Source organism: Thamnophis elegans, chromosome 2, assembly GCF_009769535.1.
Source record: "Thamnophis elegans isolate rThaEle1 chromosome 2, rThaEle1.pri, whole genome shotgun sequence".
Taxonomy (NCBI): Eukaryota; Metazoa; Chordata; class Lepidosauria; order Squamata; family Colubridae; genus Thamnophis; species Thamnophis elegans.
In genome coordinates this window covers 13,904,729-14,048,907 of record NC_045542.1, presented here as the reverse complement: position 1 = coordinate 14,048,907, position 144,179 = coordinate 13,904,729, and the positions used below count along the sequence as shown (strand labels likewise).

The following is a 144,179-nucleotide window of genomic DNA, read 5'->3' as shown; positions in this document are numbered from 1 at the left end:
TGCTCAGGGTCACCTTGAACCACAAGTTGGGCAGCAAATAAATTGATGATGATGATGATGATAATGATGATGATGATGACAACAACAACAATAATAATAATAATAATAATAATAATAATAATAATAATAATAATAAATTCCTGCAATACCATTCTGATTCTATAAAAAACCACCCTACTTGAAACAGCTTATATCCTCCAACGTTGCCTTAACAGTTCCTAGGTCCTTGATTAGGAGTCGAGTTGTTGAGCTACCAACAAGCCCCAAAGGCTGTGAATCTCACCAAAGATTAACCACATAATAATAATCATCATCATCATCATCAAATGCCATTAAGGCCAAAATTGAAAAATCCTCTGATGATGCCAAATGCAGACTTTGCAAAGAAGCTGATGAAACTGTTGACCACAGACTCAGCTGCTGTAAAAAAATTGCACAGACTGATTATAAATTGCAGCACAATTCAGTAGCACAAATGATCCATTGGAATTTGTGCAAAAATTACAATATTAAAACAGCAACAAACTGGTGGGAACATCAGCCTGAAAAAGTCACCGAAAATCAGATGGTCAAGATCTTGTGGGATTTCCGTATACAAACGGACAAAATACTGGCGCATAATACACCAGACATCACACTGGTTGAGAAAAATAAGGTCACAATCATAGACATCGCAATACCAGGTGATAGCAGGGTCGCTGAGAAGGAACATGAAAAAATCGCAAAATACCAGGACTTAAAAATCAAAATTCAACGACTATGGCACAAACCAGCAGTGGTGATTCCAGTGGTAATTGGCACACTGGGTGTTATTCCAAAAGCACTGGAATTACATTTAAAACAAAATTGACAAAATCACCATCAGTCAAATGCAAAAAGCCGCACTGCTTGGAACTGCACGCATATTACGAAAATATGTCCTAGGCCCCTGGGTGGGGCCCGACTAGTAACCAATGCCAAATCCGGTGAAACAACTGGCCGCTGTGATACAATTGTATAATAATAATGGTTGTGAATCTCACCAAAGATTAACCACATATAATAACACCAGCAGAACTGCAAAAAAATGTGCTACTCAGAACATCATATATTTTAAGAAGATACTTGTTTGATACCTAGGACACTGACAGCAACCCATATCAACCATCAGTACCAGTCAATGGTATTTGTGACACGTTTTTAAATGTTCATTTGACTGAGTTTCATTTTTAATGAATAAAAGAGATAATAATATCTGCAGATCCCAGATCCTTGGGAAGGGCTTAAGAGGTGGATTAAAATGCCGAATGCAGTCTGAACATCTGGCTGACTATGCCACAACCATAGTAATAGTAATGAGGAGCCTTGGTGGCGCAATAGTTAGACTGCAATATTCCAGGCTGCCTACAGTTTAGAGTTGGATCCTGACAGGCAGGTTGACTCAGCCTCCCATCCTTCTGAGGTCAGTTTAATGTGGACTCAAATTGTTGGGAGCAATATGCTGGCATTGTAAACCACTCGGAGAGTACTGTAAAGCACCATGGAGCAGTACATAAATCTAAGTGGTATTGTTATTGCCATAACAATAATATATATGATTGATATAATAATAATAACTATTGCAAAAAGGTTGTAAAAATCAGGTGCAGCTCACTTAACAAGTACTTTGCTTAGCAACAGAAATTCTGGCCCCCATAATCATAAGTTTTGAACTACCTGTAAGCATAGTAGTATATATGAGTTCTCGGAGTATTTTGCCAGGAAGCGCTGAAGTGTTACATTACAGGGTTATTCCAGCATACAGAACTTTTTGCTAATTATTCACTCAGATGCATAAATGTTCCAAGGGTTCAGGCAAAGTTTGCTTTTGGAGGTCAAGAGGAGAAAGGTTATGGTTTCCAAATATCTCTGTTGCTTTTTGCTGCACACCCAGCCCTGCCTGGTTGAATGTCTCAAACAATCTCAGTTCAACAGAACAATAAAACCAAGAAGAGAAGAGAAAAGCCTCACTCTTCTGAAAAACTGGAAGAATAGGGATCTCTTTTTCTCCATCTCAAGGTGTAGATGTTTTGGGGAATTGGGTGGGTGGAGGAGCAATCTGGAATGAACTGTTTCCCCAGAATGGGAACCTGACATTTACCCACAAAGAGGAAATGAGAATGATGCTGCAAACTCAGTGAATTATAGCTGATCATCACTGGAAGCTTTCAAGAAGAGACTGGACTGCCATCTGTCAAAAATGGTATAGGGTCTACTTTGGCGGGGGGGTGGACTAGATGACCTACAAGGTCCCTTCCAACTTTGTTAATCTGTAATCTGTAAAAACTGGGTCTGGAAGGCAAGGGTGGATTCCAGCAGGCACGACTGCCGGTTCACTTATGTGTGTGTTTTATGCACGCTGCGTGTGCATACGCAATGCAATTAAAATTGTTCTGCGCATGCACAGTCATCGTCCGGGCAACCAGTTTGGAGGTGTGGCAGTCCTGGGTCGCTGCCAGTTCCAGCGACCCAGGCTGCCAAACCACTATCGGTTTGGCCGGCCTGGTCCAAACTGGTAGGAACTCACCACTGGTGGAATGCAACCTTACAAAGGACACACAAAGTTCAACAACTTTGATAATGATGGTTTTATTTAAAAAAAAAACAGGCTGGTTATTGTAAAACTGCAACGATGTCTTATTTTAATTCAAGTTCTTTCCACCTTCCTATTATAGAATGTCATTACTTAGAGGCAAACCAATTAGATAAGTCTTTTGGCATGTTACTGATATTTCTGCCTCAAACTTCATTAGCAAAATAAGAAAATCCCTCCAAGTTTTATTTCTAGCATATTATAAAACCATTCAGCCCCTTAGAAAAGTTGATTTATGTGAGTTTTTGTTTTTAAACGTTCAATGTCTAGTAAAGTATGACCCTGCATGCTTGGAGTTTATAACGTAATTTCAGAGAAATGTGAAGGGAAATTCAGGTAAAAGAAGGCCTGAAAACTAATAGAACATCAGTACAACACTCTTAAATGCTAAATTAATGTTCCTCTGGATTGGTAGAGTTATCTTGCCTTTGCAATCTGTAGTTTCTAGCGAATCTATAAAGACTGCACCACATAGGATATATTGCTGTAGTCAACCACTGAGTTGTCAAGGTAAACTTAGATAGAAGAGCATCCAAAACTAGATCTGTAGTTGAAGCTGGGGAAAAAAATCCCCTTTGCTATGGATTCCACACACTGTTTAAGCAGGCGACGTAAGTCCATAACAATTCCCAAACTTGAAGATCAACTCCATACTGGGGAAGAAAACACCATTCAGTGATACTACAAGGACTGTTGTTACTGGTTTGCCAACTTGATTTTGGAATGATTTAATCTATCCTGACCCTGACAGTCACCAGATCTGTTTGGGATGTCTATAGCGTCAGTCTGGAATGGCAATATCAACTTGAGTATCAGCATATTCGTGACATTTAATTTCAAACTGATGGTTTGAAAGTAGAGATTAAATAGCACAGCAGAGCCTGCAGCACACCATACTGCCCATTTTAGAAGGAGCAGAATTATCATAAAATAGACACTCAACCCTTGTAGACAAGTCAACAAAACCCTCTGACTGATGGTATCAAACATCACTGAAAGAACTAATAGGATCAAGGGGGCACATTCTCCATGAAGGTCCCTGTGAAGGTCATGGACTAGAGCAAGAAATGACCTTTCTGTTCCATGGCCTGATATTAGATTGGTACGAATCTTGATAAATCTGTTTCCTTTAGATTCCTCTCTAATTGAGCACTACAACCTGATTTAAAACCTTCCTTTCAAATGAAAGGTGGAGATGGTTGGGTCCAGGGTAGACCTCTCCAATATCACCTTCCTCAAGGCAAGCAGCAGCAGCAGCTTCCCTTTCTACAAAAATGTGTTGATTGCACCACAGGTCAAGCACATGGGAAGGAGTGTTCAAATCACAGAAGATTCTATCCAGTTTCCTAGGTTCCACAAATTCAAAAGAATCCAAGAAGATTTCAGAAGACCTTGTCTTGTTGACCACAGTGGACTCCCTCTGGGGTAGTGTCCCTTGCAACTGCTGAAGTCTAAGAATCAACGTAACTTTGCTACCTCCTTGTTTATGGCATCACAACTGAGAAAGGTATTAAAAGCAGAGAGGAAATTCCCATAGGGCTAAAGCCCTGTCAGTTCCCAACAGTGACTCAACAAATACCCCAGACTTCTACTTGGTTAGGTCCTTAAGTCAGTCCTAAGGCATTTCCTGAATCTGGCTGCAGGTCTGAATGCTTGCCACCAGCATATTATAAACGGGCACCATATGATTTCATACAGTGGCATTTTCCACAGCAGCTGGAAGCCAAGACACCTAGCAATGTGGCCCACATGGCTCTCTGTTCTGACCCCCCTTCTTCGCTCATTCACAGACAACAGTCAGACAGACTTAAAAGGAAATAACTTTATCAGTCCTGGCTCACGCTGGCTGCGAGCCCAAAAATAGACATAAATAATGTCTCTGGCAAAAAGGTTACACAGCAGAATGCAAAAACAAAGAGCTATTACACAAAACCAGGTTTACAGAAAGAAAGCAAATCACTTCTCCAAGTGTCTCTTTGAATCAGGGTTACAGAAAGCAAATCACTTATCCAAGTGCCTCTCAAACAAACAAACAAACCACAACCGATGAACGACGAACCACGAACGAACGAGTGAACGTTGACTTCTGCAACCAGGGCATGGCACCATCAGTCCTTTTATGACCAGAGAAAATGAGACTAACGTGCCCCAGCTGCATTGTTATTCCTGCATCCCGACACAACTCACAGTAAACTTCTGCTGAGTCATAACAGCTCTCCCAATTTAAAATAGGAGACCTGCATTGTATTACTGATCTTCCACTCTATAATGGCTTAGCCAGCATGATCGTTTATATTGCGACATTCCCAGCAAAAGAAGATTTCTACCCCAAAATGTAGCAACAACACAAAAATGTGTTGTCTTTTTTTGAAAGTTGCCTTTTGGATCACTGTTGTGACCCAATTAAAAGGTAAACACTGTTTTGTTTTGTTTTTCTCTCTGCCTCTGCTTTGGCCTAAAACAAGAAATTTGCCTTTTAAAACTAAAAAAGTATTTGTGTCTGCCACATAGTTTGCAATAATAAAATAGGAACAATAAATGTTGCCCTGTTGAATCAAGAAAGTAATTCTTAATTAATTAGTCAACATCATTCTACACCATTAACAGAGAATCACCTAGCCCAGAGGTGGGTTCCTACCAGTTCGCACCTATTCGGTAGAACCAGTTCATCAAATCTACCGGACTGGTTAGAAGAGGTTCCACTGGTGGACCCGGAAAGCAGGCCACACCTACAGAAGAGGTTCCAAAAATTTTTGAAACCCACCACTGGTCCTTGGATATGATTATTCTACACTATCATGCTCATATTTATAAAACTCAGTGCCTCTGTGAAAGGTAAGGATGACTACTGCGTTTGTGGTGCAATCAGAACATTGCATGTGTTGAAGTTGTTTTAACGCAAACCAAAGATGCCTTTTAAAAAACAAGTTTACATCATATTCTTATGCATGCCAGTGCTGTGTGTGAGGTAATTTAAGGTGGTTCTGACAAGTGTCGTCGGCATCTACATATCCGGCCACATGGGCGGCAAGCCACTCCCATCCGGTCACATGGGCAGCAAGCCACTCGCACAAAGGAGGCCACACCCACAGAGTAGGTTCGAACAATTTTTGAAACCCACCACTGACCTAGCCAAACATGATTGGGATTTTGATTGGTTTTTAACCACATAATCTACGAGGACTGCCTATAAGAGGTTAATTCAAGGGGGAAAATGGAAAGCAGAAAACATAAGCAAAATGCTGATGGAGCACCATGAGACTGAGCACATTAATAGCTCAAAAAAAAAATTTCCAAGAAATATGTTTCCACCCTTCCTTTGTATGCACTTGCTGACTCCCAAATTGAAAAGGGAAGCATATTCAACCCTGCCTTACTATAACCCAGCTTTCATTTCCTTTTTACTCTATCTTATAAAAAGAGGAAATTAAAAAAATATGTATTTTGTCTTTCGGATAAATTTTAACTGGATTTGATATCTAGTTCAGTTGGTTATAGCAGTAATCAGGATGGAGAACAAACAACCAAGGGAACAACGATGCTTTTTCAAGAGGCAACTGGACTTTATGGATTTTCTTTGAAGTCGTTTCGATTCTTCTCCATAAAACTTCTTGGATGTGAAGCAAAACATCTTCAAAGAAAAGCCAGAAAGTCCAGTTACCTCTTGAAAAGAAGCAGCTACGAGACAACCGTGAGGTGGATGACTGAGAACCGCCATAAACCGAGGAACAAGTTCCTTTTAACCTGGTTTAGTTACTGTAGGAAGACAGGCAAGTTAGTCTATAGCAGCCAAAAAATCAGGAGTCATCTGGTAGTCCCTTTTCAGATATCTTTTATTAATGAGCACAAACTTTCACGAACTACATATCATTTAGCCATTTACTGGCTAAACTGATGTTTAAACTGGGATGAAGTATGGGGAAAGAAAGGAAAGGAAGACAGATTGGTTATGTACACACAACGTATATGCAAGACAGATATCCAGTACCAATTAACAATAATATATTTAGCAATAGCAATAGCAATAGCAGTTAGACTTATATACCGCTTCATAGGGCTTTCAGCCCTCTCTAAGCAGTTTACAGAGTCAGCATATTGCCCCCACAGTCTGGGTCCTCATTTCACCCACCTCGAAAGGATGGAAGGCTGAGTCAACCTTAAGCCGGTGAGATTTGAACCGCTGAACTGCAGATAGCAGTCAGCTGAAGTGGCCTGCAGTACTGCACTCTAACCACTGCGCCACCTCGGCTCTTTAAAATCTTTGGTCTTTCTTGAGGTTGCCTGAAACCTTTTATGCATGTGAATTCAGCAATCTGTTATGTAGTGGTGAAGTTAAAACTCCCATTTTTCCAAAGCAGTCGATCTGATGGTTTACCATAGAACTGTGATGGTGAACCTATGGCATATGTGCCACAAGTGGCACACAGAGCCCTCTTTGTGGGCATGCAAGCTGTCACCCCAGCTCAGCTCCGCTGTGCATGTGAGCGTGCCTCGGGCCAGCCAGCTGGTTTTTGGCTCTCTACTGCACATGCAGAGGAGGGCAGGGGGCACATGGGATATGTGCACACATGCACGGGGGCGGGGCACACATGCAGGAGTTGCATGTACATGTGGGGGGGTGGGACACATGAGGGGTTGCACATGCATGTACAGGGGGTGGGGTGCATGGGGGGAATCACACATGCATGTATGAGGGGTGGGGGTATGGGGGGAGCACACAGGGGGAACATGTGCATGGGGGGGCACGGGAGTATCATACGTGCATTGTATTATGGGTGTGGGTTCGTCACGCTGTGCCGAAAAGGTTAGCTATCACTGCTATAGAATGTCTTGGAAAGTTGAAATATTGTGATAGTACTTCATCCTTATTTTGAGTCTGGGTGTCAAACTTGTCTCCATGGTTTGTGTGGATTGGCCTGCGTTTTAAAATGCAAGAGGGCATCACTGGCAGATAGTGGCATATATCACATTAGGGGAAGCACATGTCAAGGGGACCTGTAGTAGGAGTAAATGAAGCACCAAAAGAGACTCCTGGATTTGTTGTTGCATCTGGTTCCCATATTAGCATAATTGTTCTGATGTTTCTTCTTGTTGTGAGCCTCTGTTTCAGGTTGGCGGTTGTCTGCATATAGGCTTGACTCTGCCACCCAGTGTCTGAAACTATACAGTATCATTGTCCAGCATAGATTATGATTTGTTAATAATCTAGTTATTGTACTGTCCTGTTATTCTATTTGGGGGTGTTGTATTTTCATAAATCCCCTCTAAAGTGCATCCATTTATCGATTGAACTTAGGTAAAGTTCAGTCACCTTTTTAATTTTACAGTTGAATTTCGCTGTTTTAATTTTACAATCAAGTGGATCAGGAGAACAAATGCAGTTGACATACAAAGTATGACCGTGGATTATAAATTTGGTTGTGTTTTGGATAGAAGCTGGAAATCATGTAGGTATCCACGGCAATCTGTAGAATCCCAGTTTATGTGTCTATTGCTTTACTACCATATTTCCCCCAAAATAAGACAGGGTCTTATTTTCTTTTGACCCCTGAAATAAGCACTTGGCCTTATTTTGGGGGAGGTCTTATTATTTTTGAGGTGCAGGAGGCGATGAGCGTGGTCACCTAATGGCTGCTGCTGTGTTGCAATATTTTTGGGGAGGGCTTATTTTTTGGGGAGGGCTTATTTTAGCACATGCTCTCAAAAGCCCGATTGGGTTTATTATCCGGGGAGGTCTTATTTTCAGGAAAACAGGGTACGAGCTCAAGGTAGTAGATTATTCTATAGATAGTGTGAACAGACTGCTGCAAATGGACGAGATGTGGTCCTGGCTCCTCTTTTTTACCACCATCCTTTTTAGATTTTAAAAAAGAAAGGATATATACTAGTACTTTCAGTACAATAGTAGAGCTAAACAGCCCATGGATTTTCCATATTCAATGTGGCCAATATCAAGGGAGGTTGAGAATTATAATGCAGTCAGATGTTCCTCATCCCTATTCTTGAGGTGTCTTCTGAAGTCTGAGTAACAGAATAACAGAGTTGGAAGGGACCTGCTCAAGCAGGAGACCCTATATCTTTTCAGATAGAGGGATGTCCAATCTTGCCTTTAAAACCTCCAGTGCTTTTGATGATTATTAAGTAGAAATGTTAACATCTCTTAGATCGCTGGCTGGGGAATTCTGGGAGTTGAAGTCCGGACATCTTCAATTTGCCAAGGTTGAGAAACACTGTCTTAGATTGTCTTAGATGTTTAATGTTTATTTTCTTAGCACATAATTAACTAATTTGGGATTGAGGGAAAAGACCTATAAATCTTATTAATAAATCATTGTTTAAAGATGGCTATAAAGGTATAATCTTGTGTGGGCCTGGAGAGGGGAGGTGAGATAAACAGTAAATAATTTTTAGTCAACTACAATAATAACAAAGAAATGTTAATGGATAACATTTAATGATACATACAGGTGTGTTATGGGGGGGGATGCTTAGATATCTTACTTAACTGAATTTGTTTCAGAATATATCATAAAGGTGTAATGTTATTGGAGATTTATTGAAACAGCAAATGAATGCCAGTAGGTGGTTGTGTCTTTAAATATAAATGATTCTAGATAAAAACATGTTTAAATAATGGTAATTAAATGAGAATTGTGGTACAGGGATAGTAAAATACATAATTTTTCTTTCTTGACTTAAAATGTACAATTCGATTTGAATGAAGTATATGTAAGGATTGTGGAAGAAACGCACGGAATGTATTTGTAACCAATTGATACGCTTTCTACAAGATGTAACGAAAGATGATTCTTTTTTTGTGTGTTTTTGTTTAATTAAAACTATAAAAAAAATTCAAAAAAATAACCTCCAGTGTTGGAGCACCCACAGTCCAGAAGATACGGCAAGCATGGACAGAGACAGCTGCAAAGAGGGGAAGGTGAATCAAGTAACTAAAGCAACACTAATTCAAGCCAACCTCTGTTTCATTTCTATAGGCATCACATGGAAACAGCACATATGAAAGAGGTGGAGCCTGCATTATAACAGGATAATGCCTTCCTCAGTTTGACTCAAGTGCTTAATCCTGTTGATGCCTCCAGGAATGGATTCCTCCATTGGGGATCAACCACATTTGCATTCTCAGCAAAATGGTCTATATTTTGGGGGATGACAGAAAACTGTACTTTGTTGGATCCATGGATATTTCTAAAAATAATTTTTATTAAAAGAAAATTTTACAAAGATTTTTAAAAACACAAAAATAAAGATGAAACAGAAAAAGTAAAAGCATAGAAGTGCAAAATAAAAAGTGAATAATAAAACACAAGGAAAAGAAAGATATCTGAAGAAATTAGTTCCTATCTTTTTTTCAGCAACTACAAATCTAGAAATTTTTATCTCTATCCTCCCATATTACATATCATAGTCCTCTTCTTCCTATAAATTATTCTTTTTAACTAATAAACCAGCAGTTCATTTTTATTCACATTCAGCGAATAAATCTGTAAAGGATAGATCCATGGAGATTTCTAAATGGATAAAATACCCATTACTCTGAGATTCTCCGTGATTCTTTTTCAAGGATTCATCTGTTTTGGATTTCTAAAAAAATTAATTGGCTCAGTGAAGGAAGTAGATATTTTACCTTTTTTCAGATTATAATCAATAATAATGAATTTTTAAAAGGGATAGGGCAATTTAGACAGTATTTAAATGAAAACAAAATCAGGAGATTGGGGATAGAACTAAAATTGAGTTAAAATACCATAGTTTTTTGAGGTAAGCTTAAAACAAAATACTGAAGGCTGTAATAGATGAATCTTCCTACCATGTTTGCATTCTCAGCATAATAATCTATATTTTTAAGGTTTCAGACAAACTGACAGGTACAACTATTTGTGGGAATTATATTGAAAATGGAATCAGTGATTATTTCTTGATATTTACCATATTTTTCAGAGTATAAGACACACTGGAGTATAAGAAGCACCTTAGTGTTTTGGGGAGGAAAATAGGGAAAAAAATTCTGCCTACCAGGTATTCATTTTTATTCCCATAACACCAGAAAAACAAGCAAAGAAAAAAAATAAAATGACACTTTTTGCCACTTTTTTTCTTTCCCCAGGCAGCCACTGGAGAAACTCTTAATAAGCTTAACTAGATGTCTGGGCATTCAGCCAAAAGCACTTCACACTTAGTAAAAATGTAACAAAGCTGAATCAACAAACCAGCCCAGTTCTTGCCTGAAGGAAACCATTGAGAAAACTCAGATAGCCAATAGGAAAAATCCCTGCCTTGCCCTTAAAGGGATTATCCCCAAAAGAATAGAAATCACTAGTCACAGGAACTCTCTGCCTTGCCCTTTGGAGGATTATCTCCCAAAAATAGAAACTAGACAAAAGAAGTACCTCTTAAGGGAGTCTTCAAATCTTTGGTCATCAGTCATCATCGGCTTCTCCCAAGCCATCATCGGCTTCTCCCAGCTGGAAAGAACCGGGGGAATTTTTATAACAGTATTCTGCAGTAAAAATATTCAAAGCTTTTTTTCAACCCTAATAAAGTGCTAATGAATGAAGCAGTCTATCAAGTTATGTATAATGTTGGCTCTAAATTGCTTTCAATAGTGAAAATAATATGAATATAATTGTGTAAATCACTATAAACTCATTTTTAAGCAATAAAGTGACCTAGATTATATGAAATCTTATTATCAGTCTGCTTCTCCACTAATAAGCATCCAGTTCAAAAGTTTTTAAAGCCAATATTTAGAGTCCAATATCCTTCCAAGGAGACATTATCATGGTTTTTGCAATACTCCAAGTGTGATGCATCCAATTTGAGGACATAGTTCAACCAGACAATAACACATTTTAACTTGAATTTCCTCCCCAGGACTAGATCACCTACACAGTACTAATATAGAATAGAATAGAATTTTATTATTTGTATGCCGCCTTTCTCCGGGAGGACTCAGGGCGGCGAACAATTCAAGGGGGGAAAAGGGGAACATAAAAAACAAAATACAAATAATAAAAGTAAACAACAGTCGCACAACCATACATGTCGAGAGGGGAGGGAACTCATCACCCCCAGGCCTGCCGGCAAAGCCAGGTTTTGATGGCTTTTCGGAAGGCCTGGAGAGAGGTGAGGGTCCGAATCCCTGCGGGGAGTTCATTCCAGAGGGCCAGAGCTGCCACAGAGAAGGCCCTCCCCCGGGTAATAGCCAGGTGGCATTGGCTGGTAGATGGCACCCGGAGGAGGCCAACCCTGTGAGATCTAATGGGTCTGTGGGAGGTAATTGGCAGCAGGTGGTCTCTCAAGTACCCAGATCCAATACCATGAAGGGCTTTATAAGTTACAACTAGCACCTTGAAGTGTATCCGGAGACTGATCGGTAACCAGTGCAGCTCGCGGAGGATAGGTGTAACGTGGGTGTACCGAGGTGCACCCACAATCGCTCGCACGGCTGCGTTCTGGACGAGTTGAAGTCTCCGAATACTCTTCAAGGGCTGCCCCATGTAGAGCGCATTGCAGTAATATAATCTAACCCCAAAGGAGATACCAGTGGATCAAACAAAAGTACATGTCAGGCCTGCAGTTGTATACATTTTAGGATCTTTGGCCTGCCACACATTCTATTATTTTCCTATGCTGTTTCATTAGTGTAGTAATTGGGAGGGGGAATAATAAGGAGTAGACTTGTAGAATGTGTTGTTGTCATTCCTTTCTAGAAGTCCAAGGTCATTCTTTGTCTCTGCACCTGACCGGAACCAGCTGGGTGGAGATGCCAGTGTGGCAGAGGAAGATTGGACCATGTGATGAACTTGTGGGTATGTGGGCAAGATATTGAACTTTCAATGGGGTGGGAACCCAGGAAGTTTCTGAGTCGGGATTTCCACAGTTGTGCCAACATGTCTGTCTTATTAAATTGGAACTTTGATAGCTATGCCTTGGACTTTGATTTAATTCTGCAAGATATTTGGAATGCTGACAGTACATTTATTTATTATTAAACTTGTATGTCACCCATCATCCCAGAAGCGATGCTAGGCAGCTTACATTCAATGAAAATGCACTGTAAACAGTAAAACAATAAATAAGGGTCTCTTAAATTTAAATTTTCAATTAAAATGAAACTAAGCAGGGTGAAGAGGGAAGGAGTATCTCCCTCTATCTACTATAACCCCAATAGGGCCTCTGGCTAATTGGCACAGCCATTTTCTTCAAAGACCTTCAGAAGGCCAAAACAGTGGGAGTAGATCTCACCTCCGGGCAAGGGGGCATGATGTTCCAGAGACATGAATGGTTCTTCAAATTAAGACAATAATCAACCTTTTAAAAATCTCCGTTGATGAAATGAACAAACTTGCAAGCATGGTATTTCAATGTAGAATATTCCTATTCTTGATTCCAAATTCCTTGTACATTATTCAAATTTAGTTTGGCAAACTTTTTATGTGGTTGATATTATTGGGTTGTTAGTTTAGTATCTGTAAAAGCCCAAGAATATCTTGATTTGTGTTTATTACCAATGGAAACACCAGGGGTGGTAGATGTATGCATATCTGGTGGTGCTATTAAATTACTTGATTTAATTTAACTGTGTAAGCAAGGCTGAGAAATGTTATATTAAGGGCCTGCATAGAACTGTTTAAATATTTTGCTTTTTCTATATTATCTTATTGTTATAATGAAACTTAATAAAAATTACTATTAAATAATCTTCATTTTCCAAAAATACAATGCATAACTAGAACAAAAATTGAAATGATAAGCATTCCAACAGGGACGTGCAGTCAGGGGAGGCAGGGGAGGCAGGGGAGGCAGGGCCTCACCAGTGTCATGATGAAAACAAAAGAAAAATTAAAAGGAAAAAGACATGTTTCGCTCTATGATGGGGCGAGGTGGCATGCATTTCCTCACCCCGCCATAGAGCGAAACATATCCTGCTTTATGGCCAGGAGGTGTGCTGGCACTTTAAAGTGCATGCCGCCACCCCGGGCCCGGCCATACAGCCCGCTTCCGGCCATAAAGCAGGTCGGCAGCATGCACTTTAAAGTGCCGCGTGCTGGGCTGGGCGAGTCCCGGAAGACGGGCGGGAGATGGCGCAGGCATCTGGAGCCCCTTCTGTCACTGTCCCTGAGGAGCCACCGCCGCTGCCTCACTCCTCCTCGTCTTCACCGCATGTCACTGCATTCCAAATATCCCTTCTTTGGAAAATAAAAATGCCCTATTTAATATCCAGCTCTCCAATTCCTTTGTTGCTAGCATGTTACACATACTGAGCACCATATTGTTTAAACGGGCTTTTCTTGGAGGTAATCCAGAAGAGCCTTCTCTGCCGTAGCCCCTGCTCTTTGGAATATTATACACACCCACCCCAAGGTGAAATCCACACCCATCTTGCTGACCTTCCGTGCTACTGATCTGCAGTAAATAATAAACCATGAAGCTTAGCAGTGTCCCAGAGTTGGTATTCATCAGATTCTGACCAGTTCTGGAGAACCGGTAGCGGAAATTTCGAGTAGTTCAGAGAACTGATAAATACCACCTCGGACTGGCCCCGCCCCCATCTATTCTCTGCCTCCCGAATCCCAGCTGATCAGGAGGAAATGGGGATTTTGCAGTATCCTTCCCCTACCATGCCCACCAAGCCACACCCACCAAGCCATACCACACCCACCAAGCCACACCCACAGAATCCCACCATTGCAATGTCCCCACTGGCAGGAACCAGGAGACATGAAGACTTGACTTTGCCAGTTGACTTGGGATCCCAACAAGGGTGCACCATTCTGTTGGTGACTATCAAATTAAGAGAAGGCCACACCTCTCCCTGTGTATTTTGTGCTCCTCTCCTCCCCATCAATTAATAACTGTCATGATTATTGTTGTTGTTTATTGTTTTATCATTTGAATGTGTACCCATTTTTAATGTTTGTAAGCCACCCAGAGTTACTCTAGATGAGATGGGCAGCACATAAATCTACTAAATAATCCAGTGTCTTTGATGTTTGAAATGTTATACTGTAACTCCAAACGTGGCGGCTGATGGCCACCCTGTGTAGGGAATGGGGAGGGCTGTAATATCAGCTTTGTTATAGCCTGAAAGTATATTATGAAAGGCATTTGTTTTAATCGATAATCTGACCCATTCTAAAGTCGCTTTGAAAAAGACTGCAGCACAGTCCTTCTCACCCATGAACGTTGCCTTTGGTCAACTGGTTGAGCGTTTTGGATGTTACCCATACAAATCTGAAAGCATAACTTGGGGGGCAAGCCTTGCTTTAGACTGCAGCAAATAATGGACCATGACCCTCGGTTGCATCTCCACTGGCAGGAACCAGGAGACTTTCTCGAGAGCTTTCTGCAACTTGATACACACACACACACACACACACAATGTCAGGGTTCCAAGTAACACCCCCAATTATTAACTGAAGATGTAATGCCCTGCAGCTTTGAGGGGTGGCGGAGGAGGGATTGAAAGATTTCAGTTGTCTAGATTATGTTCGTTTAGATATATCATTCATAAAACCAAATATTGGAATTTCAGTTATTGTAAAACACTGCCAGCTAAGTAGCCATGTAAAGTATCTCTGTTTCACAGTTGTTTCAAAGTAACAATTCTAATTCAATCAATGAAAATTTAATGGCAAGTTGTAATATTCTTCTTTCTTTCTTTCTTCCTTCCTTCCTTCCTTCCTTCCTTCCTTCCTTCCTTCCTTCCTTCCTTCCTTCCTTTCTTTCTTTCTTTCTTTCTTTACCAGAGTCTCTTATTCTCTTGTGGCCATGATGTGGCTTCTAGACTGTTGAACTAGATACTTGTGAAAATTTCTGTGAATGAGATTCCTGAGATAGATTTTTTTATGTGTGCATCTTTCCGTGGCCCGTCAAAACCGCGGAGGACAAAATCGCGCTCGACGAAAGCGCGCATGTGACGTCATCACAGCGCGACCCAAAAAAAAAATTGAAATAAAATTAAAATTAAAGCAAGCCGATTCACATAAAGGTAAGGGTTAGGTTTAGGGTTAGGGTTAGGGTTAGGGTTAGGTTAAGGGTTAGGGTTAGGTTTAGAGCGTTAGGGTTACGTTTAGCGTTAGGTTAAGGGTTAGCGTTAGGTTTAGCGTTACGTTAACGGTTAGGTTTAGGGTTAGATTTAGGGTTAGGTTAAGGGTTAGGTTTAGGGTTAGGTTTAGGGTTAGGTTTGGGGGGGTTAGGGTAAGGTTTTAGCTTTATTTTTACATTTTTCGATCACAGCTCGATGTTTTCGTCGCGCTGTGATGACATCAAATGCGCGCTTTCGTCGAGCGCGATTTTGTCCTCCGCGATTTTGTGGTGGAACCCATCTTTCTGCCCCCATCTAATGGTTGCCCAGACTTTTGCATTCCAAACTTGATAGCCACCCCATGTATGATCAAAATGCTAGCATTTCTGTTCTGTCAAAATGATCACATTTTCGGAATCTGGAAACATGGCTGTTCCCCACAAGAAGCTTCCTAATGTTTTTGGGCCGGGCTATAAATAAGCAGCTTATGAAAAGTCATTGTCAATTAGTGCACAAAACTACAAACTAAATGGATCAATAATCTGACCCGTTCTAAAGTCAGTTTGAAAAAGACTGCAGCACAGAGACGGGCACTGTACTTTTGCTGGTTCTTGCAATATTAATATTAATATGGTTTTTACTCCAGCAGAGGGCACTAAAAGCTCACACAATGTCCAGACGTTCAAGCCAACAAAAAACAAAAAAATGTTTCTTCAGCATCCCTCTGAACAGACTGCTCACCTTTCAGTGTTAATCACTTTTCCTCCTTCCTGGGAAGGTACTCTGCATGGAATCTATACTACTGGATCTCTCTTTCTCTCCCTCTTCTTCAGCCTTGCCTCCTGCGGACTGCTTGGACAAGTCCCTGCAGTGTTCTTGGCAAGATTTCAGATGCAGTTTTCTCTTGCCTCCTTCCTAAGATTGAGGGAGAATGACTGGACCAAGATCACCCGTGTGCCTAAGGTAGGACTAAAACTCACAGTTTCACAACATTAACACTGCCTTTGTGAGATTCTGCAGTTAATAGCTAGAAAGCGTATCAGCCACTTGGGCTGATACCAGGAGCGGGTTTCAATTTTTTCTACTACCGGTTCTGTGGTTGTGGCTAGGTGGGCGTGTCCAACTTGATGTCACTCACGCACACTCAGTCACATGACCCCACCACCACCAATCTACGGCCACTGAAATGGTGGCAAAAAAAATTGGGACTCTGACAGAGGGAAGCGGGGGAGAAGAGAGGGGGAAAACTCCCCAAAATAGACCGCCAGATGATTTAGGGTGTGGAAAAGCCATACGTTTTGTGGGAAGCTATCATCCAGCCCTCTCCCAGAAAAATGAAATATCCTAGGAAATATTGAAAAGGCAGAATATTTCTCTGGATGTAAAAAGAAAGAAACATGTTTTAAGAGACAGAATAGTTGCCTGTAGCTTCCTGCCCATCCCCACTTTGTCAATGGGCCATTGAGAAGGCCAGGCTAGTCCCTTTTACATAATAAAGACTTCTCCACTGCAGCTGCAGGGGGGAGGAATGTTGGAACCTTACTCAACTAGCCACATGGCATCTGAGAACTCATCCATACCTGGATTCAAAACACAGCCTAGAGAGTAGCCCCGGCATGGCCCCATGGGAGTCTGACAACCAATCAGAATACATTTCTTACACAGGGACAGGAAACAGAGAGGTGGAACTGAACAGGTTATAAAAAGCCTAGCAAGCCCTTCAGCCCTTCTCTTCTTCTCCACCAACATTGAAGCATGTGATCACCTTTTCTGTTCAGGATTCAAGCCATGTGGTCCTGTCCACCAATAAACCATCTTTCCAAGCAGCCTCCATGTCTCCAGTGTCTTTTTCCCCACTTGGAGCTGAACCCAGAAGGACATTTCTTTCATCAGTTTCCTAGAAGGAATTGAAGTATTCAACTTTGCAGTGCGGAAGCCACACCTGTTCTATAAACCCAGTGGGTGATTGGGGGGGGGGCAGAGAACAAGAGAAAGGAAAGGGTGGGAGATAGGAAAAAATGCAGGCGGACACAAAGCCACACTCAAGGTTTCAGTGGGTCACTGGATTATCTGGCAAACACTAAGCTGACAATGCACTGTACCCCACAGACCTCATCTCCCTTAGAGTTACTTGTCATAATAGCAAAAACAAGATGCTTAATTTTCATTGGTGGGATTATTTATAGGACTTTGTGAATTGCTCAGAGGCTGGATATATACGTAAGAAAATCCTTCATTCTGGGTTTGCTTAGACTGACAGGGATTTCAAGCATATGCTATAACTGACCCTCTTTATGGCTTTCTTCTCTCTCTGCATTGGTGGCATCAGTGGTGGGATTCAAATAATGTAACAACCGGTTCTCTGCCCTAATGACCATCTGGGTAGGTGGGGCTCGGTGGTCATGTGACTGGGTGGGCGTGGCCAGCTCAAGGTCACTCAGGTTGATGGACGCTTCGCCTTAGCAGTTTAGATTTTAGATTTTAGATTTTAGATTTTATTAACATTTATAGGCCGCCCTTTTCCCTGAGGGGACTCAGGGCGGCTTACATAAAATAGGGAGGGGGGGAGGGGTTACAATGTAATAAGGGTTAACCGGAGAGGCAGTTTCTGTAATCAGGGCAATAAAGATTAGGCTAGAAACAACACTAGAATGTTTCCTTCCTGCCTTCCTTACAGGATTAGCCCTGTAAAGTGGAAAAAAACAAAAGGAGATTTCTTCCAATAATCAGTTCTCTGAACTACTTAGAAAGTTACCAACCGGTTCTCCCGAATAGGTGCGAACTGGCTGAATCCCACCACTGGGTGGCATCCTATTTCTCTCCACATATTTTAGCAGGCGATTAAACACAATACACAAAAAGGTATACCCGACTCCAGCAAATAAACTTTTAGAGCATAAGTGACAATCTTGCTCTTCCAGATTGACTTTTCCTCTCCATGTTCCCCCACCTTTTTGAGTCAGAACTCTTGAGGTCCTTCAGGCAATACGTTGACTGGAAGCTGATCCCTCCATCTGTTTTTGCAATGTGTTTTGCAGCAGCTCTTTCCTATATGGGAAGAACATATAGTTGCATGAACTTAGTGGACGTAATGAAGGGATGTCCAAATAGGTGAGAAAAGTATAAAAAGCGCTTTGCAACCAAATGAAAAGAAAAGAAAGCCGCAGCAGAGCTATGGACCAGTCACTGCTCCGGAGTTATGAGAAGGAAGGGAAAACACTGTTGCTTAGCTACAAAGAGGGCATTCCAATACTTAGCATTCCATTTCCATCCATGCATATGACAATAATCCCACCCTTAACTCTTGTAACCCTTGCATACTTATAGGAATTTTGAGTGAGATGACTCAAGCCAGATTAGGGACACTGACTTTCTGAGAACAAACAACATGCATTTATTCTCCTTCATACTCTGCCCTACAGTCTGATATTTCCAGGGCAAATTAGGTAACGGTAAAGGTTCCCCCACACATGCATGCTAGTCATTCCCAATACTATGGGGCGGTGCTCATCTCCGTTTCTAATCCAAGGAGCCAGCACTGTCTGAAGACGTCTTTGGGGTCATGTGGCCGGCATGACAAACACTGAAGGCGCACAGAGCGCTGTTACTTTCTCACCAAAGGTAGTCTTTATTGGATTTTTTATGTGCTTTCGAACTGCTAGGTTGGTAGAAGCTAGGACAAGTAACAGGATCTCACTCCATTACATGGCTCTAGGGATTCGAACTGCTGAACTGCCAACCTTCTGATTGACAAGCTCAGCATCTTCGCCACTGAGCCATCGCATCCCAGGGCAAATTACAGAGGGTCAAATAAGGCAAGCACAACAGAGGGCGGCACCAGCTAAAGGCAGTTGATCTCAAAAAAAGCTTGTTCGTTTGTTTATTGGATTTATATGCCTCCCTTCTCCCAAAGGACTCAGGGCGGCGTACAACATTAAAAAAAACCACATATTACAAAAGTATAATCCAGGTACTGGGGAAGCTGACGTGCTACCACACTCTCGACAACCTTCGCTACAAAGCGAAGGTTGCAGACCGGACAATAGTTGGCTAAAGAAGCTGGGTTCAGGGAAGGCTTCTTAAGGAGTGGCCTCACCACCGCCTCCTTCAAGGCGGTGGGAAAGAACCCCTCTCTCAATGAAGTGTTGGTAATTGCCTGGAGCCAGCTTCATGTCACCTCCCGGGAAGCCGAAATTAACCAAGAGGGACACAGGTTCAGCACACAAGTGGCAGCACTGAGTCTCCCCATAATCCTGTCCATGCCCTCGGGGATCACAGGGTCAAACTCATCCCAGATAGTCTCCACAAGATTCATCCCTGTCAACTCGCCCGAATCTACCCAGTCAGAGTCCGGATCTGAGCGATTTTATCCTGCAGATACTGAACAAATTCTTCAGCCCTACCCTGCAAGGGGTCTTTCCCAGTTCCTTGGTTAAGTAAGGAGCAGGTCACCCTAAACAGGGTGGCTGGGCAGTTATCTGCAGATGTGATAAAAGCGGAAAAATGTTGCCGTTTTGCCGCTTTTATCACCACTAAGTAGGATTTAACATGAATTCTTACTAGTGTTCGATCAGATTCAGACCGGCTGGCCCTCCAACCACTCTCTAGGCGTCTTTTCCGGCATTTCATCTCCCGGAGCTCCTCGGTAAACCAGGGAGCTACCCAGGATCGACACCGGGTCAGAGGCCGCAAAGGCACAACACGATCCAAGGCCCCAGTGGCCACCCTATCCCAGGTTTCCACTAGGGCTTCAGTCGAGTTGTGAGCAAGGGATTCAGGAAAAGCTAAGCAAGGTTGGATCTGATTTGGAGAGGTGGCCACCAGGGAATCCTGGGATTATTTGTTTGCTGCTGGCAAGCAACCCGTGGTGGGGAAGGAAACAAAGCCAGTGAAATCCACCAATCACCTTGTTTGTAAAATAAGGCCAGCCCCAGTCTCCATCTTTATTATCATGGCGGATTAGGGCTCAGCAATCTGGGCCTCAAACTGTATGTTGGTTTTACTACCAGGTCAAGGGTCAGTAGAAGGAACTTGAAAGCAGTTGTCTATCTTTAACACGATAAAGTTTGTAGCTGAAGAAACAGCTTGATCAGACTCAAAGAAACAATTGGATGGATTGGAAGAGCTTTTCCTTACAACGGAATGGAAGAGCTACCCACCAATTCCCGAGTGGGCACAAAACAATACTGGCCTAATACTAGCTGTACCCTCTGCCAATTTCCATCCTCCTTCTGTTGTGCCTGTTTGAATCCCTCCCTAACAACTAGGGTTATCCTGATTGGTGTGGGTGCCAGTTGTGTTGGACAAGGCAATTGGTTTATTCTGCTGGCTTTTCTGCCATCCTCTTTTAGCAAGTTGCAGGGCAGCACGCGCGGGCGCGCACACACACCTGCAAGTTAGGATTCTACTGCAGGAAAAAGGATGAATCTTTTCCTATCTCCTCTTGGCTGGTTTGTCTGTCCCTGCCTGTCCCCATTTGCATATCTTTCAAATGAAAATTAGATTGAAAAAAAGGGAAAGCATCCAAGCAGAAATACGGTAGTCCAGAAAAGAAGCAGGCAAACCCTGCTATATAGGAGATCCTATAGCTTAGGAGAACTGAAGCTGACCAATGGGAATGAAGTTGTTGATTTTGACAAATACGTGGAAATATATTTGTATTTCCGAAGAACAACAAATACACTCCATCTTTACTTTTGTTTATTCTACCGGGCTAATAGCTGCTGTAGTTGCAAATGGTTCGGAATGACATACATCTCAACATTTGTGAAATAGGTTGCAACTTGAGAGTAGAATAAAAACAAAACATATCAGCAGCACTATGTTTTCAAAATCATCATTATTAAACATATAATTATGATTCTGAAAGCATAGTGCTGCTATGTTGGGGTTTTATTGTTAGTTAATGTTATTACTGTGGCTTTTCCATTTGTATGCTGTCTAGATTCACCTTAACGGAAGTGGAAGTGGTTTTATAAATTCATAAAGACTTCATATATAAATTTAATATATTAATAAACATTTCTTCTTCCTCTCCAACCAAAAAAGTGGATCTTGATCTTCTCCCTTTGGCTTTTCTTGGCCAATATTGGAATTAGGAATCTCACAGGTGATAATTCAGGAACATGGTTTCAAGGTAAGTGCTGTATTGCAAGTACTATTTGTGTAGAGTTTGCTAGCTGGCATAAGTAATGACCTTTTGGGCTGGATGGCCATGGTCTAGTTTTCTTTTGTTCTGACCTGTTTTCAAAAATGGTACTCTTAGAACAGTGGTGGGTTTCAAAAATTGTTCGAACCTACTCTGTGGGTGTGGCTTCCTTTGTGGGAGTGCCTTGCTGCCCATGTGACTGGATGGGAGTGGCTTGCCACCCATGTGACCAGATATGAAGATGCCGACGACACTTGTCAGAACCACCTTAAATTACCTCACACACAGCACTGGCATGCATAAGAATATGATGTAAACTTGTTTTTTAAAAGGCATCTTTGGTTTGCGTTAAAACAACTTCAACACACGCAATGTTCTGATTGCACCACAAACGCAGTAGTCATCCTTACCTTTCACAGAGGCACTGAGTTTTATAAATATGAGCATGATAGTGTTGAATAATCATATCCAAGGACCAGTGGTGGGTTTCAAAAAATTTTGGAACCTCTTCTGTAGGTGTGGCCTGTTTTCCAGGTCCACTGGTGGAACCTCTTCTAACCGGTTCGGTAGATTTGACGAACCGGTTCTGCCGAATAGGTGCGAACTGGTAGGAACCCACCTCTGTCTTAGAACCACTATTCTTTGGGTTTCTTCAAAATGCATCAATCAGATGAGGAACCAATCAGGAAGCAGTTTTCTTGAACTCCAGTGATACCGGCCAATCAATAAGAAGCTGGCCAGGTTCAAATATTAGAACCAAAGCAGCTTATTTCAGTTGCCTATGAGCTGCTGAAAGAAATACCACAAAGCAGTTCATTCAGCCGCTGCAGATGTGAATCAAAACTGCTGGAAAACATCAGAACAGAAGAAAACTAGACTGTTCAGCCCCAAAGCTCAACACAGCTTTTCTTGGAAAATTGTTAAATAAGAAAACTGGCAACTATCAAATTGCTGGATTCTTATGGGAGATAGAAAATGTCAGTGGGGCAGAGGTTATATGTTTGGATGGGTAATACCATTTAATTTTTGCACCTCTTTCTTCTAACCAAACCGCTTTTGGTTGGTGGGAGGAACAACTAACATGTGGCTATTGTGATTGTAACTAATACTTTGTTTCTGAGTTAGCTAACCAGATGTCCTCAACTCAACTTTATTGGAAACTTGAAGAGAAGCTTCAACTGTCACAAATCTTTTTTTGGGGGGGTGGCTGTGGAGATAATGAGTCAGAAAGAAACTGAGAATATAATGTTAATTGAGAAGCAGAAGCTCTGAGAGAAATGACTGAGAAGAACCAGGGCTGGCTAGTGGCCAGTGGGTAAGGTTTGTACTGCAAACTCTATCCTATTCCCCCCTATTATTAGTCATCTAGCATTGTCTTCAAATTAAGGGAATGGGAAAGCGTAAGATTTTAGAAGTCTGACTAAAACTAATTCTTTTCAAACAAGGTTCCTGCAGAATTCTCTTTAACAAGATTATTTCTGAAGAAAAGGATGGAATTACAAAACGTTCCAGCAACTCAACTATTTTCAGTTAGGATCAATACATCATTTTATATGTTAGGATAAAATTTGGGGCTTTCCATCAGCTTTGGTAAAGAGATAGGTCTCTTCACGGATATGGGGGAAATTTGCAGTAGACTCTTCATACAACCATCTTAGAACTTTATATGGGAACTGACACTTAACTGCAACTGTCCTTGGATGAAATAGAAGGAAAATACTTACAGGCCTGCCTTGTGACATATACTTTCCCCATAAGTTTAAAAAAAACATTTATTTGTTTGTTTGTTTGTTTGTTTATAGTCTACCTTTCTGTTACAAATTCATAAGTTCAAAAATACAAAGCACAAAAATATAAAACGTGACAGAAAAGTCTGTACAACAAAAATCAAAATCAGTTAAAAACTTAACAGAAGAAATGCATTTTGCCATTTTCTTTAAGACTAAGAGAGATACTGTTCCATGGCATAGGAATTATGGAGGGTTTTTTTTTTTCCTTTCTAAACCTCCTGGGATATTGGGAACCACAAACAATAGATAAATGAAAGTTTAGATACGATCAATAAATATTGCCAACTAGTTGATAACCCAGTGTTGCCTGGGTATTTATTGATAGGAGGAAAATGTCCGGACCAAATGTAATTTCTAATGTTGGATTTTCCTCCTTACCAGAGGGAGCCCCGTTGTGGAGTATCGTGAAGCCGCTACCGTGGCAACTCCACTGCACTGTACAATGGAAGTCATTTTATGGCAGTACAGTAGAAGCCATTCTAAGGCACAACAGGCTGTATCTTAACAGAACATACACCCTGAGGGGTGTTAGGGGTGTCTTACTCCCACAGAATTTTTCCAGAGAGTAAGTCATCAAGTTTGGTTGAAATTGCTCAAGGCGCTCCAGAGTTATGCTGGAACACACACACACACACACACACACACACACACACACAGAGGGGGGGGAGGAAGAGAGAGAGTGTCATTTTATATTTATATAGGTTACAATATTTAGTTTAAAACGATGTCTTTCTTCTCCATTATTCTCTCAAATTGAATTTATTTATTTATTTATGTTTCAAGAAATTCTACGGCCACCTACGTATTTCATATAAAGATTCCAGGCAGTTCCAAACTATCAGTAAAAACAGGAATAAAAACAAAGCGAGCTCCAGACTAAACAGCCTCCTCATTCAATCTCCATTCGAGCCCAGTGCTCGAAAGAATAGCCAAGCCTTCATGATCTTCCTGGAGGCAAAAACAGTTAGGGATCTATTCCATTTTGTAATCCGTATCAACCCTGAAGATTGAGTTCATAATGTCTGCCATGGCCCATGAAGCTAGGGCAGACCAGAAGAGGGCTGATCCAAGCCCTGGATGCCCATATTATTTCTGTAATTACCAGGCCTCTTGCACTGCTTATGTGTTTGCAATTGTGTGTTTGGTCATTCCCCCACTAGTGGCCTATAGCATTTTATTGGCTCATCCCGCTGTTATTGCACCAAAATAACCATAATGAGGACAGGCTTTAATTAAATTGCTGCAGTGCTGGCTAGGTGATGCTATAAAATGCTATAACTTGCTAGTGGGGAAATTACCTCCTAAAAATACCATAGTATCAAAGCTGCCTTCAGAGTTAAACAACTTGCTGATTGAGCTTCAGCAGCTTGAATATATGGTTGTTTGAATATATGGTTGTTTTCTTTATTTATTATTGTACTAATGTACTTTTATGACATCTTAATTAATATGACTTTCATCTTGCAATTGATAAAACATTATTTAGAGTAGTTAAAATAAAAAAGGGCTAATGGAAGATCTCTCCATTCTTGCAGCAAGGTTATTAAACTGGGAAATAAAGTTCAGACTAAACAAAAGAAAAACTACTCACGGTGAGTAGTTGGTGAAAAATTCATAGATATTGAATTTAAGAACTGTGCTAGTGATTGGTCAAGAAAAAGGTCATGGGCAGCTCAATGAAGATGTCTACTTCAGGTTTGAGGGTTATTAGGGAAGATCATTGCCAAAAATAAATCATGACAATTTCTTATTAATGCCTTTATACAGAGGTATATTGTACCCTTAGTTGGAATCTTCCATACAGAATCAGTCACAGGATTTCCAAAGTAAATTATAAAGCAGGAAAAGGACAAGTGATTGAATCAAGAAGTTAAATAGCACCTTCCTTATGAACATCACATTTGAAATTAACTCACATAGAAAAGAAGACAATAAAGGTAAAGAAAGCTATGAAAGTGAAAAAGTGGATAGAGAAATATATAATGTTCCTGCTATGAATAACATATCAGGAAAGATATTCTAGAAAATGTGGCTTTAAGATTGGAATATCAAATATCAAGTATCACACAAATGTCCACCAAGAATGGATAATAATATTATTGCATAATAAGAGATGAGAGGATAAATAAGTGGAATTTTGTTTTAGTGAGTGATTTTTGGATGGCTGGAAATCATAGAAGTGGAGAAGCAAATGCTACAGGCAGACATTTAACCAGAAACCAAGTAAAATTAAGACTTGGGAGAATATTTTGTAGACTATCTGAGCTTATGATTCAACCATCATCAGTTGCCCATGTATACCTTCTTCATCTTTATGTTATTATTGTCAGGGTTCCAAATTGCATCCAAAAGTAAATCAGAGTCCGAGGCAAAGTATTGCTCAAAGTTCCAATTTATTAAGAGTGCCATTTTGGCACATATGGGAAAACCCGAATCTGAAAGCTTCCCAGTTTTCCCCACCTAGTTGAAAGTTCAAGATCTTTCCCCCACACCCACAAGCCCATCACATGGTCCAATCTTCCACTGCCATGCTGGCAGTTCCACCCATCCAGTTCCGGTCAGATGCAGGGGTGCAAAGACAACAGATGACCTTGGCTTTCTATAGAAAGAATTTTGTTATGGCTACATCGCATCTCACTCCTACAATCCCCCGTACCATTTTCCCACAACAGAAAATGCATAGTAGAATAATAGAAAATGTGGCAGGCTAAAGATCCAAAAGAAAAGATGGCTGCAGGCCTAACAATTAATCCCTATATCCATGAATTCTAGATATTCAAAAGAGGAGGATTTTAAAAGAATCAGACCAGCACACTGGACTTCAGAAAGGCAGCTTTTAATGAATTCCAATGGAAGGACTTTATTAAAATCTCAAGGTTTCAAATTTTACAAATCCTGAAGGAGAAACGTAACCAGGAAGGATGGGAAATCCTCTGAAATGAGATACTGAAAAGAATACAGTTTACTAGGAAAAAAAATGGAGATATTTATAGAGATGAATATGATTATAGGTAGAGCTCACTAAAATGCTGAAGAGGAAAAACACGGTGGAAGTAGGTACAAATAACAACAACACATCTACAAAATAATGCAGACTCATTATCCTCACAAACTGTAGAAATTGGGTCATACAGGCTAATGTTCAGAATGACCTGAGGCCCATGAGGGAGGGAAAGGGTTCTTTGGATATGCCATAAACAAAAAGAATATACGTCTATTCAAACAGAGGATTACAATTTAGCCTGGATGATGATGAGAAGGCAGAATTTTCTGAAGTCTTGCTTTTGACTAGGAAAATGGATCCCATACATGGTCGTCATCATGCCACAGAAGGAAAAGGGGAATGACACCTTAGAAAGATAAAGAGAGAGTAGGAAGGAGCTGAACTAATTCAGATAAATTCAAGTCTCCAGGTCCAAATAGATTCTAACCTAGAGTACTGAAGGAACTGGTTCCCAAAAGAAGCAGCCTTGATCAGCTCTAATAACTCCAGAAGATCTTCCTGCTGGTGAGGTCCCAAAAGACTTGAAGACTTGAGGAAAGCAAATGTCGTCCCCATCTTCTAAAGGAGAAGGATGAGGATCTAGGAAACCACAGATATGTCCACTTGATGTCTATACTGGGCAAGTTCTACAATGAGGTTATTAAACAGAATGTTTCTGGGTAGGAATGCTACAATTAACTGGAACCAGCATGGAAGTGTTGCAAATGAATTATGATAGAATAATTTTATATCCTTTTTTTAAAGCGTTACTGGTTTAGTTAGAAAAGGAAAATAGTATAGGCATAATGTAGTTCAAACTCAGCAAAACGTTCAATAATATCTTCCTTAATAATTGCCTTAATGAAATGGTTAGAGTTGGGTGAGATCAAACTAGATGACCTCACAATTGTGATGGAATCTAGTAAGGAGGAGGATTCCAGGAGGGAGGGGGTGCATTCCAGAGGAGAAAAGCTCAACTCAGTCCAGATATTATATATGAGAGAAAGTGGGTGAAGTCAGTCCCTCCGTAATAGTTCACAGGTAGTTCTTGACTTACAACCACAATTAAACCCAAAATTTCCATTATTAAACAAGACAGATGTTAAGTGAGTCTTGCTCCATTTTACGACCTTTCTTGCCACAGTTGTTAAGTGAATCACTGCAGGTAAGTTAGTAACGTGGTTTTTAGATGAATCCGGCTTCCCCGTTGACTTTGCTTTTCAGGAGGTCCCTAAAGTTGATCACATGATCCCAGGATATCACAGCCATCATAAATACATGGTAGTTGCCAAGTGGACGAATTTTGATCATGTGACCTCGGAGATATTACAACAGTAATGTTAAAAACCATCATAAGTCACTTTATTCAGTACAGTTGTAAGCTGTTTAGTACTATGGTAGAAGCAGATAGTAGAGTACTCCATCTGGCAAAGTTTTCTTTATAGGTATAAAACAATAAACAAGTCAGTTTGTGAGAATATCATTCTTGGTTTTGGCCTTGACACAATTGACTGAGAGCACTTGTTTGGGGTCAAAGAGGGGCTGAAGTAGCGACGACACGACGTGCTATCTCAATGCTCTGAGGTCGCAGTTGACACTTTTGCCATTGGAGGGTCCAAACGGATCTAAACTGTCCCGAAGAGACAGTGAACAGGAAGAATATGTCTTGCTGATCTCAGGGATATCGCAAAATCCCCAAAAGAAGCAAGAGAAGTTCTTCAAGCCGGTGACAAAAATTCCAGCCGAAGGCTGATGAGGTCGGGGCAGCCCCAAAACGAAAGGAATGGAAAGTGAAAGTGTTTCCAGCTGGTGAGGAATTTTTATCGTTTTATCAAATAAGATCGAATTTAGCTAAGAAATTGTAAAGTTTTATAACTGGGTAGGAAAAACAAAAGGCACAACTATAAGTTGGGGGAGAACTGCCTTAGCAGTTGTACATGTAAAAAAAATCTGGTTTCAGGGGGGGGACGACAGTGGGCTGATTTATAATAAAAAGGGTTTTATCATAAAAGATTTTTTTTCTCCTTCTCAGGAATTAATTTTTTCTTTTATCCCAAATTTCTGCCACTGAAAAAAAAGCAACCAAAAAAGGAAGGAAGGAGCTCAGAGGCTTAGTGATAGCTCCCTGTTTCTGCCTTCCACAGTGTCCTTTTTAGCCACAAATGAAACAAGTGTTTAACTTGATCCCACAGTGTGAAGCAGATGCTAAAAAGACAATGCTATTTTAAGATGAGTCTATAAGAGCATAAAATCCATATCAATGAGAAGAAATTCTATTCACTCTACGCTGCTCTGGTCACACACCACTTTGAACATTATATCCAGTTTGAGTATCACAATTAAAAACTAATAGTGACAAATAAGTAGTGTGACAAATAACATGAATAGGAAGACTCCCAAGAAACTCTAGCAAGTGAATTAAGTCTCCTGTCTACTTTCTACTCTCTTCTAAATCTGCCTTCAAGGGGGACAGATTCTCAAGAATGGTTTTACGAGCATCTGCATAACATTTCTCCAATATCTGAATGACTTGAGTTTTCCTCCCTAATTTAAGGGAAGGAAGTCTGTGGTCCATCACATGTTGTTAGGTTCCAGCTCCCAGCTGCCTTGACCTACATGGCCAACAGAGAGGCCCCCCCTTTACAATCCAACAATATGGCATTTGGGAGCAAAATATTTTGTACGTTTGCAGAATACAATGAAAGGAGAGAGCATAGTCCCACTCTTTCTCCAAACTGCATCACCTGGGATTCTTTTAGAGAAGCTAAAACAAAACATAAATATCATTTGCATTTAAAGAAGGATAAAGACCAAGCAATGAGTCCTACAAGGCCCTTTTCTTGTGATCACCATCAGAAAAGTAGCTTCCCCTAATAGTAGCAATGTAACAGTGACATGTGGTGAGGTTTGTGGCTGGTGAGGCACTGACACAGGGGTTTCAATTTTTTTTTAGACTTGTGGACTTCAACTCCCAGAATTCCACAGCCAGGCATGCTCAGTTCTGATTTAAAGAGACAGCATTTGTTTTTCTCCTTTGCGAAAAAGTTTTCCTTCATTCTTTTTCTTCTCCCCCCCCACCTCCCTCCCTCCCTCTCTCCCTCCCTCCCCCTCTCTCAAACAGATACACACACAGAGAGAAGTTGGATCCCTCTCTCACTCACTCTCTCTCAAACAAACACAAACACAAAAGTTGGATTGGATATATTTTCCAATGGCTTGAAAGCAGCTCTTCTGCCATACCCCCCCCTCACCCATTCCCCTGCTGCCTTCCGATCCGAGCCTTTGATTGCAGGTGGAAACACATTGCCTTTTCAAACTTGTAATCAGTGAAGCTGGCCTTATATACTTTTATCCAGGTGTGTGTGTGTGTGTGTGTGTGTGTGTGTGTGTGTGTGTTTGAAAAGGCAACGTGGTTCTGCATGCAATCAAACTTTTTGAATTCCTCCCTCTCCCTCCGACCCACACACGTACCTTTTCCAGTTGTTTCAGAGAGGATTTCAACTCTGCTCTTGCCTGCTATCATGAAAAGAAAAAAAATGTAAAAAGAAAAAGGCATGAGCTGAGGTCAGACTGAGCTAGTTGCTGCCAGAGCCTCTAAAAAACCTCTAAAAAATGCCCTCTACAGGAGGCAGGAGAACGACATGCCTCATCTACATCAGGAATTTTTCAGCTTTTAACCCTTGCTTAGCTCTGCTCGAGTGATCATAAAGTCAGACTAGATGAGGCACCTCATTCTCTGCCGCCTTCTGTAGGGGGCACTTTTTTAGAGCCTTTTTTAAACAGTTAAGCACTAAGCAGAGTCATCCATGGTGATTCTGGCAGCAACTAGCTCAGCCTTTTTTCTTTTACATTTTATTTTATTTTCATGATGACAGTGGTGAGGCTCTGCCTCCCCTGACTGCACGTCCCTGCAATGTAATACTTCTGGTGTTGCCTGTTATGCTAAGCAACTCTAGATGGTGGTTGTGAGGTTCTGGAAAATCCTTTTAAGCTCATCCTGTGGATTATCTACCTGCCTGAGCAGAAGATCTCCAATGTCACTTTCAACTCTGTTATTCTTTTAGTCTGTTACTCTTTCTTTCTTTTCTTCATAGTTTTATTGCACAGAATCATCTTTTTTCTCCTACTTCCTTATCAACATTGGTACTGTCTGTACTGTAGGTAGTGTACATGCTTGTTTATATAAAGATTATATAATTTTTAAGAGAAAGAAAGGAGTGGGTGGAGGGAGAAAATAAGAAAAAAGAGGGGAGAAGTGAAGGCAAAAAGCAATGAAAAGTAGTAACCCCAAGATTGTCTAACAATAGCTATTCTTTACCATGCATTTTGCTGCAGAAAATAACATGCAATTCTGCCCACAGTCAGTGTTTCTGCTTCCGAAATGACATTTGACCCTCATCCCTGGGTCCCAGCAAGGAGCAACATTACAGAATGACTAAGAAATACATCACCTATCAAGCTTCGCCTCACACGGAGAGTATTTCTTCTGGGATGTAAAAATATGATCCTAGGATACTAGTGAGGACTGAAGAGGTAACATCACAGGAGAAAGAAGTGAGCATGGAAGAATTCAGTCATGCAAACTGCGATAGGTATCTTGATCTGAGGATGTACACAGGAAAAGTCTAGACATTCTATAATTTCCCTTTACCTTTCATCTGAAGAAGTGATTGAATTATCTGCCTACAATGGAAGTTGATATCCAGAGCAGCAATTTATCCAAGGCTACAGCAGTCAAGATGGATGTTTCCAGGTGAGTATTTAATTTGTTTTTCATGGTTCACCTGGGTATACCAGCGCAAACTTTGTCAAACTGGTGATGAGGGAAATGAGAGGTTTCAAATATGGGACAGGCCATTATATGATAGAGTCAAGAGTGGGTCATGAAGAAAATTAATATGGAAGAAGAGGAAAGACATGGAAGAAAGTAAACTGGAAGTAAAAGAACTGAAGAAAGAGAAAATATTAATATTGCACAAAAAGGTATTGAATATAAGATTTATCTTCAGAAAGAATTTATTGGAAATGGATGTAAGAAAATGTAACGTGGAAATTACTTGCAACAGATTTTTAAAAAAAAAATAGTAATGCAGTGCCACAGAAATGTTTGGAATTGTACTAAAGAAAAGTATGGAAAAGGGTGTGTGTGGAATGACGAAGTAAAAGATGGAATTTAATGGTGCCTAAAAGAGTAGAATCCTGAAGAAAGCAGCTTTGGGACAGTGCTCAGTGCTTGAATGCAAAGTTCTGGATCTGCAATTACATCTGCCATTGTCTTGTCCACTTGTGTAATCCAGCATGCCTTATTACACTTTCTTTGGATTTGGCACAGCTGAACAGAAATAGCTTGGGTTATTTTCTATGCAGCATGAATGACTGTCTAGGTTTGGCAACTATCCTTCCAAAATTATATTTCAACAATATGCAAATACAATTTCACGCTAGCTGGTAAGATAAACCACCAGAGGAGTTATCTGTAATCTGTAGCTTCCAGTTTCACAAAAACTCTGCTATTCTTCTGAATTTCTGACAGGGCTGCGGTAACCTCCATGTGGTATATGTTATTTTCATAAAAATCACCCACAACAATAATACTTGCAGTTCCTTTGAGTAAAAATCAAAAAATTAAAAAGGCCCCTAGAGAAAAAATGAGAGCACCTAGGGAGTTTGGTTGATCTTGGGGGGGGGGGGGGAGTTTCATAGTGACTCAAATGTTCTTCATTGCCAGGAAAAGGAAATATTAATACTGATCAGAAAGTTGTTTTCGTCTTATCCATGGTATGTGGAGAATGTCTTCTTATTACTATAAGTGAAAATATATTTTGCACCAAGTTAGAAACATTTTATTATGCTCCTGTCTAAGATTTTGCATGGACAAACTTCATTTTAATCAAATATCAGCAGTGGAATCCCTCAGTGCAAAAAATGACTTTGAAAATCACTCTTCCTGGTACTTCATTATTTGTTCACTCCAAGGTCCAGACATAATATTCTTCCTCCTCTCATACTCACACATGTTATTGATGGGGACCCCATGCCACAATCTTATGCATTATGCCTTGGTTCCTAAACAGAATGTTGGCATAAGAATCAATTAAATATACTTCCATTTGACATCCATAGTGGAATAGGCTTAATTTCTAAGCAATATTGCCATCTAGGCAATATTTAAACGAGCTTGGAAAAGCACCATGTTACAGACCTCGACTCAGATAAGTGTATGTTTTTATGACTTCTTAAAAAGATTGAGAAGCATATAGAGTCAGAAGAAGACATTTGGTCACTTAGGCAAAGGACAAAAGGATGGTTCTTTCCCATTCTGTCAGACTAACCGGATTGGTAGTTGTATTTCACATCCCTACTGGCATCATGAGAGTGTCTTCCGCTGCACTGAGGCAGGAAGCTATTTGAAGGGGACTACCTGAATGGTTGATCCAGGGCTTTCAATCCTCTTGTGTAGACTCAGAGCCCCTTCTGTTATCTCATTGTCCAGATTTTATATTCTAGTAGAGTTTGCCTTTCCCCCATCCAGGGGGGTGGGTTGCTTCCGGCATTACTGCCGGTGGAGCGCATGTCTGGCGCACCGAAGCGGCAGTAATGCCGGCAGAAACCTACCCCGAATAAGAATGATGCATTACTTTTATATAACGATGATTGTAAAATAGCATCTCTGTCCAGTTGGACCAGATAAAGAGGATGTTGGATTCCCAACATGATCACCAACATCCGATGACAGATATGGCACAAGAAGAAGAAGGATATTGGGGTGGATGTTATTAGTCTTGTTGCATCTATGTGCAACATTCCTATATAAGCCAACTGTTTCCCACCTCCCTCATCAGTGGTCATCTTTGGGTAATCATTGGGATGCCATCATTCCTCTCCATTTCTTCCACCCAGCCTGTGGGGCCTAAGGTTCAACCCTAACTATGTCACTATTGAATCTACGGTGCAATACTATGCATGTCTGCTGAGATAGGTAGGTAGGTAGATAGGTAGATAGGTAGATAGGTAGATAGGTAGATAGGTAGATAGGTAGATAGGTAGATAGGTAGATAGGTAGATAGGTAGATAGGTAGGAGAGAGAAAGATAATATAAAATATATAAAATCTCAACAACTTTATCAAATGGAGTCCCTATCTGTGCTTTTATTATTTTTATTACTAGTCTATTCTAATAAATCGGTAAACATGAGTGATCCAGTAAATGCTCAGCTCCATTTGGTCACCCCAACTCCACCCTGATACAAGGGATTACAGATAAAAAGAAAAAAAAAGATAGTTATTCTAATTTATTCATTTCATTTTATTGAAAGATTTCAGACTATAGGTTAAGAAGTAGCAGTTACCCTACAGTTAACCCGTGGATCTTGGCCTTGAGGAGGAATGACTCCAATGATTATACTTTATTTCTCACCCAGTGCAAACCTTCACTTGTAAATTCCTTTTGTCACTGGAATTTATTCCCAGATAAGTGAGGTTTGTATTACAATTTAAAGAAACATTAATATATGCTAATAGGAGTGTTTCAGATGTTTGTTTTTGTTACTGCACCATATTATTTTTAAAAAATCCGTCAGTATCTATTGATTTACATTTTTTGTGATAGCATGGCTTATCAAAAAGCAGAGTATGCACATGATTAGACTGTTAGTCTTTTCTTTGTTAATGCCCAAGATGTTTTTTGTGACCTCTTGTTTTTTTTTTTTTTTCATGTATTAAATTTTTACACCACTAATCTCACCTAAATGACTTTGGGGTGTTTACAACAAAATGATAAACAATATAAATACATCACTAACAGTGCAGTGAAAAACAAAAGAACAAGGTTAAAATTTGCAAGTTCAAAGTGAAAATCTGCATTAAAAAATTCAGTGGGCTATAAGGTTAATAAGGCAGAAAACATGCCTTCAAGCTACCAATCACTGGCATAAAATTCTTAGACCTCTATGCTAATTGGCAAATCCATTCTTACTTATTCTTTTAAAGAAAACCTCTGCGAAGCAAGTAAAAATCTGAGATCCTGTAATGGTACCATCCTGTTCTAATATATCTATCATAAGCGATGAACATGCAAAATTACAGCAAGCTGGACCTCTTAGGGCCATTGTCATTACCAGAGGGTTTTCTGGATTGATTCTATATCCACCTCTCTAGATTATATGTTTAAAAAAAAAACTCAGTGCGAGTCTATGCATACACACCATGGAATTTTAAAAGATGCTGATGTGATGCTAATCAGTTTATGAATGAGATAGTTCAGGCAATGATGGATGTATTAAATTAATTAACCCCTATAATCCTTAGAAAGGGCCGAGGTGGCGCAGTGGTTAGGGTGCAGTACTGCAGGCCACTTCAGCTGACTGTTATCTGCAGTTCAGCGGTTCAAATCTCACCGGCTCAAGGTTGACTCAGCCTTCCATCCTTCTGAGGTGGGTGAAATGAGGACCCAGACTGTGGGGGCAATATGCTGACTCTGTAAACTGCTTAGAGAGGGCTGAAAGCCCTATGAAGCGGTATATAAGTCTAACTGCTATTGCTATTGCTATTATAAATACTTAGAGGTCATTTCCTCCATACCTGTTAGGTTGCATATAGTATGGGTGTCAAACTCGATTGCGTCACGTACCATATTGTGACGTTTCATGACCTTTTTTGCCTTTGTGGAACCGGGGTGGGCGTGGCCTGAGCATGACACATCCAGCCTGTGGGCCGCCAGTTTGACAGGCCTGGTGTATCCTACGGCTTCCCCAATTGGCAAACATCTTGTTACCAACTACATGAAGGTGTCCATGAAGCCAGCAGAAGACAAGGCAATTTGTAACCTTACTTTGATATATCCAAGCATCAATTTTAAAAAAAGGTAATTTCCCTCTTTTCAGGAAAAAAAAAAATGATTCAACTGATCTGAATCAACATCAACATCTCAGCAGGAAGTTCTTAATAATTCTTAAACCTGAGAACCGTTCTGTTTTTAAGTGACGTTGATCAGTCACGTTTTGTGGAAGGTTTACAGTCGTTCGATGAACCTTTTTTCATCTGACATTTCAACGGTGGCCGTTAAAGCAGAAGAAGACATGAAAGAGAGACTGCAGATACATTGTGAATCTCAGATTGGAGTAGGCCTAAATTCTAGAAATGCAGACACTTTTGTGCAACATGTAAACCAGGGATGTCAAACTTGATTTCATTGAGGGCTGCATCAGGGTTGTGTTTGACCTCAAGGGGGGGGGGGTGTTATGTAGGTGTAGCCAGGGTGGGCATGGCCATCTCGACATCACTCATGTCAGGGGCGCCTGTGGTGGCCCAAGCGCTCTGCCAGCAAAAATAGGCTCCCAACCTCCATTTTTGGCTGCAACAGCCTCCTGCAATCCCCTGCCAGCAAAAACAGCGCTCGGGAGAGCTGCTCCATTTTTGCTGGCAGAGGCACCACGGGCCGGTCCTTTGCTGTTTCCAGGGTGGCTCTGTGGGCCAGATCTAAGCACCCTGCAGGCCGAATCAGATTCCCAGGCCTTGAGGTTGACACTTCTGATGTAAACAAATGTCAATCAACCCAAAAATAAAAGGCATGTCAACTCTATCTATTCTTGAATAATAGCAAGGGAAGATTGCCTTACATATGGGGACTATGGTATGAAAGAGTTATTTTTCATCATCCAAATATGGCATCTGATAGTATAGTAGATCAGATGCCAAAATGCCAGATTTTTCACAGCAAAAGAAAACATAGGCAGGCACACACAGTTTGGCATTCTCACAAGCTGGCAAAGGCATCACGAAGACCATCTGTGAAAGTGGATTGGATGGCCCACACTGGCCCAGAAAAACTCCAGGAGATAAGGCAGCGGAGATGTTGTCCCAGCACTTGTCAGAGCCAGATGTTTTAGGATTACAACTCTCAAATTTCCCAGATACAGCAAAACAGTGTTTTGCAACTGATTAATAAAAATGTGAGACTTTTTCAACATGGTTATCCCCAACCTTACGCCTTCCAGATGTATTGATGCTTATCAGCCCTACAATTCTCATCCACAATCATTTCAGTGGAGAAGGGCACCAAGCCAAGGTGGTGATGGCAATAAGAGTACAAAAAAGATTCACCTCACCAAAGATTATCCCAGTGAATAATAATCCCTTGATCATTGTCAGGCCTGGAAGCCATCTTTTGCATTGAGCCTTCAGGCCTGCCACATTTAATGCTGTAGGGAAATGGAAGGGGGGAATTATATGGAGTATGGGAAATAACTAAATAACATTCCTTTCTCTGCGAGTTAAGGACACCTTGCCCTGCACCTTGAGGGGTGTGACTGGGAGGCATCTCCAGTTTTGGACAGTGCTTAATTGGACCATGTGATGGACATGGGGGTGCTGGGCAGGGACTTGAACTTTCATTTGGGTGGGGAAAACCTACACACTTTCAGATTCGGGTTTTCCCAGATGTGTCAATATGACAGCTCTAATAAAATGGAACTTTGAGGTAACTCAAGCCTCGGAGTCTTCTTTTGTTGGGGGTGTTCCTTGGAACCCTGACAAGCATTACAGGATATCTCAGTCCACTGTTCTACTTTTATATGTAACTTGTCCCAATGCATCCCCCATGACATGAAACAAGGAATGGGCATCATGTTGAAGTCATTGCTGGTGTGCTTCATTTCGTGACCCAACAAAAGCACGAACGTCATAAGCGCGCCGACAACACCACGGCGCTAAAACCGCGATGTCAAAAGCGCGCCGACAACAGCGCGCCGACAACAGCGTGCCGACAGAAGCGCGATTTAATTTAAGGTAAGGTTTAGGGTTAGGTTTAGGGTTAGGTTTAGGGTTAGGTTTAGGGTTAGGGTTAGGGTTAGGTTTAGGGTTAGGTTTAGGGTTACGTTACAGCGCGCTTCTGTCGGTGCGCTTTAGGGCTAATTCGTCGCTCATTCGTCGTGCGGTTTTGTCACCGCGCTTTAGTCACCGTGGTTTAGTCAGGCGCGCTTTTGTTGTGCGCACATTTGTAGTGGAACCCTTCATTTTGCTTGTTGCAGGGGAATCTTGGGATTTGGGTAATAAAAATTCTGTAGATATCACAACTATGAAGTTTATCCCTGTCTAGTGTGTGCATGGGTACACATGCGTGCGTCTTGTTTTGGAACAACTTCTCAGTAAAGATGTGTCTACAAAACTTTGCCCTCTCAGAATATAAACAGAGATGCAGAACAGCCATTTGAAGGAGAGAATTGGGGAGGGGGTACGAAAGGGCTGGCACCCACTGCTGCTCTTCTATCAACATCCTCCAGCTGCTCCCTTTCTCCCAATCTCAGTTTGTTTTCCGTTAGGGCATCTGGTTAGGAGGTTGGGAGTTTCGACATTCAGGAAATGGGAGCCGTTTCAGGAAAGAATCAGAAGATGCCTCTTTTTTGCACCCATCAACCACTCCCAGCAAATATGCCTTGTTCAGGGTTGGGCAATATAGGTTTTATAACAACCCAGCAAATACAAAATGATACATTCTTCTGCCAGTAAAAAAAAAAAAGCAATTTTACTCTGTTATTATGTCATAAACAGGATATTTCCTGACAGCTCCATGAAATAGATGGAAATGTTTGAATGGACATCTATCCCTCCACACAGACACACATTTAAGCCAATAAAGCCTAGTCAACAGAATTGCAAAGGACACTTATCTCTCTAGCTGAGATATGAAGCAACTCACCCAGGAAGAAATTCACTGGTCCAATCATTTCTACTGAATCGGTTAATAGAACTGAAGAGTGCGGGGTTGTGGCCTAGTGGTGAAGACGCTCGCCTCCCACTTGGAAGATTGAGAGTTCTATCCTAGGTAGTGGTAGATATTTCGGTTCCACCACAAAACCGTGGTAGACTAAAGCGCGCTTGACGAAAGCGCTACGTGACATCATCACAGCGTGACGAAAACAGCGCGCTGTGAGCGGTAAACTTAAAATTAATGCGTAAATCTAAACCTAACCCCCCCAAACCTAATCCTAACCCTAACCCTAACCCTTAACCTAACCCTAACCCTAACCCTAACCCTAACCCTAACCATTACCTTTATGTGAATCGGCTTGCTTTAATTTTATTTTAATTTAATTTATTTTTAATTTTATTTGTCGCGCTGCTGATGACGTCACGTACGCGCTTTCGTTGGGCGCGCTTTAGTCTACTGCGCTTTTGGCGTGCCACGGATATGGTTCCACCACAAAACCGCGTCTACCACGGTTTTGGCGTGCCACGGATATTTCTCTCCTAGGGCATAAAGAAAAAAAAATATCTGCTGCAAATTCCACCTGGTGTCAGGAAAGGTATCCAGCCAGTAAATGCTCACCTCCATCCAGTCGCCCTGACCCTACCCCAAATAATTAAAGGAATACAGGATCATTAAAAGGGAGTTAATACAACTGAAGGTTTCCAAGATTGCTGTCTAATCAAATTGTGGTTCACAAAAAATTTCTGAACCACTTGATCCCATGTGGCAGCTGGGATTCTTGAAAAACATGATCCAAGTAAGAATGCCCACTCAGGATCAATTAAGACCAACTAATCAGACCATAACAGTAATAGCAATAGCAATAGCAGTAGACTTATATACCGCTTCATAGGCCTTTCAGGCCTCTCTAAGCGGTTTACAGAGAGTCAGCATATTGCCCCCAACAATCTGGGTCCTCATTTTACCCACCTCGGAAGGATGGAAGGCTGAGTCAACCCTGAGCCGGTGAGATTTGAACCGCTGACCTGCTGATCTAGCAGTAGCCTGCAGTGCTGCATTTAACCACTGCGCCACCTTGGAAGTCTTACAGGATAAGAAAGCAGACATGATTGAAATCCCAAAGAAGCAGAAATAGGATATTTGGGAGGAGAATTGGGGCAAAATTTATTTATTTATTTTATTTAGTATATTTATATGGCTGCCCATCTACCAAAGGCAATAAAAAGGGCAATAAACAAGATAAAAACAAAAGCAATTTCACCATCTTTAAAAGAAAAGGGGATGCAGCCTCTAAAATATCTTAATTAGAGCATAACAAACACACCCGCATTAAGAAACTAACAAGCAGACTAATATTAATATTCTGCCCCCCCCCCCCCCCCCCCCCCCCCCCCCCCCCCCCCCGGTCTTCACAGCCTTGCAGGAGATCAGCCAAATCATCTCAGGAGGAGGCTGTGTTTTTGGTTTTAGAGGGATATTAAGATCAGTGGTTAGCTTTGTGGGTGATTTACTGTAGACTTACAAGAGGTTGTGGGCTGAACAACATCAAGCAAAACTCTTAAGTTTAAAAATATCCCTGGCCCACCTGGTTTCATTCCTCATGATTGTGAGATGGTGCCTTTGTCTCTTCTTTATGCAGAAGTGCTTTTTTTAGAACAATATGTCAGAACAGTTCCTGATTTGTAAGAAGCCTAGTTAATTAATATTTGCACACACATTTTATTCCCATGAATTACAGTCAGTGTACAGTTGAAGTTAAAGGGCACTTTGTCATGAAGCTGCTCCTCCACCATATTGTCAGTATTCCAAAACCATGAGGTTGAAGAAGGAACTGAATCTGATGTTAAGTGGTGGTGAAGGACACAGAAATTGATGCCTTTTCTGATATTCTCATGTGTAGAACTCGAAATAATTCCTCAGTTTGCCTGGCTGGGTCAGTTGTTCTCCAAGCTATGGTTCTAACTTATGTGGTGTACTCCAGACAGGAGTTCATGTCCCACAGCTTATTCTGGAACATCGGATCAGACTCTAGATTGCTTTCCTGAAAAGCTCAAGAGCCTCTTAAACCATTTGTAAGAAATTATTGTTCTCTCCTCTCTCTCCCTTCCTCCCTTCTTCCTCCACTCTACTCTATTCTTCTCCTTCTCCTTCTCCTTCTCCTTCTCCTTCTCCTTCTCCTTCTCCTTCTCCTCCTTCTCCTTCTCCTTCTTCTCCTTCTCCTCCTTCTCCTCCTTCTCCTCCTCCTTTTCCCCCTCCTCCTTCTTCTCCTTCTCTCTCTTATCCAATTCTTGGGCCGTTTTGTTGTTTAGTAAACAAATTGTTGCAATTGTAATTGGGAAGAAACTCCCCTCACCCCCCACCACATCAAAACAGGGACAGTTGCATCTAATGCTATACTTCCACGAGTTTGCTTTCTGGGTCGAATTCCACTTCAGGATCTCTGAACCCTAAAGCGTGGTACGGAAGGTCTTCGGGAGGGGATTTATTCCCAAGACCCTAACACACCTGAGACAGAGGGCTCTGCAACCCAACGCGGCCAGCGCTGCCTTTTTTCGCGGGCTTCCAGAATGACAGGTAGCGTTATGGGGTGGGGTGGGGGGTATCAGCGCTTGGAGGGGCTCCTAGACACCCCTGCTGGCGCGCCATTTGTTTTGTCTGGAGGATTCACGTTGAATTGCACCCCCCCTCCAATGCAAGCTTTAGACAATAGTGGGGGGAAGCCCCCACCTCCCCCCTCATCTTCCCCCTCCTCCTTCGCCTCCTTCGCCTCCTCCTCTCCCCATTTCTCCGCCGCCGCTGAAGGCAGACGGGACCGGCAGAGGAAAAAACAGCGCCAGAGCTCGGTAGGTTGCGAGTCGGACGGCCGGGGTGGGAAGAGGGATCTAAAGGGGTTCCAGCGCCAGCCTCGGAAGGCGGAATGGTGGACTGGCGAGGCTGTGTGTGTGTGTGTGTGTTTGTGTGTGTGTGTGTGTGTGTTGCAGTCTCTCCAGTTTTCCCCTCTCAGTCTCTCCACCCGCTCCCACCTTGGCGGTTAGTTCAAGGCTGGGACTAAGCTCGCCGCAAGTGGGAAGGTTGGCGAGCGGGGGACGAGCGCTTGTTCCGAAAGCTCCCTTCTCTCTTCTCCGGGTTTCCCACCGCTGGAAGGATGGCTGGCAGGGTGTGTGTGTGTGTGTGAGGGAGGTGAGTGTGGAGATAATCTCTAGTTTGTAGGTTACAATCAGATGTGACTAATCTACACACACACACACACACGCAGAAATGACTTATGGGCTCGAGAGAGATTCCCTCCCTCCAGGGAGTTAATTACCGTTAGAAACTTTACTTAATTATAAGGGGTGAGGGCGGAGGGGAGGGTGGGGAGGAAGAGAGTCCGTGGATTTCAGCCTGCCCGTGGAGAGACCTACAGCTGGCGCCCTGTGAATAAACTGGATGGCGAAATTGCGCGCCTCCTCTCTCCCTCGGTCGGGGTTCTCCAAAGGTACCAGCCAGCGGGAGGGTAAACGGGAAGAGGGTGCAGAATAAACCGCGGATTTCCTTTTCAATAAGGCAGGGATAGGCTGGTCACTAGCTTGAGTGGCTCAGAAAGCGGGCGGGGGGGGGGGCGATCTGCACAGTTTGTGGTACCAACAGCTCTTCTTCTCCTTCTCCTTCTTCTTCTTCTCCTTCTCCTTCTCCTCCTTCTTCCTCTTCTTCTTCTTCCTCCGGGCTCCGCGGAACGCCCCGTTGCAAAGGGGAATAATAGAAGGGGCGAGCTTCCTCCTTTCCCCCAAAAAAGTGGGGGAGGTCATTTGACCTCTGTGAAGAGCAGGACGCTATATTAAAGCCTATGGGACTGCTCGTGCTCTTTAGTGCACTTTAGATATATACCCGTGGGCACACGATCTATGGTGAATGCCAGGCTTCGTCGGAAGAAACCCCACTGCTTATGGAGAAGATCGCTCCCAAATAAATCAGGCGCGCATTTAAAACAGTGTAAGCCAAGTTGCCCAGCCATGCTAATACGTGGTTAATCGGTCTTCCCCATCCCCGACGGATCTTATTTCTGCACATCGTTTGTTTGAAATGTGCGCACCTTTAAATGCTCCTAATTCTTGTTCTTTTGGATGAAGGCTAGGACGGAATTGAAATATTTTAATTGAGGACATTACACAGCAGGCGGTGTGCATTTCCAGGGACCTCTCTGGAGCGGAGTACTTCCAAAATTCCCCTCGAGCCCTCGAACTAGTTCAGCAACGACCTCCACTCTGGAAATTAAAAGACCCCCTACGGTGGAAAGCCTTCCCGTTGTACAGAGTGGACTTATGGTTTATGGTTTTAGGGAAAAAGTGGGGAGAAAAGGACCGAGAGGAAAAATGTAAAGGGACTTTTAACCCTAAGGGAAGGGAGGAGGAGACGTGGATTCGAAAGGTTGGTTGTTGGGGGGGGGGGGGGAGAAATGGAAAAATCTAACCCCATTTGAGTTAGAAGGAGAGGAAGGATCTTTTATCTAACCCCATTTGAGTTAGAAGGAGAGGAAGGATCTTTTCTTTTCCTTCCAACCCTTTCTCTTCTAACCCCTGGGTGGGTGGGAATGAAACACTCGGGGGAACTTTATCAAACTGGTGTGTCATTTTTTTTCTTTTTGATATATGAGTGTTGTTTGATACGGTCAAAAGAATCTGAAAATAACCGTTATTCCGGGCGGGCACATGTTGAAGGAGAACCGTGCAACACAGTAAGGCATCTCTTCGGCAGAAAGTCCTACTGACTGCGAGGGGCTTGCTCAACGGGGTAAATTGGGGTAGGAAATGCGCGCCCTTAACCCGCAAAGATTGCGATTCCACGCCGCCTTTTCGGCAAAGGTTGGTCCACCGCTTCTCCAGCTTGCAGACGGCTGCCGATGTTTTTTCCAACGAGGTGTATAGCTTTCTGAGATGTTTTCTAAAGTGTGAAAGGTGGATCTATAGCTTTGCACACAAGTGCAGAGCATCTATCTATCTATATCTGTATCGAGGCACACTAACGGTATATTGAGGAGGGCTTAATTTTACTGCTTTGCGGAGGGTGGGGGAAATTCTAGGTGGCACTTTTAAGTCTCACAACAATTTCGAGTAAGTTCTGGGGCACCCCCTCTTCTTTGGCGAGCTTTTATTCTTATTTCTCATATTTGCAAATGGAAGCATCTTTAATGGGAAATAATTGATGGCCGCTTAAACTAATTAATCAGCATTTCCTTCAAGGGCTTAGATAAGATCTCAGCCTATAAATCAGAATATATATTTTTTTGCATAGGTAGTCAATTCCCTGCGTGTTTCTCCCTGGCCCTAGCTTGTTACTGCACACTGCGATAAATGAGACCGCAACAACACTTTCCACCATCCTGGACAATAACTCCCTGTCCCACCACTGCGTCTTCTTTCCCACATTTTTTGTAGGACGGCTAAGGCTCGAACAGATCCCTATTCCCACCAGGCTGTGCACAGATCCTATCTTTGGACTTCTCTGGGCACTTTTAACTGGGATTTAAAACTGGCTGGGCACAGTTTTCCAAGGCAAGTCAATTAGATCCTTAATCACCCATCTGGCAAATTGAGTAAAGATTCTCTCTGGAAATAAGAGCAAACGACTGGGCTGTTTTTATTATTCCTTGCTAATAATAATAATAATAATAATAATATGCATCCAGATTTGATAGTCAGTTAATTAGGGTCGGGGGGAGGGAGGAGGTCTTGCCACCCTTACATGTAAATATCACTAAATATCCCCTTCCTCAAGGCGGGGGGGGGGATGGAAAACACATGTTTGAACATTTCAAGGGGCTATTTGGCGATGATCAAGAGGAATGAATTATTATGAATTGCGTTCATGCTTGCATCAAAATGTTCCAGGGCTTCCCCAAAAATTGTTTCCCTCACGTGTGTGTGCATTCATACGTATGTATTATATGAATGTGTGTGTGTGTGTGTAAAATAAAGCATACATTTATGAAAAATATAATAAAGCCAAGCTCCCAAACTGTCCTTCTTTTCGCATTCAAGAGATGCAACATTCAAGAGAGATGGCTCTGTTAATTTTACTGCAGCCACAAAACCAACCCTTTGGATTCCGCTAGAGCTGACCTGTTGGATTAAGTGGTTGAAGTTTCCACGGGAGAAAGCTCAGAGGTGACCCATAAGCTCTTGCCTAAAGTGATTGGGTTAGCAAGTCTTGAAAGGGTTGGCTTGCAAGGAAGGTTGAATATAAAAAGTGGTTTAGTCCCATCAAAGCTTGCAGCGACAGGAGCTGTTTTCATAATTTTTTCTAAACTGGAATGGGTTTTGGTTTAGAATGTAAATCCAGTTATTGTGATTGGTAAAGCTCGGTTTTTTTGGCTTAGTGCCACATGTATGATCCCACCCAATTGTGGCCTGGTCATCAAACCATTGTTAAGCAGACAAGATTTGGGTAATATAAGCATCAGCCAGCGAGGCTGAAGGGAAATAGGATTTGGACAGAAAATATATTTTAGTATGAACTGGGAAAGAAAGCAGCTTATATCATGTCTCTTATTATTTGTTTGATTTTTTCATGGAGATCTTTTCATTTGGATAAATGGCTTCTAATTAATTTTAAAATAGAATTCTTTATTGGCCAAGTGTGATTGGACACACAAGGATTTTGTCTTTGGTGCATATGCTCTCAGTGTACATGTTATTTGAACACATTTGTCTGATTTTCCTTCAAATAGCTCAAACTATTTTATCCACTCAGCTTAAAGCAGGCAAAAATATTCTCTATCTGAACTATCAAAGAATTTCATTCCAAAGTAGGAATTTGAACTAATCTAACTTCCCAACCCAACCCAACAATTACGTCAGCTCTTTATTTTACATCATTTGCTCTGTCTCTCCTGCAAAGCATGTCATATGAGTGAAAATAAGCTTAGGTGTACAAACAAATCCAATTGTTTACCTTAAATTAAAATGCTTTTGCATACATCTATTTATTTGGTGTTTAAAATTTACAGCATCATTCATATCAGCCTGGCATTATTTTATATAATGCCTATTTTCTTTCTTTCTTTCTTTTTCTTCTTTCCTTCTTTCTTCTTTCCTTCTTTCTTTTCAAGCATCTTCAAGCGAGTTTTGAAATATAACTATTTAATGACAAGAACATCCTTAAATTTACTATAAAAAGTCACCCAGGTCAGAAACATGGAATAACCACTTCACAACGAACTCGCATTTAGCCAATGGGTTCCTAAATTCGAAACAGGAAGGTGGAAAGACGCAAAATGTAGCTTTGCCCGCGGATTTTGTAATCGTGCTAAAATATCACAGATTCTCTTTTTTTAAAAAAAAACAAAAGCCTCACTTTTGCCATTCGTTTAAATTTATCCACGAATTTTTTTGGGGGGGGGGATGTGGACCTAATATTCCTTCTCTGGCCAAGTTTATGTTACCAAAAAGTCTTTCCACGCCATCCAGATACTTTAATTCGTTGTTGGTGTTATTGCTAAGAAGAGAATTAAGTATTTAGTCTAAAGCTTTCGAAAAGATCTTAAAAAAATAATAATAGAAGATTACAAGAACGGGTTCGCTTGTCCCCCGAAGCGCGGAACAGCTCGTAACTTTCACCCGTTACGAGCTTCGGCGCATTCGAACCCTCGCGGCACAAGTGAAATTCTCCGCCTTTGAAGAGAAAACTTCCGTTGGAACGTTGGTGCTCGCACCGTTCGCTGCTCCCCCCCCCCCCGCACCTCTTGTCCTTTGCTGGATCGCCGGAGCCGAACAACTAGGCGCAGGGCATTTCTCGACGACATTGGCGATCGAGGCGGCATTTGAAGGCACCAACCAGCCTTGGTTTTTCCCTTGTTTATTTAGTTATTTTATCCCTTGAGCTATCGCGCTGATAAAAGAATCGTGAACCGGACAAGTGATCGTAGAGAGGTGTAAGTGCGTAATGGGCTCCTCATCAGATGGAAGCAGCTAGCGTTAGTCTTCCTGGAAGCAGCCCTTCAACCTCAAGTTCATCTATCCCACGTCCTAGTCGGTTTTCTCCCTCCCCCTATCTCCAATCCATTATTCAACTTATTCGCTGCCTCGTTTAATCATCACGGTTTAAAAGAATTTTTTTAATACGTCCCTAAAGCCTGGTTGACTGGAAGTTCCAAAAATGCTTTAAAAAAAAAAAAGCAACTGGACTTCTGTTTTTTTTTTTTTCCTTGAAGACGTTTTCGCTTCTCTTCCAAAACGTCTTCAAGGGAAAAAAAACTAAGAAAAGTCCCAGCTGCCTTTCTAAAAAGCATCTTTGGGACAACTGTGATCTGGATGAATCTCCATAGACATTTGTCTGGCTGGGAGAACATCACTGACTTGTACAGATTTTCTCAAAGATAAATGCAGAAAAGTATAAATAGGATGTTCCACAGAAATTATACTATGCGGTTTCCCAGGAAAACATGCATTTCATGGAAGTTGCTCCACTGAGTTAAACAGATATTTACCCCCCAAATAATGGAAATAAGATTGCTGTTAAAGTAATACAACCATGCATTTTCTTTCCTGGTTGTTGGAACTGTAAGGATTCTGGAGCTGAGTTCACATAGCATACTAAACCAGGATTGGCTTAACCATGTTTACCGAATAAGCCATGTTAAATGAGTTCACAAACCTCTAAGCCACAAATAAGTTAACTGTGTTTTAATTTCCATATTTCACTCTCAGATTCAAACATTATATTGGGTTTGGGTCCTTAGTTTAGATTTGAGGTCAGTTTCATTTGGATTAGTTATTGCCCAGAGGAATAACTTCAAATAATGAAAAGGCTTCTATGAGTTCAAAGCCTCACAGAAGAGGCTGCTTCACTGTGTCTCTGAGTGATTTACTCTTCGGTTCTGCCCCCTTCCTTTGCTTAATTTGTGTAGAGTGTGTCTGAATGGAGTGTGATGTTGGTACACTCAATAATTCCCTTTAAATTGCTTATCTCTACAAAATGAAGCATTCCTGCATGAGCTACTCCACTGGTTTTGCCATTTCCCCACAAAGAGACACCTAAAACAAGGAGCAAGGAATAATTACTATATCATTTTATTCTACTTACATTACTACCTTTATTATACAAGGCAAAGATTGGAACTGCAAAATGCATTTTAATTTAATAGAATGCCCAGAACTTGTCCTAATCAAGACCCATGATCAGTATCAATGTTTTGTCCTAAAACATTACAAAAAGGCAATAGCCTCAGAGCAGTGTGTGCTGTGAGCATATACCAGCTTTTTCAGAACAATTCAAAAGGGAAGTGAGAATCACATTTTTGTGATGAGGGCTCCATCCAAATTTTTCTCACCTGCTAGCTACTTGGGCATTAAGACAACAATCAATGTTAGTAGCCACAATTTGGGCTGCACAAATCCAAAAAACCACTAGAAGGCAGCAAAGTGGAAGAGATTTCACTATCACTTAGTGGTGGTTCAGAGAGTTGCAGTCCAGATCTGTTAGACATGGCATAATTCTTAGACATTATGGTGATTGCTTGTCTTAGAATTAGGGACGATGGGCACTGTAGTACTACATATCTTGGGAGGCATTAATTCATAGAGAGGGAGACTTATTGTATATATTATTACACTTCCTATTACTGTAATACTATGGGTCTTGAGGGGGGATTTCAGAAAAATAGGAATATGCAAAGGAAAGATGTTGATATTCACAAAGAAACAAAAAATAATAATTCTACTATGGCAAGAACTTGCCGAACACAGCTGAATTCTTTACAACTGCAATCCTGTGTTACAGCAATTATAATTCTGATTTAACCTTAGAATCAGTTGTATAATATTACAAACAAGTAAAAGGAAGAGCATTTCTTCTGGATAATCATGATCAGAATTCATTTGATACTGGAAGCAAACTAGACATTTCCCATTTGACTCTTTAAAAAACTAATGAAGATCTCATTTTAATATCTCCCAGGTAACCATGTAACATGTCTTTCATGCTATCTTTTGCAGACATGTTTTTAAAATGAGGATATTTGTTTATTATAGATTGGAGGGACCATACATGGTTATGAAATAAGAATTATATGCATTTTATCTTGATCATGGGCTGATTAACTGAATTCACTCATCACTCTAAATCACAGACTGAGATTTTTTTCATAACTATAATTGCCTAGATTCACATAACACCCTAACTTTAGAGACCCTAAAAAAAAACAGATCACATTATGGTTTAGGACAATACGAGGTTTCTCTTTCTCTTTATACAATGATAAAAATAACACCATTGTTCAGCGACAACTTCTGTTGAGAGAGCATTGCCAACTGATCAGAAGAAGTGTGGGACTGTTCCTAGGCTTTTAAATATAGTTAGTGATTCCTCTAACATGAATAAGAACACACCAAAGCCCTCATCTACAAATAGCAGATTCATAAATCATGGAGATGAAAAGGGAAATCAAGGTTACTTAGTGAAAAGTCCAGCTTTATGCAAGAATTTGAGCAAATACATTTTATCTATTTATTTGAGTTGTTTGCTGCCCATCTCCCTTCAGTATGTCAGTTGTCCAGCTTCTGCTTCAAATCATCCAGAAAAAAAGCAGCTCATTACTTTCTTCAGAAATTTGCCCCACTGCTAAGTTGCTTTTACTGTTGAAAAACTTATTTAAGGTTTACCTGGTGGAAAAAAATTAATAATCACCGGCAGCATTGTATCGTGATAGCATCCACAGATTGCTATAGACCTTTCAAGCTGAACTTTTTGCAGTCAAGGATGATATGTTGCCTGTAGATTGTCTGTCCCTGATGTAATTGCTGGAGATACATACAAGTTATGAGGCTAGAGAACAAATGATGACAGTCCCATTCCAAAATCCAAAAACAGTCTCTAACTAACTAAATTAGTTACCCCATTTGGAATTTCCCAGCTGGCAGGTTGAAGATGGATTTATGGAAAACAAACACTTTCTCCTATCTTGAGTACAGCATAATCTAGTCTGTCTTTTCTTATCGCTCCTATTTTGATGACTAGCTTCTCTTTGACAGGCCCATCTTCTGCTGCCAGGCCTGGAGGATGAAGACTGAAGAGGCTCCCTCTTGTCTGCAGCAGGCCATGCCAGTCTTGGGCTATGGTAAGTGCCTAGTTTTGGGAAAATGTGTTGAGCTCCAAAGAGTGTTGCTTGATAGTGAGATTGTATAGCGTACACCCTGTACAGTCCTCTAGTCCCTGTTGGTTACACACTAATTTGTCCCACTATAGCATGACTTTGGGAAACACTGATTTACCTGACTGTGTTGTTATATCTTCAAATCCTCATAACTTTAACCTTAAACTCTCTACTATTGACCTCACCCCATTCCTAAGAGGTCTGTAAGGGGCGTATATAAGCGCACCATTGTGCCCACCATCCCTATCCTACAGTCCCCATTTATTTGTACCCATTTCATTCATACTCATGTTTATTCTTATACCTATTCTCTTGTAAACAATTGACAAATTAAATAAATAAATTAAATAAAAATAAATAAACTCTATATTCTACTCAACAAATTATGTCAACTGAGTTTGATGGAATTCTATACTTTCTATGTTTGCGTAGTGTATTGAATGGGTCTATTAAAGTATTCATGAGATAAAGTCTACATTCGTATAACACTTTAAGCTTGACTGATTTTAACCTTGATTATTTGTTAGTTTGACATGATGCATGAATTCAACTGTTTATGGTTCAATACCTGGTGCAACTGCCCCAAATAGTTAAATTCAGTAGCTAGGTTGTGTGAATGCAACCAATGTGGCTTAATGGAACAATATTATGTGACAGCCATATGACTCTAATGTATGCCATGTCACCTTCTTAGAGTGGAACAGCTTTGCTGTCCTCAAATGAAGTAGAGGAAATCTCATCTCCAAGGCTGAAGTTCACACCAGCTAGTGTTTGGTGTCCCAACTCCAAGTCACTTATAAAGCCCTTCATGGTATTGGACTTGGGTACTTGAGAGACCGCCTGCTGCCAATTACCTCCCAAAGACCCATTAGATCACAAGGATTAGGCCTCCTCCAGGTTTCGTCTACTAGCCAATGTCATCTGGCCACTATCCAGGGGAGGGCCTTCTCTGTGGCGGCTCCGGCCCTTTGGAATGAGCTCCCCGCAGAGATTCGGACCGTCATCTCTCTCCAGGCCTTCCGAAAAGCCGTTAAAACCTGGCTGTGTCGGCAGGCCTGGGGTCGATGAGTTCCCTTCCCCTCTCGAATTGTGTGGCTGTTGGTCGTTTTTAAATTCCCTGTATTTTTTTTGTTGCAGTTTTTGTGTTTCCCTTCCCCTCCTTGGGTTTGAGCGCCGCCCTGAGTCCCGCCTGGGAATAGGGCGGCATATAAATAAAATCAACCTCGAACCTTTTGCTTTAGGGATGGAGAGAAGGGGACCCATCTCTTGTATTTCACTCCAAGGGGCAAAATATCTACAGCTGATCTGTTTTTTCCCTGTGGGGAAAAAACATGGGTCGATGCCAAGTTAGTCAAACCTGAGAACAAACCCTGACTTCATCTTCCCCACAACAATATATCTGGGGGGAAAAAAACAGGGGCAAATCTCCATTAAAAAAAACTTTTCATGCCAGTGAGAAGCTTAACATTTTCACATTAGTCAAGAAACTTAGTTATGAGTTAAGTCAAACTCTTTTAAACGCCAAAGGCTCTTTCTTCTACACATAATACAGCTTGGTTTAAATGAAGAGCATTATTTGTTTATTAATTGCTTATTTACACAAGCTTCTATACTAACCAATATTTTGACTTGGAGTAGCTTACCAAACTTAAGTAATTATGGTTCAATTAAGGATAAAAAGTATAGAATATACCAATAAGCAAGCAAAAAATAAACATCTCAATCATTCAACCCCATGTCATCACTTCTTTAGAAAAGCAATATTTCATCCTTCTCTATAACTCCTCTTAAAAAGCCCTGTTTTCACCGCCCTTCAGAGCAGTGTCAGAAGTGATACATCCTTATCTCTGGAGATAAGCTGGTCCAGAGACAAGTGTCAAACTCATCAAAAGGGCTCACCCCTGAGGTCCCTGGTGTTGACATTCCTTCAGCATGGCAAGCTGGAATAGGCCCTTTATCTTGGACCTCACCAGGTGGGTAGATTCCACATTAGAATAGCAAATCTTGCAAATACCTTGATCCTAAGCCCCAAAGCCTCTATAAAGAAGATAACCTCGAATTGCACCTGGAAGCTAATTGGCAACTTGTACAAGTCCTCAGTAGTGTTACAGGAAGGAAACGGGTCATGCTTGTTAGTATGAGGCTGCTGTACTCCAGACCACTGAAGCTTCTTGTTGACCTTCAAGGATGGTCCATGTAGACCAAATTGCAGCAGTCCATACATGAGGTGACAAGGCTATGAATGACCCTCAGACTCTTACGTGAAAGGAGAAGGATGGCACTAGGATTCTAAGCAGGACGCAAAACGCTTTCAAAAGTTAAGCATGGATTACTTCCAGAATTAGGAGGCTTCCAGAGTCACTCTGTTTTGCTATGGATAAATTAAAGCCTTGTTTCTCCATCCAATGGACTACGATGAGTGTCCACCAACCCTAAATCTTGCAAGCCGCCCAAAGGATATCTTGCTTATTCCAGCTAATGTCACCAAGTATTGCATAGTCATCAACTAGAGTTATTAAGGCTTGAACCCAAGTAGAATTGCCAAGTAGCAATTTCATCAAGAGTATTCTGCAGCTGCAATCCTGCCACTGTCTCAATAACTTCCCCTAAAACTTGAGGCCAATAGTTGATCAGAATAATTAGGCCAAGTGATAGCTTTTTGAAGAGGGGACATACCACTTTCAAGGTAGATAGCATAACCTCCTTACCAAAGAATAATGTGATCGCCATCCACATCCACCCTCCCATCAGTTTTCTGGAAGCTTTCACCTTCCAGTTTGGGAGAGGCAGTGGTGGGTTTCAAAATTTTTAGAATTTTGTAGGTGTGGCCTGCTTTATGGGAGTGGCTTGCTGGCCATGTGACCGAGTAGGAGTGGCTTGCCAGCCATGTGACTGGGTGGGCGTGGCCAACTTGTAAAATGTGGTGAAACTCATTTAACAACGCTCTTGCTTAGCAACCAAAATGTTGGCTCAGGAAATCTCTGGCATTGAATTGTGCAAGTCTTAAAGCTGTCAAGTTACAAGACCCTTGCAGCCATAACCCTTTAGGGAAAAAACCCCAGGGATGTTCAAACTTGACAGCTTTAAGACTTTAAGGTTTACATGACTTTTAGAGGTGGGCGGGGTGATTGGTGAGCCAATCAGTGAGTGGTGGGCGGGGCAAGCGTGATGCAGATGGGCGGGGGGGGGGGAGCTGGAACTGGTTCCAAATGGCACTGTAGATTTGTGGAACCTCTTCTATAGAAGAGGTTAGAACTGGCAGGAACCCATCCCTGGGGAGAGGGATCCAATACAATGATGGTGGAGACCCTCGGGGTCAAACCAATCTAGATGACATCACAAAGTAATGTAACTGTCATGACAATTGGACTTGCCTAGCCAGCATGCAATTCCATGTAAGGGTGAGTTTATCTTCCAGAGGTCTCACAACTAAATTTCAAGTATGAGAGGGTGGATACTGGTTTTTTTTTTTTTTCTCATTCAAGCCTTCCATTCTGGAATTTTCTTCCTACCTTCAAAAAGTAAATTTTTTTCCCAATTGAGCTTATCTCCAGGAGACTTCATGTGTACATCCTTGTGATTTCTTTGGCAGCAATTTGGAAGTGGTTTGTCATTGGCTTTTTCAAGATCCCCCACCCCAACTTTCCAATCCCTCCTTCCCTTCTCATTGTCTGGTTCACACATACTATGTATACATTTTCATAACATACATTATTCTTTTGAACTTGAATATATTGTTAGCCACTTTAGTGTTGTTTCATATTAATCAAAGAGGCTAAATTATCTTACCGAATAAACAGTAGGGCATCTCAAGTACTAAAATTATACTTAAACAAGCTTTATCACTGTAAATTTAAAAAAAAACCCAACCGGTATAGTTGATTGAAAAAGCATACAGAGAAAGAAACTTCTGTAATTGAAATTCAAAAGGTACCAGACTGCTTGTAGTACAAGTTTGTTATTTTATTTGTACTTTTTTCCAATAAAAAAGTACAAAAACAATAGTAACAGTGATAAATCATTGAAATAATTATGGAAACTGACTTATTAATATCCAATTAATATTATTTTATATTAGATAGGATTAGAGAAGCAGTGCACAAATATTATGATTGCTTTTGCTCTATTTTTTAGGCTTTTTAAATAAATACCCACATTGTGTTAGTACTGTTCTCAGGAAACATGAAGACTAGAGATTTTAAGCAAAATATTAATTTAACTTTGGTACCTGTTGTTTGTGAGAATCCTCCTCTCTATTCATGTGTGAATATGCATGTGGACATTTATGAATTCAAAGAAGAGAATCTTGCCCCGAACTATGTTATATCCATAGTATATTAGTGCACAGTGAAGGGTACAATTGGAAGATAGCAGTTACCAGGAAGAGACAGAATAGATGCCAGGGGAGAATGTCCAGAAAGATTATTTATTCTTTGCCTGGAAAATCATGCAAATGAATAACAGAGTTGAAAAGGACTTTGTAGGTCATCTAGTCCAACATCCTATTCAAGCTGGAGGCCCTATATTATTTCTGACAAGTGGCTGCCCAATCTCTTCTTGAAAGCCTCCAGAGATCATCCCTGCCAAAGTGAGCCAATTTGGTCAAGAACTAAACGGTGTTATTACAATGGAGGCCAGGCGTGGCTTTCAACTTGGTGGGAATTACATGAGAAATATTTCTGAAGTCTCCCTGCTCAAAGGAAGCAGCTATACTAAGTTAGGTATTTCCTGCAAATTAGCCTCCTTCTAGGCTGGGTTCACAGGTGAGAAAGAAGGTAGGATTGTTGCTTGTTTTAAGAATGGTGTAAAAACATCTTTTGTTCTACAATCAGTTCTGACCCTTCAAGGATAAGGACCTCTTTCTCTTTTGCATGTAGCTCCTTTGCACTGCAAATTGCACTGCAGAGTTAAGTAGAGCTGGTCAGCAGCCTATGCTTTATTCAATAGAGTTTTACTCCCAGGTAAGTCTATATAGGATCACAGTCTGCACAACATTCCTGGATTGCCTCTGTAAGCACTGATGAAGTCTGGGGGAAAATATATCCCACTCAGTAACTCTCAAATAAACAATCTGGAAGCAAATAATATGTGGAAGGGAGTACAGAGACCATTGGAATGGTATCTCTGGGACAATTATGCCAGAGAGTTTCCACTTACGCAGCAAACCTTGGCATTTTGCTGTTAAATAAACAGAATAACACTGCACAAGAGAGGATTGTTTTCACAAAGCCCAAACCATCTCCATTTCTTTATGACTTTTAATTTCGGTCTGAGTGCAGGCATGATCAGGCTGTGGATATGGGGAGAAAAACAGATCTTGGTTAGAAGAAAAAAGCCTTGCTCCCAGTTATTACCATCTCCCTTTGCCCTCGTTGTAGGGCTGGGTGTGTATTAAATCTGCCAAGGACTGGAAGAGAAATATATTGCGGTTACAATATCTGTGAAAGTGAAGCTCCAAGGAATTGCAAGGCTGATTCTGATAAAACCTTTGTTATTTAGTTATGCTCGTTGCTGCTTGGTTCACTTACTCTGAATTAGCTCGGATGAAAAAAAAGGGGGGTTGTGTGTATGAAGAAATCAGAGAGCATGATTGTCATGCCAAAGAGGACAGGGCTCTCCTACCTTTAATAACCAGGCAGAGGAGGAAAGTTTGAAAGGTGCTGCTTCTCCTGAGAATTATACCTTATCCATAGCAATAACTCTGCCACCATGTCTCTGCCACTCTTGATGCCCCTCCCTTCCAAAGAAAAGGCCTTTATGATGAATGTGACAACTGGGGACTTTCTTCTCTTGTTTCAGGAAGGCACATGGCAATAATGAGATTTGTTATTCTTTTGATAAAGCCTATAGGGGTTCACAATGCATGGCTTTTATACTGTGGAGGTAGATTAACCCAGCTTTCCTCAATGCACCATCTTTCAAATGCTTTGGGAGAAGATATCCTGATCTTCTGATGTCATGATATGCTGGCTAGGAATTCTGGGAACTGTAACCATCAACACATCAGATTGGGCAAGATCTGCTCTTGCACACCTACCACAATCTTACCTAATCCATCTCTGTCAAATGTGTATCATGGTCTCAAACTTCTAAAATGATATAAGATTACATGATCCTTGCTAAGTAATAACAGTAATAACAAAGACTCAGCAGTGGATATGTTCAGAAACACCTGGAGATTTCAACAAAAGCTGGCAATTGGCCACCGAAGGGCTAGCAGCACAGCAACATAAACCAACTTAGATTTAAGTCTAATTTTTCGCTTGCAAGGGGGGGAAAAAGATTGGAGCATTCTTGCTGCAACTTTCACATGCCAGTAATTACCATCAAAGACAATAAAAGTTTTCATTTATTCAAGTAACCTATACAGAAGCTAACAGCAGCATGTACTTATTTGTGTAGTACAAACACAATCAAAAACAAATGAGAGATGCAATGATGTGTAGCAAGGAAAATGTTTCAAGTCAGATTCAGACATGTTTTTACTCCAGAATGCTCAATCCCATTTTATATCCCCTTTAGTGCTTCCTTCCCTCCCCATAATCAGAATTTCTTACCCATTGAACACCCATAATCTTTATAGGACTGTTGGGAAGAATTTCTTTCTTATGGCCCTCCTCCCCAAATACTTTTCCAGTTTCTATTAAATGTTGCCTTCCTCTAAACTTGAAAATTCCTCTTTTCCTACTGATGCCCTTTTCATTGCCATTATTTTGATGATAATATACATGTAGCTTGAAATGAAAGGTTTGGGGAAATTACGATTGCTGTACCATATATATGTAACAGAATGAGCCCCACCAAAGTCAGCAAATCTTATTTCTAAATAGATATAGAGATATAAAATAGATCAGAAGTTGCACCTTTAAGGTTGAAGAGGCATATTTAGAATTCCGGAATGTGTTTCTTATGCTGCAGTGAAAGGCAATCGGATGAAATATTCAACTGAAATGCCTTCACATGTAAAATTAAAAAATATGTTAAGAGCCTATCAAAACATCCCTTCTCACGCCAGTAATTCAAACGCTTATGGATGGGAAGATGTCTCTAGTTCTTTTTTCACCGGGTTGATAATTGATAATGTACCTGCTTAATGACTCCCTTAAATTAATATATATGTGTAATATGCTTAATATTTGCACAATAAAAGGTCTTTTTTCTTTAAAAAAATTCACATTCTTTCATGGGTCCCCACCTCTTTTTTATTTGATTGGAGTTCTGATCCGTAGTAATAAGCAATTAAATACCATAAGTCAATTGTAGTTGTTTTTGTGGTCATGGAGTAAAAATTGAATTGTTTCCTCTTTATGGGATACCATTATATCCCCCACACGTGCTTCCTTTTTGGATCAAGACAAATGAAGTATTAAGTGAAACACACCTCTTGGTTCTTTTACCCTTACCTTTCTTTCAAAATAAAAAGTAAGCTATTTCAAGACAATCATGCCTGTGACCCAGTGATCCTCGAGGTGTGATTTGTAACCCAATAATTCATGTCTAAATTCACATAGCTAATGCTGAATAAAGACCTATACTGTATATTGTTGATGTAAGTCTTGTAAGCCAGGTTGGTAACCCATTCGGTTTTAATTTAGAACTTTTTTCAGCGAGGGAAAACCTAGGCTGATAGATTTTTCCTGTATGAGTTCTGGTGGGAAACTTTGCCTTTTTTTAAGACAGCTCTGCATATACTAGGACCACCCCTACTACTAAAGTATTTTCAATATATTAAAATTAATATTGGTTTACACATTGTACTAAGCCTGGATTTGTTTTGACTAAACTTGAATGAATAAACTACTGTCCTTGTGTAATGCTGAAGTTTGAAGTTGACCATCAAGAATTAGCACTTGAGCAAAAGGGAAAGGAGGCAAGCTAATTATCCGATTAATCTCCTTTGCCGTGTGAAGCTATATTATATTTCTCTTAAAATTATTCAATTTGTACTAAGATCATTTTTTTCCTTAGGTAAGTTGATATAATAGTCCTTTGATATTAGTCTAGATATTTTCCTCTGGAAAACACAATTGATTTTGGCTTTTCTGTAATTTTCTCCTTTCTGAATTTATATTCCTTCCCATGGATTACCATTTACATTATGCAAATGTTCCCTTATGAATCAGTGATATATTCCCTCTCTTTTGGAGATGGGATATGCAAGGGACTATCTCAGTGGAGGTGGGGAATCACTTTTATTCCTGCTTTGAGTATGGAGATGCTTGAAACTTTTTATATATACTTATTTAGATATACATACATACCTATATATTACAGAAAATAGCATCCCAGCTCACCACAATGACCATAGGAAGCATACAGCCTAGAATGCCAGTTTGGTGTAGTGGTTAAGATGATGGCCCAGAAACCAGGGGACTGTGAGTTCTAGTTTCACTTTAGACACAGCAGCCAACTGGGTGACTCTGGGCCAGTCACACTCTCTCAGCCCAACCCACTTCACAGGTTTGCTGTTATGGGGAAAATAGGAGGAGGAGGAGGAAGCATTGGGTATGTTAACTGCCTTGAGTTACCTATAAAGTAACAAAAGCTGGATAAAAGAATTAATAAACAATATAAATAAATACAGAGTAAAAAAAACCCTCCCCAAAATAGCTGCATTTATTTTTTTAAAAAATACAATAATAAAGGAATAATATAGCATATGTCTGGGGTTGAAAACTAATTCCATTTCTAGTCAGTAAAATTGTTACTAAGCAATCCAGACAGTGTGGGGGGGTGTCATGTAATCTCTCACCCCAAACACCATGGAACTTGTAACTCTTTAATGCCAAAACCATCCAAATCTCTGGGGACATGGTGCTCCGTAGGGCAAGCATAATGAAAAAGAAGGCATGGCTTCTAGATCCCACAAGATGGCACTTGCCTAATAGTCAGGATAGACCTGGAATGTGCCTGCTGGTTTTGGTGGGACAAGCAAGGCAAATAGACATAGGTAGTCCCACAAGTAACTTGGCCCTCAGCCACAGATAGCTTTGTAGGACATAAGCAGCATTTTGAATTGTGTTTGGAATCCCACTGGGAGTCAGTGCAGCTTCCAGAATTAGTGGAGGTGGCAGATACCCTCAGGGAGAGAGAATCCCACAAATAACCTGGTCCTGTGCCATTGGGGACTTTAAAGCTAATAACCAACACCTTCAATCACTCCTGAGAAAGAAACTGGAAACCTGCACAGCTTATCCAGCAGTGGTGTAATATGGGTGAACCGTAGGGTACCCAAAACTGTGTGTTCTACCAATTACTGTCATACAGTATAATGCATTGCAGTAATCCAACTGGGAAACGGTGGCCATGGAACGAGTAACCGTGAGCGTGGCTTCTAAGTCCAGGAATGGGTCCAAGTGGTGCGCAAGATGAATCTGTGTGAATTGCTCACTAGCTCTGTCTTGAGAAGTGCAACCTTTGACAAGAATCGAAGATGGTACCTCACGTAAACCAGAGAGAACACACACACACACAAAATCCAGATCCACTCAATTTTGTTGGGGTTTATTTTTCACCCTACCTTAATATTGTGGTGCACATTTGCACCACTGAGGATCCAGCAACACTTTCTAGGAGTGCAACTGGAAGAGGTGATCCAGGGCTGCTTGATAACCAGGCCCCATGCAGTCCTGAGAAGGTGCAGCCAAACTGCGATCAATCTTTACTACAAATCTAATTTATCTCTCTTCTCAATGGATTTTCAGCCATGGCCAGAGAGAATTGTGTTGCCTGAGTTAGAAATAAAACATGGGCCAAATTATTTCTGTGCCTGAGACAGAAACCTCCTGAAGCACCTGTCTCTGGATGTAGTGGTGTAAAGATAACAATATAAGAAATAATATGCTGCTCATATATAACACCAGGTGTTGCTCTACATCTAGCTAAAAGTGAATTCAGACAGGAGAAATAAGAGCCAACAGTCAATTCTGTAAGCAGCCATGGAAAACAAGACCTCGGTTTTGGTTGTAATTTATCAGCAAGATTCCATTATCAGCAACCTCTCATTTGTTTTCTAGACAAATTGAACTTGAAATAAAAGCTTTGAAGTCTGTTATTTAGTTATGAGAAATATTTCTGTACTTGTCATCCTGTTGAACACTCCCAAAACATTTCACAAAACGATGAAATAGTTCTGAAATAAATAATTTAAACATGGCATGATAAAACAGAATAAACTTCCTTACGGGTAATAGTACAAAGATTTGTTACAAAATGTCCATGAATTCTTTTATGATTTTGTGGGTCTCATCACACAATGAGACAAATAATCAGTGTGCAAATGGAAAAGAGGGTTTTTTCTTATGTTTGCTTCCTTGTGAAAATTCCCAGACTAGTTTATTTCTTTGTTGCAATGGGCAGGAAATATATCTAAATGTTGTAAAGTCTGAAGGTTTAGTTCTGCTCTTCTCTGTTTTAAAATAAGTCTGAATTCTGATTTATTTTTGAATTTAATCTAACATTTTGTTCTGTATACGGTGGGAGTACTGAAAATCCATAGGAAAAGATCAAAAGGAGATTCAGCTACAGAATTTTAGAATACATCTTAATCTTGTCAGTTTATTCTGTTTAAAATATGCCCGCTATCAAAACTCTGTGCAGTAAGCCCCATCTTAAGAGTCACCCCCAGTTTTCTGTCTTGAAGTGAAAAATTCCTTCCCTAAGACGATGCCTAGTCTCATTCAGTGCCCTTCTAAAAATCAGTCTACTTTTTGTACTCGGAACAATTACGCTCATCTTTTTTAAAGGTCTCTTTTCCCCAGAAAACTTCTCTGTTTGGATGAATGTGGATACACATGTTTCTTGCTTAAATGGCATACTAATTTTCTTTTTGCTTTATTCAAAGAATGAGTTAGCAGTGACCATCTTAAATTCAACATTCATTTAATGGCTCCACTGTAACTCTGTTTTTTTGTGATCTCTTTGTTAGTTGCCTCTAATTTTCCATGCACTTTCCCTTTGTACTCTGTTAATAAGTTCAATTGACTGGGGAAAACCAATAGATGAAGCGTCTGGCGACCAATGAAGCAACTGACCATTCAAGCAATTAACCTAGATTTTTTTAAAAATTCATGCAACACCAGCCAGGCATTTGTCTCAGATCTTCACCAGCAATCAGAAACCCTGAAATTGCCCTGAAAAAGAGATGCACCAGCTTCCTTTTTGCATGCTAAAAACCAGCAGCAAGGAGGCAAATAAGCTGTCGCATCTGCACCACCTTTCTGTTTAAACCCTGCAAAGCATAATATCCAATGTGGCCAGAAGCTTCAGTCTAAGCTGCTGGGCAGAGATATACATAATACATAGAGCCTGCAAAATGATTTTTAAAAAAAATGAAAATAAAAGCAAGGAAGACCAAAAGCAAATGACACGTGCCTAATATAATCCACTGAACTCAGCCCTGAAGAAGGAATGAAATCCATTTGATGAAAGTTTTATGCTTTTTTTCTAGCTCCCTCCTAAAGCAAATGTTCAATGCTGGATGGTGTTTTTTTTAACCCATGTGTACTGTTGAGAAGCTACTGAAGGGCTGACATAGGTCCATTCACGGATAATCCTGATCGGATGATGCCGTATATCACGCACAGCCAATTTGAAATGAGTCTGTCCCACCCTCATAAGTCTATCTGAAATGGAAAGATGATCAATGAATTATCTTTTCAACCTGTAAATCCTGGAAACGGACCAGATTAGCCTTCTCCACACTGCTACCCTCCAGATGTCGGACTTCAACCCCAGCCTCATTAGAGGATGACATTTGAAATCTAGCACATCTGGAAAGCACCGAATTGCTGGAGAGCTAGATAGATGGAAGGCTATGAGAAGACGAGCAGCAGTAATTATTATAGTAACAATAGACTCAGAAGGAATGAAGGGTAAGGATGATTATATTTTCTGAGTTTCAGGGTTTGTGAAGGATTTGGATTGTTGTACTTTAATTTGTTGGAACTCCAACACTTATGGATGCTTGATTTGGGGATGGTTTAGAATTAATAAGAGAAACCTATTTTTAAAAAGTAGGATTTGGACATGAAATAGAATCCTTGTGGATTTTGCTTCTTTGTTTTTTCAATTTATGCCCACTCCAATTTCCAGATTCTCAAACTGTTTATGCGATTAAGTCCTTGGCTTTAGTGATCTCTCCATGACATCACCAGGAATCAAGCTCAACTGAAAAGAGATATTACATATATCTCACCTGAAAAACATTTATAATACATACTACTTAATAGTAAATGCATACATATGGCTGAATCAGAAGTTCATATTTTACAAGATCAAATCATCAAAAGTTTTTAAAAGTCTAATCCATGCCATGCAAATAAAATAGAATTATGCAATTTACTTGCAGTTACACATAATTTACTTGCAGGGTATGGGTGGGTCCTTGGGACCTGTTATTTGAGTCTTTGGGACCTGAATGTTTTTATAAGGCAGCTGATTGCAATCCTATAGATAGTAGAAGTCAATCCTATAGACTTCAGTGGCACGTGATTCTTAGAAGACAAGCGTAGGATCACATATTTATCATAGTAACATTCCGAGTTCAAAGATAGAAAATAGTCCCCTTCATATATTTCAATATCCCATCATGCTAATGGCTATATTCTAAAGATCAGGGGGAGGGGCTACAGTTCCCTACCCCTGTGCTGTACCCAAGACTTTCACCTTGAACTTTGTGGAATGTCTTCGCTCATATCTAAGTCTGCTGAGATTTGTCAACAATTATCATTCTTTTCTCCCATTAGGCTCGGAATCGAAAATGCGGGAGGTTTGTGCTGGTTGCAACACCCCAATCTCAGATCGCTTCCTGCTGCGGGTGAATGAGCGCTCCTGGCATGAGGGCTGTGTGAAGTGTGCTGCTTGCCTCCAGCCTCTCTCAGGCACATGCTATTGTCGCAACAGGCAACTCTACTGTAAGCATGACTATGAAAAGTAAGTGCCAGAAATTTGTCTGTCTGAATGATTAGCTTACGTATTTGCCTTTGTAAGAAATTCACCAACTGTGAGAAAAGGAAGACTGTTTTCAAAGATGATTGTGAAGGGATGTATTTATGGTCTATACAAATATATGTGGGTATGCATCCATCTATCCACCACGCTTACTTACAAGTGAGTTGACTGGTTGGTAAGTTGGCTTCAGTTGTCACCAATATCATAGGAACAATTTTCAATCTACATTAGCAGTAAACAGCTATTTGATGTCATAAGAGAAATTTGCAGAGGTTGTGGTGTCATCAGCTGTCAGGCATGCAGTTGTAATGTCACAGATGAACAGAGCAGCTTATTGTCGAACAGAGATTGGACAACTAAAAATTGGAGAGGCAAAAACCACAGGGTCCTTTTGGTCACATTTGAATATTTGTACAATGACATACTGTTGGTGGAAATCTGAGTGATTCTGGCATCTTTTTGACCTGTTATGTATGATATAAGTGTTCGTTTTTGTTACAATCTTTTCTTATCTAAGGACCATAGTTCTCTGAGGGATGAAGACTTCTAATGAATGAGTTTACTGTCATGTGAACAGATTGTTAACAGTGTGTTGCAATCCATTCTTAGATGGAATTTAATGAAAGCTGTGTACTAGTTTTTCAGCGGCAAGTGAAATATGAATTCTGGAAACAGAAAAGCACGGTTTTGAGACAAGAATATATTATGAGTAATAAGGGACACTGCAAGAGTTAGCTTATTTGGCGCTAATTTATTCTTCTGTATTGAAAATGGGTTTGAGAGGAATTGTTTGGCAAGTGAACAGGATTGCTTAGAAAGTTATTGATAGAATGTAATGTGTGGATCTCAAGTCAGTAATGCAATGCCACTACAGTTAGCATGAAGGCAGTTGTTGTTAAAATATCACAGTTGATGTTGATGTTTGATGTTTAATAAATTTATAGGCTGCCCAATCCCGAAGGACTCCGGGCGGCTTACAACAATACATTTAAAAATAGAAGTTAAAAGCACAAAAACATAGATTAAAAAGACCACAACATACACCCAGTCTGATCGGGGCTGGAACTCAATCGTGAGTTCAACAGCCTGGGGCCTGCCGGAATAGCCAGGTCTTAAGAGCCTTACGGAAGGCTATGAGAGTGGGTAGGGTCCGGATCTCTGGGGGCAGTTTATTCCAGAGGGTCGGAGCGGCTACAGAGAAGGCCCTCCCCCGGGTAGTTGCCAGCCGACATTGTCTGGCTGACAGCACCCGGAGAAGGCCCTCCCTGTGCGATCTTATCGTTGGGAAGTATGTGGCAGAAGACGGTCTCGCAGATATCGAGTTGATATCTGAGCAGTTAGAGACTAGAATTAGAAAGAAAAAATCAGACAAGATATTAAGGTTTTTTTTTCCCCTGGGAGATAAAAATATCTGAAATTATAAATTATAAAGAAAGTGCAAAGAAAGACCTACGTGTATGCAGTACATACTCTTCCTCCTCCTCCAAGACAAGCACTAAGTTTCCTATATCTTATTAATTTCATTGATTGTTATTGGCTTGAGAGCATGATGCTTGAGAAACATCTTTTCCATAAAGGAAGTATTAGGTTCTCTTCTGGCAAATACTCTCCAGGGTAAATGGGACCCATTCTGGGGGTTGCCCCAAACCTGACAACTGTTGTTTTATTTTTATTTTTTTGCCTGCCTGCCTGCCTGCTTGCCTGCCTACCTGCCTTCCACTCCTAGTAACTACTAGAAAAATCCTTGCAGTTTGGTTGGCAAGATTTCAGAAGTGCTTTGCCATTGCCTCCTTATTAGGGCTAAGAAAGAGGGGATGGCCTAAGGTCACCTAGCTGGATTCATGCCTACAGCTGAACTAAAACTCAACGGTCTTCCAGTTTCTAGTCTGACACCTTAACCACTACATTAAACTGGCTCTGCAATTCTTTGCTGATTACTAAATACATTGATTAGGTTTAAGTACATAGTTTATTTTAGATCAGTGCTTCCCAATCGTTTTCCTTCATTACCCAAAGCTGCTTATCCTTTTTACCCAATGTAATTACAACTCTTTAAGTCAGTTTAAATATACCTGTTGTGATTGGGTAATAGATTAATGCGCCATTATCTAAAGAAAAATTGCTTTTACCCAACTTGGAGTAATATGTCCATGTTTGGGAAACACTGGTTTAGAGGACTTTTTCCCCCAATCGCAGTTGTGTTGATAATAGAACATTTGTCTACATAGTTGAAAGGCTTTTTAAACTTGTGTGAGACAATCTATTTGATCTCATAATAATAGAAATATTACATTGTTGACTTACCTTTTAAATCACAACCAATTTTGTGAATGAGAAAAAAAAATGTTTCACATTTGATTATGTTTTCCTAGTGCTAATTTAACTAGATTCTGTGCCTCAGATTCCCAACAACTTCACAATTATTTTAAAACTCAACTTTCTTTTCCCTCGACTAAAACTACTACTACATCCCTGACATGAATTCCTCAGGCTTTTGTCTCCTTTCCAAAAAAAAAAAAAAGGTCCAGTGTTGTCTGTGTGTGCCTACATTACATTTACTCCGCAATTTGCATTAGAAAAGTGAAGATGAAAAGGAAGTTTAACCTTTTCCCTACCAGTAGCTTCCCATTTTTCACAAATCACCCTCACCTCCAGCTGCTTTTAATTTTGCCAGTGTCTCAGCCTTATGTCTACCTTGCAAACATGACTCCAAATACCTGAACTAATAAAGGAAACAAAAATTGAGTGGACAGCATTGAAGTTCCTTTTATGCCCATGCAAATCTTTTCCTTCTGAAAGTAATAAATAGGCAAGAAGAAAATAATAATCATTTTTATTTATATGCTGTCCAGGTCCCAGTTAGAAAAAAAAACCTTTAGCTGCTTTATTACAGCCAATTGCAGAGGATTATACAAGTTTACTCCTGGTATAACGGTGTATGCAAAATGCGTACTTTTATCATTTTTCATGCCCGCTCCCTTCTTTGGTGATATTAAATGCCAAGTTTCTCTACTCAGGTCAAAAGAGAGAGAAAGAGAGTACAAAGAAGATATGACTTCTCTTGTAATAGCCTGCCATAAAAAAAGCTTAAAGTGGTGTTAATTTATGAAATTCTGAAGTAGAATAAATGGGTCTAGAGTAATCCAAGATTACACTGTTTAGAATAAAAAGTGATCTGTTTATTTGCATTCTTTGTAAAGTCTAATTCTGGATATTCTCAGAACATATATTGTGATTAAACATTGCTCAGCTGTTGCGTTTAGTATATTGTAATTCAGTGGTCCCCAACCTTTTTATCGCCGCGGACCAGTCAGCCTTTGATAATTTTACCGTGGCCCGCTGAGCGCGTCGATGACCAGCGCTAGTAGCGTAGCCTTGCGCAAGTGCAGTTCAGTATGGCTAGCGTAGATAGCGTAGCACAAACTGCGCCTACGCAAGGCTACGCTACTAGCGCTGTCTACGCTAGCCCTACGTAGCTGCGCAGGCGCTCTTAGGTTTTTTTCAGGAATCGGCCGGCCGCTGCAGCGATCATGGCCCCCGGCCGCTGCAGCGATCATGGCCCCCGGCCGCTGCGCGGCCCGGTGCCAGGTACTCCACGGACCGGCACCGGTCCGCGGACCGGGGGTTGGGGATCACTGTTGTAATTAACTGACCATGATATTTGGCATTTCATGAAAGTTAATAGTGTTGGATTATTTAATATATATAAAAGATGAGCAGGCTGAGCTATAAGGCAGAGTTAAACATGCCATCAGTTTAGAATCTTTGGGCTCCCATAAGAGACCTAACTCCTAATTCTGTTGAGAATTGTCTAGCACCAATTTAGCATTGACCATTAGTTAACCAGTTTTTTGTGTACAGGTAGCATTAATAAACTCTCTAGTATTCTGAACTCAGCGAGTGTTCCTGGTTCTTTGCACCTGATATAATAGTGGTGATTAGCAGCTCAATGTACTTATTAGTTGGCATGAAATCCCATGTAATGGTGACATATAATGGCGACTAATGTTTAATAAGATTTCATAGTAAACATGCAATAATATTAAATCTTGATTGATGTCAGCCAAACCATGCTGGATATCATCAGAACTAAAGTTTATTAACTGTCTATTTTGTGATGAAGCTGTACATTCTATATGCACACAAAGGTTTTCTTTTTAATTTAAAAAGTTATCTTTCAGAAGTTGTTTATGGAAGTCAGACATTTCCATACATATCAAATATTTGCAAATATTCATTTTTGTTTTGACTCATAGATCTTTATTGTTAGATATGGGAACTTTATATGTCCCATATCTAAATTCATTTTCTACCAATGTTGGTTTTCATTAACAGTGCTAGCAGTTTGTACAGTGATATTGTTAATTGAATTGCTTTATCTGTAAATAAATGTATCAATTTATCTGTGCAGTGGATAAAAAGAAATTCATGTGAACAGTACCATTTAGAGAAGAGTGCAGAAAAAGTATTGAAAATAATATTAAATATGTACGCTTGAAATTATTTAAACACCTTAAAGATCAGTTGTGTTAAGATTTCCATTGACTAGATGCAAAGTGTTGGTGTCCTAACTGCAAAAGCAGATTAAAATAAAAATAAACAATGCAGAATAAGTGCCTATTAATGGATATGTCTATGTCGATTAACATTAAGATGTGAAGCTTGCAAAATCCAGCGTTCTCAGTTTTAAAATCTAATATTTAAAAAAAACTATCTAATTGGATCAAATAATTATTTTCTTGGTGCATTTTTCAGAAATCTTTTATGAGTACATACATGAAATAACTTTCAAGGATGTAGAAGGAGACTCATTGTTCTGAATAGAGAAAGCCAATATCAGGATATACATGTATCATTGGGAGAACCCTTGCAGTTATGGTACTTTTTTATCATATCTGTTCCTGCATGGATTTGCTCTATTCTGTTGTTACCTATTGGCCTTACTCCCTTGGTCCTCTAGGAATCAAATCCACTTTTTCATTGTCCTTAATACATATTCACAGAAAGAGTTGTGCAATTAAGTATTATTAATGTCAGTATTTTATGGTCTTTCTGGGAGTCCCCTTCAACTTAGCATGTCAACCTGGATTTTCCCTCTTCAGGTGACAATGTGCCTTGTTTTGTTTGCATACTTTAAAATTATGTTAATCCAGCCAGCTGCCTTTGAAGGCTTTTCTGCTGAGGATAGCCCTGGATGTTTGCCCTGAACATTTGGTGCACCCTCCTTGAACCCAAAGAATGCCAAGTGTGTAGGTTTCTTCTCCTTGCCTATCCCTTCACTCCCTTCCCTTTCCTGTCTTCCTATCAACACTGTTGAGACTAAGCTTGTGTTGCATGCTCCTAAGGACAAGGACCTTCCTTCTTTGTTTACTGTCTCGAAAAACTGCCCTGGTTGAGAATGATTAAATAAAATTTCCTCCCTCGGTCCTTGCACAGTTTTTTGCCAGCCAGTGAGAAGGATCAAACTGTATCGTGGATATTTTTTTGCAGACATCCCTCCACTTTCTCAAATACCATTATTATGGGCTCTTAATAGAGGGCTTTTAGGTTGCAACTTCACAAACCCAATGGGCTGCAGGGAGCATCCACCACCCTGAATGTATTTCCTTCGACACTTTCCAGTGATAAGCTGGAAACGAGCCTGCAGCAATTGCTCACCCTGAACATGTTTTGAAATGATTAACCAACACTCCAGGTCCATTATATTCTGTTGCTGAGCCTGAAAGTACAAGGCTGGAGGAGAAGAGGTGGGAGGTTGTTATCTCCCAACATCAAGAGCTTTGATCATCCAGCGTCATGCTCAATGGGAGTACATTGACTGCCGGGGTTACATACCTTCATCACTGTACCTTGGGGCTTCAACACCAGCTTCAGAATCTGTTCCACAAGGTATGTGATCTATCTGTTCTAGCAGTCAGGCCCTGTTCACAAACCAGCAAGAGACATATGTAAGTGTCTCTAAATTTCAGAGGGCACTAACTCTAGGACATTGTAATGTTCTCCCCATAGCAGTTCTGGAGGGCCAATACAAAAAAGTCTCATATGAGCTAAGATTGTGCCTCTTGTGAACAAGGGGCCATTGAAACCACAGCTCATGTACAGTACCTTTTATAAGGATTCATGGACTCATGTTATAGCTCCTCCATGTACAACTGTTACTACCAGATCAGTATGGCGCAGTTCCTTTGAACATAGCTAAATTCTGCTCTGCTGCCTGTAAAGTTAGGCAGATTTTGATAGCAATAGCAATAGCATTTAGACTTATATACGGCTTCACAGAGCTTCACAGCCCTCTCTAAGCAGTTTACAGAGTCAGCATATTGCCTCCAACAATCTGGGTCCTCATTTTACCCACCTTGGAAGAATGGAAGTCAACCTTGAGCCTGGTGAGATTCGATCTGCAAAACTGCTGGCAGCCAGCGATCAGCAGAAGTAGCCTGCAGTGCTGCACTTACACTGTGCCACCGTGGCTCATCTCAACACTCAATGATTCCTCCCCCCATCAATTGTAATACACTATCATGCCTTGTTCTGTTTTATTTGAAGGTTTTAATTTTTAGTTCAAGTCCGTGACCGCACTGAAAGATTGAATTGATCAAGGCACATCTTTACTGCTCATTGAAATCAGCCTAGAAGTTTATCAATCATGCCACTGATCCATCTTGTTCAATATGTCAATATGACTGACATTCAGGGTCCCCCTAACCAACTTGCTCAGATTGAAGAAGCTACTTGGATAAGCAGTAAAATGTTTCAAACCAAAAGAAAAAAAAACCTCAGTTGCTATGACTCAAGTTCCAGATAACTCTATCTGGTTGACTAGGAATCTTCACCAATGGCACAGATGATCTTCAAAATGTAATGCTGGGCTATCCAGGGGAAGACAAGCAATGAAATATAGAATCATTAAAGAAACATAAAGCTGAAAAGACCATCTAGTTCAACCATACATACATACATGTCTTCACACCATTCCAGACAAATGGTTGTCCAACATTTGCTTGAAAACCTGTAATGAAGGAGCACCCATGACAGGAAATTTCCCCTGATTTCAGGTTTAAATCTCTCTTTCTAAACTTTCCACCTATTAATTCTTATCCTACATTCAAGCACTCTGGTGTAAAAAAAAAACTACACCTTCTTCCTTGTCCCTGCTCTTAAGTCTCCCCTTAGCTGCCTCTTCTTTAGGCTAAACATACACAGTTCCTTTAACCCAGTGGTTCCCAAACTTTTTTTGGCCATGTCCCACCTAAGCACCTCCAAAATCCGGTTCCCCCCCTCCCGTGACATCTAATTCCTCCTATTTAAAAAGTGAACTCCTACTCACGCGGAGGAAGTCTAAAAAGGTCATTAACTTGGTTTAAACAAGGTTCCAGAGAACATGGCATCCATGAAAGAGAAAAATAAAAGAACAAAAGACAATAGAAGTACTGAGGAACTTAAAAAATAATAGTATGGAGGGATATGAAAAAACAGATTAAAAAGTTTCAAAACATATAATAAAGAACTGAAATGCAGAAATGTAAAATAATTTTAATGAAACCTTTTTGTGTAATATTTGATCATATTAATAACTATGTATATTAAAGGTACCTAACAAATTCAAAATACAACTTGAGCTCACCTCAAGAACATATTAACAATGCCATCCTATGCATGTTTACTCAGAAGTAAGTACCATTGTCTTCAATGGGGCTTACTCCTGGGAAAATGTTGTAGGATTGCAGTTTTAATCTTACTTAAGTTAGTGAGTTCCTTGTGCTTGATGCCTGCTGCAGAGAGATTTTATATTAGGCTCCAATTTAGTCAGCTTCATTCGCAAGTCTCCTTGTTTGGTCGTATCCAGTCAATTTCTTTTCTTCAGTAGCAAATCATTTACAGCACTAAAGCCACATTCAGCTAAATATGAAGATGGGAACCTGCAGCTTAGTGGGGAAATGCTTTGGTAGTTCAGTAGGTGGAGGTGAATCACACAAGCCTGACAAGGCCTACGCATGTGTGGCCCAGCCCCAGATTGCTCTGAGAGGAAAAGTCTTGTAAAAGACATGCTCCAGGGTCATGTGATCCCTTTTTGCGACCTTCTGACAAGCAAAGTCAATGGGGAAGCCAGATTCACTTAACAACTAGCTTACTTATCAGCTGCAGTGATTCACTTTAAAAAGTGGCTGTAGAAAAGCTGTAAAATGGGGCAAAACTCAATAAATGTCTCACTTGACAACAGAAATGTTGGCTCAATTGTAGTCATAAGTCGAGGACTGCCTGTATGAGTCAGTTGCCACAGCATCTGAATTTTGATCACAAGACCATTGGAAAACTGCAGTATCCCCATGGTCACATGATCAAAATGAGTGTGAAAAATGGGTGTGTCATTTTTCCAGTGCTGTTGTGACTTAGTACAGTCACTACTAAATGAATTGCTGTAAGTCAAGAATTACCTGTACTGAAACTAGTTTGTCCTATAATAATTAGAATACTGAACTAAGGTATATAGAGACCTACTCTACATATGGCTATAAGTCATACTAGATATAAGACCTTGTTCAGCCAGTAAGTTGATCAACTTATCCTTACCTTGACCCAGGATTAAGCAACATGGTTCTCTCCAGATATTTTGAAAAATAATTCCCATAACATATAATCAGTCATGGCTGATGGTGGCTGGATTTATTGCCTAGAACACCTGACTACAGGTTGCCTATATCTGCCTAATTTTATTGCCAGGGTGGCTATGAGAAAAACATTAGACTCTTTTTTCTGCTTTGAGTTTTTCAGACAAAGGGTGGGAATGTGCGTATATTTAATAAATAATACAAGCCTTGCATACCAGCTATGAATTGGCATGGCAGGAGTTCAGAACTCTTGGCTATTTATTGGGTTTTCTTTTTAATCCATGTCTTACTCTTTGAAGGCATAATCTTCCCATGATCTTATAAACACAAAACCTTAATTAAAATCAGATTAAATATAAGCTATTTTAAATAAAAAAATAAATTAGAGACAATAAAAATTTCACGATGCCATTAAGCAACAAGGATAGAGAGAACAGGAGGATTTTTAAAAACCTGTTAAGAAGCAGCCACAAGAGAAATTAGTCATTTTATCTCTCAGAAAGGAATTCATAGGTTAGAGGCCAATACTGAGAAATCTCTCCGTTGGTCTGTCCATTTTACTGATTTTGAGCCATAGTTACTCTGACAATTACTTGAAAACATGAATAGACTTCAGAGTCTATTCAGACTTCAGAGGATAATCAGAACTGCAGAAAAAACAATTGCTACAAACCTGCCTTCCATTGAGGACCTGTACACTGCACGAGTCAAAAAGAGGGCTGTGAAAATATTTACAGTCCCCTCGCATCCTGGACATAAATTGTTTCAACTTCTACCCTCAAAACGACGCTATAGAGCAATGCACACCAAGACAACTAGACACAAGAACAATTTTTCCCCTGAATGCCATCACTCTGCTAAACAAATAATTCCCTCACCACTGTCAAACCATTCACTAAGGCTGCATTACTATTAATATTAGTTTTCTCATCATTCCTATCACTCATCTCCCCCCACTTATGACTGCAGGACTGTAACTTTGTTGCTTGCATCCTTACAATTTGTAGTGATATTGATTGTTTCCTGATTGCTTATTTGTACCCTACGACTATCATTAAGTGTTGCAGAGCCGAAGTGGCGCAGTGGTTAAATGCAGCACTGCAGGCTACTTCAGCTGACTGCAGTTCTGCAGTTCAGCGGTTCAAATCCCACCGGCTCAGGGTTGACTCAGCCTTCCATCCTTCCGAGGTGGGTAAAATGAGGACCCGGATTGTTGTTGGGGGCGATATGCTGACTCTGTAAACCGCTTAGAGAGGGCTGAAAGCCCTATGAAGCGGTATATAAGTCTAACTGCTATTGCTATTGCTATTGTACCTTATGATTCTTGATGAATGCATCTTGTCTTTTTATGTACACTGAGAGCACCAAAGACAAATTCCTTGTGTGTCCAATCACACTTGGCCAATGAAGAATTCTATTTTATTCTATTCTAAGTTGTTTTTTTTTTTAAATCAATATACTTAACAGTAAATGTCATTAGTACTGAATCCGGACTGGGGTTAAATTTATCCCACAAACCCCTAAAACAGAATAATGTCTGAATCTGCCATCCATCTCCGAAGTATGATATGGTTGTTTTGAAAGGAGAGATCCAGGGCCCTCCATTGGCAAAAGGCCTGATGAGAAAGGAAATGCAGAGACAGCACACCGGTCTTTGGAGAGGTTTTGGGGAAAACGTTGGACATTACTCAGGAGAGTTCTCTGACTCTTGGCAGGCTCCTTGGACAGTTCTCTTTTAACTGTCCAGGCTTATCTTCCTTTTCAGAAGAGAGAGCACAGCCTCCTCCCGAGGACTGATGCAAAGCTTTGGCAGCAGATCGGGACTGGGGTAATAAAAATACCAGCATTTGCCCACTTCCTACAGATGCAGAGCCAGAGGTCACAGGAGAGAAAGAGAGATATAAGAAGACACAAACAGGGATTTCATTACCTCTACATTTAAAAGAGCTTTGCGGTGGGGGGGGGGGAACCTGGGCCTTCATTTTACTACATCATAAATGGAAGAGGTCAGCGATGGTGATGAAAGAAGAGGCAGAGAGGGTGTCATGGGACAGGTTCAAACCTTGTACTGATGTTAGGACTGTAGATTTGAAAAAAGATCGAGATAACCTGGATGGGGAGGTTGTTAGAGAGGATTCTGAAGGCATCAAGGGCTACGTTTTGGGTGGGCCCCGTCATAGATTTGCCATAGTCAATCCCTTTAGAACCCAGGGATATTCAACAGTAGATCCCAGACAGAGGTGGGTTCCTACCAGTTCGCACCTATTTGGTAGAACCGGTTCGTCAAATCTACCGAACCGGTTAGAAGAGGTTCAACCAGTAGATTAGGAAAGCAGGCCACACCTACAGAAGAGGTTCCAAAAATTTTTGAAACCCACCACTGGTCCTTGGATATGATTATTCTACACTATCATGCTCATATTTATAAAACTCTACACTATCATGCTCATTCTTATAAAACCATGTGAAAGGTAAGGATGACTACTGCGTTTGTGGTGCAATCAGAACATTGCATGTGTTGAAGTTGTTTTAATGCAAACCAAAGATGCCTTTTAAAAAACAAGTATACATCATATTCTTATGCATGCCAGTGCTGTGTGTGAGGTAATTTAAGGTGGTTCTGACAAGTGTCGTCGGCATCTTCATATCTGGTCACATGGGCAGCAAGCCACTCCCATCCAATCACATGGGCGGCAAGCCACTCCCACAAAGGAGGCCACACCCACAGAGTAGTTTCGAACAATTTTTGAAACCCACCACTGATCCCAGATATGCAATGTGATTCTTTCTTTCCCATATTTACATGCTGATTCAAGCAGAATAGAGGTGGAAGGGACTTTGGAGGTCTTGTAGGCCAACTCCATGCTCAAGCAGGAGAGCCTATAAAATTTAAGACAAGTGGTTGTCTGTCTCTTAAAAACCTCCAGTGGTGAAACACCCACAATGTCAGAAGGCAAGCTGTAGCATTGGTTAATTGTCCTCGCTGTTAGGAAGTTTCTCCTTAATACCAAGCTGCTTCTCTCCTTGATTAGTTTGCATCCATTGTTTCTTGTCCTACCCTCTGATGCTTTGGAAAATAAGTTGACAACTCCCCCTCCCCCCGCTCTTCACATGGACCATCTTTAATGTATTCAGATGAATCAATTTTGGTTAATCAGATAATCAGTTTTCATCACACTCAGTGCCATGCTGGGCTCATCTTCATAATGCTGAAGGGGGCAGAGGAACAAATCATCTACGATTATTATTACTGCCATTTTGGTTACCTTCCTGTTGTAAACCTGGAAATAATGTGTATCAGTTTCAGAAGTGATTTAATTTTCTCCCAGAGTGAGGGGTCATGGCAGAGTATAGGGGAGCATTCAGAAGAAGACCTACAGCTCTCTTAGCATTTCCCCCTTCTCAATTCCTTCCTCTGGGTCTTTCTCACATCAGCTTTTTGGGGTGGTGAAGCAGCCTCAGCCATTGGAAGAGAGGCTGGAGAGGAAAATCCTCTTATGGTGTTGGCAACTATTTCTTCCGATTTCCAAGAGAAATCTGAGGAATCACCTACTTCTTAGGATGCCATCCTAGCAGCTATAAAAGCACAGTACAGCCTAAAATCTGGAACTGAAAAAAAGAATATAAAAATAGTCCTCCAGTTGGTAAATATACAATAATTGTTTCCAGAGACCTGAACATACACTAAAGCACTCCCTCAAAAGTTGACTATGAGAATGAGAGAGCAGATAGCCTCCATGCCTTGAGTGTTCTGTATTCTTCTTTCAAGGCCATGTAAATTGGTGGATGACACTATGAGACACAGAAGCAAATTCCACAGGTTAATGAAGCATAATTAATTTTTTCTGTCCTGTCTCTTACATCCACCTTTACTGGAAGAACCTGTATTTTTGTAAAATTGTAAATTGCAAATTTAATGAATTTATATGCCACCCAATCCCGAAGGACTCCGGGCGGCTTACAGAATACAACTCTAAAAAGATAAAAATTAAAAATAGGGAAAGAGAAAACAGGTTAAAAAGCAACACATCATGCACTCAATCTAGGTGGGGCTGGACCTCATTCATGAGGTCAACAGCCCCAGGCCTTCCGGAATAGCCAGGTTTTAGTGGCCTTTCGGAAGGCCGGGAGAGTGGGAAGGGTCCGGATCTCTGGGGGTAGGTCGTTCCATAGGGTCGGAGCAGCTACAGAGAAGGCCCTCCCCCGAGGAGTCGCCAGCCAGCATTGTCCGGTTGACGGCACCCGGAGAAGGCCCATCCTGTGAGATCTTATCGGCCGTTGGGAGGTAGTATAAAAGCAGGGGCAAGGGGAAACACACACAAAGCTCCCCCCCTCTCTCCCTCGCTCTCTTACTTTTTTTCCACCTTATGTATTATACTGAACTGTGCTTATCATTAGAGATTAAATAACAAAAACAATGCAAGTTCCAAGAAATAGCAAGCAAAGGTTAAAGAAAAAGAAATTGAAGTAAAACACGTCAAAATGGAGGAAGATGTATATCACAGTAATGCAGCATAGGGCTCCATTGACAATGGGAAAAGAATATGGCTAACGAAATTATTTTGGTTGAAAAAATATGTCGTCGGTTTCACCAGTATGAAAGAATATGATGAAGGGTTACTGGACTGTGCAAGAACAAATAACATACTGCCTCTTAATATGTGGTTGATCTGGTCCTACGGTACATGTTTCGGTAAAAGCAAGTGGAGATATCAGCTTAGTCTTCATATATGATGTTGGAAACATAAACGGTTGCAACTAAGGTTCTAAATTGTTCTAGACTAATAGAAACAGTAATTACACAAAACCTGGCTACTTTTCTGGATATTTCAGAATCCATATCAGCCAAGAGAAATCTGTTTCTCAACAAATGAAACAGTTTAAGGGGCTATTAAATCTGCACTTACCTAAACAGAAAGGACCCCCGTACCTAAGTTTATAAATCTGTTACAGATCTTCTTCCTTACTGTCTTTTTCCTCACTTTTTTCCATTGGGAACAGATTCTTTCTGGATATTTAGATAGCCCTCCATGAAGGTGAAGAAAAGTTTATATTTTAAGCATCACCACTCTGAACATGCAAACCCAGCAAACTAGGAAAACAGGTTCAAAAAACAAATTGCGAGCTTCTCTATTTATTTATTTATTAAAGTTGTTTGTCACTCATCTGGCCACGAGATGACTCTGGGCAGCTTACCATGTTAAAAAGAATGAAACAATACAAAATACACATATATAATAAAAAATAAGAATATAAATGATCAACTATAACTAAACGATGGGGAGAGAGGGAGTAGGATGGGGGAGAGGTGAGATCTGTTTTAATCCATCAACCATCTCAAGCATGACACTCCCCCATTGGAGCCCCAGGCCAACTGGCAGAGGGTCAGGAGGGTGGGAGCTGACCCTACTCAAGGGTGTGGGTGAGGGGAGCGAGGTAAAACATTCCAAAGGGCAGGAGCAACAGCAGAGAAGGCTCTTCTGACGGACTCTGCTAGCCAGAAATCCCTGGCTGTCAGGGTCGTAACATGCCTCCTCTGTTGCCATAAGTAGGGGAGGGCCAATCCCATTGGCATGAGAACATTCAGCAAGAATTGGCTTTTGTAGCTCTCCCTCCCAGCTGCTGTGGATGATGTGGCATCATGTTGGGCACAGCGGCATTAAATCATGGAGATAATTATGATTTTTCATGCCTTCTAACTACATCTGCCGTGTACATAATGCCGGTGTATGCCGAGTAGATCCCTAATATTGAAGCCCAGCAGTCAAGTGTATCTATTTAAGCAAGAATATTGCTATGAGGGCCCCAGTTCCCCGAGCAGTGAGAAGTTCCAAGGGTACTGCTTCTTTTGTAAGAAGAAACCTCTAGAGACTCCTCCCGTTCCACTTCCGATATTTGGATATATTTACAATTATACAACTTGACTTCACAGTTCAGCACTTTGATAAACCAGCTGATTCATTGCTTTGCATCTGATCTCCAAAGAGATGCCCTCCACTGCCAGACAATTTCATTTTTAAAAATATCCTGGTTCAATTCTCTGTTGTCCATATCCCACTCTTATTTTTTTCTTTCTTTCATAGTTTGCAAAATTATCACTTCCCGTGGACTATATTTATGTCACAATCATTCTGAGCCAGTTCTCCATAACTGCTAAAGACGTGACAAGGATGGGCATGCTCTGATATTTTTTAAGGAAGGTAACCTAATATTCTGATCCCTTTAAGAGTCTTTCACCCTAACCTCAGCATCTTTCACAGTAATCCTATAACAAATATCCTCCATCCTGCAAGGCGTAAAAATAGTGAGTTCAAATGTTAAGTCAAAGGTTTGACATACATGTTGGGAAATCCAATTTCCCAGCATGGCAGAATCCTGACTAGTGATTTGTATAGCAACTGTAAAGTAATCCATCCACCATTACTGAGGGCAGGCTTTATATCATCACAATGGTGCCTGGATGATGTCAGAAGAAGCTGTAAGTCACCGATGGAGAAATGTCCTTTGTGATCTATTTGCAGGCCAGAAATATTTTTGGAAGGTGGTGTGGTCCTCTTGCTTGGGATTTTTTAGCAGAGAATTGATGGCTCTCCAAGATGCTGTAGAATCAGCTGGACATTAAAAGTTTGAAGATCATCTCATTTATGTGATTCCAACCATGAACAAAATTTGCAGGTTGGAGAACTGTTGAGATCTCCTTAAATATTGTAACTATTTCAGGATAATGCAGGCTTTTCAAAATTTACCTTCCTTCCTTCTCTCTTCTCCTTTCTTTCTTTCCTTCCATCTATCCATCCATCCATGGGCAAATCAGTAGTGTAAATGTTTGTCGTCTTAAGTCTGACAGTACCATATATCATAACTATTTTCACTCTTGGTCATGAATTGGCTCTCTTTACACATCATAATGAGCTATGGTTTGCTTCAAACATGATTTATTTTAAAAGTCTCCATATCTAATGGTAAGCCATAAACCACGGTTTGTAGATGTCAGTGGCTGGATTTCCCACCATATACTAAATCACCATTTTAGCAACCTATAGCTTAACTGTATGTGAAATTGTGGTAAGTGGCTTTTAAGGAACAAAAGAGGCCTTGAGCATTTTTTTTCTTCATGTACTCTTAGAATCAAATTACCTATAAGAAGTAATGGGGTGTAGGGGTTAGAATGTTCTATTCTCATGATCCAAGTTCAAATCTCCACAATTCACAAAGTTTTCTAGATCTCTTCTGTCCTCCACCCACCCACCCCCACCCCCAATTTTCATTCTCTAGCCTACCTCTGTGAGTTTTGTTGAAGATAAAATGTTAAGAGGGAGAGCTGCATATGAGCTTGTTTCCTCCTTGGAGGAAAGGCAGGATATCATGGTAATAAATATATGATACTCAGTCACAGATACTTTTTTTTCCCTGAGATTAATACAGGAACGCAAAGCAGCTGGAGGAAGCTGCAGTCTAGATCAAGAGTTTGCAAAAAGAGACACTTAACTTTTTCCTATTGGATTGTTTTACTCAGCAAACTCACCCCAAGGAAAAAAAACAAACAAACAGCAGTTTCTCCATGAAAATGCAGAGCTTCCGTTTAAAGTTGCGCCTTGCTGTATGCAATGTTGGTGTTATAAATACAGTCAATTAAATGCACGAAACTCCCCTTAGGTTGAACCACTTGCCCATCTCACCCACTATGGTTTCCTCTCCTCACCACCAACTCTCTAGGAGAATAGGAGAGATCTTCCTTATCACCTCTTCCCTGATCCTTCAAAATGGAAAGGCCACCTGGGCTCTTTTTTTTGTCTACAAATCTTGCCGTTCTGTGCTTGACCTGATTCCCTTCTGGCCCTTGATTCTACCAATTTGGGGAGTGGGGGGGAGGGGTTGCAAACAAATGAGTCTGCATTCCTTTTGCAACGCTCCTACGGAGCTCCCATAGATGCTTCTCAGCACTGCTCATGTGTCAGCCGGGATGAATCAGGTTCGAGCCAAGTTCACCCCGGACAAGCAAATCATCTCCACATGGGACAGACAGGAGGGAAGGAGGCTCCTTGGCAGCAGAGGGCCGCCGTTCAGGTCCTTCCTGACAGCTCCTCGCCATCCCCCGCCTTTGCCTGCTCTTCCATAAAACTAGACTTCAAAGCCAAACAAGGGTGTCCAGGATGGAGGAGCCGTAACGGCTTTATCATAGGGCCAGGCAGGCACATTTCCTCCCCTTATGAATGAGGATTTACAGGGCAGGTGCCCAAAGTCAGTGGCCAGGTTTGCTGGGGGAAGGGGGGCAGGAGGAGAGCAGAGCAGGCCAAGCATTGGGGGAGTGGAAATGCTGGGGTGGGGGGGGGTGGAGCATCAAAAAACCTTGGAACTGCAGGACTGGAGCACAACATCCATCTTCTCCTTAACATTTCATCTTTGCAGCAACATGCTTTTCCTTCCCCCGCAGCCAGCTGCAGCTGTCAACTTATCTCTCTCCCTCTACAGAAAAACACGGTTTCCTTCAACTTGTAAAGGAGGCTTTTAGCAAAACGGTACATAGTGGCTTTGGAGGGGTTTATTGAAGGAGTGGGGTTTATTGGTTAAGGAAGTAGACAGTAACAAAGCAAAGGCTTTGGAAAACAAACAAACAAAAATCATCCATTCAATTCTTCAACTGATTTCTTCAACTAGAGCTAAAGAGGGAAAAAAAGACCTTTTATGAAACACAAGAGAGCCACTTCTGGTCACTAGACAGCAATCTTTGGTCAAGCTTCTCAGATGCATTGGACAGTTGAAGATATGTGGAGGACATCACGTTAGGGAAGCTGGTCCAGATAATTCTGAACTATAATCTATAATCTGGGGGCTGTTGAAGCATCCAGCCCCGCTTCAATTGTGACTGTTGTGTATTTTAATATTGTTTGTACTGTCTTATTTATCCCCTCCCCTGTTTTATTGTGAGCCGCCCGGAGTCCTTCGGGAGTGGGCGGCATACAAAACCAATAAACGAAACGAAATGAAACGAATCTATCCTATGCTATCCTAACTATAATCTATAATCTCTCAGGATTTGGAATAGATGCTCAACATTAAAGCCATCATTAAAAAGACACAAGAAAGGATGTTCTTCTTGCTTCAACTCAGGAAGTTGAGACTGCCCCAAAGCTGTTGATACACAGGAATTGTTGTGTTGTTTCTTTGCATACACACCGAGCTTTTGCACTTGAGACAAATTCCTTGTGAGTCAAATCACACATGATCAATAAACCTGGTCTAGTCTAGTCTGTTATTTGTGCTTCTGTAACTGTTTGATTTGGTCTAGCAACCAAACAGGACAGGTACGAACTCCTACAGATACTTATGACTGCAGAAAGCATAATTGCAACTAGCCTGCCTTCTATAGCAGACCTATGTATTGCATGGGTCAGGAGCAGAGGTGGTATTCAGCTGGACAGAAATTTGGCTAAGGTCGGTGAACTGGTAGCAATGGCTGGCCGGCCACCGGAGTTTTCGGCGGCCCCCAGCCAGCCATTGCTGCTGGGAAGTGACTGGCTAGCAAAGAAGCCTCCGGCTTGGACTTACAAGGCAAAGGGATGCGCATATGCGAAGAACATGATGACGATGGCAGCTTTTTTGCCAACCTCCGGTACTTTTCGGTGGCCTGCAACCAGCCGCCACAGTCACAAAATAGGTCTCAAAGAGGCAGCGGCTGGAAGGCTTCTTTGCCTGCCGGCCGCTGCCCAGCAGCAATGGCTGGCTGCGGGCCACCAAAAACTCCGGTCAGCTTGCCTTCCAGAGTCTGGACCAGCCACCGCGGAAGGTAAGCAGCCCAAACAAAGAGGCGGTGGTGGGGAAGGAAGTGGGGCTAGGGCCAGGGCCGCTAAAGGAGGGGAAATGGGGGTGACTGGAGAAGGGAGGGCGGGGATGGATAAGTAGAGATTCCAAAATATTTTCTACCTTTTCCTGTGGGCGTGGCTTGGTGGGGTGGGGGCCATGTGACTGAGTAGGTGTGGGCGTGAATGATGTCAAGTTGGCCATGCCCACTCAGTCACATGCCCCCCACCTAGCCACACCCACCGAACCGGTAGTGAAATTTTTTGAAACCCACCACTGATTGGAAGAGCTGAGAAGATATCTACAGACCCCTCACATCATGGACATAAACTGCTTCATATCCTTCCCACAGAGTCTAGGGCATTGTATGTCAAAACAACTAGACACAGGGACAGTTTTTTTTCCTTGTGTCATCACTCTGCTGAACACCTAATTCTCTCAGTGCTGTCTAATGTCTACTAACCCTTGCAGTGTGATTGTAGTATTATTATTTATCCTCATTATCTTCTTTACTCAACCTTTTGCCCCTTTTATTGGGATGATGATGATGATAGTGAAGAAGTTGCTTTGAATGTATACAGAGTGCTTCTGTACCAGAGACAAAATTCCTTGTGTGTCTAATCAACTTGGCCAAATATAGTATTCAATTCTATTCCATTTAACTATCTGAAACACTTACAAAGCAGTATTCTATGTCCTGAACAAAGCTAACGAGAAGGGTGGTGGGGAGGAATAAAGCCTTTTATGGTCTTTAAATTTCTGCTGAAGAGTATCATTTCATCACCACCATCATTTTTATGCCAGCGCAACAAGCTGCATCAGTCCAAATCTTCTTTTCCACTGCATAGAACTTGTAGCACCTTCTGAGCTAATCCATTTATTATGGCCATTTTCTCCAACAAAGGAGTTTCCAAAGGACTTCCAAGACTATAATAGCTCAATTAGAGTTAATAATTAAATTTGGCCCTCTTAGTTTGGGCTTGAATAAAAACAATAGCCCCATGTCTGACACTAACTAATTACTGCCATTGCAAATGCTCATTGTGCATGCTTTACATACTATTAACTTTGACTAAATTGTAGCAGGGTGCTTTGCTATTCCCAGTGTACATCTTTCCATTTATTCTATGCACTCTGGGTGTACATATGCATGCAGTAGTGTATATACAGTTTTTCCACTGCAAAATAGGCTTTCTACTTCAATCTCTGCTTGATTTTCAAAAATGCTTAAAAATTCTTCCATTTTCTTCTGGTGTATTCTATTATTGTTGGGTAGTAGTAATGTTGCTTTTCTCTTCAATATAGAATTGGGTCTAGCTTCCCATGATTCTTGATCTGAGAAAGGCCCAAAAGAGATATTCTGATGCGTCCACCTGCAATTTAATTGAGGTGGTGTTGAAAGAAATTTCCATCTGGGTTCAGTTCCAAGTTGGGGGGGGGGGGGAACACTAGAAATGTGGCACGACAAAACCGCGCTCGTCAAAATAGCGGTGATAAAATCGTGTCGCTATAGCCGCGACGTCATCACCGCATGTCATCACTGCCGTGACAACAGCACGGCAACAGAAGGGCGCTTTAAAACGGCGCCGCAGCAGAAAGCCGATTTCAATTAAGGTAAGGCTTAGGATTAGGTTTAGGGGTTTGTTTTAGGGTTAGGTTTAGGATTAGGTTTAGGGGTTTGTTTTAGAGTTAGGTTTAGGGTTAGGTTTAGGGTTAGGGTTAGGTTTAAGGTTAGGTTTAGGGTTAGGTTTAGGTTTAGGTTTAGGTTTAGGTTTAGGTTTAGGTTTAGGTTTAGGTTTAGGGTTAGGGTTAGGGTTAGGGTTAGGGTTAGGTTTAGGGTTAGGGTTAGGGTTAGGGTTAGGGTTAGGTTTAGGTTTAGGGTTAGGGTTAGGTTTAGGGTTAGGGTTAGGGTTAGGGTTAGGGTTAGGGTTAGGGTTAGGCTTAGGGTTAGGTTTAGGGTTAGGGTTAAGTTTAGGGTTAGGTTTAGGTTTAGGTTTAGGTTTAGGTTTAGGTTTAGGGTTAGGGTTAGGGTTAGGGTTAGGGTTAGGGTTAGGGTTAGGGTTAGGGTTAGGGTTAGGGTTAGGGTACTGAGTGCTTGGGAATGCGCGGATTTGCCCTCCGCGATTATGTCATCGCGGTAGGGTCGCGTTTTTCCTTAGTGCTTCGAACGACACGAATTATTCTTCGCGCTTATGTCTCCGCGGATAAGGGCTTCGCGGATTTGTGGTGGAACCCACTAGAAATGGAGACTGCTTAGAAATATGGTTTAATGGTGGACAGAATCACATGGCTTGAGCTCCTGAACAGAATAACATGCCTTGAGCTCCTAAGCAGAAAAGGGAAAAGATTCTGAGGGTGCCCTGGTTTTACCCATCTCAGAGTTTCCTGTTCCTGTGTAAGAATTCCTCCCATTGGCTGTCAGACTCCCAGAGGGTGGGGGTCTTAGCTAACTTTTTAGGCTGTCCTGAGACCTAAGCTTGTTTGCCTTGCTGTCTGATGTAATCTTCCCAGGTGCCATGTGATGAGTTTGTTTGCTAGATGGGTCTGCCTGAAGGGGGTAGATCTTTGTTATATAGAATAGACTGGCTCAGGCCTTAATGGCCCATTGACAAAGGAGTGGAGGATGAGTTCCTGCCTCCCTTTTAGGGGGAAATATTTTGGCCTTTTAATATTTCCCAGAATATTTCATTTTCTAGTAGAGGGGTAGGTTTTAACTTCCTATAATGTCGAATGTAAGGAGCGTGCGCGTTGCTGAAGACATGAGGGCATATGAAGATGAATTCATGTATTACATTAAGGCAGATTTGATTTTCAGAATGGGAGTCTAATTTGCACACACTCTAAATTAGGAAACGTGGTTTATTGATTAGTGCTAAGATTCACACCACACTAGACAAACCCAAGCCAATGACATTATGATATAATGTAATGTGTGAACATGATAACATATTCACACACAGCTTTTAGATAAATGGAACAGCATCATACTCATGAGAATTTTTATTCTTTTTTTCTCTTTTTTCAATTGAATCAAAGGAAAGTAATAAAAATTGCATGCAAATATGCACATAAAAAACCTTTTAAAACATTTCTCTGCTGATCAAGGTTTCTACATATTTTATCAGATGAACTTTAATACATTAATGGAATATATATATATATATATATATATATATATATATATATATATATATATATATATATATATATATATATATATATATATGCCAAATACCACTCACTCATCATGAAATCTCCAGAACCTTAAAGCCTACAAGCTTGAAATTTGACATGAATGTTCCTCTTGGCTTCTAGGTGCTTGCTAAGAAAGGATTTTTCAAAATGACCATCAGATCATTAGTATTTCTTATACAGTAATTAACACGCTCTGATGTAAGGAGTTCTACTTCCCCTCCCAACCTGAAAAGAACTCTGTTCCAACTGCCAGTTGCCTTATATTAACATGCTCTAAAGCTAAGGAGTTAGGCATTCTACTCCCCCGCCCCACCTGAAAAGAACTCTATTCCAACTGCCAGTTGCCTCACATTTTGTTACCTCAGTTCAAACTGGCAGACGTTCCACTCCTTCACTCAGGAGCAGTCTGGGGCTCCTTACAGAACTAAACATCGGTACCTCACCAAAATGTCCACATCTTCCACCTATGGAACTGCTGCAGGACTCAAGGCAGTAGGAATGATATTCCCTTATATATTTCAATCACCAACCACCACTGAGCCAACAGATTGAACCGGAGTGAACTGGATTTCTCCTGCATTGCCAGATCACATAGTTTTGTCACGAAGCATGGGTATCCAGCTAGTATATAAAGGTAGATTATAATTCTGATAATTCATTTTTGTCTATATTAATTAAATTTATGATGTAAATATAGCACTTTGCTTATTCCTGCTTTGAAACCTCAAGGGGCTACCACTCTATCTTTTTCATTATAAAGGAAATGCATCACCTCTTTTTTTGGAAGTGGTCAATATGAAAAACTATTCTCTGTTGTTCTTCACAATTAGCTTTGCCTCTGATGAGCTAGGGATCCTTAACTTTGCTGCCCCTCCTTTCAAAGGAAGACTTGAAGTAGAGTGACAGTTGTAGGTAGATAGTACAAACATCCCTTCTTCACCTTTGTCTTCATTTTAATGCCCAATTATGCTCTTCTGTTTGATCAGCCAGGTTGTCCTATCTAGCTGGAAGCAACTTCATCTTTATAACAGGAGTGTTGCAACAAGAAGTGAAGGAGCCTTCGCTAGTCTAATCCCAAACTAAAAGCACAGCTAGATAAAAAAATAAAGATTACAAGCATTTTTAAAAAGAACCCCTTTCTCATTTCTGGGTTAGGCATTTGAGACAAGAAAGGTTAGGGTAAGGCAAACACCTTTCCTTTTCTCTCTTGAGTCCCCAGCATTGTTCAAATGCTCATTAATTTTCTCCACTTAATTCACTGAAGCACAGTTATCATCTCATTTATCACCTGGATAGATTTAGCGGATTGAACAGAAAATGTCCAAGGCTTTGGAAGTAAGTGTGCACAACACCCTAAAAAATAACTTCTCATATGCAACTCTCTTATTGAGAAAGGCAAAGGAAGAATTTGGGATCAACGAAGAGCAGTTTTTAATGTTAAAAGGGCAGGCAATTGTGGCATGATTAATGCTTGATATTAATTATTGCATCCTTCTTCCAGGAGCTTGGAGCATTGCAGTCTATCTCTTTGCTCTTACTAGGCTTGCGATAGCTCCCTGAAGAGATTGCAGAAATTGAGAAAGAGGGAGAGTCACGATCACATTTACTTAATGAGCTTTAAAGACCAATGGGAATTAGAAGGTGAATCTAATACTTCAAGGGCTCTATCACACCAAGGGAGAACCCATCTTTCTCCCCTCTCCTACAAAACAGCATCAGAAGGAGAAAGGGGCAGATTATATTAATGAAGACACCCCACACTTAAAGTGGTTCCCCTTAGACAGAAAACGGAAAATGATTATAAACATGCCTGCTGAATGGTAAGCCTCCTCGCTTTAACAGTTTTGGGTTGCCAAATTCAACTCAGACACTTCCCAGCTGAGGGATTTCCTACTGCCCAATAAATGCGTTTATTTATGGGAATGGGATCAGAAATGGATGAGTAGGTGGGTATAAGTTTGCAAAACTCCAAAACAGAGTAGTGTTCTTTAAATGACATAAAAATAAACATATATTAATTGAGGACCCGGATTGTGGGGGCGATATGCTGACTCTGTAAACCGCTTAGAGAGGGCTGAAAGCCCTATGAAGCGGTATATAAGTCTAACTGCTATATATTAATTGTCAAGAAATTGCCAGCTTCTAAAGATAACAGAATAACAGAGTTGGAAGGGATCTTAGAGGTCTTCTAGTCCAATTCCCTGCTCAAGCAGTAAACCCTATACAATTTCAAACAAATGGTTGTCTAATCTCTTCTTACAAACCTCCAGTGTTGGAGCATTCACAACTTCTGGAGGCAGGTTGTTCCATTGATTAATTGTTCTGTCAGGAAATTTCTCCTCAGTTCTAAGTTGCTTTTCTCCTTGATTAGTTTTCACCCATTGCTCCTTGTCCTGCCTTCAGTGGCTTTGGAGAATAGCTTGACTCCCTCTTCTTTGTGGCAGCCCCTGAGATATTGGAGCACTGCTATCATGTCACCCCTATATGGCATGTTATATGTCACTCTTATATGGCATGCTTCTTATAGCATGGGTTAATTCCCATGTTAGAAGTAATTCCCTGATTACTGTAGTCTATTGTTTTCCTCTCGAGAAACATCCCCAAACAGAGAGCCACATGATGATATGCAGACATTCCACTACTTCTGCAGGCCTCCGGACCTGATTTTGCTTAGCAAAAGGAGAGAGCAAGAAATAAAGGATTTTACGAGGAAGAGCAAGGCATCGTTTGCCTCCTGGCTCAGCCAAGATGGGAGTGGAGGGGAACATTTCACAGCAACAGCACACTTCTTAATTGTACTCTGGGTCCATCTGAATGTGTCATTTATACATTTGCCTTGATTATGAAGTTTGCCTTTTAATGTTCTGGGCTCTGTCAGTCTGCCAAACAGGGTGAACAAAGAGAGGGATAAAAGGATGTCTAATTAGCATCATTAATCATAAGCTTGGTAGAGGGAGGGGGAGATTTCCCCCCCTCTCCTTGAATACAGTGGTGATAGCAAAAGTTCCTGAGACACGAAGAACAACCTGAATCATTGTGATTAGATAAAGGAACTGGCAGTAGAATTGGATATACTTGTTTAGAGGACTACTTCTCTGCAGCCTTCCTGAATGTATAAAGCCATGGTTTATTTATTTACTTTATATGCCACATATCTCCCTCTGCAAGATGATGATGATGATGAGGAGGAGGAGGAGGAGGAGGAATGTATATGCCTTGTTCAAATCAATGTGCACCCCAGAAATACATCACAAAGATACTGTACTCACATTTCAAAACATATTCTAACATTTCCATGAAACAGTTCATCAAGCTGTAACAATTTCATTACCAAGTAAGTCAGAATCTGTCCGAAGATAATACGAATGAGTTTGCTAAGAAATATTTTTAACAAATCAAGGATTGCGGTAACTTTCCTGTCTAGAAGAAGATTGCAGATGAGGTCCAACAGCGAGTTAATGGAATTCCACACGAATAATACTATTTATAGCCTCCACCTTGCAGTCACTGTTGCCACTATCCCATGCAGTACTTTAAAATCTGTTCCAGTGGGTTTCCCACTCTCAGCTGCTTCGGGGAGAACATGATTCTGTTCTGCTGAGAAGGATGATTCCATTGCCGGACAAATGCAAGTGAATCTTAATCTATAATGCTGCATATCAGCAAACAACCTTAGAATCTCTTTGGAGCTCAGAAGGAGACACAGGGCTTTAGAAACAGAACTGGTCCTTAAGGATGGCCAAAGGGCTACATTTAGTTGACCTATTTCATACACTTGACCTACACTTGCTTGTGGTACCCACTTTCAAAATAGAATGTGCAGAATACAGAATAACAGAGTTGGAGGTCTTCTAGTCCCACCCCTTGCTCAAGCAGGAGATCCTTTTCACACACACACACACACACAAACACACACACACAGCCTCAGAGCTTTATTTTGGAACTCAGTAACGTCTAAGGCAGAACTCACAGTCTTCTTCTATGCAAGGAATTCCAAACTTCAAGACCTGTGGACTTCAACTCCCAAAATTCAAACTCAAAGTCCACAAAGAACAGTTGCAGGAACTGGGTATGTCTAGTTTAATGAAGAGAAGGACTAGGGGAGACATGATAGCAGTGTTCCAATATCTCAGGGGCTGCCCCAAAGAAGAGGGAGTCAAACTATTCTCCAAAGCACCTGAGGGTAGAACAAGAAGCAATGCGTGGAAACTAATCAAGGAGAGAAGCAACTTAGAAATGAGGAGAAATTTCCTGACAGTTAGAACAATTAATCAGTGGAACAGCTTGCCTCCAGAAGTTGTGAATACCCCAACACTGGGAGTCTTTAAGAAGATGTTGGATAGCTATTTGTCTGAAATGGTATAGGGTTTCCTAAGCCTAGGCAGGGGGTTGGACCAGGAGACCTCCAAGGTTTCTTCCAACTCTGCTATTGTATTGTATAAATCCCAAAGTTCCCAGGCCTGGAGATCCCTTTCTAAGCCAGAACCTTCCCCGTGACACCAAACTGGCTCTTTATGTAAAATTGAGCTAGGGAGAGGGGGCGGAATCCAGCCGACCTTTTCTTGGACTTACAAAATAATATTCAGTCCTTTCCTTTAATGGGCTTTGAGTCACCTTTTCCACTGACAGGGGCAACTCTATGGAAAGGAGAGGCCTACAAAGAACTCCTCATTCAAGCAGTAGGCAAGCAGGAAGGCCCTCAACACTCCTCGATCTTTTATCCACGGTTCCCAATTTTTGAAATTTAATTCGGGGTTATCCGTAGGCAGCTCCAGGAAGAACGGGCCCAGGGAAAAGGGTTCCCAAGTAACCCTCTGAGGGAGGAATGCGACAGATACACTCACATTTCATTTTTGTGAAATATTGGGGTCTAAAGTCAGAAGGGATGTGGTGGCTCAGTGGCTAAGACGCTGAACTTGTCAATCAGAAAGGTCGGCAGTTTGGTGATTCGAATCCCTAGTGCCGCATAATGGAGTGAGCTCCCGTTACTTGTCCCAGCTTCTGCCAACCTAGCAGTTCAAAAGCACGTAAAAAATGCAAGTAAAAAAGTAGGAACTTTGGTGGGAAGGTAACAGCGTTCCATGCACCTTTAGCATTTAGTCATGCCAGCCACATGACCATGGAGACGTTCGGACAGCGCTGGCTCTTCGGCTTTGAAACTTGGATGAGCACCGCCCCCTAGAGTCAGGAAATACTAGCACATATGTGTGAGGGGAACCTTTACCTTTACCTTAAAGTCAGAAGATGCTGCTTTTTCCTCCAGATACTAAGGCTGCTCTCCTTAGAGATGGTCTTCCAGAATATAGTACAGTGAAAACTGAATGCTTCCAAATGGCCCTGGGGAATGATTATGTGCCTACTCTTCTGAAATTAAGCTTTATTAATTTGTTTTATTGGTTTTGTTTATTGTAGTTTTTCTCTCTTTTTTTTTACTTTATTGAGATTGTGATTGTTTTATTGTGCTTTTACCCTGCTGTAAGCTGTTGTGAGTTAATTATCATTCAGTGGCATAAAAGACAATGGGACTAATTGATATATTGATCCCAAATTGACTAATCCATCACGCTGCAAATGCAATTTCTTTTACGGCAGACTTGGTTAACTTGTAATGCTACTTTTAGTGAGAGAAGAACCAGGATCTCCACCTGAAATCAGGGTTTTATTTTACCTTTTTAGCAAAGGCTTGGGGGAAAAAGAAAAAGAAACACAACATTTTGCTACACAACACTTTGCCGAGTGACTAGATTCAGAAACTATGGCACATTGGACTTGTATTATTAAGCTTATTAAACACTGCAATGTTTTCTATGCGGTTGTACAGTTTGGATGTTAACTCATTTAACTATTTATCACAAGTTTGCAACTGTTTATTTGGTTGTGTTAAAATGCAAACCTGACAAGGAATGAGTTGGACTCAGATCACCATTCATTCTTCTGGCTAACTTTGAGTCACTCAGTTTCTTCCATTAAATGCACCCCACAAGGTCAGTAGGAGGGAAATGAAAGAAGAGTATGTATGTCTGCAGACCTGTTTGGATTGATGAAAGAAATGTCCTTCTGGGTTCAGCTCCAAGTGGGGGAAAAGACACTGGAGACATGGAGGCTGCTTGGAAAGATGGTTTATTGTTGGACAGGGCCACATGGCTTGAGCCCTGAACAGAAAAGGTGATCATATGCTTCAATGTTGGTGGAGAAGAAGAGAAGGGCTGAGGGAGGGGCTTGCTAGGCTTTTTATAACCTGTTTAGTCCCACCTCTCTGTTTCCTGTTCCTATGTAAGAAATGTATTCTGATTGGTTGTCAGACTCCCATGGGGCTATGCAGGGGCTACTCTCTAGGCTGTGTTTTGAATCCAGGTATGGATGAGTTCTCAGATGCCATGTGGCCAGTTGAGTCAAGGGCCAATATTATCATGCTTTCCTGTAGCTGGAAAGCTGCTGGTGAAGTCTTTATTATGTAAAGTGGACTAGCTCGGCCGTGTTAATGGCCCATTAACAGTGGGGATGGGCAGGAAGCTGCAGGCAACTATTCTGTCTTTCAAAACATGTCTCTTTCTCCTCACATGCAGAGAAATATTCTGCCTTTTCAATATTTCCTAGGATATTTCATTTTTCTGGGAGAGGGCTGGATGATAACTTCCCACAGGATAAAACTGAGATTTAAAAAAAAATATTGTTTTTGTTGTCGCTATTTATATTATCACCTAAGAGCAACCAGATTACATTTTGGCTGAAATTTAGATTCAATGGAGATCTGGGAAATAATCTGGAGAGTTCCAAATATTTGCAGATCAGATTTTAACAGGGTGGCCACATTTGTTCCCTCTTATCACCATTCCAGCAAGCCACAAGGAAGTGAAAACCAAATTTGCAAGGAAGAGAGACATCTAATTGTTTCTGCATCTGAGGCAATGACAGTGCAATCATATGTCTGCTGCCTTGAAGAAGCCCTATTCTGGTGAGCGGATTTCCTTCAGAGCCGATACAGGCATTGAAAAATGAAGAAATACAAGGCAACTGTCATGGATATAACCACATAGATGGTATTATTGCTCTGAATGCTTTTCGGATTTGACAATCACTTTGTTCACTGGGCTCAAACACAGACACAGAAACACACACATACACAAACCACTACCACGCCTCAAATGCAGTTTCTTCTTTCTGCTGCCTACTGCACTGCTGATTGTACTCTTGTGCTTTAGGCGAAATGAGTGGCACCTCCTATCCATCACTGCCTTGTTGAAGATTCTTTTTATCGTATTTGTTTGTTGTGCTCTTTGCTGCGCAGTCACTTTGCATTAGCCTGTTTGCCAGAATACAAGGCAAGCAGTAACGCATTTAGGCAATTGTCAGCGCTGAAGGTAATGATCCTGTGGGAGGGGAGAGTCTCTGCTGGCTTCAGAATTACCTTAATTCCTTTACCTGTCCGTAGGGTTGGGGCAGGAAAGATGTTAACAGTGAAGCATGAAACCTATCGCCTTTTCCCAAACATTTTTCCCAATGGGGTGGGATGTCTTCATGTGCACAGGACAAGAAACCAGTTTCTGTAGGGAGGAAAACTTGGTTTGGGAGATGAAGGCCATTTAGAAAGTGGATATAGAAGAAAGAGCAGAATTCCAATATATCTAAAATGGAAAAAAGTAGATTAGTTCTTTCATACTTTTATTTCAAATTAAACTACTATTCCAAGAATGCTATTTATCATCTAACTGACTGACTGACTGTCTGTCTAGCTATCTGTCTTGTCTGTCTGTCTGTCTGTCTGTCTGTCTGTCTATCCATCCATCCATCCATCCATCCATCCATCCATCCATCCATCCATCCATCTATCTATCTATCTATCTATCTCTATCTCTATCTCTATATCTGTATATCTATATCTATCTCTGTCTATCACATAGGTAGATAAATTAAACTATTATTCCAAGAATGCTATCTATCTATCTATCTATCTATCTATCTATCTATCTATCTATCTATCTATCTATCCCTATCCCTATCCCTATCCCTATCCCTATCCCTATCCCTATCCCTATCCCTATCCCTATCCCTATCCCTATCCCTATCCCTATCCCTATCCCTATCCCTATCCCTATCTCTGTATATCTGTATATCTGTATATCTATATCTGTCTATCACATAGGTAGATAAATTAAACTATTATTCCAAGAATGCTATTTATCTATCTATCTATCTATCTATCTATCTATCTATCTATCTATCTATCTATCTATCCATCCATCCATCCATCCATCCATCCATCCCTATCCCTATCCCTATCCCTATCCCTATCCCTATCCCTATCCCTATCCCTATCCCTATCCCTATCCCTATCCCTATCCCTATCCCTATCCCTATCCCTATCCCTATCCCTATCCCTATCCCTATCCCTATCTATATATCTGTATATCTATCTCTATCTCTGTCTATCACATAGGTAGATAAATTAAACTACTATTCCAAGAATGCTATTTATCATCTATCATCTATCTATCTATCTATCTATCTATCTATCTATCTATCTATCTATCTATCTATCATCTATCTATCTATCTATCTATCTATCTATCTATCTATCATCTATCTATCTATCTATCTATCATCTATCTATCTATCTATCTATCTATCATCTATCTATCTATCTATCTATCTATCTATCTATCTATCTATCTATCTATCCTCTATATCACAATTTATATATAATCATGGATTAAAATATTTTCTTCTGCTCCTATTCAGTTGTTTCAGTTGCAGTCAGAATTTCACAGCAGTTCCTGGTTCAGAGTTGGACTGATGAGGATTTCATTACCTTAAAAAAAAAATTCAGAATGATGTTGTGTATGTGAATGCCTTTTTCTCTGTGTGTATCCCTTAACCTTCAAAGCTGTTAGAAAAGTTATTTGAGGAAACTGAAGATGGAGCTGTAGATACTTAAAAGAACCTCAGTTCCTAAAACCTGCCAAAAGCCCCTCTCAGGGAATAGTGATAATAAAAGAAATAACTTTACACTTAACATTGATCCTATGCTCAGCGCTGTACATTTCTCAGATGAGAAACTGTGAATCTTCTTTCCTGAAAACCTGTCACTCAAGACAGGATGTCAGTCAAGAGAGAATATACAATGTCAGAAGTTGGACAACAGGGTTCCAGATCAGCACATTCGCATATATAAAATTGGTGCAAACTTTCAAGATAGATAGATATTATCATTAATTAAACACTCAATGGGCTTTGAATATTATTTATTAATTATGTTATCACCTCCTCTGCCTCTCAGGCATTTGAGGAAGTTAAACTATAAAAGTGCAATGGAAACTACGTGAAAAATAAATATTTGAATAAAGATACAATAAGGATTGTTGGGGAAAAATCAAGAGTGAAACAATCCTTTAAACCCAACACAAAACCCCTAAATATATGGAGAACCTATTTAATGTATCTATAGAAAGAATGTTTATGATAAATACAATCTGAAGCAAAATCTGCCATTCTAGGAGCTTTCCAATGTCCTAGAAAAGTTGTCCTCCCCTGCTGATCATAAAGTATACTCATTGCCTCTTAAATTCAATCTCTCTATGTGTAAACATCCTGCAGTACATAGAGCTTATGTCAATATTTTTGGGATTAATCCTGCAGACTCCTTTTAACTTTTTATGTTTGACCATCTGTCAACTTGAGAGCCAGTTTGGTGTAGTGGTTAAGGCATCAAGCAAGGAACCAGGATATTGTGAATTCTAGTCCTGCTTTGAGCAAAAAGCCAGCTGGGTGATCTTGGCCTAGTCACTTTCTCTCAGCCTTGGGAAGGAGACAATGGCAAACTACTTCTGAAGAACCTTATTAAGGAAACTGCAGGGACTTTTCCAGGCAGTCTCCAAGAATCGAAGCCAACTGAGCAGAAAAAAACTTTCTATCAACTTACAAGAGTAAAAATTAAAAAAAGAATTGTCTCTCCCAGTTCTACACCCACATTTAAACTATTAAGGGGCTGGGGTATTTAAAACAAATAATAGGAAAGGTATTTATTTTTCTGTTGGTTTGTTTAACAATACTTATAAATCGAAACACAAAGCATAAGTACAAGAGTCAAAACAACAACAACAAACAAGCATCCCTTTGATGGACAGCCACAATAAACAAGATCCAAAGACAAACTGGAAAATGGCTTTAACTGCTTGCAACATGCAAGAAGAGATGGAGCAAAAGTATAAATCAAAATGGAAGGCTACCAGAGAGCCCTCTCATTAGGCCTTCTCTAGATGTTCAAACCAGACAAGTGGGTTCAGTTCTGGCAAGGTATTGCTCAGTATATTCTGGTACTGCTAATTCGTTGGGTTCCACAAACTTGCTCATCACAACCCAAAAGAGATAAAACAATGATATTCTTAAAGAGAAAACCTTACAAATTTATCCATTCACCTTATAAATCCATCTATCTTGCCTGCAGACAATTTTCTATCCATCTTTTCCTGTATTCTGAATAGAGATACCAAACGAAGTACAATATTCACAGGGGAAAAAATGACATTTTCCCACTTGTATCACCATTGTGTAGGTTCACACAGGTTCTGTCCGTTGTGAACCTTTGTGCAACACCCGCTCATATTCAAAAGGAGCAAGGCTCGCAAAACTCTGTCAGCCTTTTTGCCAATGTTAATTTCCTTCACTGGCGGCTAAGGAAAGAGATATATTTGTGATGGTGGCATATATCTGTAGCTCAGGTGAAGGATGAGGGTGGTGGGTCATTCTCCGAATTGGTTTCTATAGGTTGGTTTCTGGATGTTTCATTACCAGACTAGGTAACATCTTCAGTGGCATTTAGGGGATGTCAGTGTCAGTGTTCTTCTGTTCATAAGGGCTTCGTGTGGTCAGTAGGTCTTGTGCGTGACCCGACAAATGCGCGCACGACAAAAGTGCGCCGACAAAACCGCGGCACTAAAACCGTGATGTCATCAACACACCAACAACAGCACGCCAACAACAGCACGCCAACAATACCGCGATTTAAGTTAAGGTAAGGGTTAGGGTTAGGGTTAGGGTTAGGGTTAGGGTTAGATTTAGAACACGCTTCTGTCGGCACGCTGTTGTCAGCGCACTTCAGTGCTCATTCGTCGGCGCATTTTAGAACTCGCGGTTTTGTCACCGCAGTTTAGTCGGTTGCCCTTTTGTCAGTGAACCGGTCTTGTGATGGGGAGGTCACATCGGGGAGGATCTTGTGATGGTTCTTGTGATGGGTCAATGTGAATCCGTGAACACCAACTGGCAGTCAATCACTATGATCCCAAATCCCTAATCTCTACCCACACCGACACCGAACAGCAACAATTCGATTGGAGCAATACAAAAATCATCAGCCATGCTACCACCCATCACACACATGAGTTTATCAAAGTCTGGCACTCCACAAGCAATTCTATCAGTAGACCCATCAACCTAGAACCAACGTATGAACCTTAGAATTTAAATCAACTGCACAGCCAACCAGCGACAGCATCAACCCTCAACCAACCCCACACAGACACACACATCCCCCGAACTAGCACTTCACATCCCAATAACCCTAACCTGATGTGACCCAGACCTGAACATCACAAGACCAATCACAAGGCCCCCACTTGATGCAACCCATACCATCACAAGGTGCTCACCTGATGTGACCTCCCCATCACAAGACCCACTGACAATGCAAACCCTTTATAAACGAAGGAACACTGACATTGACATCCCCTATCTCTGCTGAAAATGTTACCTAGCCTAGTAATAAAACATTCCGAAACCAACCCACAAGCTCGGAGAATGAACCTCCACCCTCAAAGCAATATATCCTTCACAGGTGCTGCATACAAAGAAAATATAAAGGAAAAGGGAATAGTCTGAGTTTTTAAACCCAAATAATGCATAATTAATTATTATTTTCATTCTTTACAGCTAAAGACACTTGCAGAAACCTCACGTATGCAAACAATATCTACACCACTGCCATTCCACCTTTGACAAGAATTAATGTACAACTAAATAGCAGTGTTACTGTTTATTGTACATCGTACCAATTTTATGTATTTAGGATAATAAATCTATACCTAATACATAAAGTAACTGTGATGTACCATAGACTAGTTTTATTAAATGTTATCCAAACATCCTCTGAGGTGTTTTTGATTCCATATAATAATTTTTGATGTAACCTCAAAAATGCACATTCTGGTTCGAGACTTATCCCATCACTAGGCAAAAGTCATGTCAATTGGGACTGGATACACAAAGATTGGGTTAAAATACCACTTAATACTGACAAGAGAGGAGCAAGAACAGAAATTGTGATCTGGTTGTTAGATGTCCTTCTTGGGAGAAACATCCTCTCCTACTCATGTTCTTGCATTTCTCCAGCCTTACTGTTTAGTATGCTGTTGCGCTTACTACATCATTCAGGAATTGCAATATAATATTTCCATATACACATATTCCTCAGCTCACAATTAGCCTGCCCCTTACAGCTATAAGTCATAACAATCATAAAGCAAGTGATCACCTGATTGACCCAATTCTATGACCTTTTTGTGGTGGCTATAAAGTGAACATTGGCCATTAAACAGACCCTTTGTTTGTAATGGGGGGGGAGGGTTGATCGAAAACCTAAAGTAAGTTCCAGATTTTGGCAAAAACGTAGGCATGCAATGACAGGATGCTGCAAATAATTGTATTTGTAAATAATTGTAAAAGCAGGTCGGCTGCTGAATGCCCAAAGTCCAGTTACATGACCAGCAGAACAACAGTCAGAACTTCAGAAGCAGGTTTTAAGAATCTTTTCTGTGATAAAGTTGCTACATGGCTGCTACAGGATCAGTCATAAGTAAAGGACTACCTCTACCTATATGCATAAGTTTACAAATACACATGTATCTGTCATTACACTATTATCTTTTGGGGCAATCAAAGTTCTAAGTCAGGGGTCGGCAACATTAAATACTCAAAGAGCAACAAAGGTCCCAACCGGAAGCCCTCCATCCAATTCTGGAGCCGACCGGAAGTTCAGTTCCCCCACCATAGAGTCTCCTCCTAGCGTGGCATCCTTTTCCCTCTGCCAACTGGAAGTCCAGTTTCCCCACTGTAGAGTCTCCTTCTAGAACAGCATCCTTTTTCCTCTATCTGTCCTAACCAAAAGCCCTATCAATTGTGGAGCCAACTGGCGGCAGAGAGCCGCAGCAGAGAGATTAAAGAACCACATGCAGCTCCAGGGCCGCGGGTTACCGACCCCTGTTCTAAGTGCTCAGTGAAGGAATAAGAAATAGTCAGTCAAAGAAAGGAAAGACATAGAGCAGAAAAAGAAAGAAAATATAGCTAAATTTAGTTTGCACAAGAATGTTTTGCATAATCATTAACTGTGTCTCTCTGTGCCTTTTCTTGCAAACTATCCTTGTTTCCATCACAGCCATATACAATTTCTATACTGCCGGGGAAAATGCCAGTATGAACTGACCCAACCTGAACTAAAGTTCAGAACAGGCAGTTAGTTTTCCTTTAAAGGTTAGGATTTATATACGGCCCCAAAACTAACTAACTAACTAACTAACTGTGTGTGTGTGTGTGTGTGTGTGTGTGTGTGTGTTAGATTTCTTTTACAACCCCCGGTATGCCCAAATATGGGAGGAAGATCACTACTTCCATTCTCTGTCCTTCGGCTCGTCACAAGAGACCATCCAGGTAGAAACCCAATATTTTTACTGTTGCCTTTTTGTTACATTTTGTTGTATTTGTGCCTTTATTTATTTATCAGCACAAATACAACACATTTGTAACAAAAGGAAACAGTAAATTATTGGGCTTTCTGTCTGGATGGTCTCTTGTGATGAGCCGATGGACAGAGAATGGAAGCAGTTAGCTTCCTCCCATAATTGGGGCATACCAGGAGTTGTGACACTATATATCTTATATATACATATATACACACACACAGACAGACAGACAGACAGACAGACAGACAGACAGATAGATAGATAGATAGATAGATACGTAGAAAATGTGTTTTCAAATGAGCAAAAATTCATTTAGGAATGCATGTGGTAAGAAGGCAGGAGATATTAAAAAACACACGTCAATACAATTTAGTAAGAATTTTCACCCTGGTTTTTTTTTAAAAAAAACTTTTCAGATTCCTACAGAAAGGTAAGAGAACAGATAAGAGAAATTATAAAAGTGACAAGGACTAAAACATGCTGGAACTAGAAATAGACTAATTAAGTTCTTTCCTTATTGGAGCCAGTACATTTTAGTAATAGGAATATTCGATGGGGAGGCAAGGATGGTAGGAATAGAATAGAATAGAATAGAATAGAATAGAATAGAATAGAATAGAATAGAATAGAATAGACAGAGATGGAAGGGATCTTGGAGGTCATATAGTCCAACCCCCTGCTTGTAATTGTATTATATTATATTGTAAATCTTTTCATGACAGCGCCTCAAAAACTCAGATTAAGTCTGTACCTAGTCAAATATAAACCATATCAAATGACCCATTCTTTCAGACCAAGCTTCTCCCTATAATTTGTTAGCTACTTTTTTTTTCAAAGTAGGTTTGCCATGGTTTCAACCCAGAGTATTTTGCATTCAATGTATGTGATTTGCCCCTGAACAATAGCCCTTCTTTAGCACTGCCAACTTTATGGATGATGGGTCCTGAGGGATTCATTGCTCAGCATGACTCAGAAGTGAAAATAGGCAAGAAAGGTTCCAGAAACACCTGGAGACCTGCAAATAGCCTCACATCTGACTTACGTCCCTCTTTTCCTAACAAAGATCCTGCCTAGTCTCACCCCCCCAAAAAAACAGAGCAGTAAGAGCATCTGCTCACTATTGTTTAAAAAACCCTGACTCCTTTTATGTTACTTTATTTCAATTCGCCTAATGATCATTTCACTTCTCTGAATAATACATAACTGAAAAAGCTGAAAAACAAAAATTGCAATCCATATAGTAAAACCATAAAGAAAAAGTAAAGTAAAAACTGCAATTAGCACAGAGATACAACAGGGAGGTAGGGGAAGCAGTTTCTACCCAGCAAACTTTCTCAGTGATTAACGGTGTCATGTTTTACTTGTGTTGTTATTTCAACTGTTTGTAGCTGTACTGGGTGAAGCCTTTACATCAAGAATTTTAGAAATGTTAATGCTGATAGTAAAATCAATCTAAATGTTCATGGTTTAAAAAAATGAAATGAAATGAACCTGCAAATGGATAATGTTATTATAAAGTCATTAAGAATCAGAGGTGGGTTACTCCCGGTTCCGCCCGGATCAGGCGAACCGGTAGTAGCAGCGGTAGAATACTCCGCCCACCCGCCCAGACACTTCTGCGCATGTACAGAAGCGTTGTGTGCAAGTGCGCACAAGCAAACCAATAGTAAAAATAATGGAAATCCACCACTGTTAAGAATGTATTACACTTAGACAGGGAGTTTTCATTATTGGGTGCTGAACCCAGGTCCAATCTTTTATGCATCTGGACAGATTTAAGTCCCACTGAATTCTGCTATATTTGTCATCCTATAACTTGATATAGTTGCCAATTTGAGGTGCCCTCTGATTCTGTCACTGAATTACCACTATTCTGGGACTTTTTCTTCCATCTTCACACATGGATTTCCCAAAAGAAAAATAGTTGAACTTTTGCACTGATGAGGAAACTAGAAGCAAAGCAATAAGGTTTCTCTTAGGAATACTGCTGTTTTGCCATGCTGTGTCCTTCTTTTCTGCAGCTAAAACCAAGTTCTTTCCATCATTGCACCTGTCTTCATTTCATCAGCAAACAGTGACATATGTTTGTGTGTATCCACAAACACATATATGAACACTAACCTATATACATATAAATCTATTGTTTTAGCAAGCCCTTCTTTTCTTCCAGCTATCTTGTAAGACTATTCTGAAATATTTTAAAAAAAAATCATAATAAGAAGAAATTAAAACCAAAAACAGTGGAGACTTTAATCTAAACCCTCACTATTTCTTTTTTTTCCCCCAGTCAATATTGCTTTCTTTTTTGTGCATCATATCTAATCTCTTTTCCCCCCTTGACTCCCCCTCCAAAGCAAAATTTAATTAAATAATTCTAATGAATGTTTAATGATGTTCTTTTGTCATTATTAAATCTGTAATATAGAAAAGAAGAAGCCAGAGTCTCGCCACCCCTTTCTTCGTCTAATCTTCCCCTCTCTCACTGTCCTCTCTCTGACAACGGCTGGCATTCAGGACCGCAAACAGGAAATGAGAAAAGGAGAAACAGGATATTGAGTTTGAATACTATCTGGATCAGTAATATCACCCCTAGCTACTAAGGGAAAGGAGCCTTTCCTCATGCCGAGAATATTAATATAGCCCACCGGAGCTTGGCACGACACAGCTAAGAAATCAATAGGAATTGATTAGCTAAACCAGAAATGTTCATAACTTGAAAGATATTCTAGGCTAGCTTGAATGACCTCCGTAGCCGAGAGCTTGCAATGTGTGTATTTTGGTTCAGGAAAATAGGTAGAAAATCAACCCACGAGAATTAGTGAGATCAATTTTTCCCCTCACTGACTAAAAAGGGAAATCAGTGAGACAATAATGACTGAAAAGGAGAGGGACTTTGAAGCGCCGTCTGTAAATAAAAAGTTTATTTTAAAACAAATTGGCTTGCTTTTTATTGCCCTGTAGAAAAGAGGAAGAGTTGCTTTATATCTTGGAGGCATTATCTTTGTTTCTCCAAAGGTAGATGATTTTAATTTGTCAAGTGTCCACATCCCTCCCTTTATCTTTTTTAGACATACTTCTGAACATTAATGAAATTCAGCTCGAATCTAGATCAAGCTCCAGTGGTATTAGGGTTTTTCTCAGAATAAATAGAAACTTTGGGCAGCTCATGGGTACTCAGAGCTGCCCAAAGTTTCTAGTTTGTTCTATGAAAAATCCTAATAGCATCGAAGTTTGATCCAGATTCCAGCCCAATTTCATTACATTCTTTGAAGTATGTCTAGAAAGATAAAGGGAGGGATGTGAACACTTGAGTGACTGAGAGACATGGAGCAGGCATTAGGATTAGTTGATACATTGACAGATTTGTCTGGATAGGATTGGTGGAAAAGTGTGAAACAGACAAATAAGCTTAACATGTTCCTATCATTCATCTGTCTCTAAAATACAAACCCAGTGACCTTCTTCACTGAGGAAAGGGGGCAGAGAAAGTAAATGGTGACAATAGAACAACCTCACCTGAACCCATTCACATAGACAAACACCCAGTTTTGAAAGACACTGTAATTTAGAATATAATAGAATAACAGAGTTGGAAGGGACCTTGGAGGTCTTTGAGTCCAACTCCCTGCTCAGGCAGGAAACCTACATCACTTAAGACAAATGGTTATCCAACTTCTTCTTAAAACTTCCAGTGTTGGAGCATTCGCAACTTCTGGAGGCAAGTTGTTCTACTGATTAATTGTTCTAACTGTCAGGAAATATCTCCGCAGTTCTAAGCTGCTTTTCTCCTTGATTAGTTTCCGCCCATTGCTTCTTGTCCTGCCCTCAGGTGCTTTGGAGAATAGCTTGACTCCCCCTTCTTTGTGATATTGGAAGATATTGGAACACTACTATCATGTCTCCCCTAGTCCTTCTTTTCATTAAATTAGACATACCCAGTTCCTGCAACCGTTCTTCGTATGTTTTAGCCTCCGGTCCCCTAATCATCTTCGTTGCTCTTCTCTGCACTCTTTCTAGAGTCTCCACATCTTTTTTACAACGTATTTCACATCTTTTTTTACATTTGGTTGTAAATATCCTTTAACATTCTCCCAAAGCTTTCAATACTTGTTAGTTTTCTTTAAAAAAAAACTTTTACAGAGGGCCACAACCAAATATTTGCGCTTCAAGCATTGCTGAATTTTACTGAATATTTTGGCAGGTTTTTCTGCAATCTGCTTTCATTGAATCTATTTTCAAATGATCCTTAGACAAGCAGATATTCTGGGTTTCTCTAGCCGAACAATATTTTCATTTTCTCATGCTAACTTCACTCTCTTGCCCAGGATCCATGCCAAAAGTTCAAATCTGGGCAGCATGATTGAAGAGAGAGTGGCATAACCTCCCTCTGTCCTTGACTCATGACCTCAAATTGGCCTCCTGCAGCTCTCCCAACTCTTAGGGCATCAGCAGGAAGATGACAATCTTTCTCTGGGCTGGAAGCATCTGCTGGAAGAGAATGTTGCTTTCAAGCAGTTGACTAACTCCTCCAAAAGAAGGACAATCACTCACTTGGTCCTGGGCAGAAAGGAAAGTTCTCACAGTCAGTCATGACTGGTCCTATCCATCTCCAAAGGTCAGCCTGGGCACATTCACATTATTTTTATATACAATATAATAAAAAAGAGGCAAGACTTCCATTGCTCAGTCATAAGTACCTTCTTGGTTTCTTCTGGACACTTCTCCAGGGATTAGCTGCAAATGTTGTAGGCATGGATATATTGTGTGGGGGGAGTGTGGGGGGGTGGAGAGAGAGAGAGAGGGACGGAGGGACGGAGGGAGGGAGGGAGAGGGAATGAGAATTAATTGTTAAGTAAGAATTTCAGCAAATGCCAGCTGTAAGAGAAAATGAATTATTATTATTATTATTAACATATACGCAACAATGTAAAATCACAGCTGCCAGTTCTTTAGCTGGTGTTGACCTTCATATGCATCAAGCTCTTCCCAAGAATCTCAGATGTTATAATGTATTGGGGTAATATGTGTAAAGATCCAAGCAGTTTGACCCTTGTAATTGGAAGATGGACATCTTGTCAACGCACAGATTTTCCAAGGGCCAATCAAAGTTTTTGGTAGGCTACCCAGTATGCCAATAACCATTGGGACCACTATGGCCAGTTTATGCCAGAAATTTTCAACTTCCATTATCAAATTTTGTTACTTTGTTATCTTCTCTAATTCTTTGTTTTCTATTCTACTTTCCTCTGGTAGTGTCACATCAATTATCCACACTTTCATCTCTTTATATTATTTATTTGTCTGTCTGTCTGTCTGTCTGTCTATCTATCCATCCATCCATCCATCCATCCATCCATCCATCCATCCATCCATCCATCCATCCATCTATCTATCTATCTATCTATCTATCTATCTATCTATCTATCTATCTATCTATCATCTATCATCTATCATCTATTTATCTATCTATCCTCACTTTTTTTCCAAACAAGCAGTCAAGGAGGTTTTCAAAAGTTTAGAATAAAAACAGAACATAGCAATGAAGATAAGTTAAAACTAACTTAAAATACACATACACAAATACACAAAAATGTATAAACTAACTATAAAATACACAGTAAGCACATTTATTGCACATTTAAAAGTCTTTGAAAAGAGGTATCTTTGCAGATTTCTGAAACGCTGGAAGAGTGGGAACCCAATGTAACTCCCAAGAAATTCACTTTAGAGTCTTGGGAGCTGTAAGGAGAAGATCCTTACCTGGCCAGCCAGAAAGGAAATATCTGATAGCAAAAGTATTTGCAAGGGGGCTTTCCTGGCACATTCAACAACTGGACAGATTCATGGGGGAAGAGATGGTTCCCTGTAGTTAGGCCTTCAGGCATACAGGGCTTTCAAGGTTACTTCCAACAGTTGAAGTGTTAAACTGTAGGCAGTAGAGTTGGCAATCACACAGGTCTTTCAGTTCATATGATTCCAATATCTTGTACCAGGTACAGAGATAGTATTCAGCCGGTTCTCTCTGGTTTTGGCGAACCGGTAGCAGCGACTGTGGGAAGTTCCACCCCCCTTCCCCCAATGTAATGCACAAGCACTGCACATGTGCAGAAGGCAGTGCGCATGCACAGATGAGGTGCTCACACGCTCGCTCATATTTGGGAATCGGTAGGGAAGGTAAGTGAATCCCACCTGTGACCAGGTAGCAACCTAACTGCCACATTTTACATCAAGAGCAACTTCTGAATACTTTTCAAGAGGAGATCCACATTGCAACCAAGCTGGGAAATAATCCATCCGTAAGTTAATTATCACCAAAGCTAATTGACTCAGACAGAGCTGCAGCTGACACATTAAAAGTGATGGTATGAAGGTTTGCTCCATCTGCAATCTAAGAATCTAGTGAGAGTGGAAGATTTGTACTCCCAGATTGCAAATACTGTGTGCTTTTTCGGAGGAAGTACAACTTGATCCAAAACAAGCTGAATCTCAACACTTTTGTTTCAACTGCAGCTCAGTTTTGCCTGGATTTAATTTCTCCTTATTCTTCCTTTCATCTAACCATTATGTGCCACAATATTGATTACTTACTTGTTTGAAATTGAATGATAAGAAGCAATAGAGTTGAGCATCATCAACATAAAAGGTGAAGGTAAAGGTTTCCCCTTTCCAGTTGTGTCTGACTCTAGGGAGTGGTGCTCATCTCCATTTTCTAGCTAAGGGAGCCTGCATTGTCTGAAGACACCTCCATGGTCATGTGGCCAGCATGACTATATGCTGAGGTGCACAGAATTCTGTTACCTTCCCACCAAAGTGGTGCCTCTTTATCTACTTGCATTTGCGTGTTATAAACTGCATACCTCACTTCAAAACTCTGGATCACTCCCACCAGTAATTTCATGAGAATGTTGAACACCACAAGGTACAGTATAAAATGTATTCTGAGAAGCACCATCATTTAACATCCTGTCTAATCCTCCAGCATCATCTTTGGGAAGTTTCCAAGGCCCAGGTCTGTCAAAAATGGGGCCCAAGGCCCAGCTATGCCAGGCAATCTAGAATGTCAAGGTTATCCAAAGCTATGGAGAGATCCAGGAGAATTATCAGGGCTGCCTAGATAACCCTTTAGTGACTGCCTCATTTAATAACCAGTTGTAGTTACAACAATGATGAAAAAGTAATGTTGTGACTAATCCTCACATTTACAAGCTTCACAGGTCCACATTAATGAAGTCTATTAATGCCTGTGAGAAACAGCAAAATTGTCATGCTCAAGTTGTTTTCTCAGATTTGCATTTTTTCTGTTTTAATGTGTGCTATCCCATATCTGCGTCATATGCATATTATGATTTATGCATGGTTATAAGAATATTTCTTAATAGCTGCATTTTCCCCAACAATTTCTGAACTATCATTTGGTTTGGTACACATTTTTTCCATTTGTAAATGGAATTTCCAAATGTAGCACTTTTGTAGGAAATGACCAGGCTGAGTCCAAGGGAGGGGGAGGGGTCAAATGCATCATCAGTCTTGAGTTCCCTTGTGCCCACAAAAGATCTAAGAGATCTTGAACACCGTTGACTCTTATCTACCATCAATTTGCCTTGACCGTTAGTAGTTCAGACTCTTATAGAGAGCCTGTTAGCATACAATAAACCTGTAGTTATTTCAACCTGCTTCCTGATTTCTTGAGCCTGACAATTTTACATGCATTGATTTAATTGTGAATTGTGTCAGAAAATTCAGGAAAGCATCAATAGGGGCACAGCAAGAAAATTCATTTCCCCATTCCTATTAGCCACTAATCATTATGACTACTAGAGCTGTGCGGCAATTTGGTCTCCAAAAGGTGCTTCATACCTCCTGGATGTGCAAACCTTGCATCTACCTGTAACCCTCCCCAAGCAGTTGCAGCAATCTCTGGGTGTCTATGGTAATTGTTGAGGGCACCCAGATGCATGAAAAGACACAAGTGCTTTAAGGCAAAAGCAGTCCTCCATTCGCTTCACAACTGTTTGAAATTACAGTGGCATTGAGAAACTTGACCTACAATCAGGTCCCGCACTTACGACTGTCATAGCCGTGCAATCAAAATTGTGTGCTTGCCAAGCGGTATGTATGTACAATGACTGCAGTCTCCCCAGGAGGGTGTGGTTGCCATGCACAACTTTCCCAGCAGGTTTCCCTAACAACAAAGTCAATGGGGGAAACTGGATTGACTTAATGACCGCACAATTCACTTAACAACTGCAGCGATTCACTTAACTATAGCAAAAAAAAGGTCATAAAATTGGTCGTGACCCACCTACCAAAATTCTGGTCCTAACTGTGGTCATAATTTGAGGACCCCCTATATTCTAGAGCAGTGATGGCTAATCTTTTTGTTGTCATGTGCCAAAAGCATGCGTGCACACCCATAATGCAATGTGCGCATGACTCCATGTCCCAACCCCCCATGTATGCGCACATGACCTTCCTGTGTGACCCGCTCACTGCGCATGAGTGCATGACCCCCTCATGCTCTGCCCCCTGCACATGTGTGTGTGATCACCCTACATGCACCCAATCTCATGCATGTGCATGCATCTCCGGCATGTGCCCCACCCCACGCATGCACACATGTCTCCTGCATGCGCCCCGCCCCCCGCACAATCAGCTGGCCGGTGGGAGCCGCACACGCAGTCATGGTGGAGCTGAGCTGGGGCAACAGCTCACATGCCTGCAAAGAGGGCTCTGCGTGCCACTTGTGGCATACATGCCATAGATTCACCATTGTGGTTCTAGAGAGGCTATGTTAGAAAGAGCTTTTTAGGAATCAAATCCAAATTGCTGCACAGCCCTAGGGGCTCTAGTTAGGAAGATCTTTCATTCTAGCTGCTGTAGAACATATATGGAAGCATGCTATTTATTTCCATTCTTGATCGTCTGCTTGGCCAGTTGAAAATGCAGTGGAAAAACCTGATCTTTGGTCTGATTTAACAGAATTCTTCTTCTGTATATTATGATCTGTTAATTCAGATGGTGGCTTAAGCGGAACCTATGTAGGAACAAGAGACCTGTGCATTTTGGAGGCGGCTGGAAGCAAAGAGGGAGCCTAGTTCTGATCCATGGATACATGCATTAAATTTAAATTAAATCTTTGCAGATAAAGATTTGGGGGCTGCAATGAAAGAATTCACGTCTCCAGACATTCATTTGAAAAGGATAGAAGTGTATATGCTGAAAACAGGAATATACAGTATTTGTGTTTGTTTTTTAAATTGGTAGGTTAGAATTAAAGGTGTGTTCCGGGTTTAGGAATTGTATTGTTTCTTTTACTCTATTACCCTTATTGATTAATTGATGATATGCCATCAAGCCAACGTCAACTTTTAGTGAACATATAGATAGATTTTCTCTCTGATGATATGTCCTTAATCTGATCTTTCAGATCTTCCAAAAGGAAGATTTGTCAGTGTACTGTTTTTTTTTCTAAAACAGTCTTTCCTATGTTACTACTATCAGAAATCTCAGCCAGCGTAGCCCTTCCTGGCCAGGTATTCAGACCAAAGAAATCTCCAATTGATCCACCGGGATCAATCAGGACAAGCAAGGCTGCTTTTGGGGATAGGAACAGTCTGACTGTAACTGCCTGGGGATTCCTTGAAGATTATATTCCATGTTGCTTCTTGGGTCCCTTAAAATATTTTGTCGGAGTTAGTTTTCTTAAGTAAACATCAGTACAGGTAGCCCTTGACTTACAATCACAATTGAGCTCAATGTTTATGTTGCTAAGTGAGAAATTTGTTACGTGAGTTTTGCTCCATTTTACGACTTTTCTTGCCACATTTGTTAAGTGAAGCACTGCAATCGTTAAGTTAGTAACACGGTTGTTAAGGGAATCGGATTTCCCCATTGACTTTGCTTGTCAGAAGTCACAAAAGGTGACCCTGGGGACACGGCAACTGTCATAAATAAGAGTCAGTTGCCAAGTGTTCAAATGTTGATAAAATGACCTCACGATGCTACAACGGTCGTAAGTGCGAAATACGGTCCTAAGTACTTTTTCCAGGACTGTTGTAACTTCAAATGGTCACTAAATTTTAACAGATTTTAACAGGTTAACAGAGTTGGAAGGGACCTTGTAGGCCATCTAGTCCAACTCCCTGCTCAAGCAGGAGACCCACCACTGCATGTGGCCCTTTCCTCCCTCTGCTGCGGATCCGTCACCAGTTGGTGCCACAATTTTGAGAGGAGCTTCCGGTGGGGGTGGGGGGAAAAGCACAGCGTGCCAGGCGAAGACTCTATGGCAAGGGGAGGGTTTTCCAGTTGTCTCCACAATTGATAGGGCTTTCGGTTATGACAGGTAGAGGAAAAAGTACGTCGCGCTAGGAGGAGACTCTATGGTGGGGGAACTGAACTTCCGGTCAGCTCCAGAATTGAACAGGGGGCTTCTGGTTAGGACCTTTGTGGCTCCCGGTGTTTTCTTTTTTGTAGGAAACGGGTCCAAATGGCTCTTTGAGTGTTTAAGTTTGCCGACCCCTGAATTATACCATTTCTGACAAATGAAAATCCAATCTCTTCTTGAAAGTCTCAAGTGATGAAGCCCCCACAACTTCCGAAGGCAACTTTTGTTCCATTGGTTGATTGTTCTCACTGTCAGAAAGTCCCTTCTTATTTCTAGGTTGAATCTCTCCTTGATCAGTTTCCACCCATTATACCTTGTCGGACCTTCAGATGCTTTGAAAAATAGTTTCACCCCTTCCTCTCTGCGGCAGCCTTTCAAATATTGAAAGACTGCTATCATGTCTCCCCTGGTCCTTCTCTTCACTAGACTAGCCATGCCCAGTTCCTGTAACCATTCTTCATATGAATGAACTGTTATAAATCAAGAACTACCTGTAACTGTTTTGAGCACTTGATCGAGATAAGGAAGTGCCATTTTCCAGGGCTATTTTCTTTTTTTAAAAGAGGGTTAGTTGGGAGCAATGCAGCCTCTTTCTGAATTTTCCCTTCAAAAGGGATCAGAATTGGAGGTTTCACCAAATCTTCCCCTCCCATTTGCCATCCCGGCTGGAAATCTCTCAAGAGCCACAAAATCTACAACCCAATCTCCAAGTCTGGTGTGATTCTCCACAACCATAGCTGTTGAAAGCTGTAGAGGACAGCAGCATCTCTGTCCTTAGCTGGAGAATAATTTACTCTCTTCACACCACTTGGGACAGGACATACTCAGCAGCCAGATTTTTGGAATGCCAAGCAGGACGAATTGCAAAATGTAAGGGGGAGGAAGTTGTCTGGTATGTTAAGAGTTTAACCTCCTTTAAAAAAAAGAAAAGAAAAGAAAACACCCTACAACCCTGGAAGAATATTACTCAAATTCGGAGAGCCCTCCTCCTCAAAATCTTGCCTATTAGTTGCCTGCTCCACCCCCTGCCCAATAGTTTTTTATTTTTATTTTTTTGATCCAGATCACGTTTCTGGCAATATACCAAAAGTGAGTGTGTTGGGGGAGAGCAGGAATGCCCACACTCCTTTCCCCTCGTACACACACATACACCGACACACATTTTCTGTGTTTGATATGGCAGAAACCCTATGCATTCTGGGAGATTTTAATAAAGAAGACAGGCCTGTGAAATTTAATAAAAGAGTTCATCAGATTATACAGCAGTGGCTCCATGCCACCGCACCAGCAATAATATCCACGCAGCGGGTGGGGGGGGGGGTTAACCCCTTGAGGGGCAGGACTGTATTAAATCTTTCTCCAGCACCGAGCTCACGGTGCTTTAATATTTATGAATCTTAGCAGCTTTGGGAACACAAGACCGGCAGTTTGTGTGCATAAGGGAGTGGGGAGGTAGTTTCCCCCCCCCTTTGAAGTGCCTATTTTATCTCTGAGATGATGGACTCAGATGCTCACTTATGGCATTTGCAAGCAAGCTCTGTCTTACTTTTGTTAGAGTTTAAGTAACACCGGACTGAGATTTGTCTGAAGGAAGACATTTCCTGCTTCAGAAAAGGCCTTGCCTTTTCCTCATATCTGAAATGCCTAGTGGTGGCTACAGGGTGGTAATGAATCAGTAGGAAGCAAAAAGAACCTTTTAAATGTTCACTAGAAATCTTTGCCCACTGAAAATGGAATAATGCAATTATTCTAAACTTCTAACTGTCAGAGAATCTTTCCTCAATTTACCCAGGTTTTTATTTTTTTTTTTGGAGAAAGGCAGATGGTTCCAGCAGAAGAACATTAGATATGCTCTCCAAAAACATGAAAATTGAACAGTAGCAGTCCCAAGTATTTAAAATATGTGATTTTGAGGCGGGGGATGGTGACAGTGCTGGTGGTGTACCAAAAGAAAGACTCATAGACAATTTATTGAATAAATTGTATTAAATGTAAAAAATTGGTTGCCGGTTTCTTCTAAACACTTCTTTATTTGACACCCAATTTTGAAACATTCCTAAGGACTGTAATTGTTTCTCTGATGTTAACAAATTCTGATATGAGTTTCCTTTAGACTATCTTTGGCCTATAGGGCGTGACTTTTGGTACACCATCATACACACATACACAATGCATCATATGTCTGTAATGAAGAGGGCTCCATACTGTAGTCTCTAAGTCAAGTCTCTAAAGATGATATCATGTTCAAACTCACAAATGATCCAAAAAAAGATAAGATGTGAAGGGTAGATAGATGTTCATAAATTAGATAAAACTGCTTTGGGGGGGGGGACAACTCTCACTGGAAATGTTTCTTGGATGAGAAATGAAACGTCTTCAAAGAAAAACCAGAAAGTCCAGTTGCCTCTTGAAAAAGCACCTTTGGGACAACCATGACCTGGATGACTGAGAATCTCCATAGACAACTCTCACTGATCAGTTGTATAAACTTGATGGGATATCTAGAGGACCACAGATTCTGTGTCTCTGCCTAAGAGGAATCTGTGTGCTTGTTGGCTGGGAGGTCTAATTTAACAGAGTCACCTCTTCATGGATCACTGTCTTGTCAGGTGAAGAGACTTGCACACCTCAAAGAAAGTATGAGCTAAGCCATGCAGGGACACCCAAGACAGACAGGTCATAATGGAGAGTTCTGATACTGGAGAAGAGATGACTACCCACTCCAGTATGCTGGCCAAGAACCCGCCCACAGATGGTACCAAAAGGCTAAAAGATATGATGCCAGATAATGAGCTCCTCGGGTCAGAAACTGCAGAAGATAGTGGAGGGCACAGGGGTGGGTCTGGCATGCTATGGTCCAAGATGTTGCAAAGAGTCAGACACAACTTAGCAACTGAACAACAATAACAACAAAGAATCCTGGGTTCCTTATTTTGGTCTAAATGAGATCATCCTAACAGTTACTGTAGTTCAGGTTTATTAGAATAGGTTGCAGAGAAATAAGTGTTTGGGATAGGAGAAAAAACATCTCTAGTTTCCTGAAGGAGTCCCAGCAAAAATCAGCTGCCACAAAAATCAGACCTAGTAAAAAATAATTAATTGATTCATCAAAAGGGAGGGAAAATACAACCATTAAATTGCAGAGAAAGTAGGAATATGCTTTTTTCCCCTCCATCTCTCATAATGGGAAAATAAAGAGAAAATGGGCACAAATTAAATGACGGGACTTTTTTCCCCCTACCAGTTATAAAGATTACTACATAATGGGCAAAGAAATAGAAAATAGAATACAGAAAAATAGGATTGATAGATTCATGAAGAATATACTAGCAATAACTACAGTCATATTTTCGTATAACTGCTTTTAAACTCATTGAATTCGGTACTCAACACATTTTGATGTGGAAATTTTGTCCCGGTACTTGTCATTTGTTTGGTATTTGACGTGCAAGCTAGAACTTGTTGGGGTCAGTTGCCTCACAACTCACTATCCTTTCCAGCCAAAACAAAGGGTCATGCATTAGTCATGTGATAGTTCTTGCCCTGTGCACATTCCCTTGCAGTATTATTTTAGCTTCTGTGATCAATTGGTGTATTTTTGTGCGTTAAATTTATTTACATTATTCCTATGGGAGGGAATTGTTTGGTACTCACCATTTTTGGTACTCGTTGTGCCTCCTAGACCCAATTAACGAGTACCAAGTACTATTGTACTAGCCATGAAGGTTCAATTTGGGTGTAGAGTGCAGAGATTAACAATTTGACTGAACTGTTGTTTCCATGTCTCGCTTGTTGGTTTCTCATAAGTATCTAATCTGGACTGATCCAAGAGGATTTGCATTGGCTGTTCTCAAGTTCATCTCTTATTTTTTCCAAGGGTCTCTTCTCTGGCAGTGGAACTAAAATCATACAACATAGTCTAAAGCAGCATTTCTCAATCTGTTGCTATCCAGATTTATTAGTGTGAAACTCATGGAAACACCTACATCATAACCAACAGCATGAAGTTGGGAATAAATGGCTAGAGAAAACTGAAACATAGGCAAGGGGACTGGAAGAAAAATGTAGAAGGTGTTAGCCCAGAAATCTGTTACTCGGGGGCTCAGATTTATCACAAATGGCCTATTAAATTTGGGGGAGTCCCTTTAGGTCTTTCTAGTATCTGTTTTGTTGTACAAGTTTAATTTTAACTGGATTTTCCTTGGTCCTTTAGTTTCAAAGTTGCTTGGGGCTTCTGTCCTGAAAATTAGGACAGATTCACTATGTTAAAGTGGTACATTGCTTACAATATATCTAAGTGAAAGTTGTGTGATATTAACTGGAGGGATCCAAACACTGAGCAAGATTGTTAAAGTAACCATGAGTCCCACCTTAGAGAGGACAATTCTATATTAAAACTTAGCTTAAAGATTAAAAATTATAATAAGAGAGGACTGGGGAAATCTTGAAACTTCAGAGAAGATTCTATAATAGAAAGACAGAGTTCAAACCCATTTTTGAATATATCCTCTCCTTAATGCAGTGGTTCCCAAACTTGGCAACTTTAAGACTTGTGGACTTCAACTCCCAGAATTCTCCAGCCAGCTGTTGAAGTCCACAAGTCTTAAAGTTGCCAAGTTTGGGAACCACTGCCTTAATGGGTTGTTCAATCCAAGCTCTTTGGAAGAAGAATACAAGAAGGAAATGCAGGGACTTCAAACCAACTTATTTATACTAAACACATAAATAGCAGATTGAGTATATACACACGTCACCTGGTTACCTGCCTTTCTTTGTATTTCTAGTTCAATCCAGTAATTCTTTCTAAATTTGCCTCAATAAATGTGAATTATCATAACGTCAAATTTACCCATTTATTTAGCAATAGCAATAGCAATAGCAGTTAGACTTATATACCGCTTCATAGGGCTTTCAGCCCTCTCTAAGTGGTTTACAGAGTCAGCATATTGCCCCCAACAATCCGGGTCCTCATTTTACCCACCTCGGAAGGATGGAAGGCTGAGTCAACCTTGAGCCGGTGAGATTTGAACAGCCGAACTGCCGAACTGCAGTCAGCTGAAGTAGCTTGCAATGCTGCACTCTAACCACTGTGCCACCTCAGCCCTTTTTACATATTTTACATATTGGCTGCCTTAATGGATTCTTATTCAGCCAGGTTGGATTTGTTTAAGACAAGGGTCAGCAACCCACTGCTCTGGAGCTTCATCTGGCTCTTTCAGCCCTCTGCTGCAGCTCCCTGTCACGCAAAATATGCGTCACAACCGCCAATGTTTGACACTTGCTGGCATGCGATTCATTGAGCTTTTATTCAGCCATGGATAAATCCAAGAAAAGTTTCAGAAGAAAACAGAATGTTTAATTCAACTAGATTTGCTAGTTTTGGGGCCACTCAGGAAATAGTGAGTGTTAAGGGTTATGTGGCTCCCGGTGTTTTCTTTTCTGTGGAAAACGGGTCCAAATGGTTCTTTGAGTGTTTAAGGTTGCCGACTTCTGGTTTGAGATAAATGCTGATGTATACCTGAATGACCACTGATAACCAGAATCCAACAATCAAGGATCACAGGGAAGGATATGTCTCTCTTTCAGCATAGTTTGAGACCTGTCTGCTCAATGATAGTGAAAAGAATCTGCCACAAAAGAAATTTAGGATTTAAGCAATTCTCAGGATTCACAAAGACTCTAGCAAGGAGATATCATTTGGGGGACAGGGGAATGGAACTAGACATAATCAGAATGGGAGATTTGCCTGTTAATCTTCTGGATCTTTTGGCAGAACAGCAATTTACAACTTTAATAATAGTGCCATATTTTCTTTACTCAGGTTGTGGGAACACCTTGTCTGCCTTGGTTGATTTTGAAATAAAAAATGCTACGCTACTAAGCCTAGAGCACCACATATGCCAAGGGTCCCATCTCTTGGCTACATTGTTAAAGGGCCAGATATTTTGCTCTTGTGTATACTTTGAATTAGATGTTTTAATGTTCTCTGCTCTTTTAATTTTGTACTGTTTTTATTGTTTTTTTAAAATATTTTAACTATAATATATGTTTTGAATTGTAAGCTGTCCAGAGCCATTTACTAAGATGGGTGGATATAGAAATCAATGAGTCAATCAATTAATCAATCAATCAAATAGACAGACAGACAGACAAGCAAGATTACAATTGTATAGTACTTGGATATTTGATAATCAGAAAATCCCATGAATATAGGCCAAAATGAAAAGTTTTTTTTTTAAAAAATAGAAACACAATAGCAAACCATTTATGTACCAATGGCCAGGAGTTGAGTCTAAGGTGAAGAAAGTTTACTTCCATTTTTATTTATTCAATATATTTGAAATTCTTTTAATAATTCTGGTACTCATGAAGAATCAAAATGCTGTATAACAAAACCAATGGGAAATGGAATACAGATATTTCAATTATAAAGAGTATTCCTAAATAGTCTTTTCTAATTTGGTGGCCTAGCACAGTTATTGGGCTTCATCTCCTGTAATCTTCTAGATAGCTGATATAGAAACGTGGAATTAAACATGGTCATTTCGAGAGTCCAATCCAATCTACTGCTTAAAGCAAAAGTTTAAATAAATCATCCTTGCTAGATGGGTATCTAGTCTTTTCTGGGATTCATCTATTGAAGGGGAACCCACCATCTTTCTAGATAATGAGTTCCACTACCAAACTACTCCTACTGTTTTTTTCCTATCATTAAATCAAAAGCTACCTTCCTTCAACTTTAATTTGTTATTTTCTACCTTGATTTAGAAAATGAGGGATATGTTTTTATCCTTTTTCTGTATGACATTCTCCCAATTTTCTTTTCTTAAGGCTAAATTTTCCTTCCATCTCTTTTCATAGGCGTTACGTTCTATAAGTATAGGTATTTCTGAACCTATTCTAACTGAATCAAATCCTTCTTAAAATCTAGCTGTCAGAAATTGACACAATATCCAAGACAGAGTCAGATCAACACAGACATTGGATAGGACTGTTATGAAATCAAAAGGAAATGTTAATGATATTTTGCCTACTGGAATACAAGGGAGTCAATCGTATTTCTTTAAGAGTTCTACTGCTACACACAATCGCAGTTTTCCAAATCCCTGTTCTTTTGTAGCTTGATACCACCCATCATAAGGAGGAGAATAAGGTGAGGAGGGAGGAATGTGAAGGTTTGCAAATAAAGTTTTATGAGAGAAAAACGTGAGAGACAAAACATCCATCCCCTGGTGTTTTGAACACATGCCAAAGTGCACACCCACTACTATAATTGGATCAATTCTTCATCCTCACAGGAGCTATCCCAGGTCCTGTAATTTTAAATTTTAAACTGCTTTCTTTAACAAACTCTTGTAATTCAATAACAGGTTCTTTTACTATTACTTCCCAATCTTCTATCTTCTGACAGAAACAGAAAAAAGACTTATTTCAAGACAAAAGATACTAGGATAATTATGACCTCCTAAGTGAAATAACCAACAACTAATTCTAATTCTTCCCCAGGAATATTCATTTATCACTGCAATCCATCAAAAAGATGGTATGATCCAGTGAAGGCTAGATTGTCCTGTACCAAAACAAAAGCTAGTTAATTCCATCACTAGCCAAAACAATTGTTTTAACCAGGTACCCTGCTGATGCGTCAGGCTGATAATATCTAGACTATCCAGCCAGCACAGCCATTGGCCGTAACAGCTGCAAGCAATCCTGGGATCGAGCCCCCTAATAGATCTGAGGAAAACTGGTTGGGAAACGTTGTTATAGGACTTTGTCTGTGTTACTTCACTGTGACATTAACAAGACAAGTTTGAGGGCTGGGGTGGGTGGAGACTTTCCATTTGAAATCGTACTCCTCGCACTGCCATTGTTAGGAAGACTCTTGGAAATGAAAAGGCTTTATTGTTGTACTTCCAGGGTCCCTTCATTTCTTGCTCCTGGCCTGGCTTGCAATCTGGAAAGCGGCTTTAAACCTTCCACTTCAATATTTAAGGCAGCTGAGGACGGCTTTTGGAGCTCAGCGCTCAGTAAACAAACCTTCTCTTAAGCCAGGACTGCTTCATTTTGACTAAACCCTAACTAAACAAGGCGGCTTCATGAAGCAGAGACTCAACAGCCTTTGAGGTGGCCTCAGGTCCAGCTTCATTAACACCTTTTAATCCCACTGGCCAATTTTGTATTCTCTAAATTATCCTTCCCAGGCTCAAACGTGGCCTCCCCAGGCTGTTGCAACAAGGCAAAGAACTCTGCAAGAATGTTTTGCTCCTCCCAAGCACTTGAGAAAGTTTTTCCTATTTGGGTACGAGGAAAAGGGGTCTGTTTTCCTGACTGGGGCAGCTACTATAAGAGTTTGTGAGGGCCAGCACCGATGAATTAAAAAAAAAAGGAGGGGAAAGAAGCCCGAGAGTCCCAAAACAAAGCTTGCACTGCTGATTTGTTTTATGGAAGGGGAAAGCTGTCCTCGAATCTGCTTTTCTGATAGACAAAAAACTTCATGCTGTAACACCCACGTTACACCTATCCTCCGCGAGCTGCACTGGTTACCGATCGGTCTCCGGATACGCTTCAAAGTGCTAGTCGTAACTTATAAAGCCCTTCATGGTATTGGACCTGGGTACTTGAGAGACCGCCTGCTGCCAATTACCTCCCAAAGTCCCATTAGATCGCACAGGGTCAGCCTCCTCTGGGTTCCGTCCACCAGCCAATGCCACCTGGCTATTACCCGGGGAGGGCCTTCTCTGTGGCAGCTCCGGCCCTTTGGAACGAACTCCCCGCAGAGATTCAGACCCTCACCTCTCTCCAGGCCTTCCGGAAAGCCGTTAAAACCTGGCTGTGCCAGCAGGCCTGGGGTTGATGAGTTCCCCTCCCCTCTCGACCTGTGTGGCTGTGTGATTCTTGGTTATTTTAATCACTTGTGTTGTGTTCTATGTTCCCTTTCCCCCTTTGAGTTGTTCACCGCCCTGAGTCCCTCCCGGAAAAGGGTGGCATACAAATAAAATTAATCTGAATCTGAATCTGTTAAAATAGTAGTCCAGCTCTTAACTGGAGGAAGGTGTCACACTGTTCTTTGTAGACAGTGCCATTAGCAATGAGGGAGAAGAGAGACAAACGTCCTTTGAGCACGTCACTGGCTACCCTCTTCTCTAGTGTTGGACTCCTTGGTTATTTAAACCAGGGGTCTCCAACCTTGGCAACCTTAAGCCTGGTGGACTTCAACTCCCAGAATTTTGCTGGCTGGAAAATTCTGGGAATTGAAGTCCACCAGGCTTAATTGGAGATTAGATTAGATTACTTTATTTGTATGCCGCCCTTTTCCCTGAGGGGACTCAGGGCAGCTCACAATTCAAGGGGAGGGAAGGACAAACAAGTTACAAACATGAAGACAATACATCGTTAAAAAGCACAACAGTCATACTATTCGAGTGGGGTTGAAGTCTTTAGCCCCAGGCCTGTCGGGACAGCCAGGTTTTAAGGGCTGTGCGGAAGGTCTGGAGGGTGGTGAGGGTACGAATCTCCACGGGGAGTTCGTTCCAAAGGGTCGGAGCAGCCACCGAGAAGGCTCTCCTCCGGGTAGTTGCCAGTCGACATTGGCCGGCTGATGGGATTCGGAGGAGACCTAATCTATGGGATCTTATTGGCCTAGTGGAGGTAATTGGCAGTAGGCGGTCTCTCAAGTACCCAGATCCAATACCATGAAGGGCTTTGTAGATGACAACTAGCACCTTGAAGCACACCCGGAGATCAGCAGGCAGCCAGTGCAGCTCGCGGAGGATAGGTGTTACGTGGGTGAAACGAGGTGCACCCATGATCGCTCGCGCGGCTGCATTCTGGACCAGCTGAAGCCGCCGAATACTCTTCAAGGGCAGCCCCATGTAGAGCACATTGCAGTACTCCAGCCTAGAGGTCACAAGGGCACGAGTGACTGTTGTGAGAGCCTCCCGGTTCTGGAGAGTAATTACTGGAGACCTCTGATTTAAAGGAAAGGCATACCCCATGTAGAGTGAATCATAAACTGGATATTTAAAATAATACTGTTGTCCAGATCATCACAGGCCTATTCACATCCAGAGCCCAGGATTCTTCCTCTCCTTCATTCCACACTTGGAAGGTGAATTGTATTCCAGCACAGATAAGGAAACGGCTGCTTCTGCTATGTCTCAAAATGGACATAGTAGCTCAAAAAGTTATTCAATAAGCTGCAATTGACCAGCTTCATATACCATGATGATTAAGCTCCCCAAAAGCCCCCTTCTTATTCAACATCCCGTATCTTATAATCTGAATTTTCAATTGAATGTGACTTCTTATTCTCATGATAAAAGGTATTATAGGTAGTTAAACTAAAGTATTAGAAACCAACTAAACTACTGTATATTTTAGCCTAGATTGTTCTGCAAATCCAGCTCCTGTGGTTAATTTCTTGCCAATTTAGAAAGCTCATTGAGTAAAACCATGGTCAATTTATCTATGGGGAAAATGGATTATGCTAATGTGAGAAATATATGAAAATACTTAATATTGGCAAAAGTGTCAGATCTTTCCACAAAGCAATAGTTGAGAATCTATATTCATTAGCATGAAACTTAAGCTCAAGATAAAATCTAGTGAATTCCAATTGTCTTCCATGACAGCAACTTTGTTTAGTTTCTTATACACAACAGTGTCATCAGTGCCAGTGATGCCCTGTGTTTGTCATGTCTTTTCATTTTTGCACCAAGCTGTGGACAAGGAAAGTGCAAATTAAGTTGTAAAGGCGCTTGTGCTTTTCACTGGAAATATTCTGTTTATAAATTTGGTCATTTCAGATCAGCATGGAAGCAGATTAACAATGTATTTTCATTACCTCTTATAAAAAGGCTCCAACAAGGAGAAAAATAGTATAAATGTATGGAATGTGGAAAGAGTTTCAGAGTGGGTAGGGAGATTACTTTATAGAAAGGGATCCATACAGGATAAAAACCATATAAATGCTGGGAAGCATTTCAAACAGAGCAGTCAATTGACTTCTCATAAAAGATTCCATATAAATGTTTAGAGCGTAGAGTGGTTTTAGAATTGGAATATGTTGGTTTTGGTTATGCTGCATTGTGGTAGGATCTGTGTATTTTGTTATTGGTTCTCTTGTTGTTATGTTTTTAGCCTATGTAAAGTTACCTAGTGCCACTGTCTACAACTTGAGTGGTGAAAGAAATCAGTTAAATAATAATAACAACAACAACAGCAATAACCTCTCATAATTTCCTAGTGTCATCATGGCTAACTGTAATTTTCCTCTCATAACTATTATCTATCCCCGGTTGGGCTGGGAAGTTGAAAAGTATCTTGGAGAAGTACCAGCAAATTACATTGCCAAGAAAATTATATGGATCTAGCCAGGAAGTCACCAGAAGTCAAACTCAACTTGGAGAGTTGACTGTATCCTGCTTTTGTTCTCTGGATACTGGCAGTGAAATGATACAGTTGCTTTAAAGAGCTGCCAAACATATCTGGAAAGATCTGGAAGGATCTGTTTCCATTCTGAAGCTCCCTTTTTCTTTTAAATCCAAGGCTTCTACAGCCCTAATACATAGTAGTTTCCCATTTAATTTTATCCTAGAAAAATCTTTTAAGGAAAGTAAAACTGAGTTATGATGATTGGTTCAAAGTGTATTATGTGCTTTAATTGATATGACTGAATTTCCCATGGGTTTATCCTTTATAGCACCTTCCTTCCTTCCTTCCTTCCTTCCTTCCTTTCTCTCCTTATTTCTCTCTTTCTTCCGATGGTGAAATTGCACTATTTCACTTCACTGTTCTAAATGTCATATCAACTTAGAAATCAAATCCTTCTTCTCCTCCTGTGGAAAAAAACTGTGTTGAAGTTCTTCAGGAACTGTTAACACCCTTTGTCCAAATCCAGCAGCAAGCAATAATATAAGCAGCCGTCACAAAAATAAAACCATGAATCATGCGATTACAAATTCTTCAATGGGATTGACCTGGGACTAAATCAGAGGATTTGGGGCACATAGAACAACCCTTGCTGGATAATCCAGTAGAAACCTGTGTGAATCCCAGGTTGTAACGCCACTTCCAATAATCATAGAAAAGCAATGTTTTAACAGCCCACAAAGCCTTAGCTCTGGATAGCCTAAAATGGCAGTTGTTCCATCTCACAGGTAATACACAGACTCCCTAAGTTATCGTGTCTGTCAATCTGGCCCCAATAATATACCAGTTTTCAATCCACTGGTGGCTAACAGAGCAGCCGCCAGTTCCCATAGCAACCTAAACAATATTACCCAGGCTTAAACGGATTCGGACGATATTAAAAAAGCAGCCTCTTTAGGAATTCCTGGAGCTGAGAATTTTAATTTTGCGTAATGCGAGCTGACACTGTGTTTATGAGACACTCGCTGACTGTTTTCTTCAATTAGTGCAAAGAGGAGCGGATTTGTTTTCGAGGCTTAAGGGGGAAAGCATTATTGAGTTATGGATAGAGGCAGGTCACCCTGTCACTGCCATCAATTCCATAAGATGTAAATTCAGGGGAGATTTCTAGCGAATGCTGAGGTTTTTTAGTCCCCCAAAGATAACTATAGTACCTCATTCGTACAAGGGGAAGAAGAAGTCATGGACGGGCTGATTTCTGGGCAAACTTCAACTGTGAAGTGAGGTAACTTCCCTGGTACTCTCTGAGCTGGGTTGTCTTCTTGCAGACATTTCATTACCAAAACATCATCAGTGTCATATAGGTAACATCATCAATAGCACTCATGATATTACCTAATTTGGGTAATGAAACATATGCAAGAAAACAACCAAGCTCAGGGAGCACCAAGAACAGGGGGGGGGGGTCTACCGGTTTGGACGACCGTTAGAATCCGAGGTGGTGCAGTGGTTAGGGTGCAGTACTGAAGGCCACTACAGCTGACTGTTATCTGCAGTTCAGTGGTTCTAATCTCACCGGCTCAAGGTTAACTCAGCCTTCCATCCTTCCGAGGTGGGTAAAATGAGGACCCAGACTGTGGGGGCAATATGCTGACTTTGTAAACCGCTTAGAGAGGGCTGAAAGCCCTATAAAGCGGTATATAAGTCTAACTGCTATTGCTATTGCTATTGACTGCAAGGCGAGAGTGAACCAGTTCTCTGTTTCTGTGAAAGTGGGCCCACCCCACCCGCTGCCCCCGGGTTATACTGACCTTTATTTCTGCTTCTGAAGCCCAGCTGATCAGCGGTAGCAGATTGAATTGCCACCCCTCAGCTGTTTCACTTGCTCCTTTCCTTGATTGGACTGCGGAAGTTCAATTTTTGCTAAACTGCACGTGCGCGTGAGAGCGAAGCAAGAGAGCATGTGCAAATCGCGCATGAAGTGAACCGGTTGCTCAGCGGGTGGGAACCCTCCAGGGGTGGGTTGCTAATCCCGTTCCAACTGGTTTGGTTGGAACGGGGCCGGCGGCGTCCTCGTTCACGCGTGCAGTTCACGCATGCGTCTTAGCGCCTGCGCAATGCTCCAGCTGCTCGCGGAGACTCGCGCAGATGCTGTATGTGCCATCCAGCTGCTCATAGAGAATCGCGCAGGCGCTGTATGTGCCATGTGCCTGCGTGGAAGCGCAGAAGCCTTCAAAGACCGGTAAGGAGCGCAGGCGGGTGGGTGGGCCCTTCGCCGTTCCCGGAAATTACTTACTTCCGGGTTCGCCAACCAACCGGTTTGCAGGGACCGCCGCGAACCGGTTGAAACCCACCCCTGGAACCCACCCCTGACCAAGAGCCCCCTCATTTCAACCCTGAACTACAAACATTCTCTTTTATTAAATAACTTCCCCAAAGATGGTTCTTCCGGAAGGAAGATACGCATAAGTGCCCACCCCCAAACTCCCAAAGCTTCATTCAGTATTCGAGGAAGTGAACTGCCCAGGCCTTCCATCCGTTCCCCATCCAGAAGATAGCGGTTCTGATTTTCACAGAGTAGAAAGAATCTGGCAAGGGTAAGGAGACAATAATAGCTGGCCTCTCAAGCAGGTGGCAACAAAGCAGTCGCATTTTCTCTTTCTGTCTGCTGTGGGATCCCCTGGCTCTTTGCAGCCCAGGTATGGTAGGCTTCCTGATTGGGTGGTTGAAATAAAACTACTCTCCTTGGCAGACCAATAGGACGGCAGCCTGTGGTTGGACCGAAGAGATGCAGGCCATGCCCAAAGCCCAAATGGATCGCTTCAAAGTTCTGCAAAGCAAGGAGGCCTTTAAATAGCAATAGCAATAGCAGTTAGACTTATATACCGCTTCATAGGGCTTTCAGCCCTCTCTAAGCGGTTTACAAAGTCAGCATATTGCCCCCAACAACAATCCGGGTCCTCATTTTACCCACCTCGGAAGGATGGAAGGCTGAGTCAACCCTGAGCCGGTGAGATTTGAACAGCCGAACTGCAGAACTGCAGTCAGCTGAAGCAGCCTGCAGTGCTGCATTTAACCACTGCGCCGCCTCGGCTCTCTCAATCTCTCCTGTTTCTATCTTATGCCAGTATGCTGGCTGGGTGTTTGCTTGTGTGGGCTGAATGCCCAGAAAATAGACAGAGGAATGGGTGGCAAACTAACTTTGAATTCTCTCTGTAACCATCGATTTTGTAAAGCTTCCCAAAACATATACGGCTGGTTCTTAACTTATGTCCATAGTGGAACCCCAAATTTCTGTTGCTAAGCAAGGTGGCTGTTGAGGAAGTTGTGCTCCATTGTACAACCTTTTTTTCCATAGTTGTTAAGAGAAGCACTGCAGCTGTTTAGTGAATCAGACAGTCATTAAGCAAATCTAGCTTCCCTTATTGCAGGGGGTGTCAAACTAGATTTCATTGAGGACCACATCAGGGTTGTGTCTGACCTCAGGCAGATGGCGGGGGGGGGAGACATTGAATGTTTGAATGTTTGAATGTTTATTTTATTTATATGCCGCCCTTTTCCCCCGAAGGGGACTCGGGGCGGCTCACAACTCAAACCAGGGAAGGGGTGATACAGACAAAATTAAAAACGACACAAAACAATGCATAATTTAAAACACACGATAGTCATACCATTCGAGACGGGGGCAACGGTTCTTTAGCCCCAGGCCTGTCGGAACAGCCAGGTTTTAAGGGCTTTGCGGAAGGCCTGGAGGGTGGTGAGGGTTCGAAGCTCCACGGGGAGTTCGTTCCAGAGGGTCGGAGCAGCCACAGAGAAGGCTCTTCTCCGGGTAGTCGCCAGTCAACACTGGCCGGCGGATGGAATTCGGAGGAGGCCTAATCTGTGGGATTAGGGTGGGCATGGCCAGCTTGACGTCACTCGTGTCGGGGGTGCCTCTGCCAGTGAAAAGGGGCTCCTGAACTCCATTTTCAGATACCACGGCCTCCTGAAACCCTCTACCAATGAAAACAGAAGTCAGGAGGGCCACACACAGAAGTTTGGAAGTTTATTGACATTTGTATGCCAGCCACTCCCTAGGGACCCTCCCTAGCTCCGCTTTCACTGGCAGAAATACTGTGGGCCGGTCCTTCACTGTTTCCAGGGCAGGCCTGGGGCCAGATCTAAGTACCATGTGGGACAGATCCAGGCCCCGGGGCCTTGAGTTTGACACCCCTGCCCTATTCACTTTGCTTTTGGAAGCTGGCTGAGAAGGTTAAAAATAGTTATTCCATGACCCTGGAGTGCTGCAACCACAGTAAATGCCTGCCGGTTGCCAAGCACCCAGGTTTTATGATTTATAGTTCACTTTATTGTCATTGCACATGGTACAACGAAATGAAATGCCATCTTTATTATAAAAATAAAAACACAAACGTACATCCTTTACATTCTACATAATTGATCTATTATAATTAATCATATGGTCATAGGGATGCTATAAAAGGCTCGGTCATAAGTCACTTTTTCAGTGCTGTTTTAACTTCAAACAGTCACTAAGTGAATGGGGGCAAGTTAAGGACTACCTCAACTTACTGTACACAGTCAAGAAGATATTGCACTGATTTTGAAGCAGCCAGAGTAGTAGTAGTAGAGTGGCATTGTGGTTAATCCTTTCCTTTCCTGCCTCTCTTTTCCTTCCGAGTTCCTATTAAAGCTGTTCTTACAGTTTGCTACTTCTCTGGTGGCAGTTTTCTGAAATGGAGACAGATTTGTAAAATAAATAAATAAATCTACATATTCATTTAGGCATAATATTTAATTAATTAGTTATTTTACCTCATGTATATAGCCATGTATCTCACTGAAGACTCTGGACGATGTACAAGAAAGCTGAGACGGGTTGGCTGAGGGACAAAGGAGAAACGGAACATTACCTTAGCTGGAACTTATGGTATATGTGGGTGACAAGGAGAACAGCAGGGACTTAAAATGGGGAAAGTTAAAAGTGAACATGGGTATTGTAATAGATCCCTGAACTTTGTAATGAGAAGATGTGGCTTAGAGACCTAACAATGAGGAAGGAAAGAAAAAAGTTGGGCTGTGAATGACTGTCACCGCGGGGGGGGGGGGTGTTGTATGTTTAAAATTGTATTTGTATTTGTATGTTTTACTCTTTAAAAAATGTATAACTAATAAAGATTACTTTAAAAAAAATCCCCAAAAAAAGAAAGCTGAGACAATCGTGTACCATATGATTTCTTCTATGTTGGGAACATTTCCATAGTCAATAGCTGAGGGAGAGATTTTTGTGCCATGAAATTATGCCTGCAAAAATATGGATTACAAAGTGGCAGTAAAGAGTTTTATATATCTTACTACCGCCATCTAGTGTTCACTTGGATTTTGCAGTTCAGATGGCATAGGCATATGTAGCAGAAAAAATTATTTCTCTCTCTCTCTCTCTCTCTCTCTCTCTCTCTCTCTCTCTCTCTCTCTCTTTCTCTCTCTCAGAGAGAGGGGGGAGGATAGAGAGAGATGTTGAGTTATTGTTGCCTCCTGACAACTGCCAAGCCCTTACAATTTTCTTGCCAAGATTAGAAAACTGATTTGCCCTTGCCTCCTTCCTACGGCTGAGAATGAATGATTGACCCAAAATCACTCACCTGGCTTTGTTCTTAAAGCTGGACTAGAACTCACGGTCTTCTGATTTCTAGCCTTGTGCCTCAACCACTACTACTCCAAGCTGGTGGTCATAGCTGTATTTTAATCAGTCTTATGTTTCGGCTGAATTTGTTTTAGCTCTTTTAATTTTTTTTTTACATAAGTTTATTTTATTTATACATGTTTTGTGTATTGGTATTTTGACTTGTGAGTCACTGAGAGCCACGTATGGGAGAGGGGCAACTATAGAAATTAAACTCAATAAGTACGAACAATATTTACATCTGAGTAACCATTGGCATATTCTTCCTTTGGCTTCATTCCTGAAGTCACATTGCCATTTGTCAGCTGGTCCAGAATGCGGCCGCGTGAGCGATCGTGGGTGCACCTCGTTTCACCCACGTAACACCTATCCTCCGCGAGCTGCACTGGCTGCCTATTGGTCTTCGGATACGCTTCAAGGCGCTAGTCGTCACTTATAAAGCCCTTCATGGTATTGGACCTGGGTACTTGAGAGACCGCCTGCTGCCAATTACCTCCACTAGGCCAATAAGATCCCATAGATTAGGCCTCCTCCGAATTCCATCAGCCAGCCAATGTCGGCTGGCAACTACCCGGAGGAGAGCCTTCTCGGTGGCTGCTCCGACCCTCTGGAACGAACTCCCCGTGGAGATTCGTACCCTCACCACCCTCCAGACCTTCCACGTAGCCCTTAAAACCTGGCTGTCCCGACAGGCCTGGGGCTAAAGACTTCGACCCCACTCGAATAGTATGACTGTTGCGCTTTTTTTAACGATGTATTGTCTTCATGTTTGTAACTTGTTTGTCCTTCCCTCCCCCTGAATTGTGAGCCGCCCTGAGTCCCCTCAGGGAAAAGGGCAGCATACAAATAAAGTAAAATAAAAAAAAAATCAAATTGTCCTCCCTGCCCCTTATGCTGAGGCAACCAGATTTGGGTTGCTGAACTCCAGAGAAACAGTTGTATGGACTATATAGCAATAGCAATAGCAATAGCAGTTAGACTTATATACCGCTTCATAGAGCTTTCAGCTCTCTCTAAGCGGTTTAGAGTCACCATATTGCCCCCAACAACAATCCGGGTCCTCATTTTACCCACCTCGGAAGGATGGAAGGCTGAGTCAACCCTGAGCCGGTGAGATTTGAACAGCCGAACTGCAGAACTGCAGTCAGCTGAAGTAGCCTGCAGTGTCTATGTCCAGGTCTGTAAAGATGTGGTGGCTCAGTAGCTAAGACGCTGAGCTTGTTGATCGAAAGGTTTCCAATTCGGCAATTTGAATCCCTACCGCCATGTAACGGAGTGATCTCCTGTTACTTGTCCCACCTTCTGCCAACCTAGCAGTTTGAAAGCATGTAAAAATGCAAATAGAAAAATAGGAACCACCTTTGGTGGGAAGCTAATAGCGTTCTGTGCGCCTTTGGAGTTTAGTCATACGGGCCACATGACCATGGAGACATCTTCGGAAAGCGCTGGCTCTTCGGCTTTGAAACGGAGATGAGCAGCGCCCCCTAGAGTCGTGAACGATTAGCACACATGTGCGAGGAGAACCTTTACCTTTATGTCCAGATCTGGTAGCCTTAAATATGCTTAAATACAGGAAGCAAGCCCAGTTTAAGAGATAGTCAGATACTTTGTAGCTTTGATACCATAATATTAAACTTTCTGATTTGAAGAGTATATTTAGGTTCAAGTTAAGCATCTCAGGTAACCTCCAACCTCCTCCATGCATGCTAGACTAGAGTTCCCAAAATTCTTCAGTCAATATGGATGTCAGTTGCAACTTCTGCTAATTTCAAGTTCAACAGATCTATAAAGATATCAACTGAGAATAGTAGAAAACAGATGTAGTCCATGAATGTGATGAGAAAAGGTGGAGAATGATCTCTACCTTTTCAAATAATGCATAGGGACTTATGAAATACTAATTTTCACCTACTATTCCTTGAAAAAATTTTTAAAGAAGCAGAGCAGAAAAAATATTCTGTTCCAACTAGTTCCTTCCTGTACCAAATATTTATGTTCCAAAAATATTCACTCCTTGCTTACAGTCTGCTATGGTCAATGTTCTTCAGACCTGAAGCATTTTCTCAATTTACCTAATTGGAAGAAATAGCTAATTATGCATGTGAGCTTCATTAAAAAAAAAAAAAAGATTGACCAAACAGGTCTCCATGGATAAGAAAACCAATATCCTACAGGAAACAATGTGTTGTATATTCTTGATTTCTTGGAATAGCATGTTTCATAACATACTATTTTTCTCTGCATATCATGAACATTTAACGCAGGAAAAGACGCTAATAATGATTTCCCATGTATTCCTCAAAAGGCACATTACAATGAACTTCTAAAAACTGTCTCTGTTACATTCACCAACAAAAGTGAGCCTAGTGTCTTACATATTTTTGGTTTCAGTTTAAAAAGGCTAAACCAGGTGCAGCTTGAGTACAAAGTGAGTATCGAAAATATGTTTTAAAAATCTCATTTTTTTAAAAAAAAAATGGTTTCCATGTGGAGCAATTAACTCTTTGAAGACAATTGTTGAAGATATGAATGCCAATTCATTCAGAAGCCAAAAGTGGTAGGCTGCACAAACAGATATATTGAGGTTAACTTTGCCTACCAAACAGTGGGGGGTTCTGGATCCCGTTGCAACTGGTACAGTGCAATGGGGCCTGGCGGCCCGTGGCACGACAAAACCGTGCTCGACTAAAGCGCACCCGATTAAACCGCGTCGCTGATGTCATCAACAAAGCGACAACAGCGAGCGCGGAGAAAGAAGGGCGCTTTAAATAGCATTTTGAAAGCAAGCCGATTCAAGTTAAGGTAAGGGTTAGCTTTAGGGTTAGCTTTAGGGTTAGCTTTAGGGTTAGGTTAAGGGTTAGGGTTAGCTTAAGGGTTAGGGTTAGGTTAGGGTTAGATTAAGGGTTAGGATTAGGTTTAGGGTTAGGTTAAGGATTAGGTTTAGGGTTAGGGTTAGGTTTAGGGTTAGGTTAAGGGTTAGGTTTAGAGTTAGGTTTAGGATTAGGTTTAGGGGGATTAGGTTTAGGGGTTAATTTTAGGTTTAGCGTTTACAGCGTGCTTCTGTCTCCGTGCTGTTGTCGCCCTGTGGTGACGTCAGCTATGCGGTTTCGTCGAGCGCGCTTTAGTCGAACGCGGTTTTGTGGTGGAACCCTGGCGGCCACCTCATAAATCTGCACAGCACGCACGCACACGCACTCACACACACACACATGAGCAGCACGCACACAGCACACGTATGCACCCTTATCTCCTGCGACACTCCAGCTGCTCGGCGGAGCATCGTTCAGGCGCCGTACGCTGCGCATGCGTGCGCAGATGGCCCGTTTCCTTCAAATACAGGTAAGGAATGAGGGCGGTGGGTGGAGCTGGAGCACCGTACTGGAACAGTATCCGGTGCTCCCGTTAGGCACCGGTACACCCGTACCGGAGCGTACCTCCTGCAACCCACCACTGCTACCAATGTAAAATATACTGTATTTAAATGACTGGTTATTGCTGAGGAGAAAAGAGAAAATTGTGTGGTTCTGGCTTGTGTTTTGGTTGAAAGATAAGCGATAGTGAATTGTTTTTGTTTTGTGTCTGTCCTGTAAGAGTTTCTGAGCTATTGGGAGTCGAGATTACTTTATCTGAATCATGACAAAGTGGAATTTCATCAATAGTATCTCTAAGGGCTTATATTTTTCCCATCATTCAGTTATGTTCTGTTGAAAAATGGGTGTATCCATGATACTCCAAATGTTGCTGAACTACATTTCCCAGCGTTCTTTTCATATTGGCTGACGCTACTGTTATTTCTGGTTCATCCACATCTGAAGGGCCACGTGTTCCACCCACCAGTTTAATGTTTTCATCTTTGCTAGCAAACTTGATGGAGAAGGCAGTTGGCAGATGCCCAGGAGATATGGATGGAAAAACAAGAGATTAGCTTAGACACAGAAATAAATCACTGACATTGAGCCTGGAAGTTGGTACTAACTTCAAAGAACTTCTCTGCCACTAAAACTTTGAGATTATTGTCTGGATAATTTTATTTTTGAACAAAATTTGTCATCGCTGCTGCATCCAAAGTTCACTACAAAGGAATGCTCACATGTTGGTGTTTCTTTTCTACATCATTTATATAGCTGCCCACCTTTCAGAGCTGAAAGATATATCTACATAATTCTCAACATTGTCCTCCAAACTCTTTTATAAAGTTCTGGTAATTTGTACTGGCTACAGTTCTGCAGAATTGCAATTGCAAAGAGGAAAGGATGATTTAGAGTTATGTGTGGACATGGATGTTACATTCGTTGGCATGTTCTTAAATCACATTCATGCTCTGAATCAACTTTTGTATTCTGAAACTGTACATACATGTTACCTCTAGGAATTCCCCTGGGCCAACATACAATAGCCGGTAGCATTTATCTGCCACCTCTGACTACTTGCAAACTAATATTTGCCAGTTTCTGACAAGCGACATGCAATAGGAGTGACATTCTGAGGAACAAATTTGACTTAGTTCTAAGAGCACACTGTCCACTTTATACCCAGCTTTATTTATTTGTTTGGTTGTTTGTCAAACATGTACAAGATAGAAGATATGACTATGAACATGGACAAAAGAAATGAATACAAATAAATGGGGATAGTAAGACAGGGACAGTAGGCACGCTGGTGTGCTTATGCACGCCCCCTTTACGGACCTCTTAGGAATGGGGTGAGGTCCACAGTAGACAATTTAAGGTTGAAGCTGTGAGGGTTAGAGCATGTAACAATGGTGTCAGATAGAGCATTCCAGGCATTAACCACTCTGTTGCCGAAGTCGTATTTTCTGCAATCAAGTTTGGAGCGGTTTACCTTGAGTATTTGTGGTTAAAACATCTGTACATACTTGTTGGGGAAAAAATCATAAAGCAGTTTATAATTAAATTCAAACAATTAGATATTGATAAAAGCATATTAAAATGTTATGTAAAACATACAAAACAAAATAATAGTAAAATAAAATAATAACAGAGTAGGAGCAGGTTTTTTTTTTTAAATTAAATGTTACTGCAGCATTTCCCCCTGGGAAAAGTACTGGATTCTGAAGTCAGATTTTGAAATGACATATGGAGATCAAAATCCCAGTTTCAAAATGCACCCACTTTCTCTTTTCCACCAAAAGTTTATTTTGTCTCCTCTTTCACATGCATCTTATTATATTTCTATTCTGTTCCCCCCCCCACCAGGTATTCAGGGAAGGGTGTGTTAGGAATATAATCTAACGGTTGGGTTGGCAATATATAAATCATGTAACAATGTTGTACCTGTTTCTTTAAATCATGCTGTAAAATGTGATTGGCTGCTGTTTTTCCTCAATCGGCCATAAGAGGGAGCCAGAATGACTGTTAGCTCTCTGTTTGTTGGATGCTGGGCTGATCTGATCTGAGTGTTTTGAAAGCTGGCTGTTAGAAAGTGAGGAGAGCTATTGTAAGTTTGACAACTGCTAGCAAACTTTGAGTACTGAACTGATTATATGATACTGGACTATGTTATTTGGATTATCCCTTAACTGAAAGACATTGATGACTGACTGTCTTATCCGTGTATGACTTGGACTGTTTGATGGACTCTGATACCTCTATTTTAGTAAAAGCCTATTTAAACTGCAGTGTCTCTGTATGCTGGTTTGTGTGTTCTCCAACACAACTCTCACAACGTTTCTCTGAACGCGCTCGTTCTCCCAACGGGGAGCTTACTGTGAAGTTATCATCCAGCCCTCTCCCAGAAAAAATGAAATATCCTAGGAAATATTGAAAAGGCAGAATGTTTCTCTGGATGTGAAAAGAAGCATGTTTTAAAAGACAGAATAGTTGCCTGTAGCTTCCTGCCTACCCCCACTTTGTCAATAGGCCCATTAAGACTAGCCAGGCTAGCCCACTTTACATAATAAAGACTTCACCAGGAGCTACAGAAAGGCATGATAATATACTCAACTGACCACAAGGCATCTGAGAACTCATCACAGCCTAGAGAGTAGCCCCCTGCATGGCCCCATGGGAGTCTGACAACCAATCAGAATACATTTCTTACACAGGAACAGGAAACAGAGAGGTGGGACTAAACAGGTTATAAAAAGCCTAGCAAGCCCCTCCCTCAGCCCTTCTCTTCTTCTCCACCAACATTGAAGCATGTGATCACCTTTTCTGTTCAGGGCTCAAGCCATGTGGCCCTGTCCAACAATAAACCATCTTTCCAAGCAGCCTCCATGTCTCCAATGTCTTCTTCCCCACTTGGAGCTGAACCCAGAAGGACATTTCTTTTAACATTACCTAACACTGTGTGTGGTTTTTCTCTCCTTTCTCCACTTCATTCTCAGAATAACTCAGCAGAGATGGAGAGGAGATGGTCTGTGACCATCTCTGGCGAGTTTGCTGGGTGTGTGGGAATTTGAACCCCGATCACCCTGGCCGACACTCTCTTTCCAAAAGTGCTTTTAATTTGCTCTGGCTGTTTGTTTGCCTGTCTGCCCGCCTCACACCTATATGCCTCCTCCTTTCTCAGCCGCAATAAATCCAAGAAAGAAAACGAGCAGGCATCTTGTCTCGTCTCTTTCTCTCTCTCTCTCTCTCTCTCTCTGGCCGTCGGAACAGCCCCAGCCTATTCAAGCAGGAGTGTAAATCCAAGCGGAGAGCATTAGGCAGGGATGAGCCCGCCCTGGTAAATCCTCCCCATTCCGCGCTCAGCAAGAGTTTGCTAGGAGGATTAACCCACGTCTTGTTCTCAATCCCGGTTTATGAGTTTCCCCGCTGGCTGGGAGGATCCTGTGTGTTTAAACAACAGGCTAATTAATCCTCATTTTATTACTTTCTCTTGTCAAGTGGCTAAAGAGAAGCTGTCAGCTCGCTGAGCCGCCCCACTCGCGTTTGTTTAGCTCCCAAATTACTTCATCAGAACCATCTGCTGCAAACGTCTTGGCTGGAGTTATTGATTTCTCTATTCAAATGCCTCGCTATGCCAGGAGGCGAAGACATTAAAAGAAAATTTTAGGGTCATGGATCCAGGACAGTGCTGTTTGTTATTTATGTCAGGGAAGGAATGCCTCTCAAACTGACAGGTGGAGTTATGGACAGAATCGGTTTACAAACCCGTTTGGAGTTAGAGAAGCAGGCAGATTCTTCAGGAATTCTCCGATTGGGGGGGGGAGTAAAGTATTTAAATTACAGGAAGAATAAATAAAACACAATCGGGAAAATACTTTGGAAAGGCACCTTTTATCAATTATGAGTTGTCTCTGTTTTATTTTAATTTTTTTTCAACGAGGCATGGCATACTTCTTTCTATTCAACATTGCTTTGATTTTACTTTTTTTAAAAAAATCCACATCCCATCTGATCCAAAGCTACTGAATAATAATGCAGTGTTTCTTCAACTAATGGCCGTAATGGTTTAAACCCATTTTAGTTTAGTAAAACTACGCCTTGATTATTCAAACGGCAAGTTTCAGCATCATTTGTGGTTGCTGTTATTGCTTTTTCTAGTTCAAAGTTACATTTTCAGGTGTCATTCTTTTCTGGCTGCAAAAGAAGGGAACAAATTTAAAATAATTTTACAGTAAACCTCAACTACAAGTGATTGCAAGAAAATGTTCCAGGAACCTTTCAGGATGATAGGGTAGGAGGTAATTGCTATAGTAGACTAGATGCTGCCACCTAGCTGGACATGTGTTCAATTTTTAAAACCGAAGGAATTATAGTACATTGAGGGATGGTTTCTTAAAATTGTTCTCACTTCTAAGTTGACTTCAGGCTGAGATATTACATCTCCTTTCTTAGGCATAAGCTGCCTCAATATTTAACATATCTACTAACAATGATCCTTGTGCTCTTTATGTTATAGTACAATCTGGGTGTTTTAAACTAATTGAGGTTGTAGAAGTTTTGCCGAATTAATATAGCTGAGTAGTAGAATGAACTGCCTGAGCTTAACGGTGGAATGAATTGAACTGAATTGCGGTGCACAAGAGAATCGCCTCTCAGTCCCACATTCAAGCAGAACATGCAATTGCGCTGAGGTTGTGACATAATATTTCAATATTTTGCCATCCAGTGGGAGGCCATGTGTTTCCTAAGGGGCCATAGGTGGTATGTTTGTGTAGTAGGGCCCAGTGGCAATCAGATAGGAAAGCATGTGTAAATTGGGGGGGAGAGATGAGCTTTAACTTTAATGCAGCTGATGTATCAATACAGTATAATAAGCATGCAAACTAGAAATCTAAAAGTCTGCAGAGGGGAACGCGATGTACTGTAGCAACTTGTAGGTCACTTCATCGGCTTCGTGCCTTATCATCTTAATTGCTTTGTCCCAATTCTCTCCGCCCCCCCCCCTCCTTTTGGTCAGGCTGTTCCAGACCAAATGCAGTGGCTGCCTCAAAGCTGTGGCTCCTTCTGAATTCATCATGCGGGTGCTGGAGAACGTCTACCACGTCCACTGCTTCTCCTGCTGTGAGTGTGAGCGGCGGTTGCAGCGCGGAGATGAGTTTGTGCTGAAGGAAGGGCAGCTGCTTTGCCGCAGCGACTATGAGAAGGAGAGAGAAATGCTAAGCGCCATCAGCCCTGCACCCACTGAGTCAGGTGAGAGAGGAGTGGTTCTGTGCTCAGCAGAGTTAAAAGAATGACCCTCAACATGTGCGGAGGGGTCCTTTTCATCACCCTGTGTCCCATAACCAACTCCCAGGCATCTGAGGCCACTGAAACACAACCCTATGTGGACAAATGAATATCCAATCCTGTTAGCTGGTTTCTTATTTCCAATCAAGAAACTTGCACAATCCTAAATACACAGTGTTGCAGGAGAAAGTCCCCATGGATGTCATGAGTTTTGCTTCCAAAGAGGCAAAATGGTAACATTCCCTGTATCCAAATTCCTAGTGTAATGCCCAGACTGAAGAATTCCACCTTCTTTCTTTGAATTCTATCTCCCTAGTTAACGCCAAAAGAGCAGATTAAAATACAGCTGGATAGAACTCCTATACCAGTGATGGCGAACTTTTTCAGCTCCAAGTGCCCAAACTGGAATACGCGCGCATACATGCGTGTGCCGGAGCTCCGAAAACCCCAAAACTAGCTGGCCAGTGCACATGCCGGCCATCTGCTTTCTCAGTTTCCGGAGCATGCATGTGCACCAGCCAACTGGTCTTCGGGTTCCCGGCGCTCATGCATGTGCGAAGACCACTGGCCAGCATGCATGTGCATGCCAGAAACTGGAAGAGCAGCTGGCAACAGCACGCATGTCCACAGTGTTCTGTGTGCCGCCTGTGGCACGCATGCCATTGGTTCGCCAACACTGTCCTATACCCTCCAGGGATGGAAAGAGAGTAGTAGGATACGCTGAAAGCTGTAACAGTGAAAAAGGCTGCACATGTCAAAATTGCTACACAGTTATGAGAAGGACAGATCTGTACCTCCTTTCCCCATAGATCTTTCTCCAGTTGCCCTGGATATAACTGTCATCATCTACATTCTGGGGATATTAAGAGCCAAACTATCTAAGGACCATCATGCCTTAGAACATCTGGATCTGGGCCAAGCATCAGAGTTGTTGTGGTTGGGCACCTGCTAAAACCTACATCTTTTCAGGGGACCCATTATTGACCCAAGCCCATTTCTCATTTTTGGTTAGGGGAAATGCCTAGAATCAGTGAACCGGCTCTGCTTCCTTGCAATCCAAATCCCCAATTAGAGAAGAGAAGGGAAAATGGCTATAATGGTCTGGGGGTGGGAGTGGGTGGGAAGGAGCACATACGGAATCTAGGTTGCTAGAACCCCATCTAATTATAAACTGTGCATCTTAGCAACTAACTGGGATTTGATCAACATGAAGCATGTATGTTAAAAACCATTTAGGCATACACACATGAATAGCAAACATATAAATCTTCATTCCAATGTAAGAGGAGTTTCTGTTCTTCCATTCTCATGTGGAAAAAGTTGCAAGAGAAGCGGAATGCATGTGAAGAATATTCAGTTCCTTTCCTTTGTCTTTATTCCTTTAACAATGAGGTGGGGGAAGTGGGGTTTGGAGTGTTTGGCCAAGTCATTTTCCCTGTTTCTGGTATCTGTTTCTGGAATAGGCCCATCTTCTCTTTAGGTCTAATTTATGTAAGTATTAAAGCAAAGTAAGTTAAAGGTGCATTCCACTGGCATGACTTTTGTCACTTGTTCACATGTTTATAGCAGCAAGGACAGGAAGGAGGAGGGAAAGCAGCAGCAACAACAGATCCCAAAATTGACCCAGCTTCTTTTGGGGTGCCTGGCTTTAACACATGCCAAACCATGCCAGGTCCTGATGCTGGGATGCACAGATGTGCGGCTAATGAAGCTCCTGTCTTTTTTCATTTGTCTTTTCATTAAAAGGATGAGTGGCATCTTTTTACATTTTTTAACGTAAGAAGATGCCAGGGTTGGGGTTAGAGTCTATTGCCGTGATGGTGAACCTATGGCACGCATGCCTGAAGTGGCACACAGAGCCATGTCGTCCGGCACATGCGGCATTACCCGTTCCTCTCCTGGGTTTCTGGTGCACATGCACAGGTGCCGAACAACTGGCCTTCATGTGTGCGGCAATGCCAGAAACCCAAGAACTGGGGTTCCATTTTCTGGTGTGCGCATGCATGCCAGCCAGCTGAACATCATGCGTGCATGTGCACCTGAAACTGGAAGTGCGTATGCCAGAAACCAGAAATTCTTTTCCTGGCACACGCATGTCCCCTGTGCAGCTCCTCTTCTGATTTGCATCCCTGACAAATTTGTGCATCCTCTCCCTTTTCGGCACTCGTTGCCGAAAAGATTCGCCATCACTGGTCTATTGCATATTGTATCTAGCAGATTCTGCTTCGAGAAGTGTTGTTTGGTAACATCCCTTCAGAAAAGGCAAGTTGTTTGGTGAATACCGTAAAAGTGTATTATGGGTGGCTTATGTTTCTAGGGAAATAAGCCAGGGGATCCTTCATAATGCATGTTTTCTTTCATAGTGAAGAGTGAAGATGAGGATGGGAGCCACCCACACGGCAAAGGAGGAGAGGAAGGCAAGGATCACAAGCGCTCCAAACGCCCACGCACCATCCTCACCACGCAGCAGCGACGGGCGTTCAAGGCCTCCTTTGAAGTCTCCTCAAAGCCCTGCCGGAAGGTTGAGTTTCTTTCTTTCTTGAAAGCGATGCTACCCCAACACAGTGGAGGGATGGGTGGCCTGTGGTCCTAACATAATATAAGCACTCTAATTTTGAAGCCACAATTTTTAACCATAGCAAGCAGAACCTTTTCTGTAGCCTATTCAGAGGTGGGTTCCTACCAGTTCGCACCTATTCGGTAGAACCGGTTCGTCAAATCTAACGAACTGGTTAGAAGAGGTTCCACCAGTGGACCTGGAAAGCAGGCCACACCTACAGAAGAGGTTCCAAAAGTTTTTGAAACCCACCACTGCTACACACACACACAGACAGACAGACAGACTGACTGACTGACTGACTGACTGACTGACACAGAGAGGGAGAGAAAGAGAAAAAAAGGAAGAAATAAATAAAAAAGAAAAAGAGTGAGAGAGATAAAAAAGAAAAAAGGGACAGAGAGACAAAAGGAAGGAAAGAGAGAGAGAGAGAAAGAAAGAAAGAAAGAAAACACATGGCTGGCAAGCCACTCCCACCAGGTCACATGGCCGGCAAGCCACTCCCACAAAGGAAGCCACACCCACAGAATAGGTTCCAAAAATTTTTGAAACCCACCACTGAGCCTATTGCTTGGGAGAAAGAGAGAACAGGATGGCAAGGAAAGTAATTCTCTCATATTTTAGGCTTTAGTCACAAAGTGCAGACGACCACCAAATGTTAATAAAAAGAGGCAGACAATATTAATATATTGTTGCCATTCAGTGGTCTCCTGGCCCGGATATGATCGTCCTAGTCTCTAATCTCACCTACTCTTCAATCAACCCCACCCTCCCGCTATTCAATCCCTAAGAGTTACACCCAAGGGAAAGTGGTTCTCAAGAGAAAAAAAGATTTTTCCACCATAACATGTTTCTTCTCAAAGAGGACATCAAGAATGCCTCCTCAGATTCACCACTGGGTATATTTTCTGTTTTAAAAGCTGGTGTGGTGCAGTGGTTAGATAGAAAGCAGTACTGCAGGCTACTTCTGCTGACTGCCGGCTGCCAGCAGTTTGATTCTGACTGGCTCAAGGTTGACTCAGCCTTCCATCCTTCCGAGGTGGGTAAAATGAGGAGCCAGATTATTGGGGGCAATAGGCTGACTCTGTAAACTGCTTAGAGAGGGCGGTAAAGAACTGTAAAGCAGTATATAAATCTAAGTGCTACTGCTGTTGCTATATACTGGCTACCTCCTTTCAATTTCTTTCCCTCTTCTTTTAAAACAACTTGTCGACTTATTGCTCCCTTCCTAAATTCTTTCCGTTCCTGCCTATTTTAAGAGAGTGGCCAGTTCAACCTTTACCCTTTACTTTCTTTTTCTAGAATGCAAGCAATCTACCACTTCATCCATCTTCCTATAACTCCCCTGCATACCCCAATCAGGCACTACCTTCTGTTTTCCTTTCCTCCACTTATCTTAGGCATCTATTTTTCTTAAGGCAATGACCAACTGCCAAAAAGGGATGATGAGTTTTATTTCCTCCATCTCTAGTAATGTTATGGGATAGTCCAATGTCTCCTTTATCACATTCAGATTGCTAGTATTTTAGCTGCTGGGTGCAAAAAAACCAACAATCCTTGCCTGCTCCTGTCTTAAATATCACCTAGGTTCTGGGTCTTGCTTCCCTTGGAAGGAACCCTGCCGTGCCCATATATTTGGTAGATTTCTGATCTTATTTATCTTATTTATCTTTCAATGTTGAGGCCACCTGATTGGGCAGCTGACAGATAAAAGAATTACAAGAGATCAAAATTTATGGATGACTAGGAATCCCAAATCCTCCAAAGTCAAGCAGCTAATGGTCACAAAAAGGGGCTTGACCCCCATTCTAGGGCAAGGCCTGGGGTAACAACCAAGTCCCAAGCAATTTGCAAAAAGAAATGGAAAAGAAGCAGTATGACTCTCTGGTGATATCATTTCAAAGATTAGGCGCCCTCACCAAGAAGGCCACTTCCTAAACCCTATAAGATGACACAGCTTAATCAACAAGATATGGAGTATACCAACTCTTGCTGATCTGGCTGTATAGATAAAAACATAGAGAAGCTGAGGGTCCTTCAAGTAACCAGACTGTATGCCATGCAGGGCTTTAGAAGTGATAATCACGCACCTTGAATTGTACTCAGATGCCAATTGGCAACCAGGGGTGCTTAAAAAGCAGCAAGAACATGTGCACATCCATACAGCTGCCTTCGGAGTCAACTATAAGATCTTGTTGGTCTTCCAAGGCATCTCAATGAAAGAACCTTATAATTTGTCACCTCTGAATTGGATTGCTGTAATGTGTTTATATGAGTGGCTTCTGAAGACCATCCCAATCTGGGAATGGGTGCAACTGGCACACAAGGGGAACCTATTTAAAGGACCTCTTGGCTACAGCTGTCACCAGCAGTTTGAGACAGGTGTTAGGGTATGCACCAGTCTCGCATGGTGACTCATGACCCCATTAAAGACTGAAGATGGGGGAATCCCTGGAGCCAGAGGGGTCAAACGAAGCAACTTAGTCTTGTTGGGACTGAGCCCACGCCTGTACTTCTCCATCCAAGTCTGCATAGCTTCCAGGCATTGGCTCAGGACTTTCAACAGCATCACTTGGTCAGTGCAAGGTTGAAACGTATAATTGGCTGTCATGACCCTAAAACAATGGATGACCTCATTCAAGTGTCTGTGTAGATGTTAAGCAAAGGAGGAGAGTGAATTGAGCCCTGCATCACGCTGTAAGTGAGGGATCACAGGGCACAACCCACCCAAAGTCACCCTTTGTGCGGGGGGGGGGGGGCTTCTTTATTGTGACATGAATTTAGCTTTTTAACAACTCCTTTTCTGTTTTCCATGATGGGCAGGTGAGGGAGACATTAGCGGCTGAAACTGGTTTGACTGTCCGTGTAGTGCAGGTCTGGTTCCAGAACCAAAGAGCCAAGGTGAGTGATCATTGCTGAGTTTTGCATTTGAATGACACTTTATCTCCGGCTAAACAAGGGGCGACAAACTTCTGCTTACCCTAACTTTGAGCTAACTCATTTCCTAAACCTAGACATTCTTCAACAGCACACATTCCAAAACAAACATGACTGTTGACGAGAGTTGTGGGGGGGGGGGGGGAGCTGGTTTAACCAAGTACAGAATGAGAATTTATGGTTGTAGCAACCATACAGTCTATTTGTTTAACAGCAATTTCATCTGGGGAGGAATCACTAAGGGATGACATTTTACTTTCTGTTGTAAAGATTTTTTTTTTTACTTCCACTAATATTGAAAGCATTTGTAGCTGTTGTTCAGCAAAGGCACTCGTGGCATCTCACAAAAGGAAAATAACAGACCATTAAAACACTTGCCAGTTTCCATGGTTTGAATTGTTGTGACAGGCCCAGCAGCATGCGAGCAAGGGCACTCTTTTGCTGACTAGGTAGCCCTTGAAAGAGTGATCATGAAAACACTTAGGCAACACTTAGCCTGGATCAGAGGTGGGTTCCTGCCAGTTCGCACCAGTTCGGTAGAACCGGTTCGTCAAGTCTACCGAACCGGTTAGAAGAGGTTCCACCAGTGGACCCGGAAAGCAGGCCACACATACAGAAGAGGTTCCAAAATTTTTTGAAACCCACCACTGACACAGACACACAGACAGACAGACAGACAGACAGACAGACTCACACAGAGAAAGAGAAAGAAAGGAAGAAATAAATAAAGAAAAAAGAGAAAAGAAAGAAAAAGTGAGAGAGAGATGAAAGAAAAAAAGGAAAAAGGAACAGAGAGACAAAAGAAAGGAAAGAGAGAGAGAGAGAGAGAGAGAGAGAGAGAGAGAGAGAGAGAGAGAGAGAAAGAAAGAAAGAAAGAAAGAAAGAAAGAAAGAAAGAAAACACATGGCCGGCAAGCCACTCCCACCAGGTCACATGGCTGGCAAGCCACTCCCACAAAGGAGGCCACACCCACAGAGTAGGTTCGAAAAAAATTTGAAACCCACCACTCGCCTGGATCTTCTGGATGATCTGAGGATCCCTTTCCTGGGCTAAAGGTTCTCCAAGACCCTTTCCAATCTTCTGATTCTAAGTCTTTATGTCCTGGGAGGTAATGGAGCTACAAAGTAGGGGCAGGTCAAAGTCCCCCCCTATTTCCTCCCCATTAGTCACCCTTTGCCTCCCAAAGTTCCCCCTTTTTCCAATTGTGGAGGACATTCTGTCCTTCCTTCCCCCCTTTGTTGTACACCCACCCAGATGCATCCAAACACCTCTTTGCAGATGAAAAAGATAGCTCGCCGGCAGCAGCAGCAGCAACAGCAGCAGCAACAGGAGCAAGAGCAGCTGGGAAACCCCCGTCTAGGGACAGGGAGGGGAAATGGACGGAGCAGCAGACAGAGCAATGAGGACAGTGAAGGTAAGGACACCTCAAGAATGGCAGAGTTCCTAGAGATGGGTTGGTCTTCTTCTGGTCCACGTTGGCTTTTTATGTGTTCATTCAGAAACTGGGACCACCTGAGTTTTGCATTCATCTGTTTCAAATATTATTTTTCAATGAATTATATATATATTTTTAAAACCCTGCATTTTAAAACGTATTTTGTGATGGGAGATGGACCTGCACTTTAGATACGGGTCTGATAAAAGCCAGTTGAATCCACAGGTGTGGGGGACGGGACGGGACATGGGAATCATTTCAGAAGGAACCTTCCTCTAGTTTTCTGGAGAGTATAAAGAGAGGAGGAGAGAAACGCTTTCAGTTTTGCAAGATTCTGTTTAAGGTATAACCTTACAATAAAGACAGTGCTGATGGCTCCAGGTCATGCTTCTTGTGTGGACTATTTGGAAAGGCTAAAAACATCTGCTTCTAAAATAAACATTTTATAAGCGGGCGAGAAGGGGTTTTGAACTGCAAATTCCATCACATTATTTGGAGAAATCCCAAAGAGACAGGGTCCCAATCAGCCCATTAATCTAGCACGTGATGTTCTAGAGCCCAGGTATTCCTGCAAGGCTTCCTTTGGCCTCTACGGGGCTTCAGCCCCACTTAGTATTCAGATGTGCAGTACAAAATCCCAGCTTCCAGAATCTACTTAGAAAAATGCCACTGCTCTCACCCCTAATTTCACACAGTCTCTGAGAAAATAAAACCTGCTCACCAGAACATCCACGTTAACTATTTAACTCAAACATGTGGCTGTGATACAACCTTTGCCCAATATCTATTTGTGATCAAGGTATCTGGTGTATCTGAATTGACAACCTGATAACCACAATTAAGTACAGAATTTATATTGCTAAGTAAGAAATTTGTTAAGTGAGCTTTGCCCCATTTTATGATTTTTCATGCTGTATTTGTTACGTGGATCGCTGCAGTTGTTAAATTAGTAACATGGTGTTTAAGTGAATCTGGCTTCCCCATTGACTTTGCTTGTCACTGTCATAAATCACATGACCATGCTGCAATGGTCATAAGTCATTTTCTTCAGTGCCATTTTAACTTTGAATGGTCACTAAATGAACTCTTGTAAGTCGAAGACTACATGTATCTTTTTTTGAAGGGTCTGTCTATCTATCATCTATCATCTATCTATCTATCTATCTATCTATCTATCTATCTATCATCTATCTATCTATCTATCTATCTATCTATCTATCTATCACATGTGGTGAGGTTTATGGCTAGTGAGGCAGTCCTCTCCCCTGACACCCCACTGACTAAAGCGCTTTCTTTCGCCCGCCTGAGCTCTGCCGCGAGCACAGGCGGGCGAACGAAAGTCACTTTCTTTCGAGCGCCTAAAAAGTCAGACTAGATGAGGCATGCAGTTCTCCTGCCTCATAGCAGAGGGCGCTATTTTAGAGGCTTTTTTAAACAGGCAGTCATTCATGGTGTGGCAGCAGCTAGCTAGCCTAACGTCAGCACTCGCCTTTTCCTGTTTACATTTTTTTCCTTTTCATGATTGACAGTGGTGAGGCTGTGCCTCTCCTGACTGCACGTCACTGCTGTCTGTCTGTCTGTCTGTCTGTCTCTATCTCTATCTCTATCTCTATCTCTATCTCTATACCTATATCTGCTGGTCTTGTTGTATTTGGGTCTTTCCCCGTGTAAGATTGAGATTGTCTTGGCAACATTTCGGCAAGATCTCACTCACCATCTTCAGGCTGGGTTTTGGGCTTAAAGCTCCGATCACACTTTAAGCCCAAAATCCAGCCTGAAGATGGCGAGTGAGACCTCACTGAAACATTGCCAAGACAATCTCAATCTTACGTGGGAAAATACAAAAGTGTCCGAATTTTGATCACGTGACTATGAAGATGCTGTGTTGTTTGTAAGTGCGAAGACCTTTTTTCAGCTTTTTTCAGTGCCTTTGTTAACTCTGAACGGTCACTAAATGAATGATTGCAGGTCAAGAACTATCTGAAAAGCAAAGAGCAATGTTTTAGTCCACCATCTCCTTACTGTGATAAGACTTAACAATCCTGTGATAAGACTTGCACATCTACCCAGTAAGTCTCATCTGATCTTGGAGAAAGTAGCTTCAACCGTTGTTCGTTCTTCTCTATAAAAAGTATTATTGTTGTTAACATCTCCTAGTGATGTTGTGCATCACCTTCTTTCCTATTGCTTTGGCAATTGCTCAATAGATAGTGCCAGTGTGCATGGAATAGATGGGCTCATGGTACCCTACTCCAGGATTGCCCAGCAGCAGCTGCTTCCCTTGGATCAAAACAGCTACAGCACAGACTTGTACCGGCAAGGACTCACCCCACCCCAATTGCCAGGAGACCACCTTCATCCATATGGTGAGCTCATCTTCCTCAAATCCCTTCAGTTTCTCCCTTTCAGATATCCAACCTCTGTATCACCTTGTTCTGATAGACTTGCAACGTGCTTTTATGTCTTGCCAGCATTATTTTAAATGTGGTTGCGTTTAAAGAAAGGCAGCCCTCAAGCCCATTGGCTGTTTCTATTTTTCCCCTCCTTTCAGAGGCTCTCTATGAACATCTATTGTGCAGTGAATTGTAATGCATATGTCATACATGATCGTGTGTGAGCATTTACCTGACATTGAAAATGATGCTTTTGCATTGGCCTTGAAAACGAGAGGAAGAGGGGCAGAGGCTGTGACTATCAAAGGCAATCTTTTGCTCTGACTAGTTCACCTGTATGGAGTGAACTCCATCAACAGCGAAATATAGTAGCAGCTACCAACTTTCCTAGTGAAAGGGGGGAGCTGGTTCCTTTCCTTTCCTTTCCTTTAACCATCACTACGTTGGAGCAAAGAATTACAGATCAGAAGTCTCCATGATGCCATATTAATTGAAGAGCTACAAGAATTGGAGGGTGATTATATTTTCTAACCAGTCATGTTTCTCTCCCAGAGAGGGGGTTTGATTTATTCTAGTTTGAGAACTTTCATCTTCCTTTCTTTTCCAATTTAGATTCGGAAGGTGTTTTCCATGACATGGACAGCGACACGATTGGCCATTTGGGTGACTGCCTGCTGTCTGCGGCTGAGGCCAACCTCCTGCAAACTCGCGTGGGCAACCCTATCGACAGGCTGTACTCCATGCAAAACTCCTACTTCACCTCCTGACCCTCAGTTCTTCCACCTGATGGGAGCCGCGCTAGGTGTAGAAGGGGGTGAATGGCGTGGAGGGGCAAGACCAATCCGTGGGGCAGAACTCTTTGGACCCCGTTAGGGCTGTGAAGCTGTCATGCCTGTGCGCCATTATTCCTGGGCACTGAGAATTCAACCAGGGAGGACCTTGCTACACTGCCTTTCCCGTCCCCTCGCCCAATGTCCTCTCGATGGGCAGTTTCATATTGTGTAGCTGTACGTCTAGCATCGTGTTCTTTGTGTTTAAACTGCAGGGCATTACACCTAGTTGATACATTACACTGAGCACAAA

General features: G+C 41.4%; 1 protein-coding gene across 1 annotated transcript; it reads left to right on the top strand.

Annotated features, from left to right (window-relative positions):
• Positions 1 to 49,321: 49,321 nt before the first annotated feature.
• Positions 49,322 to 143,863, top strand: LOC116504512 (LIM homeobox transcription factor 1-alpha-like). Its single transcript, XM_032211548.1, has 8 exons — positions 49,322 to 49,379; positions 62,162 to 62,348; positions 133,506 to 133,738; positions 136,138 to 136,295; positions 139,155 to 139,232; positions 140,547 to 140,682; positions 142,911 to 143,069; positions 143,709 to 143,863. The coding sequence occupies exons 1-8, from the start codon at positions 49,322 to 49,324 to the stop codon at positions 143,861 to 143,863; spliced, it is 1,164 nt and encodes a 387-aa protein (XP_032067439.1).
• The last annotated feature ends 316 nt before the right edge of the window (positions 143,864 to 144,179 follow it).

Bases quoted from the DNA above. Each gene is read 5' to 3' on its own strand.
- LOC116504512 (XM_032211548.1), top strand. From the start codon at position 49,322: ATGAAGACTGAAGAGGCTCCCTCTTGTCTGCAGCAGGCCATGCCAGTC. The intron at 49,380-62,161 runs GTAAGTGCCTAG...TTCTCCCATTAG, and splicing joins CATGCCAGTCTTGGGCTATG to GCTCGGAATCGAAAATGCGG. The intron at 140,683-142,910 runs GTAAGGACACCT...ATTGCTCAATAG, and splicing joins GAGCAATGAGGACAGTGAAG to ATAGTGCCAGTGTGCATGGA.